This window comes from Taurulus bubalis (assembly GCF_910589615.1).
Source record: "Taurulus bubalis genome assembly, chromosome: 8".
Taxonomy (NCBI): domain Eukaryota; kingdom Metazoa; phylum Chordata; class Actinopteri; order Perciformes; family Cottidae; genus Taurulus; species Taurulus bubalis.
The window spans coordinates 5,828,534-5,972,712 of record NC_136596.1 but is presented as its reverse complement, the minus strand read 5'-3'; the positions used below and the strand labels follow the sequence as shown (position 1 = coordinate 5,972,712).

At 44.4% G+C, this 144,179-nt stretch overlaps 1 protein-coding gene across 1 annotated transcript; it reads right to left on the bottom strand.

The window, feature by feature from the left end:
- Positions 1–40,674: 40,674 nt before the first annotated feature.
- On the bottom strand, positions 40,675–124,207 carry efna5b (ephrin-A5b; the record flags this gene model as incomplete). The annotated part of the gene is made up of 5 exons (XM_079221769.1): positions 40,675–40,802; positions 42,130–42,210; positions 42,624–42,689; positions 54,418–54,710; positions 124,083–124,207. 5 exons carry the CDS (start codon positions 124,205–124,207, stop codon positions 40,675–40,677), a joined length of 693 nt encoding a protein of 230 aa, XP_079077895.1.
- Positions 124,208–144,179: the final 19,972 nt, after the last annotated feature.

Sequence of the window (144,179 nt, the reverse complement as noted above, 5' to 3'; positions counted from 1 at the left end):
TGTGGTGAACTCTGTGGGCGGCTCAGGTTAGACAACAGATGCAAACACCTGCAGCTGCAGCACGCTCATCTCTGTCAGGCCCATGTAGGCTCTGCCACTCGCCGATCCGATTGTAGCATTTGTGGAAAAAACTGTCTGGAGCTTTTAGATTATTTAGATTATTAAGAAGCATTTGTTTTTGTAATACCCGTATAAGTAAAGGATGGTTGATAGTGGTTTTTGGCAATTACAACACATTGTACTGGATACGTTTTTCTTATATTTATATATATTACAATGTTTAGAGAGCCCCTCCGTGTCGGCTGATCTGTGCATTGTGAGACATACCTGAAGCTGTTTATTTAGTTTTTGTCTCAGGTTGCACAGATTTAGAGCAAAATGCAACACTTGCTTCACTGCTGGAGAATTGATCAAAAATGATCAAAGATCCCTCCAAAATATCACATTCAGGGAACAAGACCTCGAGGATTTTTTTTTTTTTTAGATTGGATGCTAATCACTTCTGGAAGCAGATCTTAGAGGTTACAAGAGGTCATTTTATACAGGGATGTCAAGTTTAAAAAAGATGGTCTCACAACAATAAAAATGGCTGCTATGGGGACTAACATAGTCAGACATGAATACCATTGGGCTCATTCATTCAATTGACGAGAGTCTCTCTTATGCAATTCCAAGACTGTGTAGAGACCCCAGCATGCATAAATATTCAAATACACTTGAAATATAAATATGTGTACTGCATGCTAGAAAGAAAAGCTTGAGTTTTGGCCCAAGCAGCATGGGATTAGTATAAAGTTGCCATGTTTGTAAAGGGGAGACTTGTGGGTATCCATAGAACCAATTTTAATTCACGTATCTTGAGGTTAGAGGTCAAGGTACCCCTTCGATAATCCAAATCTAAAACTCTAATCTACCGCACACATCTTGAAGTGCACCACCCCTGGATCCCACTGGGCCCAGCTGTGGCGCTTTCAGGCTGCCACGCGGCCGCCAGACCTGATTGCCGTCACTCTGGAACAACGCTCGTGAGACCACCAGACGTGCCGCGGCACCTGCGAAGAAAGCTTGACCGGAGAGGCCAGACACACACAGCCATCAAAGTAGGCGCTCTGCAAATATTCAGCGCCATCAACCTGGAAATTTCCTTGTAAAATGTCCTGTGTATTCAGTAACACCGGTGTTGTCGCTTATTAAACCAGCGGGAGAAGTTTCTCACTATGGCATCAATAACAAGAACTGATGCTTCTAGGATGGTTTTCTATCTTTTAAATAGTTCTTTGTCGCTTGAATACACACATAAATTAGACTTTTTCACACTCACCTTTGGCAAAATGGACAATTAAAGGGACAAGTAGTCAAAGAACTGTTAAATAATTCAGTGCTGACGATGACTATGTTAAACTCCTACTATTATTACTTTATTTTAAACTGTAGTTTTTATCGCAGCGTTTCTACAAAAACCTCCCAACATTTGTCTTTGGGTGGTTGCAGCTCACGGAGCAACCGGATGAATAAAACATGACTCGGGTGCATCGTTTAGCCGATTCCGCATCAAATGTGGTCTGTGCTCAGCTTGAATAATGTAGATGGGTCCAATCCAAAAGGTCATTGGATATTACCTTTCATTTTGAGCTTTAATGTATTTTCTCCAAACAGGTGGTATCTATTGCAAACAATGTAAAGTCAGCAGGCTCCACAAGAGCCACCCAGGCCGATCTGAATAAAGAGAGTCGGGAGAATCTCAATGCACGGTGACTGCTGCACTGAAAAATGTCTGACTGCAAGTTCACAATGAATTACTGGCTACTGGGTGTAGGGCTTTCAATACACGTTACAGTGACGTTTTTACAGTAAATCATCGTACAATGACAGCTGTCTACTGCAACTTCAGTCACGGTTACATTTATGCCACCACATTACTGTGATATAGCAGCATGATTACTGTATTGAACTGTGATTATAATAATAATAATAATAATACTTTAAATGTATATAACACTTTTCCAAATGCTCAAAGACGCTTCATTAAATTAGATACTTAATTTAGTTAAATTATGTATTGATATACCCATTGGATGATACTGTGTAGAGACTAAGTAGAGGCTGTAGTATTACTATATAAACTGTACAAATAAAGAAACTTAGGAACCAGTAATTAACTGCAAATGTACACATAATACTATAATGTAAAAGAGTGTACATTTGACCTTTTCACATTTTTCATCTGTTGACCAATCATCTGTGTAATAGTCCCTCCTGCATATGACAATTAATTGATGAATACAGCGTCATATTGTGAAATATTACAGTTATATAATTTTCCAGTTCATTTTGTTGTCATAAAAACAAAGACAGGGAAGGAAGTTGCATTTGGAAATGAAAGCTAGATCCTCTTAAGTTCAAACTCTATAAGTTGTTTTTAAGTTTCCTTCTGAATTGCTCCAAGCAACAGATGTCATCAGTGATAACGGTGGCTGATAGCGGCCCATAAAGGTTTACATAACCCCTCTGTCTGAATATTTGTTTGTCACTCTTACTTATTTCAGATAATGGATGAATTAACTTCTGCCACAGGTGTCAATGACACCGCTCTCAGTGCACTAAATTAAACAATCAGTCCTAAAATCATAACGGGCGGCAATTAGTTAATTACACAAGCAAGAGCAATTAGGAGGTGAGGCAAACAATGTGACGTGACTGGAGACAGTCGAGGGAGTTCTCCTCTTGTCAACACTGATTAATTCAGCTGAACGCTAAACTTATTTGTCCCACAGAGAACAGTGCCGTTGACAGCTCACGTGTCACGAACAATTTGCGTCACATCCATCCAGAGATACGATATAACAGATTCCGTGGGTGGTGAAAAGAGGCAGAGTGGGGTCCTTCAGGAGTGAGTCCTGGTTAAATGAAAATGTCCTTTTTTCATCTCCTTTACCAGCTGTTCCGAGAGGAGACTCTCAACGTCTTCACCAGCAGGTGTTTGACAGGTAATTTGCTGCAAATGTATTTGCGGCTTTAAATCATGTGACGGTTTTTGGGCAAGTTGTGGACCCGTGGGGTCACAGTTCAACCTGGACATCCTGCAAAAGTGTCACCGAAGCAGACCGGCTCCACGGTCTACGCTGGGGAGGGTTAGAATAGCTGGAGGGGGATGAGAGCGAGGGAGTGGGAGAAGGAAGGGGAGTCGATGGAGTCACAGGGACAGAGAGATAGCGCTAGAGCGAAGACATTGCTCCTGGCTTAAAGGCTTCATGGCAATGTGTAAGTAAAAGTGCATTTGTAGCCAGAGCTGTGGTAGAGGTGGACCGGAGTTTTACTGGCAGCGATTTCTCTCAGGTTTAGCACACACCAAACACAGCACCTCCAAACCGCAACACAGCTGCCACAGAAAGACCCTAAATGAGGCATTGCTGGCAGGGAGAGAGGAAACCGATCAGACACATGCAGTTTTTAGTGCTTTTCAGTTAACATATGTCTAATTATGAGGATTGATACCACACTAATATAGGCTTGACTTCTTTACACCCTCTTACTCCTGTAGCCATTCATCTCGGATGTACACGCACATAAAGTGCACACACAAGCTAAGTTTTAATTAGATTCTATGTATTAATTTCTCTTTTTTTTTTTCTTAAAAAAAAGAAAAAAAAGCCAATAGAGGTCCACATTGTTAATTTGTTTCAAGTAATTGAAAAGGATGTGATTAAACCTGCAGAAAATCAGAGACTGGGCCTCGGAAAGGAAGTTTGCATCTCCAGCCATTTAACAGTCTTTCCATTGATCCTTTTTTTTTGGGACTAACGCTGATCGATCTTGCCTCTCGCTCTGCACCCCTCCCACTGCTCAGATGGCTGGAGTCTTTGTCGGTTTCCCCTCCATTGGGTTGTCCTGTCAGCTTTCAGCCGACCTCCATCACCAGCATTATCTTTGTCTCGCCCCTTCAATATTCATCACCTCCTTTCACACCCCATAATACTGGACAGGAAGGCCCCTCTGCTGAGCGGCCAATACAGTGGCTGTCTCAACCAATTACAGTTCAGTGGAAGTCCTGTTAGAGCAGAGAGGGGAGCGCATTTGTCAAATTGTAGATATCATTTGGATCAATGACTTGGAGCAGAGTGAGCTTGTGTAGGCTATCAGCACCTGCATAGTGTTTATTGAATGCATTCATTTGGGTCGGCCCTGTTACTAATTTAACATTATTAAAGGTATTAGAATAAATTATGTTTGGTCTGAGGTTTGTGCAGGTTTACAAAATGATTATGGAAATTACTACTTCAGTACAGTGCTCTGAATTAATATCTGACTTGTATGTTGATTTAAACAGATTATCTCATTTTGCATTTCACTTCTGTTAACCAACATATACATTGGTAGTCTCAGGGGGAAATCCTTAACAGTAAGAGAAAACCCTTGTGTTTCATACAATAACTCTCAGACACACACACATAGACACACTTGTATACTTAAATACTTGTCAGGACCCTCATCAAAAAATAAGACATCTTCTAAAACCTAACCAAAACCTTTACCACAGCAATGACCTGCCTCAGCGTATAGTTGACCTAAACTTAAGCCCAATTCAAAAGCCCACTTAAGCCCAATCCAAAAAATAGTTGTCAATATGCTATAGTACTCCTCTTTGCCATAGCGATTAGCACTCCAACAACTGTTTGTGTGTGACTGAACCCACAGTTCCAATATATTGTTTTGGAATACATTTAAATGTAATGTAAAATTGCAATGCAATGCAAAAGTTGTGCTCCGGTATCGGCCATTTTATCGGTATCGGCATATGTTCAAATACAGGTGTCGTAATTAGATTGGAACAGAAAAAAAGTCTGTTTTCCCCAAAACCCTAACAAAGTAATTATTTTAACCCGAACAACAAAGTTTCGTCGACCGTAACCAAGTCGTGCTCGTGCCAAAACCTAATCAAAACTTAACTGTTGTATGCCAACTTAAAAAGTTGGCATACAACAGAGTGATTTATTTTTCCTAGAGTTGTTTGTAAGATTTTTGGAGGGCACAGACAAACTGATATTGATGTCAGATCAGAAAAAAGTTTATTCATGGAGACATCTTTTGCCATTTAATCTGTTGGTATTATGACTCTTGTGCGTCAGGAGGAAAGCAGGAACTAGTGACGCTGTTATAGAGCCACCAAGTCCAGTCACCAAGTAATAATTAGTGAAGTTGTCCTGCTCATAGGAGCATTCGATCAGAAAACATATACTGGTTACTATACTATTACAAATGTGTATTTTATCATTTCATTTGAAGGACTTTAACTTTCAACAAAGTGTGGACTGGCCAAAATGTTCTTGCTTTACAAATATGTTCTCACATATCTTTGGTAACACTTTATAATAACTACACACCATTTAGCATTAGTAAAGCATGAGTAAACACTTCATCGTTTATAAAGCATTGTTCCAACATTAAACACTCATTAGTATGCAATTCATAAACACAGTTATACATGTTTTATTCTTGATTAATAAGCGTGACTATTATGTTTCATGATTGGGTTTTCATACTTTATAAATTATGGATTCCCCATTTCTAAATGAAGTAATATATATTGCAAACCAATTATTAAGGACTTATAGATAATGCTCTAATGGTTAACATGTGCTTCATAAACGTGTTTTAATTCATGATTAATTCAGATAAAAACACAACAAGAATAAAACATGCATAACTGTGTTTAGAATTGCATACTAATGAGTGTTAATGTTGGAACAATGCTTTATAAATGATGAATTAAGTGATTACTCATGCTAAATAGCATGTAGTTATTACAAAGTGTTACCACATCTTCAATTCAAATATTAAAGCATTAAAGATTAAAGCACAAGAGAACATTCTGTACACTTTTAACTTCCCTCATCCCCATCTCGTTCCTTAATGGAAATCCTGTTTTTTCAGTCCACCCTTTTTTTTTTTTTTTTAAACCCATCAGGACTACACTAGTCCTAACCTGGTGAATTGTAGAATATGTGCTTTTTGTTTGATACATATTATTCCCGTCATTATATTTCTACAGTGTAAACACACATATAGAAACAGCTATGTTAAACACAACGCATGTTGATTCACAATGTCTAGAACGCCCACACATACAAAAACACACGTGCAGTCACACGTGCACGCTCGCACAACGCTGGGAGGGGAATAACCATCTGGCTTCTGTTTCCCCGTGCTGTGTGATTTACACTCTGAGGCAAAGAGCTGAAACTTTAGCTTGACGTTGAACAGTGTGCTGCTCCAATCAGGGCCTCCATCTTCTGTTTATGGATCGCAGCTACCAGCTGTTAAGCACTTCCACTTGAACTGTAGTCATTTCCTGGCAGAGACCGAAGGAGGCCAGCTAGTCAAAGGTTCACTCTGACCCAAGAGGAACAAGGAATGCTCCATTCAGCGCTCAGTGGGGGACGCTTCTTTTCTTTTGGGCAGAGTCGAGCGATGAGGTGAGGGAATATAGTTCACCTCTCAGTGTAGCGGTTCGATTTTTGTGATCTTTCACCAAATGTACTGCATTTACTCCATGTTGAACTTGCAGCTTTTCTTTCTGGTCAAGGGAAAAATGGCTGTTTAATATTTTACTACTGAAAGCTGAGACAAATAGTCGTAAAAAAGTTTATAGAGAAACACCTTTATAATATATATTCTAAAGACCTATAGGTATGACCGTGTTTGGGAACAGCCTGTTGTAGTATATAAAATATATAGTATATAATATAATAATATGTATATATATATATATATATATATATATATATATATATATATATATATATATATATATATATATATATATATATAAATATATAGTTCCACACCACAACACGGTCATAGCTCTACCTTTCTTTAGAATATATATATATTACAAAGGTGTTTCTCTATAAACTTTTTAAAAAATATATATATAAAAATATATATGATATATATATATATATATATATATATATATATATATATATATATATATATATATATATATATTGTTGTGGTGTGGAAATATATATTGATATTACTATATATAATATATATATATATATATATATATAACAGGCTGTTCTAAAACACGTCCATAGCTCTACCTATAGGAAAAGTAACTCAGCTGAATTAAATATAATTTGTGTCGGTATAAAAAGCTCGCCGGCTCAGAAAGTGCCCGGTCGGTCAGATGGCCAGTCCGGCCCTGCCTTCCATCAGTTTCCATCAATTAGTACACGGAAAGGAAGGAATCTTTATCTGCACGGAAGCAGTACAGCAAAAAGGAAGACGTGATGATAATCCAACTCTGTTTCCTATATTAATGTTGATATAGTTCTAAATTGTTTCCCCAAACTTTCACTCCAGAGACCGGGGTTCACATCCTGACTCCTGTCTGTGGTTACGTTCAGGCAATAAACTTTATGGTCAGGGAAAAGATGGTGGTTTGGGTTAAATGTGAACAAATATGTTGCGTCTCAAGGCGCTGCAGACCATCCTTCTTTAAACTTGCAGTCACTAAAGTGGATCACTTATTTTTGGATGGGGGTATATAGGAAAAAAAACAAATTAAATATGTTGTCAGTGAACATTTTCGGTATCACACCTTTGCAAACTTGCCAGACATGTTAATTAACATGTCCTTATTTACTGTATTAATAGAAAACATAATCTGATCTGCATTCCGTGCTTTTTTGACCCCTTACTTTAAGCAAACATGTTTTTCCATGAAACACAATCAAACATGCATCTTAAATGTGCGTTCTCCTAAATGACAACAGAGATAAAGCTTTATTTTCGAATATAAAAATACAGTCTAATGTCACGACTAAAGTAAATGTGCATGGGTGTGGGTGGGTTTGTGGGTGGGCGTGTTATGATTCATTATTTTTCCTTATTTTCAATTGTTAAATTTTATGCAGTACTACTGCAAACAGAACAACACACACCAAAAAAAATTAAAAATACTTGTTTGCTGATCCCTGTCGCTAATTTGTGCACATTCTCTAATAAAGTATATTTAAAAAACAACAAAAAAAAGTAAATATGTAATTAAAGAATACATAAACAAAACCTCAACATGTCTCTTTTATAAATAGTAGAGGCACGATTCATATTTCTAAACATGGTTTTCTCTGAGGGCAAAGGAGTTCCATTTAGCTTACATCCTCAGAGGCTCAGCAAGACATGAATCCTGGACTTAGTCTCCTTTATACTGTATGAATGTTAAATGTCATCTTTTGTTTGCAACCTTAAGGCAACCAGGATCCCCAAAAGGCATATTGATCATTAGTCGCTAGGTAACCGGTCATTGTGTGTGTGTGTGTGTGTGTGTGTGTGTGTGTGTCGTATCCGACCGCTCTCGTTGAAACCAATCAGAGCGCCGATTGGCTGCATGAGAAGCACTTCCACTTCCACCCAGACACAATGTGCACGGTGTTTCTGTTTCCTAAATGCCTTTGAAAAGCTCCAGATAGAGAGCGAGAGAGTGAAAGCCGGGGAGTGACAGATCCAGAGAAGAAAGAGAAGAAAAAAAGGTTTTAAAACTGAACTTGCGTCCACCTGCAGTACGCATGTGACGCAACGCCCGGTAATGCATGTTTTGTTTAAAATTACGGCGCGTTCAATTGCCCTGAATGCCCCTGATTACACGGATGTGAGATTAATAACATAAAGGGCCGCTATGACTCGGGAATGCATCGTGTCGCCAGGTTTATATGCCGCAGGCGATCCTCAGGAGCTGAGCCACTTTTCTCCCCTGGATAAACCTCCAACATTATGATTCTGCACGCACTGTCAAATCAATGGCAACTCCCAACCTCACCCAGGCACTGATCTTAAATTACAATTTGCGCTTTTCATTCACGAGAGCCCTGTGTGTTTGCTGCGACGACAGCACTTCGACGTTTATGCTGAGGAACTGGGCTCGCATGGTCTGTACGACATATACGTATATCTTTAACAATGCACTTCTTACCATAAGTCAACGCAAACGAAATGCGCTAAGCAGTGCTTTAACCTGGGATGTGCACGAAAAAAAATCAGTTGCAGAACCCGGCGTGCTTTTGATGTTGATGAGCATGTAAATGCCCTCGAGTTGGAACGGTGCAGACTACACACTCTGAAATGAAAACCGTGTGTTATGCTGCAAGGATTGAAGTCGGGTGCTTCAAACAGCGATGCCGTAATTGCTATAGTCTAGTATAACTACAGTCAAGCATGCAGCTGCAGAAATGCTAAACTCGCACAGTAATCTTACATTATTCAATTTAAGATGTGTATCCCTCAGGGAGTACAAGGAAGGATCCTGTGATGGATTTGTCAAGCAATCAGATAGAAGCATCAGATAAAGTCGAGGGGACACATGCAGGGTATTTGAGATATTCACCTCTGTCCACATGCACATGGCGGGGCTTTGGGTTGGCGTTCACCAGCTACACAAATACGAAAACATGACAAATGGGGATGAGGAGGCGGTCAACACAACGCGCAGGGAGGATGAAAGAGAGGGGAAGAGAAAGAGGCAGCGAAAAAGAAAGCAATACTGGTGTAAATCTCTCCCTGAGCATGTAGTCTCCTCCATAATGGAAATGGGGAAATGCATTTTCATGATTCATGGTGGGCATTTACACTCATGGTCTGCAAATCATTAGCGCAACAGACGTCATATTTCTGTGGCATAAATGGCAGCTGAAAGACTCACATGCTGGAGAAGAAAGAAGCCCACGGAGAGAAAGAGTCAGATAAAGGATGTAAGGAGAAATAGGTCAGGATAGATGGATGACGCACTACTGGCGTTGCCCACTGGCTCCCGTCTGGTAACTAGTAAATACAGCACTTTGCCACATAAACACATGGCAACCACACGCTTTAGTGGCTTCAAAAGACAGATATAGGTGTATTTAAAGCTGGGGATGTGTTTTTGTCTGGTTAAGTGAATCAGGAACAGGCTTTACGACAAGAACCCTGGTGAGAGCGTGGATTTACTGTAGGTGGAATATGATTCAACATCAGCATATGTGTCTGAGCTTCTTTTCTGCTGTGGTTACCTCCCGTGAGCCTCGCTCTCCAAGCTGCAGCATCAGCACAGTATTTCAGCCCAATGCCAGGCAAAGTCTTAGTAACATTAGGAAACACACAAGTCATAACCACAAGCATATGGATACACACGAAAACACAGAGGATCATATGACTTAATTCCAGCAGATCGGCACATATACGAGGGAGGGAGAGAGGGCGCAAGAGAGAGAACAATATAGTAAAGGTTTCAATACAGTGGGAAACATAAGGGATTCATGCGTTGTAGTTTGTCTTTTTCAAGATGTAGAAAACATGAGCAAGAAGAAACTGTTTTTGTGTGGCCTAACAATGAAATCCAAGATATTTTGAATAACATTCTTAAATGTTTGACAGTTGTACTTGTAGAGCTAAAGCTGTTCCCATATGCTCAGTCCTGAGATCATTTCAAAATAAAGGCTTTAACTATTCACCAGAACCTTTTCATAGGAAAGCTTTTATTGGTCTACATGCATGAGAAAAACTTCTAATATATAAACGTAGTGTAGAGATCATTCATAAAATGGGAGATTTGTTATGATCCCAAGGTCCTATGGGTTAGATTCAGGCCTGAGCAACTGCGAAATTGTAGTGCTCAAAAAACATTTCGGCGTAATGGAGCGTGAAAATTAAATATGTCCGCAGGATTCACATATGCCAGCAGACTCTCTATGTATTTTTTTTTTTTTTTTTTCTCTTTTCTTTTTTTCCCCAGATTGATTTGTTTATTGTGCACAACGTAATCAATCATACATGGAACTTTATTGACAACCTGATGGAAACGGTTCTATATTTACGAGAGTTCTCTGACAGGAACAAGTCAATGCTCCTTAAAGGTCGTAATACCTCTCTCTCTTAGCCTCTAAACATTTTTTTTACATATTAAGGTTAATTATAGTACAACATAATCAGGTTTACAATCTGGCATCTGCATGTTTCATTAAAGCCATTTGATTGTATACTGCAACTTACATGACACCTTCAAAAAGCCTCCTATTAAGCTGACAGCCTCCATTGGGCGCCGGCAATTTGGGACAATTTGTATCTGCATGGTTGGGGTTTAATTGAGCTGCGATTGCACCCACAGAGTGCAGAGGAAGGCAAGGTCAGAATGCTAATATGAATGCTTATTTTAGCACATAAAGGGGGACATAAATCATATGTTCTTAAAGAAAACACACACACACACACAGTACTCGCAATTAGGATGTGAATAAGGCCGTGCATGCAGACACTTTGAGTTGACACATCCGGTTCTCATTTATTTAATGAATCATTGCCTTTCTGCCTCCACTCCACTGTCTCTCTCTATCTCTGGAACTGAACGAATGTCTTTCTCTCGTTTGTCCATTCATCTCCATTCACTGAATTTCCTCTGACCCTGTGCACTTTCCTAGCCCTGATTGGTGGAGAGCGATGCACAACCTGACATGGCCCCGTGATCCTAAAGCAGAAGACTGTTTCCACTCCTTCACCCCGAGGATGACAAATAGTAAAATCAAAGGCCTAGGATAAAAAAAAAAAGGAACAAAGAATTGTGTTGCCACGTAATGGACGGAAAATAATAAATACCACTATCAACTACACTGAAATGTTATCAAAGGCAGTAAGTGGAACACATTGTTGCTGTACAGGATCATCATACATGGATCGTGGACCATTTCTACTCCTCATTATATGAATTATTTCTGTCATATTCATATAATGTGCTGTAACTCTGTTACGTTATTCCTTCTGGTCACATGACATCTATTGCTTCTGTCCATCCGGGGAGAGGGATCCTCCTCTGTTGCTCTCCCTCAGGTTTCTTCCCATTTTCCCCTGTGAAAGGGTTTCTACTATGTTTATTTGGGGAGTTTTTCCTGATCCGATGTGATGAGGTCCCGGGACAGGGATGTTATGTGTACAGACTGTAAAGCCCTCCGAGGCAAATTTGTATTTGTGATGTTGGGCTATATAAAATAAACTGAATTGAATTGAATACAGTCGCAGGCCTTTTCATTTTTTTATTGTCTGGAGCATTTTCTTGCATGCCTGTGCTGGCCGTTAACATCTTGGACCTTTACTGTTAAGTGATGTTTAAAATCAGCGTACTGTCTCTGCTGTGTCTCATACCATCTAAACTGCTGTGTTAGAAGTGTCACAGTTTGTCTGCTGCCTCTCCTAAATATATAAATGCATCTCTACTCGACTCCGCCTCATGTCTCTCTCTCTCTCTCTCTCTCTCTCTCTCTCGGCCCTATTCTCTCTCCGCCTCGGCTGCTTGTTCTCTGCGATTGCGATCTCCGAGCCTTTGGTGGCGCCTTCCGCGTCCCGTGTTTTCAGAGGAGCTTTATCACTCACCGCACACTCCGTGTCCCTGGACTAATATTCAGGTGGCTGTTACTGTTCCCCCCTAAGGGAGTGTCTATCAGATGGAGATAGACCACGCTGAGAAACACAAATACAGCTGAAGACGCTTGCTCGCATGCAGATGTGCGTCCCTGCGCTCAAAATAAAGGGCATTGTCGCTTGTTATCGGGGTCCGTCTGTCACATTGAAACCGGCTGAGATTCAGATAAATCTAAACAAATCGTTCATATCGGAAATAACCACAGAGAGGAGCTTGTTTAATTCCCTCTTTAATATCTGTCTCAGCTTTCATGAGCACAAAAGCATCTAGCGAGACACGGCTCCGCTGATAGCCGCGTGAGAAGGCAGAGAATAGACGTTACGGCATCCCAGAGCAGCATTAAAGCCGCGCCTCTGTTCGAGGCCCGCTCAGCATGGGGGCGCGGAAATGACTCCTGCGGAAGCGACATCACACTTGGAAAAAGGAATCCATGCAAATAGGAGAAAGTTAATTGCTCAGAGAGATGGAATGTGGCTCGCCAAAACTCCAGACGCTCTCTGAGAGGCGTTTCGTGAATTCTACCAGGAGCAGGTTGGGTGTAGATGTGGGTTTGAGGTCGCCTCGTCATGGCGGTCGATTGTTTGGTGCGGTGTACACAAAGAAATGTGGTGGGATTCGCTCACACAGGTTGGCAGTGATGGTCAGCATTCTGCTTAGGGGAACAGGCACGATATCCAACAGCCTGGGAAACACACGCATGGACACAAACAGAAGCAGGCAGCTGTAGACTAACCAAACTCCATGCCAGCTTGTCCTCCAGAGACCAGCTACATAGCTGTAACACAGCTAAATCTGCTGCTGCATTATGGCGTTATTTAGTATGCATTTCTACATTTCATTTATCTATTATTTATTTTTAAGTACGTTGACAGTAGAGCCGAGTGGGAAAAGCATCAAAGTGATCCAACGGCCAGTGACTGAGATCATCCATCCAACCAGTGGTCATCCGTTCCATTTGTTTTATTGGAACCCCTACACTTAAATTCAAATATGTCCACTAATGCAGCCCTATAACTGCCAATGGACCATTTCACTCATCCTGCCTGCACTGCAGATGACGGAGGGGGGATCCAAAGCGACTCCCTCCAACTTCCACTGATAACACACAGTCATTGGTTTTATTGCAGTGAATACAGTGGGAGACATCATAGGAGTCTGCCCACGAAAGGATCTGTCCCAAAGTGGTTATTTCTGGAAAGATCCTTTTGGGAGTTCAGCAACAGTGCAACAGAGATATATATATATATATATATGAATGGTGTGGTACGTGTACGATAGCTATATGTCAGTATTAATGCACTACTGCTCAAGCAAGGGGCAGCTGTGCATTGCTCAAAGCCAGCAGTCATCGTGACGTATCAACGGCCTGTTTCGCAATCAGCATTCAAAGCTGGTGCAGCAAATCACTCACTTAGGCTCATCAGAAAATGTTATCATCTCATTTGTTGTGGTTTTTAGCCCAAATTAGTTAAGGGATTCTGGGATTAGATGGGAAAGGGGATTATACACCCACTACAACATGGGGATGCAGGAGTGTGTGTGTGTGTGCCATGACTCAACGGAGGATTGTAAACGTGTGCGTTAGAGAGATACAGAGGAGAGAAAAAAGGATGGATGTCGGTGTATATGTTAGCATTTGTGTGTTTGTGAATGTTTCTGCATGTGTTTGAGTGTGTTTGAGTGTGTGTGTGTGTATGTGTGTGTGATCGATCCGTATCCACGCAACTCTCTCCATCACAGATGGTGCAAATATGGATGCCAGCGTGATGATTCTTCCATCCCCAGTGGGGGGGCCAGAATGATTCTCTGAGATCTTGGAAAGAGCTGGAAGACAGAATGAGGCACAAATTAGACTTGTTAACGAAATGACAATGAGTCTGACATGCAGCTGTCTAATCTCATATCTTTGAGGCGTGCAGAGAACATTCAGAGGAGAGCTGCCTCCCCGATACAGGCCAAGAACATGTTCTGTCTGTAGCAAAAAGGCCCTCGCCGAGCCATATTCTGTCTGAAGATCTGGCACGACGTGTCAAATATTGCACAATGGGGAAAAGCTCTTTATTCATTCACTCATTTCCCCGTGTCCAGGCCATAAATCAGCCACTGTGTTACTGCGTCTGGTCATGGTCAGAAGCACATTCAAGCCCACCAAGAAATCAGTGGAAATGTCATTGGATTAAGAGGTACCATATTTCTGCTGCTACCAAGCAAGAACTAGTGTGTTTGAGTGTTTTTTGGGTATTCATTGACACCCTTACACTGCTGTTGCCGGATGTCTTGGCCAATCTATGATCGCTGCCCGACAGGAATTGGCCACTATCGCTTCGCATTTATAGCTACAGTATAAAGCTGAGAGATACAACCATATCTCATACCAAATTAAAAATAAAGAACAACAACTGTCAGTCAAGTCTCTTTTCGGCTCTCTTGCTCATCCTGTTGCTTTCTATCGTCCTTTAAATGAAGAAGTCGGTTAATGCAGCGCTGTATGTATTAATGTAGAATTCACATATTGTATTTCGGGGAAAAAAAACTAAATGATCGTTGTAAACGTCGTAAGATGTTCTATACGCAGGTCGTAACATTTATCATATACGCCATATTAAAGCTATCCCGTAAAGTTGGCCAATCCACAATCGCAGCGTGGGATTTGGGTTTCACCACACACTTCTTGGCCTGGCGTTTACTTTCTTTGGCACGGGCGGAAGCCGAACTTTGAACCTGCGACAGTCTCCAGAGTGTTCAGGCGTCCGCTGGCCAATCACGGCACAGGAGCCGCGGATGTGAGATGGTAAGACTTTCAGCACAAAGCTCGTAGCCAAAACCACTTCATGTTATTTCTTCCCCTCTGTCAGGGATCGCAAGCAGACAAGTTTAAGAGTTATAACGTTCTCCGACATGACCTTACAAGACCAAGCTGAGTGATTTTAATGTGGCTGCTTATATGAGTTCAATTATTCTTCTCCTCCTTCACAGGGAGATTCATTCCCTCTGTCACTTCAGAGCTGCTGTGGTTAAGGCCCGTGGTTGGACAAGGCCTTGTCAACAACTACAGGGCCGTGGCTTTAACGTCTCCTCGACTGAGAAACGGAGCAAAAATCGTTAAGTATAAATTATCTGAACTATAATAATGAATGAGGGGCATAATGAGATGCTACAAATTGCCTTTCATTACGCCCTACCCTTTGGATCATTAGCCGCGGTCCCACATGATGCTGCAGATCAGGAAACTTCGTGTAACTGTTAGAATACCAGTCAAGCACATTTTAGGGCTCATTTGAACAGCATGTGAGGAATGCGGAGTTAAGAGCTTGCAAGTGTGGTGATTAACGCGCGGCTCCATTTTATTCTTCATGAAAATGGATTACTTCAAAAATAATCCCATTTATGGGATCATAAATATCTTAACTCGGAATCCATTCGTCTCGGGGCCTTTGCATGTTTGTGGCAGGCCAATGTTGTTATTCCACATCTGGAATTACAATTGTTTTTTTTGAAAGGGGTGCACGCGTAGTCATGCGTGCACATACACACACACATGCACATCATGTTGGTATTGCTCAAACAATAGCCATTGTTTCTGCATTTGAATAGGAAACTGGGGCAGTGTCTCATCTAGCCAGGTCTTTTTAAAGATGTGTGTGAGGCTGAGCCTGTAGGCCCTCCCTTTAGACTGGGCCGGGTATCAGTTGCGAGTTGACCCTTCAGTCCCCAGTCACATTTCATTACCACCATGACTCCGCGAGCCGGACAGCTGGCCAGTCGGCTCGCCCGCCTGCCCGGTCCGTCCCGGAGCCACGGCAGAACGGAGCCGACTCAGAGACCAAAGCTTTGACATTTTGAGAGATAGCAGCCGCACGGCAGTCTGGGGTTTGCACCAACTGTCTCTCTTGGCCCCGGGTAGTGGGGCCCGCAATATTCAGCACATTTCCTCCACGGCTAATATCTTCTGGGCAGTGTCTGAGCCAGTAAAAATACACTCATTTCCAGCCCTTGAAGCTGGTTTGGATCCAGGTCTCCTTGACAATTTATGGAAAAATATGAGAGGCGGAAGGAGGGGGAAAATGGAATTCATTTCTTGAATCGGGTAATGCTATTTGACGGCCACAAAGAAAGACAGAAGCGTTCAGAATTTAGCGTAATAAATCACGAGGCAGAAAAGAAAGACGTGGGCGCTTTTGAATATCTTGTTTTTACTGGGTATGCACAAAATGTGCCGAGGGAAAACTTTGAAAATAGGAATAAACATAAGCAAAAATATCTAGAAAATAGAGTTGTAGTTAAAGAAAATTAAATGAAACCGTGTGAGACAGTGTTAGAAACTGTACTTGAGGGATAAATGTAGATATAATTATCACTATAGGCTGGTGTCTGACTGTAGACCGATAGCCACATGCACATTTTATAGAGATACATTATTTTGCAAATACAATTTAAATTGTTCTCATAGCAAGATGCTTGCTATGACTAGCCCAGTGGAGTGAACCAATGTGAACCCGTCAGCGTGCATCCAAACTTGGCCGTGGTCCCAAACTGCCGTGGTCAGCATTCTTGTGGGACATCTCGGACACGATGGTGGACACTTTGAGTCGTACCAACATTCTTTGTATATCCCTCAAATCTATTTGGTCATCAGAAAACAGTTAGGCTGAATCTGTTCAGTTGTTCTTGGCCACACTCGGTCCTCCCACATGAAACGTGGAAAGTTGAAATGATCAATATCTTCGCGTTTGCCTGTCAGCATGCAATAATCAATTTTGCCTGCTGGAATATATATATACACATCAGTTCATGGATTCAAAGTCATTCATTGGTGGTGTTCCTATTGCGCACGTTAGGATGTTTTGACATGAGAACTCTGTTTAAGGAAACCAATCTCCTGCTCGCCTCAGGTCAAGATGGATGTGTTGAGAGCCACAGCCCAGACCAGATTCCCCACGGTAGTCGGCCAATCTGGGCTTCCCTCTTCCTGCCTGAAACCTCCCTCCGCTTTTCCCTCCCAGGGACTATTCCACCTCTGACGGCTGGAAAGCCCCCTGTCTGTTGAAAGGCATCCTTCACTGGCACTCAGCAGCCATTTCAGACAGACGTGTGATTCGGGCCCAGAGTACAACAAGCATCTCAATCTTTCAGTCGCTGCGAAAATGACTGCTGACCGCTTTTAGGGAAAGGAAGTACTTTGACAGGAAAAAAAATGTTTATGCCCCGTCTAAGCGTGGATACGGGACAATATGTCAGGGGGAGCGGTCAAACTGAACAGGATCATGTTTACCTATCTTGACAAACTGCGCGTGGGTCAAGCAGCATGTTTTCTATCCAAATAGTTCTCTTGTTTAGCGGCTGATCCTTTATATTGTTTTAGGAACAATGGACAATGCGCCGTACTGTAATGCTGCAGTGAACGGCCAAGGACCAATTACACTCTGTGAAATGTGCGGCCAAATAAGTGGCAATGAGTGTTTTGCACATTTTTACGATATAATAAACCGAGCTAATGGTGGTGCAGGGAACATTTCAAATAATTAAGATCACTTAACCGTAGAAATACACCAAATAGAGCCAAGGCATTTAATTTGTTATAAAAGACGTTTTCTGTGTACTTGATTCTTAAGTTGAACGGCTTACGGTCTAAAAATATGACTACATTATATCATGTTATTTAAAATCCAGCTTCCCTCTATTTTACTAGCTTCAGTGTTATACGGCTCTAGACACAGGTTTATGATTCTAGCTTTTGTACCCCAGAGGTATGTTTTGCCTCAGCATCTATCCCCATTTCACTTTTTAACACCCCTTGTCAGAAAGGGGATATGTCATTTCCCTCTGTAAATCTGAGTGGAACGTTAGTTTCCCCTGGAAACACATCTTTTACCTTTACAGACCTGATGAAGGTTATAGCCTCTCAGTCATCGTAATATTGCACTCTGGCATTCAAGCAGACAAGAATGCAATTTCACATGCACAAGCTCCCACGCAGAGAGCGCACACGCACACGTTTTACACACACTCGCGCAACAGCCTCGTGCTCGGCGAGAGTGATATCATGTGACAGTGCCACAGGCTATAGACGGCGCCCCGTAGTGAAACTGTGAAATGTTGTTATTTAGTTCCTTGCCAGTGGTCTGTGACGCTATGAAGGACGGCAGGGCATGCGGAGGCGGGGCCTTGGGTTAAACACACGGTGATAAACACTGGAAAGCTCCAGCTAAACGCACACAACTCAACTTATTTCAACAACCAGATTTACATGTTTTTATTCCGCTGCTTGAAACTGCCTGAAATTGCATTACACACTCAGTCAGGTCTGATATACATCCGATGAGTTTCTTTTTAGCTGCGAGATAATGAAATTATCAAGTTTTTTTTCAACTCGCTCCCCTATTATCATTTCCCAGTGACCTCTGTGGTAATTGCTCGAATAATTTCCCATTAGCCACAAGTGTTTGCTTGAGTTCAATGGCCTTGACTAACTGTATCTCAAGGTGGAATTTCAGCTTGAGGACAGACTTTGGGTGGATAATGTCTGTGGGAGAGCACACTGACACAATTACTTTAACCATTAAGGTTGGTATAGGCTTACACTAGACCAGTGATTCAATTAATGCTCAGAAGAGGAGGGGTGGATGGCCTAACAGCCAATTACAGCGACCCTGGGCCGCATTATCTAATGAGCACTTAGGCACACATTACACAACAAAAGAGGAGGTGAGAGGGAGGCTCGTACTGTTCCAAACTTTAACCCCCCGCTGCCACAATTTGTGTGAAAATCTGAGGTTTTCTGCAACCTTGAATGGTTTTCACATCCTGGCTACCACTCACAAGCATGATTGCTTCCTGTGGTGTATGAAGCAACGTCCCCCTAACTTTCTCCTTCTTAAACACACACACACACACACAGGATAATGTCTAATTGATAGAACATGGTATTCATTAGAGCTAATGGGCCCTCTTTTCTACTGGATATGGAGAAGCAAAATGGCTTCACCTGTGCCCTTTCTCCACGCAAGCACACAGTTTGGGGTTCACCATGATGGAAGCAGGGCACTAGTTACAGGAGACATTTTAAGTGCACAATTTCAAGGTCTGTAACCAGATACAGTACGAGGAAACACTCAGGGCCCTTACTAAAAGCACAGGGAACTGCAGCTTTGAAATGTTTTCACATTAGCAAGTCAACAAAACCCTCCTGTTTTCTCTGGAAATCCATTTTTGATAGATTTATGTGTGATAGATTATCCTCTGCATGGAAAATCTCTTGTAAAATTCAATTAAAAAAAACTCACTTCATGAAAGCATGGAAGATTTAATTTAATCAATAGTAAATACAATTAATTAAAATGCTGATTTAGATCCATATTTTGTTATGCTGGGTTGTGTCTGTTTATCTAAGTGTCTCTCTGTGTGGATGAAGTATACATTTAAATACATGTATGCATGAATATAATTATATTATTTAATTCAGCTTGACTTTTCCTCTTCTGGGTTGAGGCAGAGCAGAGCTCTCAGACCAGTGACTCTCCTGTTGTAGTTGGCAGGACAGACTAAAAGTGATCATCGAGCTAACGACGTGCTAACCAGCTCCTCTCCTGTTAGTCTGCCCGCCTGACCGGCTCAGGGCACGGCAGCTGTGGACGGAAACGGAGCCAGAACACCAGTGTTAAGGTTGGTGGATGAGATAATATAGAGGCATAATATAGTGGGTGGATAAAAAGAAAACCAAATTAACACAGCATTCCAGTATGTGACAGTAGTGCTCTTTTGTTGTAGTCTTTTCTAACAATGCTTCTGCGACTGTATAAATTATCTCGTAGGAACGAGCCAGTCTTCAAGGTTGTTTCTGAAACTACAGTACAAAAGAAAAAACGAAAAAAAAAAAATCCAAATTTCCATGTTATACCTAATACAGAATAACCATTGATGTTTGATCATATTTATCCATTCAAGCAGCAGAGTATGTGTTTGTATTATTGTTTGTTGGTTGTATTTATTAATGTTTATGCAAACCAAGTGAAAAAAGTAAAATTCTATATGCTAATGCACCACATACTGCTGCTGATCTATTTCACACGGCGCCTCACAGATGTGCGATGAATGGAGTTAATGTATTTCTAATCTGTTACAGATCCAGCTGGGGAGGAATAATGAAAAGTGATCATGCAAACTAGTCCAACCAACCGCATCAGTTAACGCTGAGGTCGGCAGCCTTTGTACCACTGGCACATGTGTGATATCTTGGAACAAATTAAGAAATACGTTTGCGCATGATCGATTTTAAGGTTTTGGAGAAGTTCTGTCAAAGAAAAACTGATAAGGATGGGGGAGGGGGATCTGTCATCAATCATGTGCAACTGCAGTGATGACAACCTCTCTGTCAGTAGATTCATTTGGAGCATCAGAAATCTGCACAGAATTTGCTATGATTGAAGTGTGTGTGTGTGTGTGTGTGTGTGTGTGTGTGTGTGTGTGTGTGTGTGTGTGTGTGTGTGTGTGTGTGTGTGTGTGTGTGTGTCAGTCAGCAGACAAACCACGATAACCACCTTATCTCTCATAGACCATACAGTAAATGTACGGTCAATAGATTACATTACCATATTTTCATTGATCAGCGGAAGACACATTATACCAATAGCAAAAAAAAGGAAAGAAAAAATCCATACATGTTGCTACACAGTTACACAGATTGCAGATTTAAGATAAGGAAACATCTGAATTAAGGCGATACTGATGTGTGTCTGTATGGCTTTATCACAATTAAGTTCTGAACTGGGGATTCTGTGGCCTCCATCTGACAAAAAGGGAGCGAAAGCCTACAATTTCATTCATGTCTGGAATTCCACATGTTTCCATTTGGTTTAAAAGAAAGAGCAATGAGTCAGTTGGCATCGTGAAGCTGGAAATAAAGTGCAATGCATGATATTGACCTGTCAAGGTGTTTTTTTGAGCAATAAAATGCTTCCTGTTCCAGTCTTCTTCACTATTCCTTATAGTTTGGAATGTATTCGATTTCTGTGGTGAAGGGAATTAGACAGCATGACAAAGCTGGGAATGAATCCACAACACAAGCGCTGCTCTGTGACCTTGAGATGAGCTGCAAGGTCACGAGAGAATGAGGGCAAGATCTCAACTATGAAAGAAGATACAGCCATGAAATGTCCAGAAGAAAACGGGAGTAGGGGTCAAATGTATGTGTGCATACTGTATGTGTGTTCCTGTGTGCAGCAGGGGCTTAAGTGGTACCCCTCATGAAAAAAACAACCTTCTAGACACTTCAATTAGTGGTGCTTAACGGGGCTGTAGGAGAACCAGCCTGAAAGCAGTTGAAGTGGTTCGAGCGAGGAGGACCTAGAGGGAAATCAAAGATGTTTTTTAAGCTGAAGGAGGCCGTATCTGCTTTTACAGCCAGGCCTCGGTTGGTAGTTAGTGGGAGGGCCGTCTGATGATTGGAGTAAAGCTATGCAGGCTCCGAAAGCTTTTTTACGACGATACGGAAAGTAGTTTATTTCGTACAAGTGTGTTCTAATAGGACCCACATTACTTCCATGGCAACAGAGACACCAAATATAAAGTCACGAAACAATACGAGAGGAACATAATTGAGATCAGGAGAAGGAAAAAAAAAAAAAAAAAGGTCCCTCAGATGAAGTGTATCATCTGAAGTAAAAGACTAGTTTGTGGTCTACAGTGGATGAGAGTTCTCCCCCAAAGGAGCTTATTATCCACATATAGACACATCACTTTCCTTCTGAATGACATAGAAGATTGGGGCAAGCTACAGTAGATCTCAAACACACACACACACACACACACACACACACACACATACACACACACATAGAGACTGGTTTTAAAGCATACGTACTACAGAGAGAGCTTCCAACATGTTTGACCACCCTGCTAATCTAAGATGATGAAGTGTCAGTTGCTCTCTCCTGTGGGAAACACATGTGCGCAGATATACGTCTATATATTTCTGGGTGTGTTTATACGGCTACAAATGCGTCTGTGTGTGTGTGTGTGTGTGTGTGTGTGTGTGTGTGTGTGTTAATCTATTTGAATCTTGCTTGTTTCCTCACTGTAAATAATTGCTTGCCAAGAGAGGTCGGTTTTGGGGTGTTTTCCTTTTCTTTCTTTTTTGTAGATTTAGTGACAGGGTTTAAACGGACCTCAAACAGCTTCCGTTGGAATGTTGGATCTGGAGTTTTATTGCATCTACGGGAATGGCCGTCTGGTTGAAGCGCCTTAAATACAACCACTAGTGTTCAGGATCAACAGGTACTTTCCCATTGTTCCACTGGCCAGAAGAGGGTTGTTAAGTGTGTGTGGTTTAGTCAAACTCAGGTCAGCTAGATGCTGTAGATTTGACAAAGACTGACTGGGCTACTGTTGCATGTAAAAATGTCATTTTTTGTATTTGGTGCAAAATCAGACCCACATATTGCAAAATGTTGCTCTCAACGGAAAGCATACCTACGATTGATAAGATTATGTAGATCAATATTGAGATCATTCTTTATCTTCATGTTTGAAAGTAGCCTTCAGTCGATCACTGGAGGAGGTTCATTCCTTTTCATTCTTTGTATCATTTAGTTTCTGGGAATATAATCATTTTAAAGGATTTACTCATGGCAACTGGGATAAGGTTAGAGATTTGACAGTTATTAAAAACTGTATATGAGATAAAACCAGAACCAGATTATGACAAACAGTTGAATTACTCTGTTCATATAGACATAGCTATGCAGTCACACCCTCTTGAACTGGAATACCTATGCAGTGGAGCAAGCGCGCTCCTTAGCAAATTAAATCAGAGGGGAGGAATATCATTATTTCCATTCAGTCAAACGGCTTATCAAAGCAACATGCTGGAAAACCAGCATTCACATCGCCATGTAATTATCTAAAGCGATGGAAATTTGATTTGTGTTTCAAATCTGATATTTCAGGCCTATTTTCCAAACCGATATGTACAAGTGAGCAGAATTAGTGTGGTATAGTGGTGCAATTCTTCCCGGCCGCATCGTCATTGGCTATTATAGGCAGTGTGCAGGCATGCATCCGTCTACAGAAGAGACTGCAATGTCACTTTCTGAACCCGAAACACAACCGCAGCCTGGTTTTGCTTTTATGTGACTAGTTTGCATTCAGTGTTAAGGGCAGCAGGAGGTATATTCACTTGCATTATTTGTTGGTTAAGCAACATTTATTTTGTTTACCACGCGTCACATTTTATGACGAGGGCTAGAAATATTGATGATATTTTTTTCACACAAATGTGACTTGTATTCATCTGAGAGCACACACACAAATGGGTGGCAAGGTGGTTTTCCTAAAAGATTATTTTCAAAGTGCATCGTCAATTATATTTCAAGGGAAAAACACAGGACTATCACCCAGGAGACCACTGTTCGTGTCCCGTGTGAAACCAAAAGCCAAGGTTGACTAATTTTAATTTACGTTCAAAACTTAAATAACGTAATGAGCGCACTTATTTTAAGCACAGCCAAGTAGGTTTGGTGCAGTTTGGTTTTGTTTCATCTCAATGTTAACCACGTGTTTAAAAAAAATTGAAATAGTTTTCTCTCGAACCGTGATCTGGAAAAGCAGTTCAGTTTTGGGGTTATTTTCTTTGGGAGACAGGGTTGCTAAATGGACGTCCCATGTCCGAATCCCAGAGTGCAGTGTGTATGTTCTCCCTGTCGTCACATGGATTTCTTCCAGGTGGTGAACTGGCAATCTGCTCATGACATTTCCCAGCCCTTAGCGCTGAATGCTGGAGCGGCTCTATGCCACCTGTGAACCTCAGTAAGTGGGTGTAGAAAATGCATGAATGAACAATTCATTTCTCTGCACACCGCCTGATTAACAAGCTCCTTTAGTGAATACAGTTTGAGAATGAAAGATTTGCTTTTAACTATACCTAAAAGACCTTCACTGAATTTTTTTTTTTTTGTCGTTGGATGCCTGTGGTCTACTCAGTTTAGTTGGGCCATCAATCTCCTTCAGGAGACTCTCTCCACTCGTTTCATTGGAAATGCTGCATACTTAAAGGGCATTATTTGAAGACTAAAGGGTTGCATCGCTCTAAGTGGACAAGATAGAAATAAATGAACTGAAAACACCATTATCTGGGGAAAGACATTAAAATGCTGAAAGGCTGTTTGGTCCAAAATAAAGCAAGAAGAAAAAAAACCTTTATGTGACGAATTACTTTACTATCTTTTTTGTATGCATTTAGTAATGGTGCACATAAACTGATTATTTCTATAATCCTCTCAGGATCAGGGTTCTTATAAGACTTGACTGTTTGTGATTATACCCCACGCAGTCAGCTCTGCCTGGCTCAGCCCAGAACATGTGTTTAAACACTTCATTGAGAGTTTCCATGGTGGCTCTGGCTTCCAAGATGAACTACCATTCTGACTTTTTTTAATGTCGCCCAATAAAAATTCACAGGAGTCCATTTATCTGAAATGCTGGTGTGTGTGATGTGTGCCACGGCGCTGCGGTGGGATTCAGGGAGGTTTTTTTATTCTTCTTTTTAAATCAGGCTTTGACACAATACTCCTTCCTAGGTGAACCTATAGAACTTCGTCAAAATGGCTGCTCATGCCCACCATGGTAAAGAAACTCCTGTTAGAGGCCACGACGTGACACGACATTCTCCACCTTTTATTTTGTACTGTTTTCTCGTGCCCACGTTTCCTTACATCACCATATTCACGTTCATTGATTTGACAATATGAACATGATGCATGTAGTAATAAAAAAAAAAAAAATCAAAGCTATCTCATAAAACTGGTCCAGTGATGTAAGTCTGATCAATACCGTCGAGACAGTGGGTTCACAGACAGCCCTAAAACTAACCAGCTTTTATGGGGTTTTGGGAGAAATAACGTCTACGGGCACTTTGCCTTTGACATATTGGCATTATTCATGGTTATTACTCTTATTTATTATCCATCGAATAAACTTTTAGACATACAACACATTAATGAGAGAACGGAGCCGTTTCTCTTATGTCGCAGTAGGTTTATATATGATTCTCAGCCTTACAGTCAAAGATAACGAGAAGTTAAGCAATTAAAGTGAAACCAAATATATCTCTTTCCTTTTGTCACATCTGATGAATAATAGGGTAAATGAGAATTGCTGTGCTGGGGTTGAAATAAGGAAAAATCAATATGACTATTATAATTCAGGGAGCACAAGCATTATTTAGAGGAAGAAATTAGTATAAGTCATCTACCCTAAGGGACCAAAGCCAGATGATATCATTGAGAGCCTGTTGACGTCAAGCATCAGATCCAGCAATATAAAGCAGGGTAAGTAGCACCAACTGCCAGAGTTCATTTGTATAATGTATTTCTGCTTACATTATGCAGATAAGGGCGGGAACTGATGGCATGCCAGTCCCCTTTCCTACAAATCATTTAAATATACATGTCATCACCATTATTATGATTATGATGATGATCATACCTACTAACTGCTGCCTGTGAAAGGACTGAGTCGAGTTGACCGAAGCCAATCAACACAGCTCGCACAACGGCAATGAGCTTGTTCCATTTCACCCGACACAGAGGGTCACAGCGACTCAATTTAACGACAGTGCTACGCGGTGGCCATCTGAGGGGGCAGGAACAGAAGAGAGGTTATTGGATCGTTTGGTGTCTGGTTTCAGCCGAAGCCACGAGTGCAATTCAATTTATGTTTATATAATATAGTTATTGTGCATTCTTTACTGTTTTTATTACTGTTTTATTTATATGACTTTTTTCCTTTATTTTATTTTGCTATGTCTCTTGTGTTCACTTTACCCGTTTGCGTAATGTGTAATCCTGCAAATTTCTCCACCGCGGGACTAATAAAGGAATATCTAATCTAATCTAATAAGCGATTGCGTGATCAGGGCTGGACGTTGGTGCCATGATTGTGATTAATAGTCGTTTCATATATTCCCACTGTGTGATTTAATGAAGGTGAGAAAGTGATGTGGAAAAAAGCTACCTCAGTTACGGTATGATTTAGAAATAAAGGAAACAAAGTGGTCCTGCACAGCTGTCGTCCAATGGTATGAATTGTGTAATGAGCGCCGTGTATAAAGGGCAGAGAGGAAACATAGGAGGACACTGTGTCTGTGGCTGTCGCTCACTCGTAAGCGTTGTCTCCGGTTCCACGAGGTCATTCGCTTCATCATTAATGTCACACCATGGAACTTGATTTTACAGGTCCGTCGTTTCCCGAAGAATTGTCCTGGAAAGCATTTGGTAATTTGGTGCTAATTATGTGTAAAAATTGAAAGTGTTTCATTGCCACATTTAAAATAATTGCTTCGAGATAATTGCTCGTGTAACCGAGAGTCTTTTAGTCGGCGCACAGCAGGTCAGCTGAATATATTCAGTAAAAAGGTGGCATTTGTCTCGGGCAAGCGTACAAGTTCCCACTAATAAAGTTCCCACTAATAAATCTGTAATAAACGGGCTTCAAAGAAGCAGTTATTCCTCTGAAAAGAAACATCTGCTCATTAACACAACTCAATTCTGGAATAACTAAACTGGATGACAACTTCTTCGATTTTTTTCTTTTTTGGTAAGAAACTGCACAATTCTTTTCAGAAAATGTCTTCAAAATAATAATACGGGGAAATATGTAAGCCCCGAAGGTGCTAGAATTACAGGTAAACACATTTGTGCACGTTGCTACCTGCTGGCCCACTGGTGTCAGTTTCATATGATGTTTGCCAGTCACAGCGGGAATAGAGAGGCAAAAAAAGGGCAACACAAGGGAACAGAGAGGCGATGGGAAGGACATTTTATTAAACAACAAAAATAGTCAAAGACAAAACTGGCAGAGAGAGGGAAATCCAGACATCAGCAACAACAACAGGTCAGAGGGAGACACAGAACGGGCAAAACACAAAACAGGGCAAGGAACTTTCCAGTATATAGTTGAAAGAATATGTAATACATACTCTTGTATTTGCAAATTGCATGTTTACTGCCTGTAGTTAAAAAGAGACATAAAAAGGATAAATACTACTACTAATAAGTTGCAAGTTGGGGCACAGTCTTTGGGGATTTGCCCTCGAAACATCATGAGACTTATCTTTGCACACATTACTCCATTCTCATGTCCTTGCATGGGTTTGTGGTTGCAGCCTCACATTTCTGGAATAAGCAGCTAAGCCTAAGAGGTACCCACCTGCTTGCCTAAAGCATATCACCCTGCACACCTTTGCTCTGTCATCATCCACCGACCCACCAAACTCACAACCGTCCCCGACACATTCTCAACCACTCACTCAAAAGCTTAAACACACTCAGGCTTCACGTGCGCGGAATCAAATACACACACAAGCGCGCACGTGCACGTGCACTTCACTCAACAGCCACATTCCAGGTGGGGTACCTCATTTAATTTTCGGCATCTAGTGCCTCGGGCCGCCTTTGTCCTTGACCTTGTTGCCGCCGGTCACCGCCCCCCTGCCGAGGGGCCTGCCTGCCTGCCTGGCATATTTATAGCCAGGCAGTAGTGGGACAACGACACTCACACTGAGTGCTTAAAAAAAAAGACATTAAAAACACAGACCATAACAATTGGGCATTCCATTTTCAATAATTACACCAAATCAACACAGAGATAGCCACTCTGTTGACGGGCTAATGGAGGAGTGCTGCAGGTTAAGCAGAATGGAACGCGCCTCCGGCTGGGAAGAGAGTTTTGTGGTACATGTTGACACATCCAAACACATATCAAATCTGCATGATTTCAGTCACACGGGTCATGCCCTCGCATGGAAAGCTGAAAGCTTCACGAGTGCCCATCGAGCCCCCAAATGCATTCGTAAATGGAAAATATGGAAAATGCAACACATCCTGTCAATGAGTTTGTATTGTTTTTACGCCGCAAACCGGGGCAGTCCGAGGTGTTCGGGTTCCTCGGCGCTCGTGTCGATGCGATCGCGTTACATCAACGGTGTGAAACACTGACATGACTAATCCTCCCACACCCCCATCCCAAACTTTTGTATCTGACCATAAGGTTATAGTCCTGACAGGTACTGAAGTGCACAGCGTTAGCTCTCACAGTGTATGCAAAGTCCCTGTCATATCTGCTGCCCACACACCAAGCGGGGCCTACTGCACCTGTCAGATAACATCTGTTCATCTGTTCGTTCCCTCTCTCTCTCTCCCTCTCTCCCACAGTTACTCTCTTATACGTATTTCTTTACTTCTTAAGTCTTTACCTTTCACAATAGTTCTTTAATACCATCGTACAACGACGTGATCTATGTGCGATACCCTTTGTTCCCTGTTTGCTTTTCCCTATACTGGACATGAGTAGGGCTTTCAGTGAATTCAATAATGCAGTGTGATGTGATATGATAATTGCTCTGTTTCAACAACCTGTGTGGAGGCTTGTGAGAGCGTCCAGATGTAAAATGTTGATAATTAAATCCCCACAACAGCAGGGCAGGACCCCGTGAAAACAACAGTTGCTTTATAAGAGTTGTAGTAATTATTCCATGCCGTGTGTAGAACTATATTGTTGTACTCATTGCATATTATGTAAGTATGGCTCTAATGGTTTATACATTTTGGAAATAATTAAAGAGTTTGAACTTTGTAAAGTTGCTGTTTTGTACTAGCAAAAGGATGCTAATGCTGTGCCTTGCCGTTGGTTTCATCAGCCTCACCTTCTCAGTGAAGAAAGAGATTTTCACTACACTTCATGAGAAATGGGCAGCAAGACATTTACATGGGTTAAAATATTGCACTCGTCCTTGTGTTCTTGATGTATCGTGCACAACACTCAGGGAGATGAAACACTTCCAGCATTCGGTGAGAAAAATGTATATGTATTCAGCTTTTATTCTACATCAGGGCCTCAAGGATATGGAGTAGCCAGCCAGGGGGGGGGGAGGGAGGGGGATGTTGTTAATTCTATGCCTTATTTAGCCTATTTATTGGTTTGGAGGTTTAATATTAATATATTCACATTGTTTTGAAGTGAAGACTAGTTGTAAAATGTACAGGCATAGCAAATAGCAACTTGTTTTTATCTATATCTAAGACTTACTATCTCTATTTTTAAAGGAGACTTGCATTTTATATTTTTTTGACATTCCACCAATGCAATAAGGCCTTCACAAGATTAGCTCAGCACAGTAGACCTTAAGGAGTCAAAGAAAGTAAGTGATGACCACAAAGATGCAGCTGCACTTCTACTCCATTGTCGAGACGTTCCTTGAGTGTTTGTACTGAGGTCCCACAAAAAGTACCACATATGTGTACCTATGTGTGCTGTAAGCCTACGCCCAGAGCATGGTGGCACAGTGAGTGTGACAGCACATGGGCTGGGACAACTCATGTACTTTACTTTGGCGGTACAGGCAGGCACTGAAGGCCATATTTAAATGTTGACCTTGTTGACCCTTGACATTTAGGATTGACCCTCGGCAACCAGAATAAAACATCAGGGGTCAGCAAAGGTGCCAGTCATGTAAGGATCTGACTTCAATAAAGATCCGCAGGAAGGCCGTTAAATTTGTTTTCGTCTTTTTTATGACTCAAAATATCCAACTGATGTGGCGTCATATGGATTGATGATACAAAATACTTGTGTACCAGCAATGCGTGTGTGTGTGTGTGTGTGTGTGTGTGTGTGTGTGTGTGTGTGTGGGTGGGTGAAAAAACTAAAAAAGACAGCAGAGAGGAACAAAGCGAGGTAGAAGTTAGCAAGATCATGCAAAGGTCATTTGCATGAGCTTTGTAAATATTTCTATGGCCTCCGGCTTGAACTAAGAATGCTGATGTTAGAGAAAACTGAGTTATTTTCCATGCTGTGTGTTCACTCTGCCAATTCAAGATTAATAAATGCACTTCCATGGCGCATTAATGCAACCATATACTGTCGGACTCACAACTAGCTTTGCCTTTTCCCTCAATTTATCTTATTCAGGATAATAAAATTTAAATAAGATCCACTAACAATATGATTTCAAATGCATAATTTGGACAGTATTACCATAACAGATTTGCTACAATGTTTTATGACTCTACACAAATGGAAATATTTCTCTCCCCTTCTCCCCTATCTGTCCCTCTCTCCCTCCATGGGGTTTTACTGGTTTTTCATGACAGATTTATGACCTCTAAGCATTTTTGCTTTGCTGTTTTTATCGGCATACGCGCATCGGTGACATAAAGCAGCAACGGCGGGCAGGGAGACCTGTGGCCCACCGATGGCTCATTAAGTGCAACAACAAGCTACACTGTAATGCTAATGACGTGTTTGGGCCCACTGAGGAGCAGAGACACTTTTGTCACAGACAAAATATGCTTTCAGCATCATATATTCACGAGCTGATCATAGTCATGTGATCATGATAGATAGCCTGGCATTTAAGGTGTGGTCTGTGTGGGAATCGCAATTCATAAATTATAATAAGAAAGCTAATGTCAGGCCCAATAAACTGCCTGCAATATGTTATGGTAGTTTCATCGTTAAAATGTGTTGATGACATTACTGGCGAGACATTTGCATATTATTTTCATCATCTTCGTGATCTTATTGTTTGTTATTACGAGGATTCTAATGTAGCTGTGGTTGGTTGCTAGACGCTGTGCTAGTATTTTGAGTTGTGTGTTTACATGGACATTAATATTCTGAGTATGCACAAGGAATATATATATTCAAAAAAAAAGAAGGATAATGATGTCATCATTCCAATTTTGCATTAGGGCCAATTTTATTAAAGTGAATGTAGCGTCGTATCCGTGTTGTTTCACCTTCCACCCAAATAAAGACAAACGCATTATGTGATGCTGACTGATGTAGACGGTCACGTGGTATATGGAATTCATGGAATACAGCTTGGGCAGTTCAGATCCAGCCATGAAATCAAACCCTTACCAATTCAAGCATTTATAAAATAGGATTTAAAGGTCTTGATTCTAAGAATACTGAAGGACATCGGCGTGCTTTAAAAGTGCATTAGAATGAGTTTATGTGTTTCTGTCATAAAATGTAGGAATATTACTTAATGACAGACCAAAATGTTCTGTACTTTGATATTGGCAATTTGTAAATGTTAGTTTTTTTGTTGTGTCTTGTACCTTCAATATTTGTGTCTGGATTAGTGAAAAGATGGAACACCAACTCGAGCTGTCTGCCAGTCTGATCTCAGACATGCTGCATTCTCATTTGAAATACAATATGATGCTATCAAATGCAGGAGTGATAATCCACCGGAAGACACATTTGCACAGATGAAGGCTTCCCAGAAACTGTGAAAGAGTGACGTGAAATATTGTCAGAGCAGCAAAGTCTTAATTTAAAAATCAGATTAAAGCCATGGCGAGCTTCATGAATAATGCAGCCAATGTTTATTTCCCAGGAAGTCAACTGCAAGACATCGTCTCCTGGCCAAGTTTCCCTGCTCTCGGTACTCTCCACATTCCACCCTCACCAGTAATGATGGATGGCATTTTAAAGTAAACTAATCAAGCCAGAAAAAGAAAATGAATTGTGACAATATTTCATGGCGTCAACATCATAATGGCTCAAGAGTCAGACGATTTCTCGCTATCAAAAAATTAAAAGCATAAATCAAAGGTTATGGAAGCAACAAAAAAAGAGAGACTGGCTTTGAAAGTTATTGTTTTAACAGGATGACAAAATCATTAGAAACTAATTTATGACCTTGGGGCAAAGTCCTTTCTGTGTTTCTAGCGTTGGCATGTCAATGCAATATCGCTGTCATCGCATGCCTCATTCATTCAATGGGCACTGGCAGGAAATACTTTCATTTCAATGGCACACTCACTCTGAGTGGAAGGAGCTGCTCAGGAGATGGCCGAGGCCCCGCTCCCCTCTGGCAAAGCTGGTAAATTGGTGTGCTCAAATTCCACAGCAGTATGCCACAAATATAACTTCCATTATGTGCAGGGAGGAAGCAGATAGACGTCCAGGATATCATTCTGACTCTGGTATCTGATTTCCGCATCGCAAAATTATCACATTCTGTAACTGTAAAAATAAACTGATCTCAACTCTGGGGAAGTTTTTGTGAGTCTGGAGCAGTGTTGGAGGTAACGAGTTACAAAGTAACGGATTACAGTAACGATATTACTATTATAGGTAACGAAGTAAAGCAACGCATTACACTCAAAATATTGGTAACTACACTTTACTAGACCTCAGTAACGCGCTTTCCTGCGTTACCCAAGCCATTTTTACCAGTCCGAAAAGTTCTCTTTTAGTGGCGCGCGAGTCACACGACACTTCCTGCATGAACAATAGCAACACGCTGCTAGCTAGCGCTGCTGCTGTTACTGCCCGCGTCCCCTCTGCCCAAGTAAGGTGTCGAGCCTGGTCCTGCTACCTTCGGTGGTTTTCGGGGAGCTAGCGGAAGTTAACGGAGAGCTAGCGGAAGTTAGCGGGGAAGTGACGGAGCGCTAGCAGGAGCCCCAGCCGGCTACAACGGGGAGCTAACGGGGACTCTGACCGAAGGTAGTAGCGGCTCGTAACCCGACGTTTACGGTAGATCGTTCACGCAGGAAGTGTCGTGTGACTCGTGCAATTATTATTATAAGTGATGAAAGGGCCATGATGTGTGTCCAGGTATCTTTGCAGTTCATTTGGACATTTGCTTAAAAAAATGGAAAGTAAAGTAACTAGTAGTGAAGTTACTTTTCAAATGCAGTAACTAGTAAAGTAATCTAGTTACAATTTTCAGAAGTAACTAGTAACGTGTAACTAGTTACTTTTTCTGAGTAACTACCCCAACACTGGTCTGGAGTTTATTTAACGACGAGAATTAGGTGATGTCAGCTTCATCAGTAGGAAAAACTCTTTGATTAACACTTTAAATGGATGTGATTGAACAAAATCGACCGTTTGACACCTGATAAATGAAAGTGTTTTCTTGTCAGCCGAACCAGCGCACATGCCACCCACTCTTCATGCTCTCCCCAGAGAGACTGTTGAATCTTTTGGGTCACATTGCCCCTGCAAAAATTATCTGTCACTTCAAACGAGGAAACCTTCATCTCCGCATGTGTGAACACTTACTGTAACACATCAGACACGGCGTGGAACACCGTGTGAAAACCTGCTGTTTTCATCGCTCTTCATATCATCTGACTGCCCACACACAGCACGGATAGCAATCCATCCGACTGAAGTTCACATCTTATGGGGACCTTTTTTTTTCCTTTTCCATTTCAGTCACGATTTGAAAATGAGATTGAAACTTTAGACAAACAAGCTCAATACATAGAACACATGCATGTGGTCCTCAGTCACTTTGCCTCACATCGCCCTCTTTCAATCTCCATCTCAATTCCCTTCAAGTCGATATTTTTGCAGCGGCGTCACATCTTCCCCGTAATCCTCCTCTGGATTGGCTGCAGCCCCTCATCTCTCAGCCCTGAAGGTCAACATGTGACAGGCATCAGTAAAAGAAAATTACCTGCATGAAACACAATGCATTAACCTCCACCTGAGCTGATGGCGACCTACCTTGGATTTGTAGAAAAACAAGTGGAGAGAAGATGGGGTTCATAATTCATTCAAAAAAGACTCATACAAATAAAATATCTTCAAAACCTATACACTGCATGTACTGGGGACCATTTATCCGAATATTTGCAACTAAAGGGTTTCACCTTATCGTTTACAGGATGTTGCTTTCCAGTATTTACAGCCTGACATCTTTCCAGGGTTGAGGCAGTTAATTTGTCTGATTTATTTTGCGGAAATTCTGCAAATGCTTCATACATTCTGCAAGCTGGAGCTCTGTGGCTCGCTGTTTCCTCTGAGGTACCGGCTCTGCAAGTACAATGAATGTAACTTAGACATTTTATTTTGATGGGTATTGATCAAACACAGCTGACACATTCCGCCTGCTTTTGACAGGGACAAGACGTTTCAAATAAATGTGTTTTGTGCTGATAAATCTGCTGTAAAACAATGTGCTGATGGCTTTGTTAAAAGAATACATTTTTGTTTCTCCAGGAAGCATTTTCTGTTTTATTTTGACGTCCCTCTATAATTATTTCTATTTTTCTTTCTGAACTTTCGCTTGAAACATGTCAAAGTGCCATAAATCACAAATCCTGACCTTGAATGCCGTTCCAACTTTCCAACCCAGGAACACAGTGACATTCACCAGTGTGACTGAGACTCTGAAAATGTATTCAGCTTATCAGTTATTTCTGGCACAAGCAGCCGCCCCCCAACTCCCTCTCAATAAATATGGGGTTGACTAAGTTGATATGCCTCGGAGGCATTTTAAATATCCCCCCCAAAAATATCTATTCATAAAGCGGGGCGACATAATTGGGTGATTTATGACCTTTTCACACCACTGGAGCGATTAACTGAAGACATCATTCAGAGCTGTCAATCAAACTGATTGTTCACATGGAAACGAAACCGCATCCAGCCAATGAGGGAGCCAGCTGACTTGAGAATGATGCCTTCAAAAGCCTTTCACTGAAGTGGCCTCTTCAAGACTGTCAGTGGCGATGTTAATGTGTGGAAATCAAACTCCTTCTATCGGAAAGCCGCACTGGCAGCCAGGAAATAGAATCAAAAGGCACAGGTAAATCGGTGCACATTCATGTCGCCATCTCAAGGGTGACACGGTTCCAGTTGAACGCCATCTCATCCCGGTGCCCTCCTCACACTTACCTCTGGGCACACACCTCGACTATGATCATAGCTTAATAGTACATCTGGGACGCATCTTTGCAGGAACCATCATTACTTCAGATTGAATGATGAGCTGCAGTGATTTATCTTTATTGGTCTTCATAGACACACACACACACACACACACACACACACACACACACACACACACACACACACACACACACACACACACCTGCATCTTCAGAGCCTTCCTTTGGTAATAACACTAGGAAGAACAACTTGACACTAATTGGCTCATCGTGTCGAGTGTGTGTTCATGAATAAAGCTTTTCTTCTTCTGGTGCAGAATAAAGTAGCAGCTTTGGGAAAAAAAGATGAGATTGGAGAGGATTGCATCCTAGGTGAGATTTCATGACTTTTGCGTCAACACGTTTTACTCCAGCCTCCACGTTACAGAAAAAGCAGAAAAGGCCTTTTTATGCTTATCTGCGCGCCACGAATCCCAAACTCTCTTTTTATAAATACTTGTATGTATATGTACCTTCCATATGGAGAGTGGTGTTTGTATTCTCTTCAGTCAAATTTCACCCATCCTCACAATATCGCTCCAATTGCTTATCAGGAGGCTTTTCCCCACCCATGTGGCCCTCGGGGCTTGCTGGCACTCAGTCTAATTACCAGAGATAATGGAGGGTGAAGCTAAATGGCGCTGATGGGGTCCAGCAGAAGGTTATTAGGTGTCCTCATTAGTGCCCGAGTGAAGTGAAAGGAGGTTTAAGGTCTTATTGTGATCCTGATGGATGGTTTTCCTCTCAGTCTGTCCTTAGAGGGTGCGATTCCAGCAGAGGCACTGATAGGGCGCTACATGAAGATGGGTGATTGTGTGTGTGCATTCAATTTGGCACATGATGAGACATGATTCTGAGAGGTGTAGGTGTATTTGCTGCACTACGGTAGGGATGTTCAATACCGTATACATAACCCAATCATGATCATTGTTAGCCTTGTCATTAGAAGCACTATCAAATGTGTCAGTGCTTCTAATCTCAAGGCTATCACTGATTTCATCCCACCGTAAATGTGTGTTCAAGAAGAGCAGAAAGAGTAGCACAAGGATTAAAGCAATGTATTTCTGTTTTATTGTATTACTCATAGTTCAGACACGTGTATATACAAATACAGATCATTTTTTGTCCAATTTTTTGTTGTTGTCTATATACTGTAAAAGAGCAAGTTGGAAATATCCCCCCACGGATGGCAAAGTGGGGGCGGGGTTTCAAAAGTGAGGGAACAGCAGGTGGTGTGGTGGAGGTTATACAAGCACAAGAGGAATGGGACGGGACGGGCGCATTAAAATGAACAAGTGGCTCATCGGCAAAAGGGGGAGGAGGGGGCTGGCGAAAGGAGAGGCTTTGCCCTGTACGCACAGAACCTGGATCGATGCTAGGCTTTACCCCGCTACCGATCCGGTTTAGGATTTGGTGGAAGGGGTTGCACTAATCCTTGAACTGCGCCCAAGACCAACGTCTACCGTGGGGACGAGTGATTCCAAGGGGTTTTTAAAAAGGGAGAGAAAGTGAAGGGCCCCGTTGTAGTCTCGTCGACGCCAGCAGCCGTTCCGTGTAAAAGCACAATGGCAGAAAGCGTCTTGTACACAGACCAGGGCTGCCAGGGCAGAGGCTGAAGGGCTAAGGCATGGGAAACACTCTTCGTTGCCAAAGAGGGTTGCCGCTTCCCATTCACTGCGGCAACAGCAAATGAGACACGCACACACACACACACACACACACAAACTCAAAAGGTCTCAAACATTTTTTTTTTTCTTCTCCACACTGAAAAAACATCCACACACTGATGTGTACACTCCCAAAACGCCTCCTCTTGGGCGAGCAGAAAGAGGATGAATAGTCCGAGGAGACGAACTGCAACTACATGGGATGAATTCAGTAGATGGGTACAGAAAGAGTCATTCTTCGGAGAGAGAAAAAAGAAAAAGAAAAAAAGAGTTGCTTTTGAACTACAAAATGGCCGACCCCCACTGTAACTTCACAACAATGGTTTGTGTTATGTACATTTGTCATCTGTCACTACACAGCTCTAATGACATCACTCAAATGGGGATGCAAAAACACACGACATGAAAGTGATCCGAAAATCTAACACGACATAAAGGAAAAAGAAAATAAGAGCAAAAGAAAACTTTCTTTTTGAAACTTTTTTTTAGATTTTTTTTTTCAGATTTTTTTTTTTTATACATGTCATCAAGTTCATGCGCATGCCACATAATGAAACTGGCGAGATCCTCCCATTAAAAAGCAAACAGTGCACTCATGGCAGATCTTTGAGCTGACCAACGTGCTCTCAAACACTGAAGGCAAAAAAGTACAAATAAGCCGTCCGTTAAGTCCAAAGTGTTACTTTCCAAGGCAGGATCCTGATGAAGAGATGTGAAGTTGGTGACTGGGTTGAAACATGTAACAGGTGAGCCACTCGTTTGGCTACTGTTCAGCCTTCTGTACAGGTGTGTACAGCTCCCACAGGTGCCCCCTTCATATTAGCTCAAAGTTTCCTTAGGCATTGAGGATCAAAGCACACAATGCGTTGTTTGAGGACGGCACACACTCCGGAAAACCCAGAGATAATACCGTATTCGTTTTTTTAGAAAAGACATACGAACCAAATTAATACTTTAATATCAAACACTATTTACATCAAGAAGGTTTCCTAATAATAATAGTCATAATCATCATCATCATAACAATAATAATAATTATACAGTTTTAACAATGATCTCGTTTATTTTTTTTTCTTTCTTTTGTCCTCAAGAAAGGTACAAAACAGATACTAACCTAAGACTACTTGTTCTATGGTTGACTACCTCAGGATACACAGTATCCAGTTTTTAAGTTGATCCTCATTTCCCAGGTCAAAGTGTGTACAGAATAAACCATGGTAATAATAGCAATAATGACGAAGAGTAGTATTGGTATAAGAGAGTACAATTGAAGCTGGTATCTGATAAAAGTCTCGTGTTAATCTGCTGACAGGCGTCGATTTTTAATCTGATGTGGTGCTCATTCCCCGTGGTGTTCTCCAGAAAATTAGTACCTCATTAAATGGCCTCGGCTCCTATTACCCCCCATAGCTGAGCAGCTATTCTGGTGTAATAGCATTGTTACCGTAGCGCAAAAAAAAGAGATAAAATGGCAAAAGGCAAAGGCAGCTATGGGAAGGAAAAAAGCAGACACAAAAATGAAAAGAAAGAGAAAAAAAAACTAACAGTGCGTGTCTTTTTGAGAAAGAATGATACCGAACAATAAGTTTGTCATTAAATCGTTTTTCAGTAGTGTAGCATGGATTTTTAAGTTGTTTTGTCTTGTTTTGTTAGGCACTCTAGTCGCACCATCTTCAGCTAACTCCCATGTCTTTCCATCTCGTTCATTTTCTCCGTCTCCTTCAAAGACCAATTCTCTCAAACTGGAAGGTCATTGGTGCTTTAAACCCCTCCCCCCATGAAGGAAATCTACACCCCCCCTCCTGAGACCCCCCAAGCCTTCCGCCATCTATTTTTAATACCAGGAATAACTCCCCTTGCCACAACATGGGGTCCACATGCCTGTCATTTTGAACCTCATTAAAGAGTCACTTAAACCTGTAACACTAGGAGCTGACGGTGGACACGCAATTGCTCTGATGATCCTTTTTCTTGCTCTATTTCTCTCTTTCCATACCAGCTGGTGCATATTCCTCACGCAAAAACCCGTCTCTAAAAGGAGGGAGTTAATTTCTCTATCCATCAAACATTTCATTTGAAAGCTAGCAGAAACAAGTCCCTCTTTTTCGTTTGAAAGGAGTCATAATGGCCTTCATTATGCTAACTCACCATGTGCATCTGTGGGAGCTGAAGGATGCTGAATGTCATTAAAAAAAAACTGTGGATTTATTCTTCATGTAAGTGCTAACATTAATGTGGCCCGGCTAAAAAGAGCTGTGCATTGCCTTAAACTAAATGGATACCTTCTCCATTCACACTATGTGTTTTCAACTAACTGAAGCTACGCTGTGAACGCTGCACTAAACTGAACGCGATGACCAGCTAACTAATACTCGACGTGTCAAAGCTGTGGTTTAAGTGACGCAGACGTGAGAAAAAGTATGTGTGAATTAAAGTGTCAAACACTTTCCCATGGCATGTGTTATTGTTCTAATTTTAGTGGATTTCAGAAAAAGTACAAAAATGCAAAGTTGATAGAGTCTCCACTGTCAGAGACATTGTTTTTGGGGGACATCATTTGGCAAAAAAAGTCAAATAACTTAAAAGTGAAGAAGAAAATAAAGTCTCCAATGTATTTATTTTAAACAATCAATATAACTGAAAAGAAAGCTGTGAATGCAAATGCTCGTGGGAGTGTTAAAATCGACTAATAGTCCAATGGAACGGACAGAACAATTGCAGCCATGCTCAGTAAACATTGCATAAAATGACTGTGACTGTTGCCGTGAAATTGTGTGATCAACTTTCAAAAAGGTATTGATCCTCCGTCTCAATAGCGGCCTGCAAAGTGTCTGGTGAGAAAGTTTCAATTTAGCCGTTTGGTGAGTCACGCTGAAGCGAATGTGTTTGAGAGGTTGTTTTATTGAGCCGAGTGGCGCGCTCTTAAGGAGGGCAAGGAAAGAAGACGCCTCGTGTTTCCATCGGCTTTACACTCGCTCGCTCAAGCCATCAGCAAGCTTACTCGCCTAAACACACACTCTGTATTCAAGAGAAAATAGGGCGCCATCTTTTAAACCGAGGCCGTCTGAAGATCAGCGGGATAAGGTGCGTGCCATGTACGTATTTCTTAGTGCTGTGGGTTGCAGTCTGACCTGCTTAAAACACATTCTTTTCTCTTCTTACATCTTCATTTTTCAGCTTTGCACTTCAGATCCCTGTAAAATGGAGGCGTAAAAATCATCTGCTCCCTTTAACCAAGCAGAACTTGATCAAGACATGTTCCCGAAAGGCTTCTTGAGAGGTCTCGGGACAACTTTTCATTTATGTATGTACAGTTCTAAGACCTAGCATCTTCACTTTTCTACTGCTGCTACTATAAACCACTGTGAAAAAAACCTACTGCTATTGACTGTTCGTGTAGTGTAATGTCTCGCGTTTGACTCTCAAAGTGTGTGTGTGCATATGTGTTGGATGTGTGCGTGTGTGTGTGTGTGTGTGTGTGGGTAAACGTCAGTGCTGCAATGACATAAAACATGATGTAAAGGGATGTCAAAAGTCACCGGAAAATAAGAATCACTAAGTGTCAAAAAACGGGATTTGGCATCTTAGTTGAAAGTTTAAGAGGGGGGGGAACTGTCTCTCCCACTTCCAACATCAACTTTTTTCACTCACAGACGGAGAAAAAGACCACTTAAATATATTTCTGAAAAAAATAGAGGGTTCCTTGAGAAGCCTGCTCTGACGCACAATCAGGCAAACACGCTCCACGCAGATCCCGCCACTTCCCTGCAGCCTCGGGCAGCTTCAGGCCACGCTAGGTGTAAATGCCCTCCGGGGACAGAGGGAGGCGCTATAAAGTGAAGAGCGCTGATAGGCAGACCAGCAACAAAGCCAGGAGCCGACTCGTGTTCTGCAGGTGCGGCGCAGCATTCGTCTCGTCACTTCGGGAAGGCTCAGCCGGTTCATGGCTGGTGTCGTCTACAGGACAAGGAAAAGAAACAAGGGGATTGTTATTTAGGGTACAAACGCATCTTTTGCAACAGTGCATCATGGACAAAAGACCACCTAGTGCAATGCATTTAGAATCATATATGTAAGGCTCTATTCTGGCGTACAAGGCCGTGATTTATACTTCCAAAATGAACAGAGACACGGAGACATCCGTGCACTACTGAGATGTCTGGGCTCATGTTCATTAAGTTCATAGAGTTTGGAAAGGTGAGGGTCTGAGTTGCCATGTGAACTTGGGTTGCTTTGTCATGCTTCGAATCTCGTTGGGAACATTTTGAATTCAACACCCAGGTGAAGTGCCTCGTGTGTGGCAGCGGCAGCGGAATCTCTGATCAGTAATGTGCCCTCAGCATCATGGGAAAGTAGCTGAACCATGCACAGCAGAGGACAGCTGACAGAACAGAGGACCGGGCAGTTACATAACTATAAGAGTGTGTGTGTGTGTGTGTGTGGTAGGACGCTGAGGGATATGGCAACAGCAGATGACGGATGAATGTTTTAATTTCCCTCCTTTGGAGAGCGTAATCGGGGAGTGAGCCAGAGGTGAGAGGCAGCCATCAAAGATGCAGGCAGGATAGCGAGGCCGGCAAACAGGCCGAGAGACAATCAGGCGGGAGGAGAGGCAGATGGGCGCCACAAATGTCCGAGGCTCTGGCCTTGTGTGTGTGTGTGTGTGTGTGTGTGTGTGTGTGTGTGTGTGTGTGTGTGTGTGTGTGTGTGTGTGTGTGTACGGGTCCAATTTGTGGCATTTTTTAATTTTTGAAAATACAACTTTTTTTTTTTTAAATATGATTTAATTAGCACTCAAGTGACTGATATATTAGCACTGAATGATTCTCGTAAGAAGAAAAAAAAAATCAAAATGTTATGGAGCACAACATGCAGCTGGAAGTGAGAAGGATTGAAAACAGTGGTGAGAATGCAAAACATGCACATCTGTGAGACCATCACAAGAATCATAAACTGACACACTCCACAAATGTGATATATATATATACATATATATATATATATATATATATATATATATATATATATATATATATATATATATATATATATATTCAACATGCAATGCAATGCAATTACTTTAATATGCAAGCAACAGTAGCATGACACAACATCTGGAGAAGAATCAGTAGAAGAGAAGCACCAGGCAGAGATGTGGAAGGGCAGATCAGCTTCCAGACAAACAGCATCAAAGGAAACAGGCACAGAGACAGGAAACACGTGGACAGATAGATGTAGGGCGGTCACACTGAGGAGAATCAAATAAGCAGGAAGCCATACTAACCTCGTGGTTCTAATGTATTGTCTACTTTGTCGTTTACGTCAAATACGCGGTCATGTACGCCTATAGTTTTCACACAGCTGTCTATAACAGAAAATAAAGAGAATGAAAAGATCATTAGAGGTTGATGCCAAATAGGTTAGTGACATTTGAAGCCCCCCACCCCTCACCCCCTCTCAGCCCTGGAATCAAACATCCCAAGCAACAAAGCTCATGGCAACATTCAGATGAAGTATGAAGTGACCTGGATTTCATTTGATGTGATCATCTATCATCCTTTTCATGTTTTCAGGAAAATCAATTCTTAGCAGGTAAAGCAGTTTTTTTTTTGGGGGGAGGGTGATAAATGAAAGAGGTGTGTTGGAGAGCGAGCAAAAAAGGTAGTCGAGGAGGAAGTGAGGTAACCGGAGAAGTGGACGTAAACTGTTGTGATTTCCAATCCAAGTGGACTTCAACAAGCTTCATTACAAAGCCGTGCACTGCATGCAAACACTCACTTGATGGTCGGACGAAAACTTTGAGCTTCAGGCATGTTTTCCTCCCGTTCTCGGCAATGGTGGAGGCTGAGGAAGAAAAATCACAAGACAAAAGTAAAGCGGGTGTTAATATAAGACCACGCGTAGCGGTGGCACACATACTGACTCTATTTGCTCTTCGTATCAAAAGGTCTGCGTCAATATGTTTGTAATAATGAATACACCTTAGTAGGGTCAATTAAAACTGAGGTAGTTTATTCAGAAACAAGCATAAACGTTCAGATGTTAATGTTGACTCTTAAGTGGATTTTGTAGGGTTAGTCATGGTTCTATTGGAATTACAGCCAGAAAGTATTAACAGATGTGCTTGGGAAAAGTCTCTGGGGAAAGTGGAGTGCTTTGCCCAGTTTAATTGTAGCGCATTAGATTCTACAACTGGCAGCAGCTTAATAAGGATCAAGGAATTTACATCCTCTAAAAGAAAAAAAACACTCAAAACTGGAAGATTTCATGTTGTGCTAATACTTCATGCGTGTATACACTCATTCTCCCCTCCGAGGGACATGGCGTTCACACGGCGAGGATGTATGTGCTGCGTGTGCGGATGGTTTGCGGTTGCTGTCAGGAAATGGATCCCTTCCTGTCAAGCCCATGGGGTGTGAATCTCTGAGCGTTAGCTATCATAGTGGTTGTATCACATCCCCTAAAAATATCTCATGTGAAGAGCAGTGTGCGAGACGGTGTGTGTGTGTGTGTGTGTGTGGGTGTGTGTGGTTGACCACTAATGGTGTTGTGGTGAGGCACCAGGTGCTTTCTCCTGTAGACGGGGATAGGGGTCAAACACATGTCAGTTGGAGCATGGTGGGAGCGTAATGCAAGCATCCATCAGGGGGAAATAAAGTCTCATATCCAATGAAGGATATGTATCATTCCCCACTATTCTGATATATTAATGCTACTTAAAGGAAACCAGTTTTCATTTCTGCGATCCTCAGCTCTAGTCTTCCGGGCATCATTTTACGCCTTTTGTGAATCCTTCCACAGCTGATGCAATGAAGCCGAGCGTTTCCAAAGGCGACCATTTGGGATCTGTCAACTCCTCTCTAGTGAACCTTTACCTAACCCTTCCCTTCCCTTCCCTCTCTCTCCCAGCTGTGTCACCCTCTCTTCTCGTCTGTCAGCGCGGCCGTATCCATTCATCAAAGATTGACTCGCCTTCATCGTTTTTTTCTTCCACGGCGCACACTCTCGACCGATGTGTGCACATACGCACGCAGGACGCAGATTTTAATATCCGTCTGGAAGCGTTGCTCCACGTCCTTTTGTAATAACCCTATTCAGAATTCCCTGATTTCTCTCGGCCTGCAGAATTTTACGTGCGTGCACATAGCTTGTATTTCATGTGGAGGCAGTTGAAAAAGCAGTGGACTGTCTGTGTAGCCAGGGGATATGTTCATTAAGAGAGCTATGTACGTATAACTATGGAAAAGGGTCGGAAGAAATGGAAATCTATTCCTTTCTCGCACTCACCGGGAGATCAAGATGCCAGTTTTCTCATCAAATGCATGCTGCACACTCTTTCAATCACTTTCATTTCGCTGAAGCCTTTCTCTGCTGCTCATCAAGCTCCCTCTCCGTCCCTCTGAACCTCGCAGTTACCGTTTTAATGTCGTTAGCTTCATCCGCCGTTTCTTAGTCATCTGTCAGAGTGCGAGCGAGAGGTGACGTGAGATCACACGTTTATTCTTAGTTTTTTCCCAGCTCAGTTCATATTCAGCAGATGGAGGAAGACAGAGGAAGAGAGAGAAGCCTTATTATTTTGCTGTGGAGGCAGCCGATGACACGCTAATGAACCTTGACCACAGTCGCTCACCCACTCAGATATATACCAGTGCCCACACAATTTGTCTGTCTTCTTATTGCTCCATCGCTCTCTTCTTCTCCAACACTCTACTTAATGCTCTCATATTCAATGTGTGCACGTACTGTATATGGCCACGCACACACACACACACTCCAGATGTCTTATCTTCATCATTGTTGGGGGCAGAGCTGAGTCACAGCCATCGACACCAGCCACTTAGCAAAGGCAGCTGATCATGAGAGAAGTATGGCCCCCGCTGAAAATGGCAAAAACGTAAGTGGGAGTCTCTGTCATGATGTGACAGTTAGTGAAGCTAGTCGTGACGTTTTTAAAGATTTGACACGCTATCCACCTTCGACACGAGAAGAATCATGGACACGAGGTGCACGATGGGACATACATCACAATCTTTCACCAATTGTATTACACTGGAATTCATTATTTTTTAAGTTCAAGCAGTTCATGCTCGTGTGAGAATACGCTCGACTGAGCTGGGATTGCGTTGGCATGCTGCGGTTGACTGAGGTGTGTTGCTGTACATTCTTGACCACAAAGGAAAGATTAGCTTTGGCTCTACATTCCGTTCTTGGTCGCAGCGCTTCGTACTCTGTGTGTTTGATGAGGACCCCTCCGCCAAACCGTCCGCGCCAGCTCCTGTTTATTTTGGATTAACATGCTGCTGAGAGCCAGCTTATTGTTCTTGCAGGCCGTAACATCAACACCTGCTATTCTGGTCCCCATCAGGCCAGCAGCCTCAACCATCAATCCATCCAGCCGGAGCAAGTGGCTGCTCTGAAGGACAGAGGCCCTGAAAAGATGTCCCAGAGTTGGGCGGGGCGAGGTCGGGTTACTCCTCCAAGCCTTGTCCCCTGGCTGGTAATGGCTGGTCCCCTCAGTACACTGCATTATGCATCAGCATTAAGGCAAATGGAATGAAGCAGAATCCAATTACGGAAGAACAAACAGGTGGGCTCAGTGCGGCTTAGGCGCAGCATTGTTTCAATCACAGCCCAAGCCAAGCTTTATTGCAACTGTAATGTTATCTGGAAAACACATTTCCGTTGCCTTTCAATGAAAGACTCGACAACACATTCCAGACACGCGGACATGAACGCGTGCGTCTGCAGCGATGGGGAGCTAAAAGCAAAGTTTACACTGGCTAAATACACAAGATGATATCATGGTGGGATATTGATTTCTTATCCGTCATTTAGGAGCTGTAATGGCTCAGCTGTAAAAGAATACTGCGGGGCGAGTCAATCAAACTGCGAGGAGAGGCTTTGTTTGTTATTTCTTTCGACTCAGGTGTCATCTGGGGTTTTTCTCACAGTCAGGGAACCATTGCTGAGCAGCAGACATATGGCAGTGTCACCACAAACCACAGCGCCAAATGCAATATTGCAGATTAGCGAGCACAGACGCTTTAATATAGTTTCCAGTGCCCTCCTTTGACAGCCACGTTGAAGAGAGTTGCAGTGGTCCACTACAACATCAGTAAACAATCCGTTGAGACAACTTGTCCGCACAGCTAAACACGCGGTGACAACAGGAAGGCCTTGCAGAGACTCGTATGCCATCACGTGCACACGTTACATTAATAGCATCGTGTTAGCATGCCTGTAGTCGGCTTCAGGTCTCCAGCTGGCTTTAATAATGGTGCTCTAATCCTTTGATCCCTGCTTATTTGTTAGGAGGACGCGGTGGGTTAAACAGAATGCCCTGTAATGTCGTGTCCAGCGCTAGCATTCCTAGCGAGCTAATTCTGCCAGCCCTCTGAAGAAAAAATGCGGAAAAAAAGGCTGCTGGCTTTGTCTTTGATTCGCAGAGATTACTCATGTGGCTTATATCATGCGAACCCGTCAGAGTGTAGGTCCAGGAGTTTATGTAAACCGGTGTCCAAGAGCGAGGACACACATTGATCAAAACACACACACACACACACACAGTGTTACTCTCTAGACCCTTTGCAGCATTGTCTACCCACGTCTCCATCCAGTTAATTAGACAGTATGCAGCCAGAATACATTTCCTCTATTCCGTGGACAGAAATCACTGCTGGGATTCATTACCGTTCCACGTTCTGGTTTCAGGGTATGGAATCATTTACAAAAGGACAATGTTGAACCAAACACGTGGAAGAAAACCTTGAATTCAAGAGAGGAGGGGGAGTTTCAGACCGAGAGAGAGGGAGAGAATATTTATATGACCTCCTCCAGTAGGTAATATCATCCGCTGCACTGTCCAAAAGAACCTTGTTAATGCCTACAATAGCACACGCATGCAGTACATAACAAACCCATAAGAAATGAAGTATGATACAGAATTACTGAGTGTCCTTCACAAGATGTCCTTCCCACATTCAACCGGTTACAAAGCAGAAAGAAGGGAAGAAATATCATAAAGAAACTATCAGCGCACACAATGCAAACTATCTGCACTGCGGCCTGTGTGTGTGTGTGTGTGCCCACTCACAAAATGTGCACGTGTGAGAAGACGGAAGAGACTGTCCACTGAAGAGGCCCATTAGGCAGATGCTACTACAGCGAGCACACAATAGGAGGGGAACGAGGAAGCCGGGAGGAGCGGATTCAGGCAGCCGAGGGAGACTCCGCCCCCCTCCTTCCCTCCTGGTGATAGCTGGCCCTTTGCTCCCTCCTTGCATCTTTAAACCGCCGCCAAATGTGAACCAAAGTCATTCCTCATGCTCCGAGGTGACGAGGTCACAGGCAACGGGGGAAAAGAGTGAGCGAAACAAGGGAAGGGAAGGGGTGGGGCACGTGAGCCGAGAGGTAAAAGTGAGTTGAAATCGATAAAGCCTAATTAAACATCGCACTAGTTCCCTCACACCGTTGTACGTCGATGCGACACACAATTATTTCCTCCTCGCTACTATGTCAATCTACATCAAGTATCGTCATTTTGTGAAAGATCCCATAATGACAATCCAACAAATTGCTGCTCTCTCTTCTCGAAAAATCAAAAGCGCCTGGAAGGTCTGAGAACCCTTGAATGTCATCAACTCATTCGCGTCCTCGCACTCAAATTACAATGAACTTGGTGATTTATTAATCTGAGGGGAGTTGGCACACAAATAATAAATCACTCTACACAATGACGTGTCATTACTGCACTTAGTGTACCCCGCAGAATCAAAATATTATTGTTATGGCTCGGGTATCCCTCCCCACTGAATAAACGAGGAAAATCTGTGCGTGGATGTGTGCGCGAGCGCAAATGTGGGCATTGCAATAGAGAGAGAGGATGAAAACGAATGAATAAATGAACAATAACCAATTAAAAATAATGACCAATGCACTGGGTTAATAATATATGCATTAATGGTTTAATGGCCAAGGATAACGTGTCCTTGTCGTTGTTGCAGTGAATCATAATCAGCTCCTGGAGACGGCCGTCCGGAGCATGAATCATATTGTGCTGAGAGGAACCGCGTGGCCTCTGAATCACAGCCCTCCGCCCGCCCTACTTTTCCTCTGATCTCTCGGCAAGACGAAGAAGTGACGACTACTTTATTGCCGGTCGAGCTCAAAGTAACTTGATTAGAGACTTTTCTCGCTCGCTCGGCTTTCTCCGGGGCTGTCAACAAGTGCGGCGTCACTTTGCTCGCGGCCGTATTAATAACCCAAATCTGGCCAATGGGCTCGCTCGCTGGTGGACTGTTTCCAGTTTATTCTTGAAACTCCGATGGGCCTGTCATGACCGAACTGTGTGTGCATAGTCAGACTGGTGACAGATTAAATACATTTCAAAATAAAGCGTCTCAGTAAGGCGTTGGACCACCCCACGGACTTCCACAGCACATCTATCGGACTCCATCATTTGTTGCTTTTGATGTCGGCTATGAAGAGCGCCGTTAAACTCCGTCCATCCAAAAATCTCTAATGGGCGTTCACTTGACATCTTGAGGTGGTTAAACACATGACTCACATCCTTTTCATACGCCAACAAACCAATGCATTAACCACCTTGTGCCCTGTATGGAAGGCGCTCGCATGCGTTGAGCTTCATTCAAGGTTTTCTCTTCTATTTGCCACAGGTCTGTGTACATGGCCATCGTGTCCGTACCGTGCAATATGAAGGGCAGAAGAATCTGCTGCAAAAGAGACGCGGGGAGGGAGTTAGTTTGTTAGTACTGTCCTAAACTCCAAAGAGAGATTAGATTAAAAGGGGGAGACAATAAATGATGTAGTAACCAGTGGAGCCAGAGGTGATGGAATGTCGATCCATCTATCAGGATTATAATAATGCATTCCAGACAGCTCGCATCTGTGTGCCTTTTATGTGTGTCTGTTCATGCATGTGTATGGATTTTTTGGATGTGTAGCCATGCGAGTGTGTATGTGTGTGTGTGTGTGTCTTTCTCCCACATTACTCCATGTTGCTGGATCATTTCTGAGTCCCGACGACAGGGTTGCTTTTTCACGTGAATGAATGAAAGGGCTGAGTTATGATGGTGTCCATATGCATGTTTCCTCCCCGAAAAACCGCAAATGGAACAGCGCCGGCGCTTCATCATTATTAGCAGACCTCCAGTAGCTCTAACAAAATGCAGACTGCACACACCGGCCCCGGCCTCTGTTTCATTTGTCCATTAATGCGGTTTTTGCTGCCGCTGCCGCTCGCCGATCTCTACTCTGTCCTCCTCCTGGGAGCGGCTTGAAGGAGCATGTTGCATCACAGGATTTATGATCAATCAGACGCCGGCTATAGAGCCCATGTCTTGGAGAATATGTTTGAGCTTTGTGTGTGCATGTAGCAGTCCAGTAAGACTGAACAAAATACCTGGTTAGATCTTGTAGGAAAGCCTTATAAATATCAAAAGGTTTTCTTGCAGGGTATTTATGATCAGTCTTAGTCTTGTGTCACATTTTGCATATTGGCCTGTGGGGCATCCGCAGAGTGATTGAAGCCTCACCATGATAAAAAAAATAAAAGATCCAAACATGGGTAGAATCATTGCCTACCTCTGGCCCGCCTTGTCGGTCATTTAACAAGTGTTCATTCTCCAACGCTGTTGCTGTAATATCCCTCTTTTTCGCAGTGTGAAAACCCAGAAATATCTATAAAACGACTCCATCCACAAGCGAGACGCAAAAGTGTTATTGATTGTATGTTTTTTCTTCCCCTGTGGGAAGCAGCACCAGCCCATGTATGGGGAAGAAGTCAGACGGCAAGTAAACGACATCTGCTCAGGCGACAATCTGCCACTGCGGGATCACACCAAGCGGTTTCCTTTTCGCCACACATCTCACACTCCCAAAGACGCCATAACTCGGCTCACTCATCTCTTGCCACTGATATTGGATCGCTGCCCTCTTCAGATTAAATTCACTTAAAAAAAGAAAAACGAGATTGTGGATCGTTGTCGATATTAGACAAACGTGCTTGCATCAGCATCCTGCGAGATGGGTTTCTTAAACCATGAACGCACTTGTGAACTCCGACCCGGGAAGTGCTCCAATTATCCGCTTATCCTCTCTCGGCCTGTCACAGAGGCAGACACCTCGGAGCTGTAACTCACTCTCTGCCACAGTACAGCAAATACTGCATTTTGCAAAATTGCTTGCATGTGGATATCATTCCATTCATCTCTGCACCTCACTGAGGGTGGTGCAGTTTACATCTTTAACGTATTCCTCTGTTAATGATCTCTCTCTCTCTCTGCCCTGCCTTGTGTTAAAACGGGAAGAAAACACAGCTGGATGTTGTCTCCTGACTGACTTCCGCCTCGTCCTCAATTACCTGCCAGAGAGAAGAGGCTGACACTAACCAAAATGAAGAATTATGACTTCCATTTGAGTCAATTCCCGCCGTCCTGCTGGCGTTGATTAAGCTGTTTCTGTTGTTGAAGCAGATGACAGCAGAACCCTGTCTCCTCTCTCTAATTTTATCAGAGACGCAACAAATCAGCCCTCGACCCGCATCCAACTCGCAGGGCGAAAACACCATTAACGGGCATTTTCTCAGGCGGGAATGTGATTTGACAGCTTAATTTTCATCTACAAACATAACGCAGATCAATCACGCCAAAGGGGGCAGATTTTCCATCCCCCCCATTCCCTCGGGTCATTTGACGACGGAAAGTTATTGGTGCTGAGCAAAAGATTAATATTCTGATACTGTGTGTAAAGGGCACCGTTTATACATAAGGTATCTGCTGTGTGTGGTTAAATATTAGTTACTCTAAACGAATACTTGAGTGAAATGGCATATTAATTGTGAATAAATATTCTGTCCCCGTTAAGTCTGTGCTACTACAGCGGTGTTATTAAAAACCAAAGAAATTACGCATTTCATGAATATATATATATCATGAATAGGACATACTGTCATGAGCCCATTCGCAGCTCACTATTGGTCACCTCTGCCTCGGGACACATTGACATTTCTGCTCAGCGTAGCTCTGCAGCGGGTAATGATGCGTGAGGTTTTTTCTGTTAGCTACGCTGCACTACGCAATCACACAATGTAGGCACACGGCCCACAAGGGCAAACATGTCTTTGCTATGTTGAAGCTAGTTGTAGGCTTCTGGCACACATTATTACAGACTTTGAGTCAATGAAAAGTAACAATTTACTCAATGTATGAAAATGAAAGAAATCAGCCACTAATAACTGCTTGAGAATCATTATTTAGACATTTGGCCTTGGGTGCTTAAGCATCTCTATGCAAAGTAAAAGATGATACGATGAATATTGAATGATCCTTGTGGAGGAAAAAAAGGGTAAATTCAGGTTGTGCACCAGAGCAGGAATTAGACAAGGCCGTAAAGGACAGTGGACTTGGCCATGACGAATATTACATTAAAATATTCTCATTTAAATTAATTCAAAAGTGATATCTTCACTCCTGGAAGCCTCAATGCAAAAGTGCAAGGCTCGACGTGACATGTGTTTAAGTAGACTATGTTGACTGTCACAGCCATGTAAGAACTGACCGCTCTCTCAATGTGCTTCATTGCATGCACGCAATCCTGTCAGGTGTATTGTTCCTGGACACAGATATTGGATGCTTGAGCCAGAGGAAACCCAAAATGTTGGCAGACCAAACCGCGGCCACACTGTGAGCCAACGTTGCGGGACAATTGACTCAAGTGGGGTGGTCACGTTGCTATGTTTCTACTGGAGTAGGTACATTTAGTTGTGAAATGTTTTCTTCACACATAAGTCACATGACCTGCTCCAGGTGTACCGTGGCATTCAGTGTTGCTCTTTTAAAAAGATTGGGCATAATCATATATTTGGAGCCATCTTCACAAAAATATTATATTCTTTTAAAAAGATTCTTGCTGTGATGTTACTTATTCCTCAGTTTGAAAGTTTTTTCGTGAATGATGTAACCCAATGCAAGCTGAAAGGTCTCGTATGCTTCTACTAGGACATGAGAAAGACCTCCCCGCCCCCCGCCGTCTCCCTTGGCGATGATGATGATGATAGTGGTAGCGATGGAAACAGATGTTGCAGATAAATTGGCAGGTGTAGTAATGCAACTACCTCTCTCCCTCTCTTCATCTTCATCCTTCAGGTCTACATGCTGTCCGCTAAAGAGAGACTGTCCGATCCATCAGCAGCCATCCTCCCTGCTACTTATGAACATTCAGGCTGGATACAGTGGCGGTGGGGAATCACATGTCAGAGTACTTCATGGTAGATGACTTTAATATCCGCCGCAGTAGCCAGAGAGGCTATACGCTAGAATCATTCAATAGCCAATGAAGCCGCGGGCCACTAAACCAATATGGCGTGCACCAGCAGAATGGATGTGCTCCATGGAAGCCCTGTCGGTCGCAGTGTAATTTAATCCAGCCCTTAGGACAAGCATCTCTCAACAGAAATGGAAGGGAAAAAAATAGATATATATGTTAGAAATAGTGACTTGCAGGAGTGGATGAATTGCATGACCCTTCCCTAACCCCCATCTACGCTCCCAACTTCAGAGACTTTCATTTTTCCATTGTCTCATTTAGTATGACTGTCAATGCAAATCGGCTATAAAAGCAAAGGGAAATCTGGTTACTTTTTAATAGACGAATGTCCAAACCCCTGGTTGTTGAAAGGCTTCTAGAAAAGAGCTCGGGCTATTTGTTGTGTGGACAAGCTTGAGAGAGAAAACACCCATTCACAGCGGAAACAACGGCAAACATTACGGAGGCACTCTTGTGTTTCGATTATTTTATTTTTACAGTCTCTAGCTCTTAAGTGTTACGGAGCAAGGAGGGAGAAAGAGAGAGAGAAAGAGAGAGATTAAATGAATAAAGTACAGGCGTCTTGGCTGGCTGTCAGGTTAACTGCTTCATAAAAAGGTGTCAATTTAGAAAACAGACTCCAGACTCGCTCAACGCCGTATCAGAGCGGAGGAGAGAAGGCAAAGAGGCGGCCGCTTGACAGCCACCTCCATCTGCGTTAACACCACACGTCCAAACTCTCCTGATAAACACACACAGGCAGCATTTAACAGGAGAGCCTTAACTGTCAAAAGTGACACCCCCTCGCTGGGAAGGAATTCATACAATGTTCCCTCATACGTTGGCCCACTAAAGTTTCAACTTTCCCTCAACAGCTGAAGCAATAACGCAGCGCACTGCATGGTATTGCACTAATGCCACCAATATGAGAGCGTAACCGTGCTTCCTTTTTTGTAATATCAGCGTTATCCCTGTGACAAATGTGTTTTGAGCGAGTGGCGGCCACTGCGCACACCGACAGTAACTCCTCCGTATCGTCTCAACTCAACTCAATTCCACTCTATCACCTTGCTTTGATAAAAACCTAATTTCCCAGGGGCTTCAACTTCCGATGAACTCGGTTAGGCTCAGTTTCGACGCCAAGAAGCAGACAACTTAACGTCTAACGCGAGATGAATAAGAGCATAACATAATGTGGAGGGGAGGGCACTCCTTTTTTGTTTTTCCGAGGGATACAGTGCTGTGCGGCAGGGGGGGAAGCGAGGTATAACTTTTTCAAACTGTCTCAATTTAACTGCCGCCATGCGAATTCCATTGCCATTTTAGGGAAGACTTCTACCGCGAGTGCTGAGAGCCGCGTGAAAAGCTTGGCTGAAAGCACAGCATGAGAGCGCCTACTGGGATCACTGTAATGCCGCTCTCCAAAGCTCTGTGGTGGAGCTGTGAAAACACCGGTTAGGAACAGGGTGCGTGTCTCTATCGCTCTTACTCGGTGTGTTAAAAGAATAACATTATGTCAGGAAAGCGCCATTTAGGTTTGTAATCCGTGTCAAGTCGGGCTATTTGGCGCTCTACACAGGGAAAACGGGGGAGTAATTTTTCCGGAGTTATTATTATTTTCCTCTAAAGGAGGACGATTTCAGCATATTGGAGCGTAATGACCAACCGTAGCCAGTAGAGTAGGAGCAAATATTCATAATAAAATCTATTGGAGTAAAACGGCGTGACCACGCCCACCTCTCGCCACGCTGGAACGAGCTGAAGGGAGTTGAATCCAATTCTATATAGACTTGAATCTAGTTCTATAAAGAATGCTAGAATAGAATGCTAGAATAGAATGAGATTATATGAGAATTCTAATTGAATCCAACTCTTTATAGAATTTAATCGAATTCTATATAGAATTCTATGTAGAGTAGAATCCAACTCTAGTAAATTATCATGTAGAGTTAAATATATAATCATGTAGAGTTAAATATGAACACTGAATAGAGTAAAAAATCCTCTCTATACTATACTGAATTATTAACTCTGAGGCAAGAGTAGATTTTACTCTATTTAGACTGGGAGCAATTATTATATTTGTTTGAGTATTTTTTTCAAATTTACTTTCTGTGAATTCATGTGCAGCGTTTTGGAAGTCGCCTCCGAACACAGCATCGTAGCATAATATTGATATGATATCAAACATTGACATCATGCTTCACTGCAGCTCTGTGATACGTCGCCGTTGTTCTGGGGGACTCACATATGTAGTAGTACTCTCTGCCCGGTCGGAACTCGAAGCCCAGGGAGAACGGGGTGAAGAGCTGGAACTTCTCCGAGAACTTGAGCGGCCCGTTGGGGGAGTGCGGCCTGTTGCACTCCCAGCGCTTGAAGCCCTTGGCGGTGTGGTCGCACGTGCTGTAGCCGTCGTAGTTGACCATGTAGAGGACGTAGCGCTCGGTGCGCTCCTCGGGCACCGACTCCTCATAGTGAGGACAGTAGACGTCCAGGTAGTCGTTTATGCACACGTCGATGTGGTAGTCTCCACGGTGGAACCTGGAAAACAGAGGGGAGAGATTTTATTAGCATACTATTTAACCGTTTATTTTTTTCAGAAAAAGGAGGTAGTGGTCAAGATGGCATTGTGCATGAAGAAGAAAAAAATGCAAACACAGACAAACGTTAAAAAAGCAGCAGTTAAAAACAACAGGAAAACATACACATGTCCTAAAAACAGACTTGTAATAAACCAGTAAATTTGACCAATCAAAGCATTTTTCATTCTAACTTGAGGCCCATACGTCCAGTGATCAAATGATCCCGTTCACTCCCCTGCACATCCCTCCACACCTTTATTTTAATACACTTGCCACTTTACTTCCACATAATCACTTCATTCCGTGCACTTTATTTTATTTTAATTACATTTTAACCTTCATTTTTATATTCTGTAGTACTAATTGTAAATACTTAGTGGACGAAATTGTAAATATTCATGCTCCCTTTTTTATTGCACTCTGTTTTATGTTCATCATTGAATGTTTTTTGTTAAATGTCATCTTCACCTCCCGCCAGGACAAATTCCTTTTATTCTGATTTCTGATTCTAATCCTGCTTTGTTTATGAAATAATGTATTTAAAAAAGTATTTCCCCAAAGGCTCTAGAAATGCCGAACACAATTGGTCAACAGCAATGTAGGTAGCAACTACTTTGAGTTCTTGTTTTCAGTAGAGAACAACAATAAGGAGGCAGTTCACGTTATGAGAAAACCAACTCTCTCATACAAACTGCAGTGATGTTCGCGGAAACCGGATTTCAGAGACAAATCGTAACGCAGCGTGAATCCAAAGTTGACTTTTGTGTGAAGTGTGAAGTTATGTAGACAAATCATTCTGATCTTCATGCACCCGTGTGTTGATGTGTCAACATTGCTTCAATTATCACGGATAAAAGGCGGTTTGAACTCTGCACATATGCAGCGAGTGCAGGTTTGATCTCTCGACGGCACTCTTTCGGTGCCGCGTGGAAATTTACAAGCGCCAGCGCTCTCATCTCCCGGCTTCAATAAATTTGGGAGGGGTTGTTTTATCTATAAATCTCTCATTGCAGCAGATATTTACTCACACGTACACACATCTGCTTTTTAAGTGATAGCAAACTCAAGTGTCGCTGAGAAGATGAAACTGTTTTTGGTCTAATGAGAAAACACCCCCTAATAAAAACAACATTTAGAAAGAGACGACCAAAATGATCACGAGGTTACGGGACGGTCCGGACAGTAAATGTCATGATAGGAAAAATAAAGAGCCCGGGTGTCCCTGAGGGCTGCCTGCTGAGGCATCTTTACAACTGCAATGATCTAGAACAGGCCACACAGGGTCAGAGGGCTTCAATACATACAGGCAGATTCATCAAAAGGCCACACACTGTCACAAGATCCCATCTACACACACACACACACAATTTCCTCCCTGCTCCCTGCTGCCCACGAAATAGATCTCTCTCACCTGTGGAATTTAAGAGGATCGAGGATCGATGCAAACCCCACAGCTGCATGCACACGTCAGCACACACACACACACACACACACACACACACACACACAGCTGGTGTCAGTGACTCATTTCACCTGGTGGTGTTAGTTTATAATTGAGACCAAGTCTTTAGTGCTGTAAGAGCACAACCTGACGAGAGTTAAGACAAAACTTTTAATTGAAAACTGCCACTGCTGTCTGGATGAAGGGCTCCTCGAGCTCGGGGCAGCGCACAAGGGGCAGTCGTGGCGTGTAAAGAGGCTAAAATAATTTTATCCCGGGGACTCTGGAGGCTCAGGATCTTCCGCCATGCGGTCCTGTGTGTTTGTGTTTTTCCTTTTTGCCACGTCTAGCGGGTTGGCTCGACAGTTGTTTTCATGAATTCATTTTGTTTTAATATGCCGGTCTATTCTGTGCACACATATACTGCATTTTGGATTATTTCCTAAAGTTTCTCGCATTTTTTTTTCTCCCCTGTTCGACTTTTCCCGAGCTGAGAATCTAATTATAGAGGCCGATGTGTGCTGTACAGATTGTAAAGCCCCTCAAGCCAAGTTTCAGTTTTGTGATATTGGGCTACATACATAAAATCGCCTTGACGGGACTTTTCTGTTGCTCTCGTGTACAAAGTGTCCATTATGTCGTAAAGATTTTGTACAGAACGATTCAGCGGGAGAGCTTCAAAAGGGGGGACAATTCTTTCTTTCTTGCAGTTGATCTAAAAATACCAGTCGGACATTCGGATGTTGATGAAAATACAATGCCGCACAATGGTATGAAAAGGTAATTATATTTATTTTCTGCCTCCTTTTCAGTGTCGCTGTCTTTCCACCCACTTATCTGCTCTCTCTTTTCAAAAGTACAGGCTTATTATCTCCATGTGATGTTTGAGTTTCTGATTCTAAAAGAATGTTTTTTCTTTTTCAAAAGATCAAAATCTGAACACGCTCGTTCCTCACGGCTGCGTTCACGTCAGTCGAGAGAGAAGCGACTCAGAATCACGACCCTAATGCAAACAAGGCCGCTCGTTTCCGAGATCAAATAGCAATTTGAGCAAAAATCTGCTTTTGCCCGCCGTCACTCGCCGCCTAATTCCCTCTGTTGTTTTCCCAATGATTAATGCAACAAATAAGAGAGGCGACAAATCTCCGCCGCAGCCATTTCTCATTAATGTGATCATGTGTGTCCGCTGGTTTCTGCTCTGTGTATTTATTCAAGTGCATGTGTGTGTGGGTGGGTGTGAGCATGAGCTAGCATGAAATGTTGCTGTGTTTACCCGCGTAGGCTAAATACTAATGTGAGGGTGTTTACAACCAAGGCATGGAGTTGCTCATCTGTAACATCTCATTTAAAACATGTCGGCGGAGGTCCGGGAAGAGCCGTGCATCTCTCTCACTGCTTTAAAATGTCACTGACTTAATGGTCAAATCCTCCCATCCGCTCGCCCAGCCGTGTGTGTATGTGTGTGTACGTGCACTGTGTTTGTGTGTGAGCGAGCGAGAGAAAAGAATGTGTGTGTGTGTGATGTTTCAGCTGCCCTTCTCTCCCTGTCTCAGCAGTCAGAATAGTGGCTCATGGCCCTGACTGCAAATGAAGCAGAGGATGTTTGGGTGAGTGAGCACATAAAAGGGACAGGACAGGCATTTGTAACATGTATCACACACACACACACACATTCTGCATATGCAACAAACCCACACCCTGCACACACACACACACACACACACACACACACACACACACACACACCTCCATGCTCACGCACATACATTGTGTTTGTGTTATCAGTTCAGTGAGCTCCTTGGCACATTGGCAAAGGAACAGCAGTGAGACGGCCAGAAGCTGCTAATGGCACCGAGTGAGAAAGAGAGTGAGGGTGAGAAACAGACAGCATGGGGGAGAGAAAGGGGCCGGGTTCCAAAAGAAGGTGAGGGAATATACGAAAACAGAGGCAGCACGACTGAATAATGTAGATAGTATTGCCAGGCTCCCATTTATTCAACAACACATTTATCATTAAAGGAGATTCTACTAAAACTCTATGTGTACATGTCTGTGTTTGCAGCCAAAGCTGTGAATTGTAAAGTCTATTCAGTGCGAGGCCATCACCAAGATGTCTCCGGAGAGGAAAAAAAGCTGTGTTTATTGTCCTTATAAAATAAACCTGTTATCAAGGGACTAATGTGGGAGTTTTAGATGCGGCCGGTGTCTCGTTTATGGCGATGGCAGCTTTAATCGTCTGCTGCCGTTCTATAAACCGCTCTCGCTTTTTTCAGCGGGAAGACGAACGCGCGTTCTTCGCACCACTGGAATGTAAAGCAAGGCTGCGCTCGGTGAGAACGCCCAAGGAGTGGCATATAAGCGGGGGGGGGGGGGGGGGGGGGGGGGGAGGGGAGACGGTACAGTACCGCTGGGGTCAATAGACGAGAGTAATTGCAAAGATACCGCGGGATCGACTAAACCGGTGGGCACAAAAGAAATTGTTAATTCAAATGCAGGCTGCATCAAAATTGGCTGTTATGTGCGTTTGTGTCAGCGATATTTCTTTTTGTTTGGAGAGCGCTTCTGGAATAATGATACGTTCTCTCAGTTGAATCAGCCACACAGTGTCAATATCATTTGCAGGTAAATTATATATTTGAAAGTTTTACTATTCTCAGTTTTTGAACATCCTCACTAATACAAAAATACAAGCATTGCTATATACACTGTGTATAATGTCATATCCACATACCTGGTGTGTATGAAGCAACCTGTTGATATGCATGTATAGACACACATAGACAGATATTACAAAACGGATGTATGAGGCAAATTCATTGTGAGATGGCATATGACACATTAGTAAATTGAATAAATGCTAATTTAATTGATCAATATGCAATGTTTTTATGCATCACCTTAATACATGTTTTAGTTATTACACGTCACCAGTAAGCACTAAAAAGTCTGATGGCATATGCAAGAACCCATACAAACATAGCACACATGTATATTCCCATTAAAGATCGGCTCCTCCTCCAATGCCGCACAAACGCTCCACCCCAACCACCACGATCGCGCCCTACTTCACGGCACGCGAGTATCAACACCATGAGCGACAATCTTTCCCATTGTTGTGAGCAAAGAGCAGCAGCTGAGAGTGGCAGCGGAGGCCTCCGAGCAGTAAAATAGGTAATTAAGGAGCAAAGTTGGATGGTGGGCTAATTGTCAAATGGTGATAATTGCATGTCTTTGTTAAGCCACAGCTGTCGATGCGCGCCGTGGGTCACAACACAAAGCCTGGGAAATACGCTGGACACAGAGGGTGGTTGCATACATATGCGCGTGGGCGTGTTTGTGTGTATGTGTGTGTGTGTGTGTCTGTGTCTGTGCGAGAGAGAGAGAGAGAGATAATGTTTATTACCAACTGATTACATTTTTACACCGCCTCCTCAGGCCCGCAGGGCTGAAACTGAAGGGCCAACTATTGTCAGCACAAACACACACACACACACACACACACACACAAACACAGATACATAGAGACACTTGCACACAGAGTCACAAACAGAGAGAGTGAGTTTGGGAGAGCTGGAACAGTGAAGTGAATGCCGGGTGAGGTGGCACACCACTGCAGTCGCTGATTGGCTCATTTCCATTTCAATTACACAGCCCAGTGACATCGATGTGCACACACACACACACACACACACACAAAAACACACAAGCACGACCACGCTCGCGCGCACCGGCCCTGTGCGCACACTCGCAACACACCGTACCCAATGAACTCCCATCAGCCACCTCTCCGAGCTGTGCACCGGCGGCTGCAGACAGAAGACAGAAAGCGAGAAGGACAGGGACAGATAGCGAACCTGAGCGAAACAGAAAGACAGAGAGACGGAGCGGAGCAAGAACTCGGAGGTACGGAGCAATCCGACGCCATCTAACCAGTTGAATAAGTGAGGTTCAATAGAAAGAGGAACTTTTCATTGTGCTGGCGGCTAGCAGCGCGGCGCCCTAAATAGCAGCGCTCAAAAGCTGTGACCCCGGAGAGCCAGAGGGCAATTACTAGCGTAGCAGTTTTGTAAAGATCCTGCGCAAGATGTTCTTGTATAGTCTGGGAAAGGATAGTCTAAGAAATGTGCACTCTTGTCGTCAATCTCCTGTGTTGCACACACAGGAAGGGCAACGCGGGCAGGAAATCAAAGCAACGGGGGGCAGCTCTGGATGGAACGGCTCGCACCGTGAGAGAGATTGCCATTGTTGTCAGCGCAAAGCCGCATTGGCAACGTTTTCACCTTAAAGGACGGACGACTGATGGTGAGCTTTTTCCAAAAAAAAAGAGAAAGAAATGCCTGAAAGAAAAGCTGCAGAAACGTTGACAGGAAGTGTCAAGATTGCAGCTCTGAACCACTGCTGACAGCTGCACGCATTACAAAGTCAAAGCCTCCTGTACCCGAGTACAAGAGATCATCTTTGTTTGTCTACACCTCCTTTTTTCCCCCTTTTCCGTTCTCTCTGCATTTTCTCGCTCCCACCCCCTTTTCTTTCTTTCCTTCTTTCCGCTCGCCTGAGTTTCTCGCTCGGGCCCAGTCGCGCTCACGACCCCAAATCAGATCTATTTACATTATTTCACCTCTCCGCGTTGAAATTCATACATCTGATATATATATTTTCAATTCAATATCCTCCGGCAATGTTCCTGTTGCCTGATAAATCAAATCACAGTAACCCCGCACCCCTGCACACACAAAAAAAAAGAAGAAGAAATGCGCTGAGCCCTTAAAAGGCAAACCTGCGATACCCTATCGTGTGTGTGTGTGTGTGTGTGTGTGTGTGTGTACGCCGATGCGTGTGCGTGTTCCTCAAGTGAAAGATCATTTGTTGATTTTGCTCCGTGGGGGGAAATATGTTTAGCCAAGCGGAGATGAACTCTGACTCAACCCCTGACTAAAGTACACATGTGAAGAAGAAAAAAAGGCCCATTCAGGACCTTTCAACACTCGCTAACACTTCTCGATTTAGTTTGTGCAGTTGTCTAATTACAGATGATTGGTTTGGTGTCAGAGGATGAAAGAGCGAGGGGAGCAGAAAGAAAGGATTGAAAGACGGAGGGAGGCAGAGGGGAAGAAGAGAACAGACTGTTGCGATTGATCATGTTGATCTTAACAGCTGTCAGGAAAGGGACTCGGCCTTCTGTCCGGAGAGGGTTTCACCTTGTTATCACTGATGGAAGAGCGACGAGAGCCATTCAGCAATTCCTCTTTTTTCTTTTTTTCTCTGAGGGACGGGCAAGAAGCGACAATACCACCCTCTGGGATAATCACATGCCAGCTCTAAATACACAACAGACCGATGTCATCGTAGAAAGTGTTGGCCACGTCGCCCGGCCCTGACTACAATGCACAATTAGCCGCGATGATGGAAGTGGTGGCCGAGTCATCCTCTAGAAATCCAAGAGTGCGTTCCAAGTTCTTACTCGGATTTTGGCTGGCGAACATTATACTGCGAGGGGGAAGAGATACAACCCCCCCCCCCCCCCCCCCCCCCCCCCCCCCGAAATACCAGCATGGAGGTAGAGCGACGGCTAAGAAGAGGCCGGTGAAGTCAGAGGAAGAGCATTCGAGAGGGTCGCTTGTTATACGAGTTGACAGCCACATTCCTCGCCGGCTAACTGGCCGATAGGCTTACAGCATCGCGAGAAGACACGGAGACATCAGACCTATAGAGTATCACATGTTACTGATCATGCCTCCGGGACATGGTGGAGGGCTGGTGTGTGTGTGTGTTGGCATATTATATATTTATAGGGGATATCTGCTGTAATGGACAAACACACTCACACACACGTATGAATGCATTGCTGCTGGTCATGGTGCATTTTACTGTGTCCATCTGCTGCAGCTTTATGGAGGGTGTACTGCAGGCTCAGAGCAGGTGGTCAGCCCAGTATAATATACTGACTGTCAGCAGTGAGGGACACGGGGACGTACCCATGCATTCCTTCATCTCTCTTTCTCACAAGTATTCAACCTCCCATCTCGACTCCTACACTTCTCCGTCCCTCTCCCACACCTCCCCATCTCCCCATCCCCATCTGCTCCCTCGCTCTCGTCACCCCTGCTCTTCTCCCACCTCGCCACCCTCGACTGTGATCTTACGATATTCATTTCTGCCATTTATGTCTGTCAGCGCTCATTTTGCCCCGGGGAGACAATGAATTAAGAGCAGCGACAGACAAGTTCTTGTTCTGCTTTTGGTGCCGAGTGAAACGGGCGAGATGTAGGGCTCCAGTGAGTGTTTGATGTCGTCCGCATTAGCATGCTGCAGCTCGACCTCAAAACAGAGAAGAAGAAGAAAAAAATAGATACTTCCTCTGAGCTCATCTACTCTGCCAAACAACCATTTTTATGGCTGTATAACACTGATGTGTGTAGGCTTAATATGCGAGTGAATGGCTCTGGGTGTGTGTTTGTGGGTCTGTGTGTACATCACTGTGTGTAAAAGGATTTCTTTATGTCCCTGCAAGTCACCAAGGGAGTCAGGGGAAAAAATGACACATCCCCCCCCCAACATCCTGTCAGACCCTGGGGACATTCTCCTGAAACATTGCTGCCCACTCGGTCCCTTTGTAAATACTGTACGCTCTGACATGTATACCAGGACCGTGTGTGTGTGTGTGTGTGTGTGTGTGTGTGTGTGTGTGCGCGCCCCCAGTAGATGCATGCGAGTTTATGCGCGGTCACGCGTGGGCAGTTAGTGTCAATTAATGGCCGTACATCATCGAGCCGGAGACGTGTTTGCCATTAATCATAAGTCATTGTTTTATGGCGACAAGGTATTTGGCAGCTGAGACAGAACAGCAGCAATGAAATGTTTCTGAGCCGCGTAACATGTCTTCCTAATGTGTGTGAGAGACAGAGAGAGAGAGAGAGAGAGAGAGAGAGAGAAGGACATCCGATACAGAAAGGGACAGAGCTGGTCTGCTGTCGACTCCATTACCTGCTGGCTGTGAACATGTTCCAGGTTAGATAAACAAAAACACCCCCCTGGAAGTAAAAGGTGACAAAACCAAACCCACCTTGACAGGTGGTGGCAACGCGCACGCAAACACACAAACACACAGACACAAGGAGACGTCGCGTCTTTCCATTGTAAACATCTCATGGTGACGCAAAGGGTAAATAGAATGAAATCAGGACTGAAAGAAAGCAAAAAGAAAAATGTTGAAATGAGAGGTTTTTCCTCTAATTCCTTCTCATCGTACTTACAATACAATGCTTAGTTGCGTTACATAATGTCCTTGGGGTGGACCTTAAATGGAAGAAAAAGAGCCTCTTCAAAGGCGGTGAAAGCTGTGGCTGCATTAAGTAAAAGGCGTCGCGTAAATTAAAATTCTGCACTTTCTGCCGTACTTTTGAGAAGATCACTGCACTCGGGGAGCGAGACTGTGCACACGGAGAGCAGAGGACTCTGCACACTTAAATCCAATATGAGAATTTAATGAAGCCGAGGCCTTCGTCTGGGCAAACTTGCATTACAGCTCAATAAATGGGGTTTGATCGCTGACAAATCCTCTTGACCCGGCATTCCAACTTCATGGACTGGACACTGCTCTGCTCCTTTCTTCTGTGGACAGTGAGAATGCACCGATCAATCGGCTCACGATAATATAATATTATTATACGATTATAATACGATCTCGTGTTTTCTGTTGTTCCGACGGCCACATTTACAAACGGTGATACCCGGCTCTCTGTGTCCACATTGAACCCCTTACGTCAGTAACCACTTACAAAGATGAGTGAGTACAGCCGCTATTCCTTTAGAATATTGTGATAGTTATTTGGAAATTACACAGAATATATCCAGCCGTGTTGCTGGATATATTATGTGTATCGTAGGGCGTTGGTCGCAATCTTTAAGCGCCCTGGCGGTCTCCACTAGCCAGATGTGTAACGTCACTAGACACACACACACACACACACACACACACACAATGCTCACATACTAGTCACGCATAGCCAGACCGATCTCCACAGCAGCTGCAGCACACAGTACAGCGACACACACATATAATGTTGATGTAAATGCGGTGTGATGTTATATAGACATGATGCACCTGTTTTCTTCTGGATAAGTAAAACCTGTTAGATAAAGTGAGATATACTGTGATTCCTTTTTTAGTTGGATTTTATCTATTTAGTTCAGTTCTTTGCTTAAACACTATATTATAGACTGGAATTTTCATTCCTGTTTAACTTTTTTCTTCTTTTTTTTTACCAAGATGCTGTGTACAATCTATTTTTTTTGCTAACATATTATATATTCAGTAAATCTATGAATGTATGTGTTACATTAAGTTTCTACAAAGTTACTTTCGGCAATATTTACGAAACGCCTGATGTTGCCAAGGACAGAATGATGACCGTCTCCTCCACACAGCGCATTTATTAAACTCTGGCAGCGGGTCGGTACTCAAAGCGCAGGTATCGGTATCGGGACTGAAAAAGTGGGATTGGTGCATGATCCCCCAACACATTACAGAAGAATGTCGGCCCACTTTTCCTCCGTTATTGCTATGTTGCTCACTCCATGTCTCACTCCGTCTCCCAGGACAAATGATCAGCAGATGGATGGAGGAGTGAAATGAGTAGAAAAACTGGCAAAAAAAAAGGGTAGAGGGAGAGAAAAAAAAATAAACAATAGAGGAAGCATGCCATGTGGGAGAAGCAGGAGAGATCCAGTGTGGGAGGAGGGGAGGAAGAAAAAGCCATGTATGGAGGAATAAAAGCTGCAAAAGATGGTGGGCAACACTTAGGAGAAAAGGGTAAACATGTGGGAAGAAAACAGAGGAGCGAGGATGAAACAAACATGTATGTGCTGTGTTTGTTTCATCTAAGCGAGCCTGTTGTTTTCAGCCATTGCACCTGATCATTAAGTCTGGCATCTCGGACCGTGAACACACTGACCCACGCTGACACCCCTCATATATATATATATATATATATATATATATATATATATATATATATATATATCCATACGCTGAATGCACACGGGCAAACCGCGCACTGACCTTCAAGGTAGGTTGCCATGGAGCTGTGTCAGGGTGCTATAATGTCACCACTTTCATAAAGCCCTTCGCCCCTTTCACAGTTCACAAACCACTCACTGTATACGGCCGTACTGCATGTGTTACTGTGTGTGTGTGTGTGTGTCAAGCTTTCTGTGATCGCTGCAGTTTTAGGCATGTAACAGAGGGAGCCACGGGGAGCCAAATGTCGTGTGTTTATCCGTGGGATGTAATTGCTCTACTGACAGATTGCAGCTATAGTTGTGCTTGTCCATACATCACTGTTGTCATGTGTTTGCTGTTTGCCTTTTGAGAAGCGCTTCGGATGGGATTACTTTAAATTATGTGGAAATCGGTGCAAACAAATTGTGAGTTGGTGTCTTATTATCACAGCGATTACGGAGAAGGTTCATCTTTTTTTTTTAATCCTTTTTTGTTTGCATAAGTCTATGCACAGTACGTGGCCTCGTCCTGGCACGCTGACCTTTTGTGAAACGTATTGATCAGCTGTATATTAAATTGTATATCTCCTTCGAAAGAGGTGAGCAAGTGCAGCAGGGGAATCTCTCCATTGGTTAATACTCGGTCCTCATATTTCCAGGATCATTCCTAGATTTCGGTCTCCATCGCTCTTGGATGGTTTCATATTGCGTGAGCTCGATTTTTGGATCAAAACCAGACTTCTGGAAATGTTTTTTTGCGAGGCGTCAAACCCCCACGACGCCGAGTTAAAACTACATGGCAAAGCTTGTTTGGGATTCCTCACAAATGTTTGCTCTAAATGGATTTTCTCACATTTTCCACCATAATATATATCTTTCCTCCTCCAGCTCTCCCACGCTTGTGCCCCTCGTAAAAAAAGTTACAAGGTATTACATTAAATGGATTTAGCTCATTCACATAAGGAGATGATACGTCAACCATTCATTACTACACTAATTGCTCTCCTCGGGCAATACAAGGGAAATGCAGTACAACATTGCCATCTTACATTAGACGAAACCAGCCCATGCTAATTTCAGAAAAGTCTGATTCACTCTCGCTATGTTGCACAACCGACAGAGGAGGGCTTGAACTATGCCAACAGATATTGGCTTATTTTATTCCCACGGAATATGTGGCGACATGTTTTATCCCATCGTGTCACGTCTCCATTATCTGCATCGGTCTAGACAGCGTAGACTTGTCTGAGTCATAGTCGACACAATACAGCCGCAGAAGGCAGTGTTGACACATGCATAACGATCCGGGGAAAAAACGCAATATTCCCCGATAGCTATCATCCTGGCCGAACCGGGGTTTACAAAAGGTGCTGATATGCATACTTTCATCTTCCCGGTGAACATGTATCACAGGGATAACGATCAGAAAGAGGGGGGAGGGGCTGCACTGCACGGCCCCGTCTTCTTCTCTCCGGGTCGGATAACAACTTTCAAGTTCAATCATAAGTTTGAAGAACAATGGAGAATCGCCGGCGTCCTCAGTGTTATGACTCTGTTATTGAACCGCAGATCCGGCAGACGAGAGATGTGGTTGATGCGGCGGTGGAGGGGGAAGAAGAGGTAATTTCCAGAGCATCTGCTGAGTGTAAAAGGCAGAGTGTTTTAAGAGCAGATGGTTATGGAGGGATGATGGAATTCCTTCATAAGCAGCCTCGGCACGAGGCAACAGCGGCAGTGTTTTCCAACAAGGGACTGCTGTTTCTAGACGTGGGAGAGATCTGTTTTAATTCTGAGCACCGCTGTAAAACAAGGATGTTTGCATTCATGCAACAATAACCTTTGTATGCTGGTGTGCACGTTCTCTGGATGCACCGATCTGACTTGTTTAGTCCCCATAGCATCCCGGGATACAGAGAACCAGTCAGACACCAGTGCTCACTGAGTGGAAGTGACTGGGATCCTTCATTTAAGGCTTGGCCTAAACATGGCTTTTCCGAAATTAGATATTTCTTTGTATCATAATATTATCGCACACCAGCCACTAGGTAAGACATCTTTAAAATTAGAAATTACAATTCAAGTGTAAACGTGTTTAATGCAATATATACACATATAATTCCATTGTCACCGATCCAGCTATTTGTACCGGCCTGTTTTTTGTTATTGGTATTGATGCATTCCTAATACTAGGATTTCTTTTTTAAATGTAATTTAATGTCGGGAAAGAGAAGCGAAAAATACCGATTCCATTTTATCCAAGGTGCCCAAGGTGATTTGTTCACAGAGCTTGTTTTGTTCGGAAAAAAAAACTGTCCAAATCTCTAAAATGTGCATATTTGTGTTGACAAATATTTCAAGGTCTTATTGCACTTGTGCTTTGTCAGAGGGAGATCTATAGAGGCGGTCAGGAGCTGCAACTCCAGGGGGATCAACAGGGTGTTGTTGTCAGCGGGGGTGCTGACACATGGGCCTCTCTGCTAATTCCTCATGCTTGTTTAAAAGCTATATGCTCCTTTAGCCCCTACCCTGTATACACATGCATGGGCAGAGTGCAAGTCTGTATTAATGTACCGAGGCGCTGTGTGTGTGTGTGTGTGTGTGTGTGTGTGTGTGTGTGTGTGTGTGTGTGTGTGTGTGTGTGTGTGTGTGTGTTATGAACAAAGTATTTTCCAGGACCTTCAGGGTCAGCCTCCTATGGAGAAGCTGTCAAGGTCCCAGGCGGGGGGTTAAGCGCTGTGTCGGCTACTTGTGCTGCGCGTCTTTTGTGGGCAATGTCTGCGTTATATAGGGCGGCAAAGGTCACTATATAATATAGACATGAGCTTGCACACACTCACACACTCACACACAGATTTCCATGCATACATACACATGACATAAATCTAAAAACACATAAATCCAGAGATGTTAAACTGTACAGTTCAGGGACACTTTGCAGTTTACCCTTGTGTTTCTGGGGTCAGGGTCTGGATACTTTTTGTGCGTTTATTGCAAGGAGACCTTGTTCAGTGTCGACGTGCAGACAGCCGAATCCGGCAAGCAACTCTATTCAATGAAAAATGCCACAAAAAAAACTAAACAAGTGCTTTATTGAGAACCATGTGCGGTTAATTAAGTTGCAGTGGTGATATAAATGCGTTGCAGTCGCACTATATATTTACATTTCTATTCAATTCCTGTTCTATATATCCTCCATAAGCAGACTCGTGTTCCATATTTTAAAACGGCTTAATCAATGCAGCACAGCTGCCTATTTCAGTCAAACAGTCTAATAAATCTCACCGGCGCGAATGACCTCCGAGAGAAAATGTTACGGATAGACATGTTTTTTTTCGTGTGACGGCTTATGAACACTTTGCAAGAACGTTGGAACTTTCCTCCCCTTTTCTGTTTCCCTCCGAGGCGACGCAGTGTGTTTCGCTTAGGACAGAGCAGCGAGCGGGATCAAACCGGGCAAAGTGGGAGCAGTCAGTGCTGTCCTTGCCTTTGAGAAAAAAAGGTTGACCTTTTACTCTATGTGCATATGTGTGTGTCTGTGCATTTGTGTTGAAATCTTTACTGCCCTTCACCAAAAGATTACTCGAGAAGAAGAAAAGACACAAGCAAGGAAACACTGCGCACACAACCCAGAACCTCATCATTCCACTTATCCAAATACATGCACACACACACACACACGCGCGAACAAGTCCCTTCCCAAATCATCTGTCTGATAATAGAGTTTCTGATTGATTCTTTCTGAACCAAAACTAGTTCTGCATTCAAGCTAATTGGCCTGGTTGCCCTTTTTTGTTCCCCGCGTGTAGAGACACAAAAGCTTTTTGGCAGTGAAACGAGGTCTGTAGGTCATGTCTTGGTGGGCACAAGCTACATTCTGTTCACACTTCCAACTGTGAGATCGTGAACTTTTGAACTCGCAGAGCAGGAAATTGAAACAATAAGCTTCTGGGTAATGAAAATGACATTTCAACACGGAGACGGCATTTGTTATGCTAGCAAATGATTCGGCCCCGTTGTGCTTTTTCTGTTTATACACTCTGGTTGGTTTGGGCAAACTGAGAAATGCTCCCCAATATACCCTCCCACGCACACACACACACACACACACAATCAGACGCACAAAGGGGGGTTTTATGGAAGCAAGTGGTGACACGCTGTGGACAGGTTTGGGGAGGTTTACCGACATGTGTGGTCTAAAGTTAGCGCAGTTGGCGAATGCCTTCCATCCATCCCTGAACATACACTCCTCCCCAGCTGTCTCCTTCTCATCCTCTGACCTGAGCTGGCTGTCAGGGCCTCCTGCCTCAACGCAGCATACTGCACGTTCGCCACATACCGCGGCTGGGTACTGCAAGACCTCATAAAACAAAATGTCTATCAATCAGTCGTATGAAAGAGGGGCCCGATTGTCACTTAACGACAAACTAAGACCATGTGTTGCGCTGCACACGGTACATACGGTGTATTATTACGGCAATCTTGAATAATTTGGGGCTACATTGGTTTCACATCACTTCAAATTTATTTTTCAACCTTCGATCAAGTTTATTTGTGGCGATATTTGGTCATATTTACAAGCGTCTGTCCCATGCGATAGCTTTGGCCTGTCCTCCATTTTGTTGCCCGTCTCCCTCCACCTGCTGCTCGTCCTCCACACTCTGATGCCAGTGTGTCGAAAGCCTAAACTGCCTGCTACTGATGTCCCCATCAGGGCACAGCGGGGGCCCCTTCAACACCGACACACACTCGCAGACACACAGATGCCTGGGAGAGATGTCCCAGTTGAGGCATTAGTCAAGTGTGTGTGTGTGTGTGTGTGTGTGTGTGGCGATGATCCATATCAAGTCAGCAGTGTACTTAGGAGGGTTGGCTGAAAGCACCCACAGGTGTCGGGGATCAATTCAAACACAAATCATGTCTTGCATTAATCACTCACGCCCCTCACCTGCATGCTTTACAGTTTCTGACGTCACTCGGCTGTTAACAGATGCGGCTTTATCTCGTCCTTTTTTCTCCTTTTTCAAGCAATGAGTAAAAAAATAAAAACATAAATCCCTATGTACTGCTGACCTTTTGTTTCTGTTACATGGAAGAAGAAAAAAAGAAACATCAGGCAGATATTTGGGGAGTGGCTGAGCGAAAGACAGCTCAAGATAATAAAATGAGGGAGAAAGATCCAAGACGAGCTTCAAGACAGATTTCTGCCGTGAAAAAAAAGAGTAATATTTCAAAGAATGCAGGGGTGTGAGAGAAGAAGAAATATGATTATGAAAGAAATGTCATAAGGTAACGGACAAAAGGAAAGCAAAGGAAAGGAGATTATCCAAGTATTTGAATTCAAATCACATGTTGCTATCTAGTTGGCCATCTCTGAGGTTCAGCACATCAGCATGCAGCATGAGGAGGGGCTGGTTTAACATCACTCAGTTTCATGCTGTTTGAATGAAATAGGCTCATGTGAAATGACAACTTGTGGAGAGAGAGAGAAAGAGAGAGAGAGAGAGAGAGAGAGAGAGAGAGAGAGTAGGCATCTGATAAACTACAGAGAGCACTTGCACATCACATTTGAGCAAATTTGACGGATGACAATGGTTCAAAGTAATACCAGAAACAATCAGTGTTTCACAAAATACTACAAAAGTCGAGGCTGCCGTTAAAACTCACTGGCTGATGTAACGGATGGTCTGTGACACACACACACACACACACACACACACACACACGCGCAACGTCAAAGACACTTCCATTATTCATCAGCCTCGACTCAATATATTGCCCGATGAATGGTGAAATATTTGAAGTGGATGCATCATGAATAAACAGCGGAGGAAATGATTGTCTGGAAAAAGCTTATTTATCGGGAGGATGCGACAGGGGTGGCGAGGTGATGGCGGCGCTAAAGGGAGGGAATCCTGGGATTTAGTGAGAGGGGTTGTGGGTAATATTTCCACTGTCACAGTTGATTGGCACTGAATTAAACCGGCACACAGGAGGGCACGCCGACACATCTGAGCTCGCACGCACACCCCGCAAAAAACATGCATAAACTGTATTTTAAACATGTACAGACAATCAATCAGACTGAGCGAATCAACAGAAAGTGTGTGTGTACACCTACATTCAATTGACTTGCTCAGATCTTCGCCGTACACTAAACTAATACACTCTCTCACACCGGACGCAGGCCGAGGGCCAACCACCAGTGAGCACCGCGAGGTAAAACAAGCTGAAATGCACACACTTAGGGAGCGCTGTAGTATAGCAGACGTACGCTTCCGAGGCCGGGCGTGCTCTTGCATAAAACATCAGGCGTTGAGCATTTTTAAGTGCTTCTATTGTAATCAGGCCAAAGCCATAGCAGCTCCCATAAAGGCCTGGTGAGAGTGGCGGACGGTCCATTTCGGCGTCCAGAACAAAGACCATCAATTGATCAACAGACAACCTCGTTAGGGCAATATGCTGTGGCGGGCACATTCTGAGGCACAAGGGGGGAGGGGGTGATGGGAGGCGGGTGGGACGGGGGAGGCGGGGGATACAGGGGATGGGGGCGGGGTTTGCTCGGTGTTCCTCTTTGCAGAAAAGTAGCAGGAGTGCAAAATGAATACGCGGACGCAAGGAATGTCCAACAATCACCAACCAAGTGCTTTGTGCTTGTGAAAAGGTTTGCTTGTGTGTGTGTGTGTGTGTGATCGAAAGCCACTAAGAGCTCTTTAGGGGCACCTCAGGGAGCTATCCTTCATGACTTATCAACTAGGCAGACAGGCAAACGTGCGCGTATACGCGTCCACACATGGACGCACACACTTACACTCACTTATACACACAAAGTGGATCCTTAATGAACCCTTGTCAGTATGAGGGGAACAAAGGTTAGAGAGAAAGAAGAGAGGGAAGAGGTGCGGAGGAGAGTGGAGTGGGGGGATAAAAAAGAGAATAGAGTGGAGGGAGGGGATGCTCTCTGGGCTGTTTGGCCTTGAGATCGATCGCTTATCACTGTCACCTAATCTGTCCATCTCTCCCTTGCTGTTTCTTTCTGCCTCCCCCCCTCCTCCCTTCCTTCCTTCATCTCGCTCTGTTGCAGAAAGGTGTAGAGAAAATGAAGGGCAGACAGAGATCCAGGGAGACAGAATGATGGAGTGTGCACCTCTCATGAATAGAATTAGAGAGGAGAAAGAGGGAGAGGAAGTCAGTGCGGAGATGGAGTAAAAAACAAAGGCAAATAAAGACCAACAGAAGGGGAAGTAGAATGACAGTAAGCACCGGGTGGCAGAGAGAGAGAGAGAGAAGGGATGATGTGCAGCCTATAAATCTACAGTAAATATTTTCTCAGCACAGCAGCACACTTCACATATATGAAGAAAAGTAAAGGAGTAAAACAGAAGCACTGATAACACAGCAGATATTTGGTTGGAACTACCGCACAAAGCCCTCCATGTCTAATCAGTATGGGTCAAACAATAGTCATCACAGTAATGCACTTTATTTATGTTTACTGCTTATTGGTCGCCAAGCAACAAACAATGCATCTGAGTGAAGAGCTTTAATGACAACATTTGCATGACTGCATTGACAACAATCTCTATACCGAGGGTATATATGAATGCACGTGTTGTACACAGGGGTATCAAAGGTGTTGCACTATCATCCACCCAACAAAAAAAACATAAATGCTGTTGTTTTTCCACCATAATTCAAAATTGAAGAACATCTTAAACCACACCTGAGCTCTCTGGAAGGCCTCAGCGCAGCAGGTGAACACCATCACTGTACTTTTCTCAACTCTATTGTGCAATTATCATACACACCGCTCCTCCCTATACATCTCCCTCTCCATCCTTCCTTCCTTCCTTTCCTCCCTGTTATTACCGCGCTCCTATTCCCTGCCTCCTGGCTGTCTTTTGGCAGAACAGGAGGAATGACAGATGAGAGGGAGGAAACAAGAGACGGAGACACCGAGGAGAAGAAGAATGGGCTGTTGTCTGTTGATGCCCCTCCAACATCGTACAGTAAGCTATGAGGATTGTACGCACTCACATGCAAAGCCCTGTAAACAACAGTGATGAAACAGCTCTGTGGACAATTTTGAATATTTTCCCAAATATACACCAGCTTTAGAAATATAGAAATATATATATATATATATATATATATATATATATATATATATATATATATATATATATATATATATATATTGCAGATGTGCCAAGTAGCCTTGTGCAAGTGAGAGAGAGCCAGTGAGTCGGGGGCAACAGAGATGTGAAGTGGCCCACGGTTGCTCTGAAACAATTGAGAGAAAGACTAAAAGGACATTAAGGAAAGGCGTGGAAACTCCCTCTTTAATTGCAGCAGGGGGCTCCACTTTGGGCTGCAATTAACCTGCACACTTAACCCCCATCAGGGAGATGGAGGCAGAGAGAGAGAGAGAGAGAGAGAGAAACAGCCCAAAAAAATCGGTCTGAAAGGAAGCTTTGAACGGCCTGAGCCCATTAGAGAAAGAGAAAGCTGACCATCAATTGAAAAGAAGACCTCTCTTGAATTGAACGGCAAAGATTGCCCCCACTACATCAACGGCGAGCACTTCTGCCCCGTCTCTCGAGTTTGTTTCTTATTAAAAGCTCGCTAGACAAACTGCCGAGCCCACAGCACGCCTCCACTTTAGGCACAACGGATTTCTACTCCGGAGTTGAATTGGTCGCGTCTCTCGGCGTGGCTCGTTATAGACGTCTTTTCCTTTCACTTTTCATTCCCAGCCAGATGATTTGTTACTTTTTTCTTCTTCTTTTTTTTGTTAATACATTTTCTTGAAGCGATATCTTTTCCGTATCCTCACATCGATCCGAGCGCCAAAAATCTGTGAATGAATTTCTCTGGCAGGGCGAGAAGCGGTTTGAAGTATTGTCCCGACAGCAAGAAAGGAAGCGGTCTCTCCTTTTGTCTTCCTGCACTCAATTCTGTCCCATCGAGTAAGGCTTTCATGGCATGACCATTGATTCAAAGTATTGCCAGAATACATCGCGCTGGGGAGAAGAGTCACAGGACAAAGACGTACAAAAGAAACAGATATAATAAGCAGTGAGTGTTGTTTGATGTCAGGGGATTTGAAGACAAATGTGTGATAGTGCAGTTTCGGTTTATTCTTCCTTCTCTGTTCGTCTCTCCTCCCTTTCTTCTTCTTGGCCTTGGAACAGCTCTTTGCACATCTCTCCATCCATTCCCTTCTGGCTGCGCAAATCGCTCTGAATGTGTAGCTCCACTTCACGCTCCGCCTTGCCACTCCATCACACTTCCCCCCTGCCATTATGTGACACTTATCCCTCCTCCTCATACTCTCGTGATGCAAAATAAAATGTGTATGCGCGCATACGGTGAAGAGACACCAGCGTGTGGATGAAGCCTCAGGGTCCACTAAATGTCTGTGCTGCTGTGAAGGTGCCCCCCCCCCCCCCCCCCTGTTTGATTGCCTCCCGACCCAGTCTGGGACATCCCGATCATTAACAAACATGTCTGACATTTTCATCAGCGGCCCTCTAATGCCAGTGAGCTGCATTATCGCTCTCAGGACCGAAATTATTCCGTGTGCTGCGAGACGTGCGCCGGTGAGATGAATTCGGTCCCCGTTCATTATTTGAGAGAGGTGTCCCACGACAGCTTGCGTTGCCAAGGGGTTACGTTGCGCCTATATTTTCACAAAGTAATAAAATAACAGGAAACACTTTGTTACTCCCACATTGTCAACAGGGATAACAGCTCCACTCTTTCCATTCTGACCTTTCATAATAAAAGCCCCAGACATGTAGCCTACACTGCATCAGCAGGCATCTTGATATATAGTTATATAGCTTAATAGCTTGTCGGTGATGTGGAGGTGTTTTTGTTCCCGGCCCTCTGAAGGTTCCAGCGGTCAGCAGGGAGCACAGGTAACCTGATAACCGTGTATTCTTATGCTCATGTATCCAAATTCACAAATACGTAGGATATTAGGTTGACGACTGCTGTCTCCGGTCGGTTAAGAGCAACAACGCTGTGTATGTGCATATAGAGGGAGGTGTCCAATGACAAGTGGTCCCGCGTGGAGATGAGTTCTAATGCGAGGTGAGACATGAAGAGTTAGAGCTTTAAACTTGGGGTCGCATCACCTAAGACGCATGTTTAGTGTCAGGTCCGAACCGGGCCGAAGTGAATGCCTGAATTACGCCGTTGGCATTGGTACAAATAACTGTACTTCAGTGAGTGACAAAAATCTGATCAGTTCCGAAAAATAAAGTGATGTTTAAAATGTTCACAGACGGTAAACTACAAACAATCTGAGATAAAGCTATATACTATAACTATAATGTTTGGGGAAAAAACGAGTGGAATCAAAAGATTTTTCTGAAGAGACATTTAACACTAAGAGCAAACTGAAGAGAAATCTGAAGAGGGCTTCAAGGTAATCCGACTGTAAGCAAGCTGGAGCGTTTTCTAATCTGGGATGGATTCATCATGTAATGAGTAAAGAGTAATCCGAGAAAGCTCATCGCCGTGATATATTACCAAATACCATCTGGCAGGGAGGGCCAGAGTTAAATGTTGACAGTAATGACAATTTAGTTCATCGGCCTTATTAAATAAAGAGCTCATTTGTGCAGACATATGGCCAATCAACTCCTTGCCTGGCACTTCATCATGCACACACACACACACACTTGCACGTACACACACGCACACAAAGACAAAATGGACACTAAACGCAAGCACACACTTGAACATGCAGATGACGAGTCATCAAGACGCGCCTTTGGCCAAACACCCACTGTGACACGTTTCGCCTGAAGCCAAGTCCTTGAAGACACATGCTGGCACATGAAAACACGCCGTTTGTGGGTTCACGTGCATATCTTTTTTTTTTTTTGGGTTGGAGGCATAACATGTCTCATAACAGTTCTTCCCTCAACACACACATACATCAAGCATTGGTTTGTTTGATACCAAGCTGAAGTAGAGATGGGAATATCTTCTTTTTTAAACAGAACTAAATCCAGGGGGAATATTGTCACATGGGTTTTAAGGCCCAAGAGAGACACAACAGATATTGTCTAACACACAAACACACACACACACACACACACACACACACACACACACACACACACACACACACACACACACACACACACACACACACACACACACATCTCTCATGCAAGCATTTAACCAGACTTTTAAGACTCGGTGGAAGCAAAAAAAAAAAAAGAGTTGTGTGATTATTGGTGTGGGGATTTGGAGAGAAGACGGACAGACAGCTGGGACGATCTTTATTGGATTCCACATAAATGCACACAGTGTGTGAGAGAGAGCGGGTGTCTGTCCATCTGCCTGTCTGTCTGCCTGTCTGTCTGCCTGTCTGTCGGCCTTCCACATGCCTAGCTAGTGTGTTGTGTGCAGGTGTTGATCTGCGTAAAATGCTCATGACGCAGCTCCTGTTTTCCACACTTGCAACTGGCATTCAGCACCATACACACACACACACACACACACACACACAGATGGGTGCAAGAACATGGGAGCGACAGAAGGAAGGTGGAAGGAGGGAGACAAACATCCTTTTGTATTCTTCCAACACAACCAGCTGCATCATCCACCTAATCTTCTGCCTCCTCTGCCGTTATCCATCCTCTGCTCCTCTCTAGCTTTCAGCAGCCTCCGGGAACACACAATGTGATAATCTATTAGCTTGTTGTGTGTGACTGGGAGGGAGCATGTGAGCACATTGAATGGAGAGAAAAATAAAAAATAAAAAACAATACAAGACGAAGCTCTCGTAAAGCCCTCCTGTACATACTCATTGAGATCAGGCCGGAAACATCGACACATGTAACTGTACCCCCCATGTAAGCCAACATGACTGCTTTTTGCATTTAACTGAAGCCTCATCACAGCAGCTGAGAAAATCCCACATCATAGTGTCTCTCAAACAAAAGGAAATGTTGCACTTAACTGGTTCAAGGAATTGGCAAGAAATCCAGCACTGTTTTCCCAGCCTTCTTTGCTCATCTTGTTCAAAATACTGACTCACATTTTCTTTTTGGGTTTCTGTTGATTCACAAGAGTAAAACCTGTTCTGTTACGTGTTACCGTTCTTAAGCTTGGCAGCAGTGCCGGCTAGCATTGTTCCAGGCAAGGCTGGAGTAAAAAGATATGAAGATAGTGGAGCTCTCCATGAAATATAATGGTGTTTGGGGCCAATATGATATCAATATCAATATGATGAGAAATATGTCGTGTAATAGAGACATATTTCCGATTTGAAACAAAGTTGTCATGCTCAGCCGTTTATTTGTCCAAAAACAAGCTTAAGCTCCGCCTTTTGGCCGTCAACTTGAATAACTTTATCAATTAGATATATTGCTCTTTCTGTGAAGATTCACTCTCATGTAATGTTGTTCTTGTCATGTACACTTTCACACAGAATTCAAATATGATGCGTCAAAAATGTGTGTTTTAAGGAGCAAGGTTGATTTTTCGCAGATTTCGCCAGCAAATAAAGGCATCCACCAATCCCGCTGTGAGGAACCGACGTGGTCAAAGCAAACACCAGAGAGGCTCCATAGAATGAACCCCAGCCAACATTATGACTCCTATCAACCTTGACAAAAGGCAGCGTGGGCTCTTACCTTTCACAATAAAAGCCCTAGACATATACAGTACAATGCGTAATTGTCAACCAGCGGGAACTCAAATTCACTCAAAGCAAATAGCCTAAGCTACTGTAAGCTATTACCGCAGCTTAGGCATTACAACAGTTTACCTGAGACAGACTGCCAGACGCCGCTCTGGGTCAATAGGATCCTCGATTCGAACCTCGTAATTACAAATTCAACTGTCTAAATGTTCACAATTTCATGCTGCGTGTTCATCGTGCCCCGGGTGTGTAAAGGCCTTTAAGGAGGACTCTGCTGTCCGGGTGGTTATATTTGATTTTAACTAAAAAGTGGACAACAATAATTAGTTTTCGGGAATGTTCTCGCATTGGGAGCCAATGCATTCTTTTGCATATCTCATAAAACGTCATTTTTAGATGAAATATGTGGTCTTTTGTCAGTCTTAGTCAGAGATTCCCCTTGAAAGCTTGTCTGTATTGAAGGCAGGCTGAACACATCACAGGTATTACTTTACTCACAGATTGCCGTACGGGATAACAGACAGTTTAACTGTCACTGAGCTTCCAGTTATTCTTCTTAAACCATGTATTCTACTGTTCTTTCTTTCCTCGCCAAACTCACTTCTTTTATCCCTTTCTCAATCTTCACACATGTTATATCTCCTGATCTTGCCTGTCAGCATGTCATTCCACTCTTCCTTCCATCTTTCCGGCACGCATTCACCATTCATCCCTTTTAGTTTCCGCATTACTCTTTTCTCTCTCTCTCTCTCTCTCTCTCTCTCTCTCTCTCTCTCTCTTTCTCTCTCTGTTCACACCCCTCCCGTTTCTTCTCCCTCTCTCCTTTGCTCTCAGGTGTTGTTTAGATAAGGCTAGAGGAGGGGATTAGTGAGAGCTCTCTGCCATGTTTGCCTTTGGCACAGAGGACAAAAGGACCGGGACGTTTTCACTGCTCCGCCATCTCCGTTCACCTGCCTTCGCGTGTGTGTGTGTGTGTGTGTGTGTGTGTGTGTGTGTGTACGTGTGTGTGAGTGGAGAACCAGCCACACAAGGACACACACTCACGCTCACCTGTGTAATGACTGTGTCACCGTGCCCCAGTTATGAACTGAATCAGCATAATCCCTTCACACTCCATTAATCAAGAAAAGGCGATGTGTAGTCTCACAAAAATGCACGAACGCACACACACACACACACACACACACACACACACACACACAGAAATGCAGCGCTGACACGTATCCTCGCCCTGTGTGGTCTGCCAATTTTAGCTGGTCCCATAGGCAGATGTTACTGGTCCACTGAACCAGGTCAGACACAATAGCATGCGCAGTCTACAGGTATTCTTTTTAAAGTGAATATGAGTCAAGCTATCCCGTAGACGACGTACGAGGAGAGTGCGATACGATTGGCCGTGTTTCCACCGCCGGGCCTTCTCATTAATGTAGTATTTGCTATCTCTGAGTGTTGCTGTGATTCTCTCTTCATCTCACTTCCTGCTGAGATGATTAGTCAGCTGAGCTCACACTCCAGACTCCAGGGGAATAAATTTGATTTTGCATCCTGTGCTATCAACATCCGACAAAACGTAGTGGCGGCGCTCGCGTCCACATGACTGCAGCCCGGTCGTGTTCACCGCTCCTCGCTGGGACCTATGACAGCTCAAACGATGCCACTGTACAGGCGTATGCTGTCTGGAGGTAGCCGTGCATTGTTAAAATGGACTTTCGAGACTTTAGAGTAGGTGTGAAGCCAATGCAAACATGTGGACACAGACAGAAGTGAAGGGAGGATGTTTATGGCCTCTATGCCCAGGCTGTGAGGTACCATTCCATGAACATACATGGAGAGGAAAGGAGAGATGAATCTGGAGCAAAAGAAGTGTTTGTAGAAGGTTTTGATCAGTAGGGTCTGAGCGGCGACACTAAAGCGCAGATGGTCTGAACATAAATTGCTGGTAAGCCACCGCGGTCAAACTTCATATGAACAAAGCAAGCTATGACGCTGGGCTGGCATTCAATCTGAACACTCTGCAAGTAGGGAATGTTGAAATGTCCGGAAAACCTGGAGCCACAAACACTGTGTGCTATTTCAAGTCAGATAAAAGCGACTACATTCGCTTTTATGATCACAGATTATTCTTCATCATTTGCAGAACTTTCCGTTTCCATGTCTCCTCCTACATCGCTTATTTAAAAAAAAACAAAAAAAACAGTGCAACATGACTCTCTTGTGCAGGCCAGTGATGACTAATACTCCACTGGGACAACATCTCTGTTTGAAGGTCAAGTGAACAACACATCTATATATCATAGTGCTAATTCATCCTGGAGTGTTTCAAGCCAATGATGCCACCCACATTCCTAACTATCGCCTGTCCCTCTATCCATCAGTCTGTCGGCCTCGGGGCTGAATTGGTCGGCGGTCCAGAGCAGACTGTAATCCGGAGCTCCTATCATCGGGGATCCGCTCGTCCGCCTGTGTGATCGGGCGCACAGAGCGCTGAGCATTTGATCAGGCTGATAGCGAGCCCAGTGGGCAATGAGCCACCGCGGAGGGAGACGACAATCAGTGAAATATACACACAGAAAAGGTCCGGAGCATGCAAAAATGGTTATATTTGCACACACACACACACACACACACACACACGCGCACGCGGTAGAGCCACAAGAAAACGGTATACATGGAAATAGACTGATCCAGTGAGTGGGCAGAAACAATATTGAGTTAGTGGGAGAAAAACAAAGACAGAGAAGAAGAAAATAAGCAAGGTGGAGGGAGGGAGGGGAGGGGATGAATATGTGCATGTGGGAGTTTGTGCGTGAGCGAGAGAGGGAGAGCTCTTGTATATCTGTTTGCTATCGGGCGAGAGTGTGTGTTGTTTTTCTAGCACCCACCTATCAGTCGGGGGGGAGGGGCCTGCAGGCAGGGAGCAGAGCAGTGTGGGTAGGAGAGGTGTCAGCTAATCTGCTGTGATTGATGTGCGGGTCCCAAACAGATGAAACGCTACTGTACACTGCAAACGTCCACACTGCGGCGCACACACACACACACAGCACAAAACAGCGTTCGACACGTTCCTGGTGGGGATGCACAAAACCACACACACACACACACATCTCTGTCTCATCTCTGTCTGCGTCCTCTGAAGCTGGAGTCGTTGCTGCCATAGCTGAGGTTTCAGTGAAACATGCACTCCATTTCACCTAATTGGCCATGAAAAATGGATGACAAACATGAACAGCAACTATCATTTCGGGGTGTGTGTGTGTGTGTGTGTGTGTGTGTCTAGTGTGACGAGTGTGGCGTGGCTCTATTTATATGCAAACTGGCAAGCATAAACCGAATGTATTCTATTTGTTTTTAAGCCTAATTGCCGGAATAACAGTGTACATTCAGACAGCGGCCAGATGTGGTGAGAACACCCACACAGAACTTAGAGAGAAAACGAGAGAGAGACTGAGGGATAAACATGGTGAAGAGAGAGAGAGAGAGAGAATTCTTCTTTTCTGCCAGATGATGGTTTTCAGAAAGCAATCGCTGCAAATGAATAAAGAAAAGATGGGGAAATAAATGATATTTCATCTCTTCCGTCTTGTAATATCCTTAAAAACTCATGAGCTGCAACTTCAGCAACTCCAGACAGACGTTTCTTGTCTTTCTTCTGGATCGCTTTCAAAGAGCGTCATAAATATGCTAACGGATGCACTTTGAACGAGTGAACAAATGTCGTTAAATGTAAGCCTTAAACTATTTACATGATGACTCATCCGTTGTTTTCTGAAGAGCACGTTTCCAAATCTCCATCGCAACCCTGTGTATTTCTTGTTACTTCCTCTTCCTCTCCCCCCCCAGAGGCTTTGGATCCTCACCGGGCTTTGTGCCGGATTGCAGTGAGCAGCTGTGTTGCACACATACAGTGCCGTCTATTCAGACACGCACAGCAGCAGCACATACCGCGGTGATAGGTGTCGCTATCTGAACACAATCTGTGTGGGTCAATGAAGGATTTAGTTTTCTGTACAGTAGGAGTGCAGACAGACACACACACACACACACACACACACACACACACACACACACACACACACCAACAGCAGCTGAGGCAGGTAAGTGAGAGTACAGTGCAGGTGGCCATTTCAAAAGGCCTTTATTTACCAGGGGGGGGGCGTGGCAACACAGAAATGCAAATTGCTCGCCGGTAAATATTTTTGCATCAAAACTATTCGGATCAGCAAGCGATGCCAATTTGCAAGAGTTGCAAAACATTTTCAATTAAATGTTTGAATAGATTTGCACAGGCGGAGAGCAGGATGCTTTTGACCCAGAGCAGCGCCGCCTGTCATTCTGTATGAGTTATATTGTATAATCTGCAATTTTATTGTATATCCTTTCAGCAAAATGCTCCGAGTGCATCGCTCCACTTGCGTTTTTGCTTCTCGGAGCGAACCATCACACAGCGCAGAAACTTTCTCCCACTTCCTGCCCCTTTTGATGCCCAAAGTGTGTGTGTGTGAGTGAGTGTGTGTGTGAGAAAGAGCGTTAAGTGGCAATGCTCAGTACTGAACAGTATGCAGGAATGTTTTTGTTCTCATTTTAACAAAATCCAAATTCCCACCAGCACTTTCAAACACTGTTTCTCACACACACACACACGTTTGAACACATGGGACACACGCATACGAACACATCGAAACAGCACAAGGCCTCGCTCTTTATTTCCCCATTGCAATTAAAACTTTTAAACACCAGGCGGGCACAAAACAAGGAAGCCCGATGCAAAGGTCTTGCAAATTTCAAAAGCGTCCCAAACAAATCTTTAGCGGGTCCCCCAGAGAGAGAGGGGGGGAGCCCGGGTTAGGATTAGAATCAGAATCAGTGAGTAGACATTGACATTCTACACCAGGTTTTGGCGATGGGAAACTTGGGCAGTGCTTGTTCGGTCGAGCCGGGCTGGAAATCCTGATGAGCTGATGTGTGTCTTTTCACGGGGAGATGGGTGAGATTTTAGTGTTTTACATCAATTCAACCAATTTGAATGGGGTGTGGACAAACAGCATCACAAACACACCCACAGGTACGCAAACACATGCCCTTAAGGAGCACAGCCGGGCGAACCGTGTTCTCGCAGCAACGACGGCGGCGGAAACGACAAGAAAGTGTCGTCCTTCAGCAGTGCGTCTCGTGAGGGCCAATTAGTCCGAGGAGCCATGATTAATGTTACACGAGCCTCTTCTCCGCTTCATTTCCTCTGATGGCTCCTTTACCCACCATTAAAACATGTAAAACAAAGCAGGGCAAATTGGGTTCTGGCGTCGTTTCCTCTTCTTTTTCTTCTTTTTTCCCCCGTTGTTTTGTAAAGTAGAGATCGTGCTTCCAATATTCCAATACTCGACATGTATCCTGAGGATGGCTGTGTCTACCTTACAGACCGCGCGCGTTGATACGTCTGACGAAGCTTTAATCAGAGGTCTAACACCTGATTGGTTCCTGCTGGCTCCCCTTCCTGCTCTCCACCGGCATTCTTTCCTGGTGCAACAAAAGTAATTACTAGAGACCTCTACCTCGCCCTAGGGACAGAGAGGAGAGCATATGCTATCAGATACACACACACACACACACACACACACACACCTTCTCCCCGGCCACTGAATGACAGCCTAGCTAATTAGAATCTGATTTACCCATTTAATGAAAAAAGGAATAATTAGATAGCTAGATAGCAGCCAAGAGACATTTATTCGAGGAGTCACTGTATATATATGTGTGTATATGTGTGTGTGTGTGTGTGTGTGTGTGTGTGTGTGTGTGTGTGTGTAGAGTTTTGAAATGGGACGCCTGATTGCACCGCCCATAACTGCTCGCATAATGAAATTACTGTTCATTAGATACACATATGTAAACGCTGACGCTCATAGGCTCTCTCTCCATCTCCGATGCACGTACGCACACACACACACACACACACACACACACACACATCCAGTATACGTGCAGATAAAAGTGGCAGAGGGCGATGTAAACACGTAACCCGCCTCCCATCACAAAACAGCTACCCTCCATGTGGCTTTCTCTTCAAATTGGTGTGTTGTTGCACATCAGATTGTGGTCGCACACACACTAAATGAATTTAGTGACTCTAAAGAGGCCGTTTGCTGCTTCTTGAAAACCAGAGTTCTCTCACCTCAACAACACGCGCTGCGTGGGAGGTTTTTGTCAACCCAGGCGGGGATTGCCTTAATCCATATAGAAGGTAATATCTCCAAAGGGAACGTCATCTTTTTGAGGAAAAGAAGATGAGCATTATTGTCTCGAATTCAGTGGGGGATGATGGATGGGATTAAGGCGGTGTGGATAATATAGTGCACTAGGAAACATATGAAACATAACTGCCACAGTTGATGGTTACATTGTAAATCCTGACTGGAGTGGAAATGATGTGTGTCGTCTCAGAGGATTATACTAAACGCATAGGCCTGTGTTTGAAGCAGAGGCAAGGATAGTCAGCTCCTCTTAGAGGGTGAGGATACAATTAAAACATCTTTATGTTTAAGCATCTAATTTTGTTCTTTTTTTGTTTGTTTTTCATTATCAAATCAAAGCTGATGAAATAAGCAAAGCACATTTGTTATTGGATACGTCTGGTGCATTGCCTTGCTTCAAGCAAGCTTCAACATCCAAGATTCAGAAGAGTCAGCTACCAAAAAGCATCACATTCACAAGTTGCGCTGTCAGAAAATCAATTCGGGATGAACAAAATAAAAGAAATGCATGGTTGATGTGAAAAGGATAATGAGAATTTGGTTGTTTCTTGCATTGAGAAGATTGTTGTTGAGCGAAAATTAAAACGTCTCGGATGTCAGTTTCCAACTGAGAACGTTTTCACACAATTCTAACTGAAGCATCCAGTGTAACCCATGACTAAAAGTAAAGTGTCTAAAACGCATAGAATGCACTGATGTGAACCATGCGGGATTTGTGTAATTGTCTAAAACGTGCAAAAGTAACCGGCGCAACCCTTTAAAGTGATTAAATCCATGGGACATTTTTTGGCATTTGATTAAACAGACAAATGAATGCAAAATGTCTAACTACAAAAATCTGGGCAAAGATGGTGTGTCCTTGTGCATGGTGCTTTGGTAAATACCTAGAATGGGTAGCTTCCAGGTGTACGCGTGTGTGTGTGTGTGTGTCTGATCCTTTCTCCCTCTGCAACCCTTCCCCTGGCCTTTGCTGTACATACTAATGTGAACCACTGAACCTACCAGCACTAATAAGAGATCAAATTTCACATTAAATTTCAATGAGAAGGTCAAAACTACTTGGGATGTAAAAACGAGTCAAAACCTTCTTTTGCCCTTCGGGCTCCAAACTCTCCATATGGCGTAAACAAACACAAAGAAGGACATTTGTTAATGAGATGGCGTCGTTACAGTTTCTCAAGTTGTGGGCATTAGAGGACACTCTACAACAAATTGTCACACAGGCAGCCTCAAAGAAAAAAAGGGGCGCCTGGACTCAGACGTTCGCTGCGCTTCTTCCTCCTCCATCTCATCGCGGCCTCTGCATCGCGGAGAGAGCGCTGGACAGCGAGTAAAAAACAACTACAGTGGCCGAAAGTGACATTCAAAACCTTGAGAAGGACCACTTTCTATGCTGGAAGTTTGAGCAAGCTGCTCCCGCCCATCCTCGCAGAGTCGATGGAGCGTTCACCTTACGCCTCATTGAGCTGACTCACTGTAGCACTGCAGAGGGTACAGCGTATGTGTGTGTGAGGGGGAATAAATAAACAAATGCTCCAAGTGTCCTCTCTCTCCATCTTGACTCGCAGCCGGGGGGCTGTTTTCCCCATTGACTTCGCCCCACTCTTCGGCAAAGCCCCTCCGGCTTGCTTGCGGTTTGCCTGTCAGGAAACAGTCTCACACATCCACGAGACAAGCACACCGACACCGTAAAAAACATCCACATGCACAGTGAGTAACCTGTGGCAGGCCGGCTGGGAGACGGGCAGACACTTCGGTGCATTGGCAGAGCAGGTAAATGGCCGGTTGTGTCCTCGGGGACACTAATTAGGTGACTTCCTGCTGGCAAGGATTGCAGGCAATGTATCGGCGTCGCTTATCTGGACCGATCACATGTCCTCCCTTGTCTCTGCGAAGGCGCCCCATCAGGACGCAGGAAATAGGTTGTTGCGCGGAAGTGACAAAAGTTGTCCACACACATTGTGTTGCTTGTGGAAATGCAACCGAGAGCTGCCTCTGCGGGCGTCGACGGAACATGTGAGCGCAAGCTTCAACACAACAGTCTGAAAGTGGCCCGGGGCAACGCGCCGGCTTGGAGTCGGAGCACCGAGCAGCGAAAGAGGGATCGAGTGATTGGCATGAGGGTGTTTACAGTAAACAAGAACAAGGGCTGGCAGGCTGGTTGGCTATTACGCAGGAATGCACCCTGCCCTCATCCTCACTCTTTGCTTCTTTTTCTTTTTTTCTTTGGCTGGCTCTAACCACCCCAGGAAGCACCAAACACTGCAGCACTACATAGTGTCGCTGGAACACATGTGAATTATTAGTTGAGGAGAGTTTTCCAAAGTAAGGTTCGACTAACCGCTACGATCAAACGACATATGCTCTTAATTAGAAAGTGTGAACAAAGACCTGGAGACATCTCCTCCCAGCGTGCAGGACCGTCGCTCAGAAACATCCTTCTTGACACGTCTCGTCTCTTTCTAACAACGGACAAACGGGTGGCGCCGCCGCCATTTGTAATCGCATTCTCCTCCTCTTTGACAAGCGGCTCTCAATCAAAACAAATGCGCGGACACATTTTATACATCGGTGCACGTCCACCGCCGACCGTCTTGCTTTCTGCTCCCTCACATCCATCTGTCAAAGTTTGCCTCTCTATCTGTCTGTCGGTGGGGGTGTTAATTATCTTAAGTCAAGGGCGGCACCGCCAAGTCAATTTTGAGATATGATCTAATCTCTCCCGTCTTTGAACCGCTTTTCTTTTCTCTTCCTGTCTACTTCTGATCCACGTCAACTGCGCTCGCCGCCGTCTCCATCAGCACACATTGTTAAGCAGCGACTCTGGGCCTCGTCGGCGTAAAGTGTTATTTATAGTGAGCTGTATTTGCTGTGTAATTTTCCACTCGCTGTAATTCTCCTGAAAAACCGTCCTCCGAGTTTTAATAACTGCTGTTTACTGTATATATCCGATCCTATTATCTATTGTTCTTCCAGGAAACGGACCTCCACTTATGTTGTTGCTTTTCCCTCATGCTGGTTGAGATGAATACTTAAACACACACAAGCAATTCCACATAAGCTCACTCTCATACGCGGGCGGTTTCCCTCGGTGCCCGTGGCGTCACAGTTTGGATAGCTGAAGCTGCTATTGTAAGGAAAGCCCAAACCTAACACGGCTGCATGAACCCATTGCTTATGGGGCGAAGGCAAATGCGTGCAACAAAAACAAAACTGTGGACACAAACACACACAGACATTTATCCTCATTTTCCCTGCGGAGGAACAGTGGTTTTGTCAACACTGGCACATCAATAGGAAGACAAACTCAAATTGTGTTTGGTTTTGGAGCAGCGGTGTGGCGAGAATATGGGAAAACGGGAAATCTGGAGCTTCCTCCCCTCTTCTTGCCTCCTGTCATGCCTGCCGTCCCCTCATCCCTCGCCCTCGGTCACCTCCACCCTCCCTTCTGTCGTTATCGCCTCCAAAATGTCTGTTCTGGGTCACCGTCTGGCCTACATTCCTTTGCTCTGCCTCAGTCCTCACATCATCCCAAGACAGGTCCAACTCCTCTCTCATAACAGGGTGTGTCCCCGTGTCCTGGTTTCGGGCCAACCCTCCTCCCTATTAAGTCATTGTTCCGTATACTATCCACTTCCAGTCCTCTCACGTCCATCACTTCCCCTCATCCCATTCCCCCCTATAGCCCGGCCTTCTAAGAAGTGCACTAAACCCCCGTTGTTGTCCCTTTGCTGGTCCATAGAGAACGAATCCACAGTACCCTTTTCCTAATCAAAGTGCATTCTCCCCTTTCAGTCTTTTAAAGGAAATCAAACAAAGAGAGAAGAAGTGCATAGCTGGTCGCGGTTGCTAAGAGACCCTGTGTCCACGCTTCAAGCAGCTTTTCACAAGCTTGTACCTCCCTCCCTCTCTCTCTCTCTCTCTCTCTCTTTCCTTGTTTTCTACCTCTGATTCACTGTATCTGTGTATTGTCCTGCTACTTAATATCTCACTATCTGGCAAACTAAGAGAAAGATAGAGAGGGACAGATAAACGTAGAGAGCCAGTGAAATGGAGAGGAGGCACGAAGAGGGTTTCTACTGTATGTCGCAGAGAAATGAGGGGAAACTTGAAGAGGAGGATAAGAAAGTCAGACTATTGATTTTTGCGCTCCTCTCCTCCCGTCTCCAGCGGTGTGTCACACAAGGGGCCGCTTGTGAAATCAAAAGGGCCCGTGTAATTTCTCCGTCTCTTTCACATTTTCTACCCTTTTCTTGTTCTTTTTACCTGCCCCCCTCTCCCTCTAATTTCCAATACCAGCATCCCTTTGCTCTGCCAGATTTCTATCCTCGTCCGTCTCCAGCTCATCCTCCTTGTATATTGTTCTGTCTGACAGCAGCGCCGGGGGCCCGGGGCAGTTGGAAGGAGGTGTGCTAGCCATTAGCCATTAGCCATTAGCCAAGCACCTCCAGTCCGCTGCAGGGTGAGAGGAGGAAGAGGAGGAAGAGGAGGCCCTTAGTAGCATGTTCCCTCCTCTGTTGGATTCTGTATCGTTTTGTCCTTCCCCTGCATGCTGCTAATGGCTTCCTAATGACAGCTTGCAGGCACAACACACCCAGCCATTTATAACCAGCCAGACAGAGCGACTGTGTGTGTGTGTGTGTGCGTGTGTGTGTGTGTGTGTGTGTGTGTGTGGAGTGATTAGAAGACAGGGGGGACATTAAAAAGCAGATGCACCTCATCCGCAACACGCACCTGCTGTTAGCCATTAGCCTACGCCGTCCATGTTTGAACAGCGGTGGCCCTGAGGGGCGGGGCTCTGCGATTACCTGCAGGTGACGCAAGGAGTTTTAGCATCCTGCCGCGAGGAGCCGCATGTTGTGTGGAAAGCATCGCTAGAAAAGCCGCGCTTGTTTGAATGCCTGCTGCGTGGATACTTTTCCTGGCAACCCAGAAGTCAACAACTCGCCGACAAACTGAGATTTCGCCACTGGTTGTGAGTGTAAATGTTAACCAGCGACTAATAAGGAGTGCAACATTCAGCAAGTACCTTCATCAAGAAGCCAAATTATTTATTTATTTTCAGTATTATTACGTTTTAAATTTCAATCAATTTCAATTTGATTTTAAATGCTTTAAAAACCGGGGATCTCTTGAATCTATGTTTAATGAAACGGCAATAAAGTATGCTTATGAATATTTTATATGAGACATGAGTTTACAGTTACTTACAAATCGCTTTGTCCGCGGTCGTGGGTCGCACGCCATCTGCGGAGGCTCCGCCCCTCACAGCGCTTCGCAAAAGCATCAACAAGGCTTTACGCCAGTTGCCATTCAAATCCACCGTTTAGTCAGGAAGGCGGTTTATATGGTTACACTTGACAACGCGGGCTCGGCTGTCTGGAGGCCTGGCTGCAATAATCCAGCGGCATGCTAAAGATTTAACTCACCGCCCAGGGGTAAGAGAAGACAACACAGAAAACACTTATTATTGACATATGGATTACATAACTTCCAGAGACAAGCCTGGTCATGGAAAGTATAGTGTTTCATTAGGAAATGGGCTCGAGGAGGCTCGAGTGTCTGAGGCAGTATACTCTGTCTATCAGCAACAACAGCAGGGAAAGAACCACAGGGATGGATGAGGAGCTGAGCGATTCAGTAGGACCGGCGGATTTAAATTGCTCAATTGTTTCATTTTTTGTATACCAGCTGACTTGTGTGCATGAGTATTGGGTCAAAGTTTAGATCTTTTCTTTCCTTGGCTGAAGGTAGTTGTGAACTTGCTGTCGGGGTTAATATTTCAGGTGTTTGCGGAAGAAAGAAAACACCATTTAGGCTTTGGGTGGGCCTCCTCCAATAAATCCACCATTTGTTGACAAAAAGTTGGCAAAGAACAAAAAAATATGGCTGGATGAAAATAGGAAACAGACAGTATATATATATATATATATATATATATATATATATATATATATATATATATATATATATATATATATATATATATAAACACTGTGTTTACCTGAATGGTGCATGTGAGCTGAGCATGTGATCCTATCTGTCTGAAATCATTAATTATGTTCCTCCAGGGCTAAGATGCCCTCAGACAAAGGGTGTGAATGTGAGTGTGTGTGTGTGGGGGGGGGGGGGGGGGGGGGGGGGGGGGGGGGATCAAATCAACACCTTCTCACAGGCTCTCTCTCACTCTCTGATGTCTCAGCGTGTGTTGAAAAGGTACGCCACCCGAGTCAGACTAACTATGACCACACACATAACCAGACGCACGTTGCCTGAGAGCAGCATGGGGTTTTTCCCATAGAACAGTTCAGTTCACATTCGTTTATAGACAGTTTGTATTTCTAATATTCATATTTCCCAATACAAAACGTCTAGTTTCAGCCAATGTTTTCCTTGAGATTACGAAACACAGAGTTGCCATTGATAGCGCATCCTCAGCTGTTAGCAGAGCCGGTAGCGGCCATATGATCACAGTGTTAACAGCTCTCCATGACCTCATCCATTTAAGTCCATTTTCGGCTTAGAGGCAAAAGAAATGAAGAAAGAAGAGCGTGAATAGCGGAATTGAAAGAGAGAGACAAATGAAGAAAAGGGTCGGAAGACAAATAGGGAGATAGAGAAAAGGTAAGGAGAGGCAGAGATGCAAGGACACAGATTGAGGAAAAAAAAATGCAGACGGGAACAAAGAGAGAGAGTGTATCGAGAGAGTGGGGTAAAGGGAGCACCTGGCAGCCAGTCCACAGTGCAAATACACTTCAAAGCATCGCTGCTGCAAAAGGTGGGATCAGATAGTGAATGCTGCAGAGAGATGGGCTTCTCGGAGGTGACTTTGGGAACTTAACCTGCATCTTCAAAACGCATGCAAACGCCGCTGTGCACCCGAACGCGCCGCAAGTGCATGGACAAAATAAAAAGACGCCGAAAATTCTAGGAGGAGAGCAGGACGAAGCTGTGAAGGCTCAAGCGTGGACCAGGAGCGGCATTGTTAATATTTGCCGAGTTAGATGCACGCGGGCCTCGAGACGGCGATCGGGACGGAGTGGATAATGAAACTGCGTCTGACCCCGTCCACTTATGATCCTCTTGCCATTACCCAAATGGACACCACTCTCTCTTATTGATCACAGCCCCTTTTCTTTCCCTCCTCCGTTGCTCTTGCCGTTTCTCATCTCGTTACCCCTCCGCTCATCTGCATCGCTCCGCTGATGGTTTCCGTGGCCGTTGATGGGACGATAAATCAGAGGCCGCGCCTGGCGATTACCACCGCAGAGACCAACTGAGCCCACACTCCTCGACCCTGAAAACCCCAAATGTCCTCATTGGAGATGATACACACCTCCTCAGACATGCACAATGGGCGTCCAATGGGCGGGTGTCCTCTAGCTCAAGTCTACCTTTTGGGAATAAGTGCTGGGCAGTGTGTGTGTGTGAGAGCGTTCTGAGTTACGAGATAATGGAATCCCCTCCTTGATGCGAGGTGCTCGGCCCATTCGGAGACCCGTCAACCGTGAAAATGTCAGCCATGATCTAGAGGGTCTGGAGCAGGTTTATGACATCATCAGTGTGCTGCCAAAGCAGAGATATGGCACAGAGAGTCCTGACAAGTCTGATCTATCCGCAAGGTCCCGAGTCGTGCAAACAGCCACAAAGTGTTGGAACACCACTCGCTCCGAAAGTACTTCATGCTTTCCCAAACAGAGCGGAGGCACTTCTTGCTCGATCGAAAAAGGTACACACTGAAAGACAAACAGGAAAGCCTCCGAGTGTGTAGTGGGTGAGACAGAGGGACACTGGATATAGGCATTTTAGCCCGGTATGTAGACTGTGGCAGGGGGCTCTGCTGCTCGCCACGCTCGGTGCCAATCCAAGCAAACTAGCCAGGCTGTAATCAGAACAGGACACTCACAGGGGATTAATACCAGCATACACCCATCAGCACATGTGCACATTAAGACACTTCAAAATATGCAAGCGCGTGCAAACACACACTTGGGCGTACACACAGAAAGAGCCCACAGATGTGCACAGTGGGCACTCTAACCCCAGAGTCGAGCTCCTGGTTTCTGAGCATATGGCCGTCTCCATTTTGCCTGTGGGAATGCAAGAGACCGAGTCTATGGAAGTGATGTTTCACTCGCTGTCAGGAGACTAATGTTAATAAATGTGTTCACAACAAGGCCTCACGCCCCCCCAGTGAGATGGAATTTAACGTGCAGTGGGAAAAATTGGATCTAGGGCGGACGAATGACGGTCGAATGCCATTCAAGGCCTCCATCCCGGTTGTTGTTTCTTCACGTGTTACCTTTTTCCGTGAGAGAAAAAAAGAAAATCGGCAACACTGTGTAGCCTACGTGAAAATGATTTTTTTATAACACTGGGACCCTTTTACAGGGATGCAACATAACACTGGAGACCTCAGGAGAATCACAGGTGGAGAAGCAGAAAGACGTAATTGAGAAAAAATGAGAGGCAAAGCAGAGAAGGGGAGAGGGAGGAAAGAGAGAGAGGGCAGGAACGAGCGGGACAGAGAGTAGCAGTAAAAAGCAGAGCTATGCGGATCGTGGTAAATGATAGGGTACAACTAAATGAGGGTATGTAATTTGGGGTGTTTAGTAATTACACTGGTTTGACAGAGCCATGTCAAACCATCCCTGTGTTGATCTCCCACTGCTCGCCGGCCGGCCTTCCTGCCAGCATCCTCATGTTTTCCACATTTAGCTCTTCTCACTCTCTCCTTCCTGCTCTCCCTCCCACTTGCTCCAGCTTTAAATGCTCCACTCCCGTCGGCAATCATCAGTCAAAAAGTTTTACCAGAGGCTTCATTTGACAAGCTTGAAATATAGAGAAAAATGTTAATATATGTTTTCAAGTCACTGGCCAAGTCTACGAAATGCGTTTATATTCATGGATGCTGTGCCAAAAGGGGTAGATGGCCGGTGTGTGTGATCTTGCAGTGATTTATTTTATCCTAAAAGCATATTATTGTCAAGTGTGAATGTGACGATTGTGTGTGTGCGCGTGTGTGTGTCTGAAAGAGAAAGCGAGAAAGAGAGCCAGTGTTTATGTGTTTGTGTTATACATTATTTAAGTCTACGCGTGTCCAAGAACATATCCCCAAAGCTTGAGCGCCGACTGTGTCGTGAAGGGGCTGGGTTGGAAATGTTCAAAAGAGGGAAACGTTCAAACATCAATATCCACATGCTGAGTTGATAAAATCCACATTAGTGAGGCAGGAAACCGGCAATAAAAGCCAACACATGGAAACAGTCAGGCTCCTGTGATTTCGCAGCAGTATATGGGCTCTCCAATGAATATAAACCATGATGTACCAATGATGAAAGCCTAAACAGAGAGTAAAGTTGGGTGTAGAGGGGTAAAGAAGTAAAAGAAGGAGACATATTGTGTAAAGGAGTGTGTCTGATTGTCTGGGATACAGTGTGGTTGATGTCACCTTTAGCTCCGGGGTTGTTGAAAATACTCAACTCTGTCTGTCTCTGTTAAAGATTCAATTGAGTCTTTCTCGCTTCGAGTCTTTCTTCTCACATTCACGTTAGTTTCCAGCCGCTGATACCAGAGGACAAACGGTAATGAGCCCCTGCAGCAAACTGGAACCAGAGTAGACTATACACACACACACACACACACACACACACACACACACACACACACACACACACACACACACACACACAGGTAGAAAAGGACTGAAAGGGTGTTGAAATGAACATAAAGCCGGCATTAGTTTAACCGCCCTAAAATCCTTGGAGAGTCGTTCTTTTAAAACCCACCCCCTTATTACATTACATGACCACAGCTTTATTTAACAACTGCACGCACAAGCATATAAACACATATCCACATATCCAGGTGCACACACACACACACACACACACACACACACACACACACACACACACACACAGAAACATATGCACTATGCCGCTTCTCAGTTCTATTTGACTGCCCCGGGGCCCCTTACAGTGTTTGAACCCTGACCTTGTCACATTTGAGTGGGCTCGGGGCGGGGAGGGAGGGGGGGGTTCTAAGGGTTCGATTTTACACGGAGAAGGTCGCGTAGAGCCCGATCCTCAGACAAAAGCCCCGGTTGTGGCGGGTGTCTGCGGGTCGGGGGGGGGGAGAGGGGGTTCACGGGTCAGCCCCACACCCTAACCCTCTTTCGGTCTCTTGCCTTCTTCTCTTCCTCTCGTCCATCCATCTCTCTTTTTTCGACGAGGGGGGTGGGGAGGATGATCCGAAAAGGAACAATGGGCTTCTTCTGCCCCCACTATCAGTGGGGATGCATACTGAACAGGGGCCGCGACAAGCCAACGGGTTCTTCTCGCTGCTTAGCCCATTTTCTCCTCTTTCTCCTCGCCCATTAAGCTCTCCGCCCTCCATCTCCTCCGCCCTCCTCCTCCTCCTCCTGGTTGTTTTTCTTATCGGACAGCATCACCTGCTTTTTCAAGTGCGATGTGATGAAATAAAGATCACACGATCAGATAGCAAATCTGCGTTGCCTCTGCATCATGTCCTGCAACCCACTCCAGCCCACCATCGCCGCCGCCGCCTCCCCCACCTCTCATTCATCCATCCCAGCCCTCTTTTTTTTCGTTTCCACGTCTGCCTACCCAGTGGGCCTCACAGGCCTCTCTCTCCAGCTGGCACTACAAGCTGACCTTTGCCACGACAAAACAGCGAGAGCGCTCTCCGTCTCCGCGCAAACACACACTCGCGCAAACACACAATGGCACGTGGACCTGCTACTACAAAATGCAGCAGGGATGCCAGCAGGAGCACCGAAAGGGGTCCGCGCTGGAATACAAAATGACAGCCTTGTTCCTCTTTCAGCTGAGGGTTAAACTAAAGAGTTCCCCTGTGTTCTCCCCTCGGCCCTCCATTTTGTGCTTGTCTGACCCCTCGAGTCCTCCGAGTTGCACCTTAGCGAGGGGGCTCACTCTGGGAAGTGGCAGCCAATCTGGGCCCAAATGTGATTAATTTGCTGCATTCACCAGGGTTGTCCTCCACACACAATGGAAATGAACTGTCGAGGAGTCCATTAAAAAGCCAGCGGGCCCCATCCCAGGCACTTGGCAACGACCAGGAGGTCACACACACACTGCAGTCAAGAAGTTTTTAAAGGTGTGTGTATGTGTGAGAGAGAGTGTGTGTGTGTGTGTGTGTGTGTGTGTGTGTACACGGCTGAGTGTGCATGTGTGCATACTTTCAAGTTTCTTTGCCAGAGGAATAATATTGTGATAGCCTGGCACGTCACAATATCTGACAATAATTCAGCGTAACAAGAGGCGCTTCTACCGTGCGGCGGGAGCCCATTAAAAAGGAATTCCTGAGGTAATCACTCATGAAAGGCGATTAACGCGGAGGGAAATCATAGCAAGCTCTCGCTAAACTACATTTTAATAATATTTCTGCTGTGCATTTTGTTTTTTTGCGGCGCATGCAATTGGAGCTCCTGCTCAAGCCGGAAGACGATTGTGCAAAAAGTCATCCAATAGCGGGAGAGAGAGCGACAGTGGGAAGAAAATTCACATCAAAATGGAAAGCCACGTTTAAATAACGCTGGATGATCACATGGCACAGGAGTTCCCCCGACGCAGACGCTTGTTACACACCGCACATCCTCACTGGCATTTGCATTCGTGTTCCACTCCCCTTATGGAGCGCCTCTCTGGTTTTTTTTTGTTTCCCTTCTCTCTCTCTCTCTCTCTCTCCCCCCGTCTCTCACCCACTCAACCTCATTTGCTGAAATAACGCTGAGCGCTGGAACAATGTCATAATTAGTCCTGATTGATGTAGCATATTAAGCAGCAAACAATTAGCATACAGTATATTGCTACTCTGGCCGTCTGAGAATGACTGATGTGGCTGACCCACACGAGGCACAAGCTCAATAACACAGTGAGGGGGAGAGAGAGAAATGCACACAAACACTGAGCTCATGAGCAGGGCTGCAGATTCAAGCGCAATATGTTCCGTTGTTTCTCTCACAAACAAAGCATTTAGTGTGATTAAAGTCGTTTTGACACCGTTTTGAATACTAAATGGATTTTTGCCAAAGTAAGCCAGAGAGATGCTGTGTTTTCTTTCCAATTTAAATTGTGACGGAAGTGATTTTCAAGGATGATGTTCACATTTCATTATGTACTTCAGAATGGACTTAAGAGACTAAATGAAGATGTTTAGGTGTACATCAACTCCAACCAAACATGTGTGATACTTCTTATTGTTCCATCACAGTTAAGTGCTATCATCGGGCACCAAGAATGCTCCATTCACACAGAAGAATGGGAAAACCCCGCCTATTGTAAAGTTGTCCATCAAAATCTGAAAGTTTACACCTCGGCTGCGTAACAAAGCAGAAAAGATTACAGGGTGTATATGTTCAGCTCCCGAAAGGCACTCTGAGCGGATCAGCCAAAATGCACCGTGACGGCGGAGAGACAGAAATGACACAGAGCTTACATTTACCCGCGCACTGTTTTAGTTCAATCAGAATGAAACCAGTGCAACACATTTTGTTTGCATTTCGGAGCGCCTGCATGTGTGTGTGTGTGAGCGTGATTGCGCTTGTCAGTGCATTCATGTGTGCACGGGAAGTCCAACAGTCCACATGAGCCGCACTAGCGAAACTGAAGGGGGTCAATTATCCCGCTTTGTTCCAAGCATGGGACATCATCTTATCCGCGTACAAAGCCGGGGCCGAGACAGGGCCTCCGAAACCACTGCGACCAATTGTTCCCTCTCTGTCGGACAAATGGGGAGGCATGGGTTCACATGTGGGAGGGGCTCGAGGCACACATGCCAGGGGGGGGGGGGGTCACATTTACATTCCAGCAGTGTAGATTTACAACAAATTCCAAATGTTTATGATCCTAAATGTGCACAAAACCACTTATTTTCTTTTTTCTGCGTCCTTTTTTCCCTCTCAATCTATCTCTATTTCTGCCTGCTCTCCATACACACCTCTCTGTGGTGCAGTACCAGACCTTGTGCAGCTATTAAAGGGTCCCTGGAGATCGCAAATCCCTGTGAGGGCTCCCACGGCAGCTACAAGCCCGGCCTAGGGCTCCCTACCTGGGGCGCTGTGCTTTGGATGTTTCCGTGGGGACTCGGAGGACAAGGGGGAGGCAGGCTGGAGGGATAAACACACATTTAATACCACTGGGAGGATTTAGGAGGTGAGAGTAAGGGAGAGAGCGCGGGAGGTTATGAAAGCAGATGAAGCCAGGAGGAGAGCTGAGTCAGAAGAGTGGGGAAATGCAAGGATGAGGAGGCGGTTGCTAGCAAACCAGTCTTTCCTGTGATCAAAGTACGCCGCTATTTCTCCAGGGTGTGGGTAGGTATGACTGGGCGGGTTTCCCAGATAGAAATTAAACAACAGATGAGAGCAAGTGAATCAGGTGTCTTTCTATGAAAGAACAAGGGCTCGCTGAGAACACCCAACGAGTCTCTGCCTCTGCATCTTCTGGAGCCGTCCATCTGCTTCTAGTTTCAGCAGAAGACGTTCCATTGTCAGATATTTCAACGAAACAAATGTGCTTTTTTCTGTGTCCATTTGTTGTGCGTAAACGGATTGAAACTGAGGCGCAGTTTTATATATGCATGTGTGTGTGTGGGGGACTGCTGTTTCTTATTCTGTCATTTATATATCATTTGAGAGAATGATGACTCCTTCTAGTGTGTGTGTGTGTGTGTGTGTGTGTGTGTGTGTGTGTGTGTGTGTGTGTGTGTGTGTGTGTGAAGCATAAAGCTACAGAGGATGGAGAGCACTCCTCTTCTCCTGCCAACAGAAAAGGTCAAGCTCCTGAATATTAACTCTGGCTCGGGTCAACACGCTGATTACACTACAATAACCATTTTACACACTGCCTCTACACGGACCCCCTCTACCCACCCACACACACACACACACACACACACACGTTTTATCCAGTCACACACGTCCATTTGGAATTAAAACCCAGGGCCCTGTTGGCGCCCCATGCAGACATACATAAACACGTTCTCACACAATCGTCCACAATCACGACCCTTTATAATGGTCTTAGCATAAACCCAGAGCCCTCGGGGACCCCGGCTCCCCATGCTACGCCACACAGTGGAAATATAAGTTGATATGGTGGAGGTGTGAAAATGCACACGGACACACATGCACACGCACGGGCTGCAGGAGGCACGAACGCAATACACCATTAGGGCCGGAGGAATGCTGTAGGTCTACACGGGGGACTTGACCTAACCTCCAGCCGTGGCCCAATCTCAGCATTTCTTCACACGACGACGCCAGATTGGAGTTAGATTAAGCTGAGACCTAAACCCCGTCACCCCTCTCAGTCCTTCCATTCCCCTGACAACAAACATGACTTCCCCCCACCCCCCTCCCCTGCCAAAACCTCAACAGAGAGGAGTGTGGAGCGAGGGGAAATTGTGAGATGACGTAAAACTGTTTTGATGGATGATTCTGATCGGTTATGAAGCGTGGTCACCGTTTCGCTGCATGCTCGTGTAAACTACTTGACATGAAGCAAACCGTCTGGGTGATAGTAAATCACGTCGCGGTTTCTTGGCAAACCTGTTGACAGAGCAAGCTTCTGCAGGCTTCAAAGGAACCAGTAATGCCTGTGTGTGAGTGGTTCAAACACACCCCCAACCTCAATAATTACAGAGATGAAATGGACTAATTTTCTTGCAAATTGGCGGTATTCTGAATGCTGCCACATTGGAAAGAAAGACTGGAATTAAAATAAATCCATTAAAACTGTGCGGAATGCACAAAAAAAAGAAGAAAAAGAGGAGACGGGGGAACAAATGCAACGAGGGCAAATATATAAATAAAAGACAATGCAGGGAGCAGGAGTCATCATGAGGGAATTAATTTTGGCTCAGCAGTGGAGCTATATTAAATGACACCTAGTGAAACGTGTGGCTAAAGCTGTCATCCGCGGTGGGTCCTTTCTACACGGAATCGTCCTAATCCTGTCTAATGCTGTACTGCTAAATGTCTGTCTTTGTTGCCTCCAATGTCTTTCATTATCCTAGCGTTGTGTCAAATTATGTGGCTTGGCTCTTCCTCCTATTGTGGCACCGGAGAAAAGGAATGCAGTGGTGCGGATACAAATAGAATTTATTTTAATACTCGTATACCATTATGGTCATGAGGTGTCCTGGTGAATGACAGGAGCCTGTTGGTATTTGAGTTGTCATCTGTTTTTCTGTCTTTCTTCCATTTTTCTTAAGTATGCTAGTATTCTTAAAGTGCTTGATTAAGTGTTACGAAGCCTACGGGTCTGAAAAGTGAAGCCAATGCTGAAGTGGCTTGAACGTGCATTCTTTCTAATGGTCACCAGAGGGCGACTCCTCTGGCACAACACAAAGATGGCGATGGCTAACATCCAAGATGGAGACGGCCAAAAAGCCAAAGTCGATGCTTCAAAAACTGTAGTCCTCAAACCAGTGGGTGATGTCCATCCACTTCTTACATGCAGTCTATGGGGACGATTAATACATAACATTATTTATTTTTTTAACTAAAAAAAGATATGTCTTTCTTCTCCGCACAAACACAAATGGACTTTTAATCGATTTTAACACTAAAAGCTCCTCCCGTGTTGGACCAGAGGCTTCTTCTTTATCAACACTGATGATTCAGAGTTGAGCTCGCAGATAAATCTGTGTTAATTGTAAGTCTTGTAGCCACGTTGGCCGCCACCGAGCAACAGCTTAGTGGATAAATCACATTTACCGCTAAGAGATGCCACACGCTCGCCTATCCGGGAGCTGAAAAACGACTTCCAGCTAGAACGGGGAGTTGTGAGGGATCCCCTCCCTGGTCTCATATCTGCTCCTACTGTGATCTGGGCCATCCGTGGGTGAGGGATGAGACACCGAGAGCGAAGGAGAGACACTTTGTCATCTCTGACGATGAGAGGGAGGAACTGTCAGGTGTAATCAGCAGGGTGACAGGGGTGGAAGCAAAAAGAGGGGCACAACTTGAGGATGGATGAAAGGAGGATGGCATCCCTCTTGTTAACACAAATTATTAATCCCAGTCTGTTGGCTGCAGATTTTAAAAAAAGAGATTACAAATTGCCCTCTGGGTGTAAGTAAACTCAACGTCTGGTTGGACACAGTTTGTCTACACTACTAGGATTGGTATTCTCGTAACCTCGACATGACCACAATAAGCAAATACAAGGTCAGGTCTACTTCCCAACCAGTTGCATAAAAAACACATTATTCAAAACAGTGGGTGAAAGTTTGTGCATGACAAATTGTCATCTGTGTTTTTGACTAAGCATCTGCTTTTCCTTTCAAATGATCTGCTGTGCAGGCCACCATTAAGGTTTGGAGGATGCAAGCAGAACATCCCTGGGGGAAGTTATTTGTTTTCGGAAACAATAAAGGTAATTCAAAGCGTATGCCTCTCCAGCCTCCGACTCTGTCTCTGTGTTCTATCAAAGCTACAGAGTGACATGTCGAATAGCAGGCCCTCTTCACTTATTTGATCATGTTTGCCCTATGTGATGGCAAAATAGAACCCATTGACTTGAATTAATTATCTCCCCATTTTCCCAATGGGGAATGTGGATAATTAATATCAGCCAATAAACAAGCTTTAGCTACAGTACACAAACAGCGTAAGCAGCGAACAAAAGGGGAGAAGGATTATTTCAAGCAATCAATTACCTCATCTGATTCCCTGGCTGCAACAGAGACAGTGTGAGCCAGAAAGCCACAGGGAAGCCCACCATGTGATTCATAATGGGACCAAAACAGAAAATAAAACAACACAGTATCACCAGGACCGAGCAGCTACTGGAGACCTGGACGAAAGAAGAAGAAAACTTACCAAAAAGGAAGTTATATGCCTTTCTGTCTTGGATTCATATTCAAATTCATAGAGCTTCACAGGCTTCCATTTCAGCTTTATATACATAATATTCAAATACATTCTCAGTAATACCGCCGTCCCTTTTAAATCCCCCAAGTCCCTGAGACACTCAGTCTCCCAAGTGTGCAACCACACTCGCAATACCAGAAACCTGATTATGTGACTAAGGGAAGGAATGCCTTATCACAGCAGATAAGAGCGATTAAAATACATGTAATGCTGCAATTACACTATAACTGCATTCATCTACACACACACACACACACATCGATGATCAGGCGTATACCCTCGTGCGTGTTTAAGAATGTGCATTAGCAGAACAGGATCTGTCGGCCCGTTCATTAAAAGAAGAGCTCACGATCCAAATAACTGGATTTGCAAAGCAATCCCAGGCTGCGTCTTATTTCTCTGGCGCAAAGCGCAGTTCTTAATTTCCATTGATTTGGGGAAGATTGACGAGAAAGAGCGGAGCTGCAGAACAATTATCCCCTCCCCCCTTTCTGTCAGGCGTATTTTTTTTTTTGAGATTTTTTTCCACTCCCTGACCTCCAGATGGAATCAGGGAGCTGTCGTGGAGCACAGTGCCCAAAGAGGGCAGAGGTTTCCCGGGCTACCTTTTCACCGCGTGCACCCTCCAACCACAGTCCCCTCGCGGGAATGAAAGAGGCGAGACAGATGAAAGCGGCAAAGAGGGGATGACTCCCCTGATCCCCCCCTCCTGTCTTCTCCGTCACCCACCCGGAGGAAAATTTAATAAAGTCCACATACCAAGAGCCACACACAAGAGCGAGATGAGAACACATGAAAGGAGAGATGGAGAGATGGTGAGAGGAGGAGACGGACGGGTGGCAGTGATGACTGACCCCTCTCCCACAGTGTCATCTCCGACCTTCAGAATAGCCAGAGAGCATTGAACCCAAGGAGGCAGGATGAAACACAGAGACGCTGCACACAAACACAAACAACGCTGACACAAAAAAAACAGAAGCTGGGCACCGACACACTCACGAAACACACACACACACACATACTGCTGACACAAGCACAGTCTCACACACACACAGACACACACTGGTATGCACATATTTATTTAAGTTCAGCATCAATACCTGTGAAATTGGTCGGCGGATTATATGCCAATTTCAAAAATAGGATTTGAAAAAAATAGGCCTGTGATTCTATGGAGAATGAGCTCTATTCATAAAAGGTAGAAGAAAGCAAGAGTCATGGGATCAGCAACGGACTGAGATCTACACACGCACACACACACACACACACACATAGGTCTGAGTGACTGTGACCTTGAGGGAGGATTTGGCGAGTGTGTGAGGAGGGGGTGCTGGGAGGGGCGGGGCCATGTTGGCATCATGGGCCACTCAGACGGCGACACACACAGAGCAAACAGTGTTTGCTTTGGTAACATTAATGTGTCCTCTTTCATAGATGATTACTCCCAGCAGGAGAGGGGGCATCTCTTTAATGACAGTCTTTCACACCCAAACACTCCCACCAGACAGGAGGGAGGGGTCGGAATGGGGGGGGGTCGAGGAGACAAGGCAGGAGGAAATGAGGGCGAAGGAGAAAGAGAAGGAAGGGGGAAAGGGGAGGGAAAGTACAGTCTGGGAAAACAGGACATGGATGCATTAAATATTGGCCACATGGAGGAAGGAAAACATGATTAAGGAGGAAGTTTACACTAAAAACAAAAGGGAAAAGTTAAAGGACGAAGGTGACGGAAAAGTTTAGAGGAAAGGAAATGAGTGAACGATGTTAATAAGGTTGTCTGTGGGTTTGTGTGTGCAGAAGAACGCAGTGTGTTTGTCAAGTGCCAGCTAACAGATGGTGTGTAATCTATGGAGGACATCCTCACCCCCTCAGGGCACAGCGGGAGCCGAGGACCCCAAGTGGTGCTCACAGCCACCGTCCACCAATGGACTTGCCCGCTAAAAAGAACAACATGACACATTAAGCTGGAGGCGCTGGTACCAGTGCGTTAAAAACAAAAAGAATATATGTAGTTTGACCGATTTTCCAGAGTCAAATATTGAGAAAATAATTGACATTTTTTTGCCAGCTCTGGTTACCGTGACATGCTGACCGGTCCTGCACATGTGCAACAGAGATGGCCGTTGGATGCGTTCCATCCTCACGTTGAGCCTTGCACATGTGCAGCAGGATCGGGTAGCGTGTGACCTGTGTTGTTGTTGTTGTTGTTGTTGTTGTTGTTGTTGTTGTTGTTGCGTAGCCTAAACAAGCTGATAAATTACAGAGTAATGTGACACTGGATCGGTGAATATTGACTAGCATACTGGTCGATACCCAATCCGGCATTTTAGGCTGTATTGGAGGCAATGGTATAGGAACAATTCATATATATATAAGCTGTACTTTAACACTCACTCATCAGTTCACCCGAAATACAAACAAACGTGATGTATATAGCCATGCACATAGTTTTGGTTTTTAGATTTCATGTCCCAGCTACTCTGGAAAGTCCACAGAATACAATTTCAGCATGTTTTTATTGGAACTATTTTATACCAGAGAAATAGTGCCTATGAAAACTCTTGCCGGGTTTATGGATTATCCCGTGCAGAAGGGACATTGCTGAGTGGGTGGGAGGCAGTGGGAGAGGGTGAAGGCAGAAGTCTCAGAGGAGAATAACTCAAACCCACCAAAAATGAAAACTTTCTGCATGACTAGACACAACTACAGGTAAATATGCTAGTTTTTTTTTTGTAATTTGGGTGAGCTGACCCTTTGAGTTTGAGGTTAATTCATTTTACCACGGAGGTAATTCCAGGGGGTGAATTTTCTCTCGAATCAAATAACTGAAAACATTTTCGTCATCAAATGGCTGTCATATCCCATCTGTCACAGAATTAGCTCCTTTAGCCGACACTTTTATGCAGGGCCAAATTCTGATGAATGAGCGGGGTAAGGGGGGGGGGGGGGGAGGTGATGGGTGCAACACCGAGAGCACTCGACGACGCTGAACACTGGCTGTCAGACCTGCGACTTCTCGTTCCCGGCAGCATCGGCCGTCCTGTCTGCCCTTGTGAAGGAATATAGGGAGCGCAGTTGCAAGCGTGCATGCAGGTTGAATACAGTATAAAGTGAATTAACCGAAATGACTGATGCATGCTCAGACACATATGCACTCATCCCCCTTTAATGCACACACACACACAGACACACAGACACACACACAGCATAATGTCTACGTGGCTTTGCATGGTGTCTGTCTGGCGTAGCCCCCAGTGCTGATGCTGCCGCGACAGCTGTCTGAATCAGCAACATCCAACATTGACTGACCGACTGGGGAAGCTACAGCCAAGCGGGAGCCGAGGGTGAAGGTAGGTGTGTGTGCTAGCGTGCGATATGTAAATGTTTGCGCCGTCCATGCGTGGTCGGGCCGCGGGTGTGCCCAGGTGTGACCCCGTGACGTGTGCACATGAATGTGAAAATGAACCAAAGAAGAAGGGGGAATAATATGAGAGGGAGGAACCATGTGGTATGAATTAGGCATTTCTGTTTAAAAAAAATGGAGGTCTTGAAGGCCCGACGTAAAAAACATTGGTGTGAACAAAAGAGGAACTGTTAGGCACACCGGCCCCCCCTCTGTGACAAGCAGTGAATCAGAGGCCATTTACTTGGTAAGACGCAGAAATAATAGGCCTAAATTACTCAGCAACGCCACTTTGTCAATCTTGAAATTCTTTCTCCTTGAGGCGAATATAACCTATTGTATTCTGTGTCTAGCTAGAGGACTCAGTGAAAACAGTACATTGAGTCTCCAGGCAATGATCTCCGAACACTGCGCCTATGATGAGCTCCATTGTGCCAGATAGGTGCGTCTATTTAATTGTTGTGTACTTTCCACAGATGTGGGCGTATCTGTCTGGTGGGGTTGCTGGGACAAATGCCTGTGGAACTAAACGTCTGTGAAACTAAACGCCTGTGAAACTAAACGTCTGTTCGCCTGACAATTACGCGAGACATGATTCACGGCACAAACACACACATTGCATTTTGAACAGAAAGCAGAGGTGACTCAATGAAGGTGAATGAGGTCCTCGTCGCTTCAAAGGGTCCATTTCTCACAGATATGGGTCATTCTATCACTTTTCCCCCCTTGTTTTTTCATTTTTTTTTCTTCCTCTACCGCCTTCCAGTAGCACCTTTTTAAAATTCAGTCCATATAACAGGGCACTTTACACTATTAAACCCTCCCCCGCCCCGCCCCCACGGTGTCTGATCTGGAGACGCGGGTCATTTGTCATCAGAGAGGGGAGCTCGGAGGAAACAGCAAGCCCAGCATGGGAGCTCCACGCTGGGCCCGACGGCTCTCGGTGGCGCTCCACAGAACCGCTGAATGCGGTCAAAAGTAGTCAAGTAGCAGCCAGAGAGGAAGAGAGACAGGGACGGAGAAGTGGTGTCAGTGTGTTCCCCTTCTCCCTGACCGCCTCACTGTGAAGGGCCTATGTGTGTTTTTTGGGGGGGGCCAGCATCGTTTTTTCTTCTTCTATCAGGACGCAGCCCGGCCCGGGGGACGGGACGGGACAAAGAGAAGGTCAAAGCGGTGGAGGACAGCGGATAGAGTGAGCTCTGCATATATAGTGTAACCTACACACACACAGAACTGTACGTGCACTTACGCCCAGGCACAACATCCAGGGGGTCACGGCGGGGAGTGTCCCGCTCTGCTCTGCGGTGCGTGTTTCGCTCTCGCTGACCCCATGAGAACCAATATCACTCTCGGAACATGCACACGCAAACACGCAGTCAGACTCTCATTACAAGCCATCGAGGGGGAGGAGGAGGAGGGAGGAGGAGGAGGCGGAGGGAGGGGCACCGTAAATGCATTTTCAGTCTCTTAACTTTCTCACCCGTCTGCATTACATCTTTGCATCGATGAGAGGGAGGTAGCGGTGGAGGGTGGAGGAGAGGAGGAGGTGGAGGAGAGACACGGGGACAAACAGAGCGCGCGACAGGAAACGGGTAAAAAGAGGATGAGGAACAAGAGGACGCTTGGCTTAAGAATAGCCGACCCCCGCTGTGACACTGTTATAGTGTGCGCTTGTATTGTATCCCGGTGAACATGCAGATACTGTATTGATTTGGGCTGCGAGGGGTATAGCAGTGGCAGAGGGGTATTAAATAAAAGAAAGAGGTGGGGGGAAGAGAGGGGGGGGGATTAGAAAATCAATTGCTTCTGCTTTAATGGCAGACTGAGAAAGAGGAAGTAAAAAGAAACAGACAAAGAGAGAGAGAAGGGAGGAAATAAAATGAAGCAGTGTTGGTCAGCGAGCCCGGCAGGTTCTTTGGAGCCCGGCTGTTTACGGAGGACCTACTGTACGTTCTCTGCACCCTCGCCTCAGCCCACACTCCTCGCTCCTTTTGTGCCCGGATGCTCCGGTCAGCACATTCGGTCCTCTCTGTCTGCAGAACCTTCACCTCTTCTTCTGTTGTCAATAACCGTGTTGCTACCAAGGGTGGGTGGAAAGGCACAAACCGAGCCACAAGCACACACACACACACAGCCACACACACTAATAGACATGGATACAGACAGGTGCGCACAATTCACATTGAATCCAGGCTCAATTAGGTTATTAGAACCAAATGTCAGGAGCGGGTGTGTGTGTGTGTGTGTGTGTGTGTGTGTGTGTGTGTGTAGTACATTGAGTTCAAAACATTGCGTGCCAAGAAATACCCAGGGAGATCTTTATGTGGGCCCACCATGTGACCCAGCCCTACCCCAGCCTACATCGACAGCATAAGCCAGACATCGACCACTTATCTACCAGCCACCGCCACCCTCCTCCTCCTCCTCCTCCTCCTCACGCCCTCCTCACTCCACCCTCCACCCAAACCCCATCAACGACACAGGACCAGGCAAGCGTGAGAGAAGGGCTGGCGATAGACACGAAATGTGGCACGAAATGCAGAAACGGAGCCCCTCAGACACACATGCACATACGAGCGGAGCACACAGACGTCTCAGCCTTCCAGCCGAGCCTGCAGTGTGGTTAACTTCTGGCATGCCATGCAGGACCAGAGGCAGCTGTTCTGAAGAGAGACGCCATGGCTGGATGGAAAGGAAATTCTTCCCGGTGTCACAGCAACCAAGAGTGTTATTCCACTTGCGTCTAAAATGTTCAAAATAGCACAGTATGTGCCTATCAAACTAGAATACCGTGCATATACAGTGTGATCTTATCTAGTACAAACCATGGAATGAAATGAGCATATTAGTAGCTATACTCTATTTTTTCAAAAAGGTCAAATATTTTATATGGCGTAATCTAAATGATCCTCTGAAGCAAGTTTCAGCCAGATTAATAAAATTCAATTTTCTGAATCAGTTCGTCACGCAGTTCTCTCTATCCAGATGGCTAATATAATAACAGGAAAATTACATATTTATGTCTGCGGGTGGGTTTGGATAACCTTTAAATCTGCAGTGTGCGGGTGATCTCCTGCTACTCTCAAACACGTCCTCCTGACCTTCCAATTAGAGCTCACTACCCAACAGCGGCAACACACTAAATCTCCCCCAGGCTGCAGGTTTGGACACCGGTATAAAACAGGCCGCTATAAAATCATTACTGGGCTGTAAAAGAGAAAAAAAATCACAATTAAAAGACCAACAGAGACGCCCGAAAAAACAAAAGCCAGGAGGAGAGGAATTACTCTGTTTCCAGATATGTGGAAGGAAAACATTGGCACAACAGACACAATGACGCACACAATTCTACCGGGAGAACAACATGTACCGTCTTCTCGATGGGTTTAAGGGATAAAAGAGTAAAAGAAATTCATAGAATGACCTCTGAGATACAAACACCTATCCTGTTAATGGAAGTGTTTCGACATAAATCCGTATGATGAGCCATGACAAGCAAGTAATACCACATCAATCACAAATCAATTGCCTTTTCTCAAATTCTCATGCATCGCGCTGTGCTCCGTGAGCAAATAGACACATGGCTAATCTGAGCTTCGCTGTGACATTTAATTAATTGGCTGTTTACATGAAAAAGCGCCACATAAATAACACATGTTCAGACAAATGTAGCAAAATGACAGTAGATCATCCTCCCATCAGCCGTGTGGGTATTTATACCAAATGCCAGCCGGCAGATAAGCAGTGGCATTTCCTGATGAGACTTTCTGCTTGATATTACACTAATTAGGTCTAGATAATTGTTCGTCCCTGGGTTGCAAAGGAGGGGGGCGGGTACGTTTATGTTGCATTGCTTCTGTAAGTATATACATAAAGCCATGTAGAATTATTGCACAGCTAACATGTAAATATGCAAAGGTAAACCATTAGTGGAGCAATTAATGGTGGAATGGGTTGATGACACATCTAACTGCTGTACAATCTAATTTGTGACGGCGTAGTAAGCCATTGTATCGTATTAACAGCATTACATTAATGGCGGTTTAGGGAGGGGGCTCGTTCCAGAAAGGTCAGCGAGGAATGATTCATCGGAAGCGGCTTCGTCGGTTCGGGCGTCAGAAATCGTCAACTGGGATGAAAAGTGAATGCGTAGCCGAGTCTAGTTTAGCAGATCTGAGACCAGGTCCACCGTGGGAGGAGGATTCCCTCAATTAACTTCACAGTGAGACAGAAAGGGGTCTAATCCATACCTGCTAGCGCCGATAGAGTCGGAGCCCTGGAGCTGTGGATAAATAAACTCAGCGACACAAACTGGCACACATTCACAAGAGCTGGATGATCAAGAATGTATTTCACAAGGAGGGGGGGGGGAATAATTGCAATCAAAAGCATTCTGGGCCTTCCAATTTCTCTTTTAATAAGATAAAAGGCGAGTCTCTTAAGAATTTAAGCACTACAAAAGATTTTAAAAAAGCATTCATTCCAGAGGACGACTACAAAAATAGCTCAATGCAGCATGGAGCCTGTAGGAAGAAAACAATAAAACAAATCAATGGTAAGCTTGTAAATGCTGCAATTTTAGTTTGAAAAGGAGAGTCTCAATTGGAAAGAACTGGGTAAGTCCGCGATTAACAGGCCCTCTATCACTTATCGATCCACATTTATTACTTTTAAATGCGGGTAATTGGGGAGAGTTTGGTGCAATCTCTGTCTGCATCTTTATAGAATGGCTCCAGTAGGTGTATGGGCCTTAAGTGCGCTCGTAAATTGGTTTTATGAGTTTCTGAGACATATCGCTACTAATGTTTCCACTCGACGGTTTTATGGCCACATTGCAGCGACTGTGGTGAAAGATACTTTCTAATATATTGCAAAAGAGATGTTGACAACAAATATATAGAGAGATGGATGTGGAGCTTTTGTATCAATGATAACGCCGTGTTCGGCACTGCTACTCCAGTCCTTGTTTAAAATAATAACACCTCTTTCAAATTCAGTGAAAACTAGTCGACCGCTATTTATTCATGCATTTGTGACCAGGCGTGGTCATTATATTTGCATACATGTAAAAACTGCATGTAATTGGGCAAATCATTTACTTTTATTGTAATTAGAGGAGGGAAAATCGCAGAATGAATCAGCAGAATCGTGTGTGTGTGTGTGTGTGTGTGTGTGTGCGCTGAGGGAGCATTAGCACACAAGTCTGTGTACAACACCCTGTATTATTCTCCAGATGTTCTCTTTCACAGCTCCGTCAAAAGGACTACCGGCATGATTCAGCCGCCTTTCTATTTCCCGTCGTCCCCGCTCCACCTACTCGCACCATCCGATCCCTCCATCAAAGCGGGGCCACTTTGCCAAACATGATCCCCGCCTGTTGTGTGTTGGTTTGGTTTCGAGAAGCGGATTAAACAGTTTCCCACCAACCCTCTGATGTGGACCTTATCTCAGGTTTCTCCTGACACTGCCAGTGCCGTGGTGTTATTAGAAGCTAAAGGGCTTTGTTATGGAGCACAAAAGGCAGAGCTCGGCAGCAGTTAGTGCGGCTTTGTTCAGGGTCAGAGAGGTGTTAAATAGACTACACCTGGGGCTGTGTTAACACCTTCACCTGAGACATGCAAACTTCCGCGGAGGTCTGTTGCATTCGAGGGGAGAATTTAATGTAGGCATTAACCACGTGAAGAATTAGGTGAAGTTGACGACACGCAGGTTACTTGAAATGAAATGTGCAACACAAGAGTGGAGTATTGAAGTATATTCAAAAGGTTGTTTCACTCAATTCCCCAATAGATGGCCTCTCCTTACTATTGGAACCCAGCCAATCGGCGCTCTCCCTCCGGGGGCTGCCGCTTATCGATCATTGTATCGCGTGGTTGTAATGTGATGTCCGTGCCTCTCTTACCTGCCTGAGCAAGCAGGCACTGAGAAAGAAGAAGAAGAAGAAGAAAAACGCGCTGGATTAGATCCAAAAAGGGAAAACCAAAGCCCGTGAGTACAAATGTACCGTGCAGATACCGGTTGTGATTACCCCTCCACTTTTTCCATTCGTAAAAATCAAATTCGCATCAATTTCAAAAAGCATATTTGCCCACAGTGGAGCCACCGGAGTAAACTCTGGGGGAGAAAACAGACCACATTCTGGGCCGGCTCAGCGTCAGGCCTTGTTACTCTGGATCCCCATCTCCTCTCCCTCCCACCTCCTTTCATCCCCCTCTTATCCCCCCTCTCCCCTAGACGAGTCTGGCTGGCCTACACACGCGATCCTCACGCTAGCTGGACCTAAGCCCCGTAAAGGCTAACACAAACTCGGTGTAAAAACTCCTATAGGAGCCCACCTCCATCCCTCTAAACCCCCTCGCCACCCCACCAATCCCTCTCTTCCCTCCTGGTGCTGCCTGACTACACTTTCGCTTTGCATTACTTCTGCTATTCTAACTTTTCCACTCATGAGCACTATCAATTATGCACTAGAATAACAGTGGGGCCCGGCTCGGCAGCAGGACATAAAGGCCGATTATGAGTGTGAATAATTCAGCCATCTTCGTGCCATGTACCTCTTACCAGTGATACAGGCAGGAAAGGCTTTGCTGCTAATGTACGACGGCAGACGCAATCTGACCTGGTCTTAATGCGAAGGACGGCTCTCTGCATTCCCAGAGAGAGGAGCGGGGTGGCGAGCCGGAGGGGGCATGAAAAGCGTGGCTGCGCTGCATTATTAAAAGCGGCCGCGAACCAAACGTCACTCACGCTGACGAGGCTGACACTGTCACGGACACGCCGACTGACACCTGTCAATCTGTTAACGGGAAAAGTGGCAATTCGTCGACCAACGCATGTTGTTCAACTTTTTAAGCAACTTTTGGAAAGAATTTTAAAAGCGAAGGGATGAGTAAATCCGGAGAGCAGACAATGCAGATAAACTCCCATGGAGGAAATGTTGAACCAGCCACCATGGATGCTTTGGGTTCGGGTCAGAAGAGCCTTCCATCACTTCCACGCTCAAAACATGTCTACCTCGACTTCATTTTTCATGAATTGCGTGCAGAGGTTTGCAAGTGCTACTCTTCTTCGAGATCACAAACAGTAATGAATATTTCATCTCTCCACCCACGGCCAGGCGCGCACTCTAATCCAACACGAGAAACACGATGCATGTCTTTTCCCACAGGCTAATAATCTACTTCAACTCTGCAACTTGTGAAAAGTAATACCACCGAAACATCTGCAAAGTGTCAGGCTTTATTTCGTAGTAGTAGGTGAAATGAACAGAGGGCAAATTAGCATTTTCTAAAGCCAAACTAAAATTGTGGAAACTTGAAAAATCCATTCAAATTGATTTTGGCAAAAGAATGTATATCCTTATTATCGTGTAACTTCTCTCCCAGGCTAGAGCTTAACTCCACACATCATTTAAGAAAAATGCAAAAAACAACAAAAAAGTGGTCATGGGTCTAAAGACGTGCATGTTGGGTATATAAATTGTATTACGTAGAAAAGAAAAGAACAAATCTATCTCAGCATTGGCATTGTGAGGTCCAGGGCTGATTTAAATCAGTAGCTAGGACTACCCATGAAAATACATTTTGAATCTCAATGGGACCTTAAATAAAGGTTCAATAATTATATTTATTTTTTTAAATTAACCCATGAAATGCTGATTTCTTTATAAATTTGGTAAGAAAGGTCTTAACATGAATTTTACCCCCAGCATTAATGTATGTCATCACAGTACAGTCATCTAATTAAATGTATAGCTAAAAACAACATTTTAGTGTGTAGTAACCCTTAAATTAATATAAATGTGAAAAAAATCTCCACCTGAAATTAGGGTGTAAATAGTAAATGTTTAAATGAATGTTAAAATGTAGTGAAATAGAAAAATGTGTTAAATTGCTTTTTACTGTAAAATTGAATTTTGTCGACCATGACATAAAAAAAGCAAACACAATTACAAGAATTGTAACACAATTTTGAGAATTTCTCACTACCCAATTGTAATTATTTGATAACAGCAGCAGCTACATTTTGTGATCAATTTGTTAATTTTTTTGTTGCTAACAATCAGAGCTCAACTGTCCTACTGCTGGATTAATGTATTTCACATGAGGCCTGCTATTATTGTTTCAATATTAAACAATCTAACTTTCTGAAATTGTGCTTCAATAGTAAAATACTGGTAGGAACCACACATTTTGATGGAGAATTTTGCAATTTTTTTTGTAAAAATGTCAAAGGGCATACTAAACTTAAAACAGCCAGTCCAAACACAATGTAGTTTAAAAAAAAAAGAAGGGGAAAAAAGCCCCTTCACTCCTTTTCTTTCTTTCTTATTTGTGCTTCCGTTTGTCATGCACGCTCTAATCCTGGCTGGAATGTCTCCGGTCGTGGAGTCCCGCGGCCCCGAGGAGCAGAACAGCAGGTGAAACTCAACTCCCTGAGGCCTGGTGCCGCCTCACGGCTCCTCGAGTACTTATACTCATGTAGTTGAGCCAGACTCTCCGTTAAAGAGCACAAATGTGCGGAAAACGTATTCTCTGAAGCAGGAATGGAAAAACCAACACAAAAATATAAAAATCAAATCAATCACATGAACTTTTTTCTGGTTTATTTTTTTTTTACCCGAACTGAGATTCATAAATGTCTGTCTTCATGTTTTAACACCTCTTAGAACTGCACCTTTTGAATTATTGGCAGATTATTAGAGATTATAGATTATTTAATTTGCCTATGAAGGTTATCCTCGCTAAGTAGCTTTAATCTATGTTACCTAATCAATCCAATTTGTTTCTTTATTTTTAAATGTAAAACTGATTCAACCATTGCTACTATATCTACCTCATTTTATTTATTTTTTTATTTGGTCGACATATTTCATCAAACACACACATACACAAACACTCTGGCTCTTGTCTCCATCTTCGAGGTGAGAGCTTAAGTACAAACAGGAAGGGGATTAGAGGGGCGCATGTTTATAAAAAAACGACTAAAAGAAAAAGAATAACAGACAAAAAGAAACAGATATGAACAGAATGAGATAGAGAGTCCGTCAAGTGCTGCAGCCACAACATTGAACCTAATGCTGACAGTGGGCATGCCGAGTCACCTCAGTAGGACCACCAGAGCCAAAACACATGGGCCGCACGGTTAAGGATCTGGTAATCCCAGAGACAGAAGAGAGGAAGGGTGGGAGGACGGGAGGAAGAAAGAGAGGGGAAAATGGCACCAAGAGCAAAAGAGCGGGAGGAAACCGACTGGCCTATATTCCGGGGGTTACTTGGCGGGGCGAGGAGGAGGGGGGTGGGGGGGGGGGGGGGTGTTAGGACAAAGGAGGGAGATATCAAGAAGAAGAACAAACCCGGTGATGGTCAAACCCACAGATGCCACAAGCCCGGAGAGAACCCCAAACTCATGAAAGCTTGTCATCAGCGCCTCGGCGTCCAATGCGGAGAGGTGATGATTTAAGTGATGTTTTGGTTTTCAAAGCGCGACAGTGAGATTAAGGACATTAAAACCTTTTGTATGCATGACTATGGTGGAAGAAGAAGAAGAAGAAGAAGAAGAGGAAGAAGAAAAAAACTAAAAACGCCGCTGAGGATGTAGCCATAGGCAGCGCTCATCACCTCCGCTTATCCGGAGGGCTTAGGCCACTTTGGGGACTCCCCTTAAGTCTCACTTATCTCATTAGACCCTTAAAACTGATTAATATGAATGCCAGCAGAGGCCAGCTCAAGGCATTCTTAAGGAAGGAGGGAAGGAGGAGAAGGGAAGAGAGGGATGGGGGGGTGCGTTGAGGGGGGGGATTTTAGAGGAAGGGGGTTTTTGTGTCTCCGGACAATGAGCTGATGGCTTTTTAAGCCTCTCAGTGGCTCTGGGCTAATACCCAGGGCTGCAGTCATGGGATAGGCCGCGGTTCAAAGGCTGCTGCACTCCGAGGCTCGCCGCTCCCCGATTTAGGAGGGAGAAAATAAACAAGCAGAATAAATACCACATCTCCTGCAACTTGAACCTCACTTAAGAAATAATGAACTGCCCTTTCAAACCTGCGTGTGTGTGTGTTTGTGTGTGTCTGTCGGTCTATGTTCTTTAGGGTGTCATATTTGGTTTTGTGGGATAATGTTTGGAGTAAGCCAGACCAGTCAAAGCTGGGCTCCGATGAGAGGAGAGGGTGAAGATGGGATTTATCGCACAGTCTAAGGATCAATTGTCTTCCCCTTCAGGGGAAAAATACACACTATCGCAGCTTCACACAGGAATACCAACCACCGCACGTAAACAAAAGCAGCAGCCGCCGCCGCCGTGCGCACAATGCAACTTCACGAAAATGGGAAAACATCTCAGAGGAGCAGGCTCAGAGAATTGGGTCAAGAATAGTGCTGTGCTCCGCATGTAGTAACGGGTTTGTGCTTTCTAATGCTTCATTAAAGCGGGCCTCTGCGCAGAGGTCGGCTCGGGATACAAACACACACACACACACACACACACACACACACTTACTATAGGGCCCCAAAAAGCTAAGCTCGACATCAAACCCAGAGTCATCTGAAGACGAAGGTTCTGTGTTATACATTTTTGAAAACACGAGTGGTTATCTGCTTGATTCCAGGATCTTCTTAGAGCTCAGATCAGACGCGCATGTGTTGCCTAATTAAAGGATCTGAAACGGAGCTCTACACGCCAAAAGTATCAGCCAGTGATGCTTAGTTTAGCTGATTTCACATTTTGACATGAGACTTTTATCACACAGCGCGACAGATTTCAAAATAAATGTAGTCTTGCATTTTATTTTGCGGCCCAAACCCCCCAGCTATAAGATAGAGGGAGTGAGAGAGAGAGAGAGAGAGAGGCAGAGACAAACACGAAGAGATTTGTCACAAAATATCCACCATTTGAATTACAATCATGCTTAATTATACACATTATACATCGCACCGAATGGAACGCATCGTTTCATGACCTTCGCTTGGGAAGCGGATTCACCGCTGGGGACAGAAACAGCTCGTTCTTATTGCGCCAATTTGTCGCCACAGCAGATGTACGGGCATTTTGGAAGGAAACCCACCATTAAGCCGCCGCATTACGCCAAACCGTGGCATTCCGACTGCGACGCACGCACTTCGTTGGGAAAATCGCTTTTCAAGGGCACAGTGGGCAACGTGTCCCATAGTTAATACGAAGATGCAACCGGCAGCCAAGTAAACACAGGCCTCCGTGTGCGTGTGTGTGTGTGTGTGTGTGTGTGTGTGTGTCTTCAGTGTCAGAGGGAGACAAAAGCAGGGGTCTAAACCTGAGCGGCCTTAATCCTGTCTCTGTAGAAAATAGCCCCCAGTGTCACTAAATCCGGGCCGCAAAAAGGACGCCTCCTCAGGGTGAAGACCCGGAGTCTGTCCCTTCCGAGAACCACCACCAACCCACCAAGCAACCCCGGTCACCACCAGGGAGACGGGGAGACAGCCAGCGAGCCGCATGCATCTTTAAACCTTGGCAAGGACAGACAGGCGGTGGGGGGGGGGGGGCTGATGAGCTGGATGGTGTGGATGGAGGCAGATGAGAGAGGATGGATGAGGCGAGTTGGAAAGGAGGGAAACTGCCACCTCTTCCTTTCCACACACACTGTGTCACTACACGGCTCTCCCCTCGTGTCTGGCGCTCGCGTTACACTCCTCCTCTCCTCCCTTCGTTTTTTTTTGTTCCTGTCCAAAAAGCGCACTACAACTTCAGCTGTGCTGCACTCTCCCTTTTTCCCCCCCGAGCCATTCACACCATTCTCCCTCGCTCCTGTCCTTTGCCCTCCCTTTTTTTTCTCCCTCCCTCTCTCTCTCTCTCCGTTTAAAGCGCATGCATTACTTTCAGCCCGGGCTGTGTGGAGTGGACAGACAGAGCAGAACAATGGCTGCCTTTCAGTCTCACGGCCTAGTGTTGGGGCGGTGGAGTAGGGGGGGGCAATGGCTGCTAGTATTTTTCTCTACTGTCAATTCAAACGGGGCTAATGCAGCTAGCTTATTATCGGCATGTCTGTCTCGCCCCAACGGTAGACTGAGCGTCGTGAAAAGGAGCATTATTTTGTCCATTCATATTCCTGTCGTTGGGAAATTGTAGCAGCTCTTTAAAAAAGGGGTGTTCATGTTTAAAAAAGGTAAAATAAGGCCTGGGAATCAATTAGTGCTTTCACCTTTTCACCACTCGGCAAAGAAACGCCAAAGGGAAACACAAGACGTTATCCGTGGATACGCGGCACACAGGTGAGGAGGTGATAACATCATATAGAGCTAAAAGCAGCACTTTATGACTCCTGAAATTTCCATTATTTTGGATGTAAACGTTTGGAAATAACCCAAGGAGATTGTCTCAATTCCAGAGGGAAAGCAGACCACACAACTGTACAGTCCCTCTGTGTGTTTCTCAGTCTGTCTGTGAAGACGAATTACCTCATGAGTCATTTACAACTGGCTACAACCCGTCAATTAGGTCTTTATTCACAAGCTGGAGATGTGTTCTCTTCTGGGATCTATTCTCCACACTGCTGACCAGCTAGAAAAACATCCAGTCACTCCCCCGCAGCCCCCCAAGTTAAATAAGGAAAATGGCAGCGCAAGGTCCGAAGTCAGCCTACCATGAAAGGAATTATCTGTGGAAAATGTGTCTGGCGAGAAAAAAAAAACCCGAACGGTCTCAATCGTTCCCGTCACATTTTCCAGCTGAATAGTGAACGGCGACAGCGAGAGAAAACATTTTTTGAAACCCATCAGTCGGTTTTTTTTGGCCTTTACAAGCTGGCGTGTAGTTCCAGTAAATATAATATGACGTTGACAGTGAATGAGTTTCAGGAGGTCAAATCAACCAAGGCAGAAAGAGCTGGTTTAAATCAAGCAAATGGCACGTCGCTTCCCAACTGTACACTTGCAAACGCTCAGAGGGCACAATGGGGTGTCAGAGTTCCCTCAGTAGCGCCCCTTTCTGGTCAGGGGTGATAGATCAACCAAGCGTAGCTACAGTAACAGCTGCTTCTGAGCCTCCATCTTACAGAGAAGCCGGAGAAGGATATGGTGGCGCCATTTTCCGCCATGAATGAGGACTTATCATACACAATAGGGAGATTCATGGGGTGGCGTTTGGACCCTTAAAATGGACCTGCGGCAGGCCGGTATTCCTGTTGATCACTATTTATGAGCTGAAATACAAGCTTTCTGATAGTTAATTCCCTTTCTCTGTCTATTCTGTTCACATAAACTACAATTATACTCAGGTGTTCTCTGTGAAAAAATAAAATACAAGTTTGGACAACCAGATCTGTACTCACGAAGTAACTTTAGGAAAAATAAAGAAATAGTCCGAGGGAGGCGGGCGGGGGGGGGGGGGGGGGCTTCCCACAACTTTGACTTTGTGAGTGAAACTGAGCCGGTGAGAGCAGGGAGAGAGAGAAAAACTTGCCCACGAAGAAACAAACACACGCATCTAGTTGCAAGCAATGAGAATAAAATCGGGGAAAAAAAACACATTATTTTCAATGGAGTTTTGCGGCACAAGCTGGTTAATACTTTATTGTTTCCAAGTAGAGCTCCACGCAGCCACGGGTTGAGCGAGGGCTCAAAGACAGATCGCTCAGCTGATAGCAGCGTGTTCAGCACTCCGGCTGACCTTGGAGTGATTACTCTGAAAACAAAAAACCTGGACATTAAAATCTGGTTCCCCGGGCAAGGGAGGGAAACACGTGCAACCGAAGGGAAGCTGCCATGCAACGCTGTCCATTTCTGTCGGTGCGATAAGAGTCTGCCTCTCGGTGGGTAAACAAACATTTATCGTGGCGCCGGTATTTTTACGGCTCTCAGCACCGATTCAACACGGTTAACCTTGGTCAGTATGAGAAATATTTATCTAATCATTAACAAACACAGGTCTTCTGAGGCTGGGTTCAGATGACTAAATCGGCAAAATGAAGGTCAGAGAAGGAATTTAAAAACAAAATTATTTCTTACAGCATTTATTTATTTACTCACAAAAGCAAACTATTAACCGATACCACTATTCAAGGACAAAATATTTTACTTAAATAATAAATATATAAGTTGGTAATATATCTATACATATATAAATCAATAATATTGCCATCTAATATATACATATAAATATTTAAATAAATATACAAGAATTATTGGCTATGTCTTTTTCTATCCAGTTGTAGGCTGCCATTACACAGAATTAGCATAACCAAGACAACAGTCTGACCACCAGGCACCCGCGGCGACAGCGCTGCTTCTGTCCGCCGCATAGCACCTCCACAAGGGTCACGGCCAGCCGGCCTCCGCTCTCCCACCGCGCGCTGGAGAACAGCTGCTCTGCCAAGCACATTGACTAAGCATTGACTACTGCCTGCTGGGCTCACTTTCTAGTTAATAGAGGAAAAAGAAGAAGAAAAAAAACTAATTTAAATGGAAAGTGCATTTACAGGTCTGGTGAGAAAACACAGAGTGCCATTTAAAGCTAATGGAAGTATTACATCTCACACACACACACACACACACAACACCATCACTACAGTTTGGTGGGTTGTTTTTCTTTTTCTTTCTGCATCTTGCTCGCGTCCCTTTACCCCCGCCGTCCCCGCAGCCCGGCCGGGGCTCGTGCTTGCCAATGCCACAGGCGCAAAAAGAATGACAGAGCAAGAGGGTCATTAACGCAAACTAATCAGCACTCAGACAGAGAGACGGAGGGAGAGGACGAGAGCCAGGGCGGAGGAGAGGAGAGGAAAGAGAGCAAAACACGAGCCAGTCGCTGTACAAACGGTAAGGGGGGGAAAGAAAAGACGAGAATGGGGTCAAAAAACATCCACTTTCGCATTAAAAGTCAATGTATGCTTTATTTTTTATTTTTTTAAACCAGGTATAGAGAATTTTTAATGATACATAAAAAGTGAACACTGCAATATATCTGTTGGAGACAGATTGGTGTATGGGATAGCATTCCACCTCCATGCATACGTGCCTTTGTTAGCACACAGACACACACACACACACACACACACACACACACACAAGCCCAGATTGACAAGACGCTTATTCATGTCCCACTGGTCTGTGACAGGTAATGAGAAGTCCAGGGGAGAAAGATGTAATTATTCTGGTATCTATGAGTCTGAAGGAGAGGAAACAAGCCCGATATGACCTCATGACTCATTTGGTCGGTTGCAGTCACACACACACACACACACACACACACACACACACACACACACGCTGAAACACAAAAAAAGCATGCACAGACAAAGACGAGCCAGACATTACTACTGTGCGCGGCTTCCAGTTACAGGAGAATGGAATAAACACTACACACACACACACACACACACACACACACATACATACGAGGGCTAGAAAAAGACTTTCCGGGCTGCTTGTTGAGCTACAAATTAAGCAGCAAAATACAAAATCACTTCGAGTAATTTGTATGACCACAACTGCATCAAACTCCTAATGTGAGTGGCACCCTCCACTTCAAGGAGAGAGTTGTAGTCACTACTTTGCCATTCACAGGCCAACTTTCCGCTTCGTTATTCCTCGCCGTATGTGTGTGACCTCTCCCATAGCTCCTCTCAGAGTGTGCCTGACCTCTGCGCGTCTTTCTCCACCATGAACCGCGGAGGGACTCCCGAAATATCTAATTGTATTCATTCATTTTCTGTGCCCCGGCAAGAAGACAGACAGAGAGATGGAGGGAGGGGAGGGAGAAAGAGACGGGGAGAGGCCGAGTGGCCGAGAGGCACCGCAGGAGAAAAGGCAAGGAGGAATATGGGAAGAAGAAAGGGCACAGGGGGAGAAGGGAAGGGAAGGGAAGGGCCGTCTCTTTGGCATTACGGCTGAGACACCATTAGAGCCACTGGCTGTCCCCTCATTAGAATAAATACTCACAAGCAAAGACAGTCAGAGGGCAGGATCCAGAGAGAAATGTCTCTGTGTCTATCTCAAGCTGAAGGGAAAGGACGGATACAAATTTCTCCACCGTCCCAAAAGAAACACTTGATGTCTGATCAAAAGAAGGAGGGGGAATTGGGTTGAAAATAAGAAGAAGTTTCATGCTGGAGTTGATACACAACAGTGGACTGAAGCCAACAAGACACAACGGAAACCCCTCCTCTCTGCTCCGAACCCCGATCGCCCCAACGGCACCAACAGCGGAAAGAACCGCTAACGCTAACTACGGTACACTGAAGCAATAAACAAACTACCGATTGCTTTACTTTTAGGGAAACCAAATGGGGGAGATTACAACCTGCAGAAAACATTTTGCAGACTAAAGGTTCCATTTCAGACGCAGAAAGTTGTTATCTGAGATTCCACATTCAACACTACTGATAGTCTCGGCTGCGCCAGTATGTTTTGTCTACAATGGTCTCCAAACCACAGCAGAAGTGGCCCTTCCACTGGTATTTGTCTAGTTTTTTTACGATAGAACAATTCTAAACGAATCGCTGCGACAAAGTTTGTCACCGAAACAGTTTTTTCGCAGCTGTTTCCGTGAGCGGGTGCGATGAAGTGAGCGGAGCGCAGCGTATTGCACGCTATGATGCGAGACGTCCAACTTGGGCACAATGGTTTCAGAGCAAAAAACAGATACTGTGACCAAAAAAAATAAAGTCAAACTGCAGCGTTTAGTGTGATGGATCATCTCGCTATCGGGCAATTTTCACGTCTGCGGAAGCTGCAATTTCAGAACGGCGCCAGAAAAGGAATGGCAACCAAAAAAAAAAGATTTATTTTTTCCCCTGCTTTTTTAGTTTTTTCTTCTGGTGGGGTAGTAAAAAGAGCTGTGTTCAGACACCAACAGGAAAGAATGTGGAGAGAAAGTCAAACATCTCTGAAGTGACCTGCTCATATCATTATGACAAATTGCATTATGGATTTGAAGAGCATTGCCGTCATGAAGTTAGCACGTCTGTCCGTTGTGTGCACACGGGGAACTCTTGGAGCTGAGACTGTGGAGCCAGTGCCACTCCAGCTTTCTCCAGTCGCCTAATGCACGCAGAAAGGGACTCGATATTTATTATCCGAGTCATCAATGAGACAAGTTTGGCCATCTCTCCGTCTCCTTCCCTGCCCTCCGTTGTGTTACCTTTCTGGCTTCCTGCCTCGAGCCAGAGGGCTGAGAGTCAGACTAACTCTATTTAGAGGAAGTAGGACGGAGAGTGACTGGTGTTTCGCAGCACCCTGTGAAAACCTGCTTTCTTTTCCTCGGGCGATTCGGGCTCAGGAAGCTATCTATTTCTCAGATGTGACTACGGACGCGAGGAGAGCAAAAGACACAACATGCACGCAGCTAAGTGGATCACAGAGTTCTTGTTTTCTCCCCTCTCTCTCTCTCTCTCTCGCAGTGTGTCAGATCTGAGATTAACAGATTTACTTAAATTTCCCTTCTTTTCTTTTTTTCCCCCCCTTCACTAAAACTTGTCAGCACATCTGGAAGATATCAAGTTAACCGAGCAGCCAGTCAAGTGAAAACTGTCGAAAAGAAAAAAGAAGAGGAAAATAACACCCCCCCGCCCCAAAAAAAAAAAAATACAGTCTCAGGAAAAAGCCTATCAACTGCAGGGATCTAGATTCAACTCCAAATTGTGTTTGCGTCTATTGAGGAAAAAGCGCTCCATAAATAAACAGCCGGGGAAAGTCAGAGCAAGACCACAACAGTCACGGTCTACGGTGTATCAGGCCGAGGATCTGCGCACCCTGCCCGGCTACAGGAGAGGGCTCGCAGTCAGCCGTCCGTTTGTTCGTGCCCCTGACCACTAATTGCTTCAAGCAATAAATCATGTTTTGCCGAAACTTCAAACCGAATATAAATAGTTGTGCAACAAATTCAGCTTGTGCTATTAATGGCTTTGTGCTGTGCATTTTATTCAACAAATACTAAGTGCCGTTGGCAGTTGAGTGAAAGATCTCTGTAAACTCCGGGCAGCAGTGTTTAGACTTAATAAGCCGGGGACAAGGCTGTACAGTCTGACTCCACGAGGGACTTTTTAGGGGAACGCCGTCTCCACAAAGGAAGACGGAACACTGAGGAGCCGGTCGGAGCTGAGAGAGAGGGGTTCGACTCTGAGAAACTTTTATTTCAACTTTGCTGAGGTACTTTTGCGTCGCTCCATCTGAGTGAACGGCACAAGTCTTCACTTCACTAAGCCGACAGTGCTGAGTCTAATGCTGCCGTGCTTTTATTATGATGAAGGACAAGGGAAAAGTACACACTTTTTATATTCCTGAAGCATTTAATACTATTGAATTAAACGGCTTGAGTGTTGTTATTTTGAGACGTATGGACTGCTCACTAACATGCAAAACTATTTGGGGAAACTTTGTCCCATCTTAGAATGAAGAAGCTACACTAAGTTGTGCATAGGAAAGTCCACGGTTTCCACACCACACTTAGTGGAATACAAATTAAAAACCTTCCACAGTGTTAAATAATACCTCTACACTGGGGTTCATGATCTAGAATTTGTTTGCTTTATTTATTATGAATTTTATCAAATCTATTATTTGACCTTTGAGAAATATTTAAGAAAAAAACATTCTTACCTACTTTCATTCTCTCTTTTATTTTTTACTTTACAAAGCTCCAAAATGTCAACAATCCAACATTAGAATGCTTCACAAAAAAATACAAAATACACTGTATTGTGTAGACTTCTGAACTCTAACTTCAGTGAATAACATTCTGCTCAAGGAAACGTTTTTACTAACAGGAAAAAGTGATTCAAAAAGTATTTTAAATGAATAGTAAATAATAATAAGAAGAAGAAAATAAATCAATATAACATAAGTCTGGTGCTGAAGCTTATACTCACAGACCAGTTTGTCAATTTCTGTCACTTTGTCTGCGACGGTGCCTGTATTATATTCACAAAGCACTCCTTTATGGACTGAGAGGTTATAGGTGGGTCCTTACATTGCATTATGAGAACTGTACTGAATTAGGTGAAGGAGATTCATTTATATATATATATATATATATATATATATATATATATATATATATATATATATATATATATATATATATATTGACTGATGGGCTACATTATATTCTCACTGGGGGACAGTAAACACCCCTCACAGTACAACACACTAAAAGCTGCACAGGGCTGGCGCGTTTGGCCCACAATGGAAGTTTGTCAGTGTGAAAGTGAGTCCACGAACGGCCCCATTAGACGGACTTCGTGGAGACTATACTTAGATGCTGCTGCTAATGGGTCCGGCGGGGTCGTGTGAATAAATAGCTTTAGAAACAACACAAGACAATGCTCTTGAAAACCAGCGAGAATAACTCGCAGTGGAAACGGACAGCATGGACAGCGGGCTGCAACACCACGCGATGGATGTCGCGTCCAGGCCTTATTACGCACGGGTTTAGATCGAGAGGCTGTTAATGAGCAGCCATTGGGAAATAAGACACGGTGGCTTTAGTTTTTACACACTGCTGCCCCTTTCCCCCCCAGACTACAGCCTGTACCTATACAGCTACTGGCATTATGCCCTCACTGCGGAGAATAAACACCGATGTGGTCCAGACAACCTGCGAACCCCCGTGGTTCATGCAGATCACGCTTGGGGGAGGAAGAGGAGGATGACCGGAGCGTCGCCGAACCTTCACGAGGGGAGAAAAAAAGGCCACTTACTTGGCGTTGGTTCGGTTCCAGAAGACGGCGAAGCGGTCGGCCACCACTTTGGAACTGGGCTCCTGGCTAAATACACACATCAACAGCACCAGCCAGAGGAAGATGACCATTTCCATTTGCAGCATCACTACAGCGAAACTTCGGCACGTATTCCTCTTCAGTGGCGGTCAGTCAGTCGGGTTGTTCAGCCGGGACAGGAGACGCGCGTCTCATTCAGCCAAAAATGTTGCGCGCAACGTGGATACAAAAAAGGTGACGGGAGAAGAAGAGGAAGACAATAAAAGGAGGACGTGACCATGCGAAGAGGGGCACTTGTTCGGGTTGACGGGGATTTAAAGTTGTAACAGCAACAAATCCCCATACAAAAAAAAAAAAAAAAACACCCGACGCGTCACCGTGTCGTCTTCTCTGATGCGGGTCGATTGTCCGGATGGATCACAGCAGGCTTTTAAAAAAAAAATGTCACGCAGGATGTCGGCGCTGACAAAATATGTCTCCCCCCACCTGAACGCGCACAAACAGCGAGGGCACAGCGAATGCGCAGCACAGCGGGCGCTGGTTCTTGCGGTGCGGCGCGGCGTGGCGGTTCCCTCGGATGCAGGGAGCTACTGGATGTAGCCTGTGTCAGGGCGAACAACAACTGCCGAACACTTCTTCTTACTCCACAGCCAAGGCGAGGGGGGTGGAGGGAGGGATGAGGGGGTGGGGGGGTTTTAGTCAGTCCACGGTGTGATGGAGAAAAGAGAGAGAGAGCGAGAGAGAGAGGCTCAATGTGTCCAATGACGCCGTGTGGCGCACGTCAGATGTCCATGTTCTCCATGCAACTTTTTAAAGCCATACAGCCAGTCAGCCACTGGCAGATGAATGGTGACGCTAAACTAAAAAAATAAAATGTAAAAAGGAAAAAAGACTGTTATCCTCTCTCGGTTCTAGAGCGGAGGTGTCACGGCCGAGGCGGTGAGGAATCCTACTCGGCGTCGGACGGCGTAGTGTTTTCTCACGCGCTTCTCTCCGCGGGGACGCTCGGTAATGTCCGCATCCCAAAGTGTCGCGCTCATGTACAAGTCATCGTGCGACGTGCAGGTTTTCTAGGAAGAAGAAGGAGGGGGAGAAAGAGCTCGCGCTCTCCCGCATGTGTGTGCTGTGTAGTTCTTCCTCGTTCTTGCGTTTGTTTTTTTTGTGTGTTTTTTTTTAAGACGCCGGGACACGCAGGAAGGTGAGGGGCAAAGACAGGCAGCTCCAGCCGACTGGAGAGGGTTTGGTTACGGCGGAGCGGAGCGGGGGAGAGTCCCATTGGTTGGAAAGGATTTGAATGGGCGTCACTCCAACAAAATCCAAGCCCCTCCCCCACGCCCAAAACCGAGCTAATTCAATTACCGAGAGGTAGAAGCTAGAAGAGGACGGGCCGGAGAGGCTCGCCGGACAGGGGCCGCTTCTTCCAAAACTCCGCTGTCAGATGCGACCGATAAGTGCGCGCGGCGCTATTTAATTACATGCAAACGGGCGCAGCGATGCGCAGAAGACCACGGACTCCAGTTACTATCAATTGAACTCAATTCAAATTAACTTTTTTTTCTAATGACGGGAAAGAAGCCTGGATTTAAACAGGCAAATTAATAATAATAATAATATAGAATAATATATATATATATATATATATATATATATATATTACAAATACAAAATGAAATATCAGATAAAAAGATAGTATATGGCATAATACACATGTTTTGAATTTCCTGCAAACGGGCTGTTCGACGATATGTCTATTGCCCATTATTTTTCTCCCCCAATATTTCCTCCTTCAAAATGATGTTACGCTCATATAATAATAATAATTGTAATAATAATAATTATAATAATAATTGTGAGGAATCCAACTGCGGTAAAAGGTCACATCTATTCCACAGGTTCATGGAGACAGAGAGGCGGAGGGTGCTGGTGCCTCCACTACCTCTGTGTGATGACGGCCATTGTCCGGGCCCCGCGCATAGCCGTGACCGGGCCGGCTAGAGGGGTGCAGGCCGCCGCTCCAGCGCCCGGACGCCCCGCAGTGGCGAGCGGGCGGGATAGCTGACTCAAATCGGGGACAAGTCTCAAATCGGATGACAGTCTCTCGTCATCTTAAATCAGACAGGTGCTCACATGGAGGATTCATGAAACTTAAGAAAATGAGCAGCATTCAGGTGGGAAATCCCTAACGAAAATAACTGTAACATGAATTCATATTGATACAATGTGCAGAACGTCTGAGCGAGTTTATAGACCATGAGAAACATCAAGTCTATTTCTGCAGATTTAGGACTGTGTGTGTGTGTGTGTGTGTGTGTGTGTGTGTGTGTGTGTGTGTGTGTGTGTGTGTGTGTGTGTGTGTGTGTGTGTGTGTGTGTGTGTGTGTGTGTGTGTGTTTTAAAAGGGATTCGATGTGAAAAATACGTTTTTGACAGGGCAGGTGAACGTAATATAAGTTCTGCCTATATGTAATGTAGCAGCAATACAGTCTTAAGTTGCAGTAGGAAAGTGTAAGAGCATACACACAAAAAGTGGTGGGAGTTGTAACAAAATTAAAAAAAATATATGTAATACAAAGTTATGAAAGAAATACAAATAAAGATACAACTTTAAAAGGTATTGTTCTAAAGAGGAATTGAAGACTCTTCCTTTTCTGCTCTTACTTTTTCTGCAATGTATCTGTCAGCCAATAAGTAAAAGATATTTTTTCAGGAAGAAAGACCTCAGATTTTACATGAATATTTGATCCCTGTAAAGTCAAGAAAATCCAATGCAGTTAATCGTAAATGCCTACTGTGTGTGTGTGTGTGTGTGTATGTGTGTGTGTGTGTGTGTGTGTGTGTGTGTGTGTGTGTGTGTGTGTGTGTGTGTGTGTGTGTGTGTGTGTGCGGGCGCACAACAGGTGCTGTCTGATGTCTACAGGAGGCGAGAGGAAAAGCATGAGGGAAGACATAAGGAGGGAGGAAGAGGTGAGAGGGCAGCTAATATTTTAAGATAATCCTCTTGACCTCTTCCCCGCGGACTATTGTAAACTCAGGGCCATTCACTGACAGCTATCAACGCACATGGGCCAAACACACACACACACACACACACATACCCTGCAACCACACAACCACCACACAAATTCCGGCAAGTATCATCACTTACTCACACATTTTTGTCAAGCTTCTTTTTCTTGGCACACACACACACACACACGAAAGTCACTATCAACTACCAGGGGAGGACGGATGGGGAGGTCAGCTTGGAGGTCAGGGAACATGGCTGTTTTCACACCCACTTTACAGCCATGACTGCATTCCTCTCCTGCTGTGTCCCATCTCTCTCTCTCTCTCTTACACACACACACACACTCATACAAATACTCACTTTATAACAAGCATATATGACTGACTGCAGCGTACGGCGCATACCCCCAGCTGCTTTCATTTTCTCAGGCATGGGAACAGAGCTCTCCCTCCCCATCCCCTCCTCTTAACCCGCTGTCATATCCTAGTGGGCCACGTTGATTACTTCTCATGCGAGCATATTCCCCCCCCCCTCCCCGTCCACATGTATCAGCAGAGCGGTGCAAAGATGGTTCGAACTCTATTTCCCCCTCTCAAAAAGCCGGGTTTATTATTATTATTTTTCTGTTTGGCTGATTAGGGAGGAGGAAAACAACACCAACATGGGCTATCAGTGTTTACGATGATGTGTTCTTCAAACGGGAGGAAAATATATACTCTGTCTCTTACTTCTCTTTCGGCTCCCTCTGTCATTCTCTTTCATAAATTGCATACGTTCATATCGTATGCACACAAAGTGTCTTTTCATTTAACCTGTGACAGAGCCTCGTCTTTCCCTCTTAAAACAAAAAAAAGCATCCAACTTTAAGGTTTTATTGCCCAATTCAATTTTGTTCGTGATTCTAGTAATGCCTTTTTGATACAGGGTAACTGTCTTCATCAGAGAGCTTCAATTTGATATATAGAAGTCATCCTGGCCAAAATGACAAGCGTCTGGCTCCGAGCCCAAGGTTCTCCTCCTTTCACACACTGTAATCTGTACGCTCACGCTGCCAGGGTCACAGCAGGGTGAGGTGGGGAGGCTGGTGACTGACTGACTGACTAGCTGGCTGGGTGGGTGTTTTTTTTTTTTTTTTAAACGCTATTCTTCTTTTGCCAACAGCACAATTAGAGACAGCAACTTAACACCGACTCATTAAAAAGATGTGAAATTGTGGCTCGGTATGTCTGGTGTCAACACAGCAGGTCAGGCATGCCAACAGGCAATTATGGACATGGGAATCATGAAGGATCCTTTGAACAAGTTCTCTTGGAAAATATCTGTCAATTAGAGGTGTGTGACAGTAGCAAAAACATACCACACTGCTTGGCAAAGCATTAATTAAAACTAATCTGAATCCGTTGTATCCATTAGCTGTACTTCCCCTGATCAGACAATGAGATGCCCTTACATTAAAAGAGATATAAACTAAATCACTGAGTGGATGCAGACACAGTGGCACCTTGCAGGTATAATGGCTTGCTTTTAATACCATAATAAAACATGAAAAGGAAACATTAAATCTGCTCTCAAGACACCTTTAAAATCCTCCTCCCTCATCATCAAATTCCTATAAAGTATCCTTCAATTTTACAGCGCATTACTACTGTATTTATTGCGTGGCACAACATTTCTCTAATGTTCAGTCTGTTTACTGAGACACAGAGCAGCATCCTAATACAACCATTGATTGTATAAGAAGTGGGCGTAGTCACCACAACGTCAACCATTGCAAATTTTGAAGCCTCGAGATCGGCATTTGTCGCCATCTTGGTTTTTATTTTGGAACCAGAAGTGACAAAGAGAGGGTGGAGCTAATTGTAAACCAGGCGGCAACCTCCTGTTCTTCCGAGTGAAGCCAATGCAGAAGTGTCATAACACTTGCATTCTCTCTACTGACCAGCAGGGGGGTGACTACTCCGGTTTGGAATGCGGCTCTGTTAGAGTCAATCATAAGGTAGCCCCGCCCTAAATCATACCCTGCTTTATGATCTATTTTTGAACTCATGCTTACAATGTTTACTGAGGGAATAAATCAAGTGAGAAGTAGAGTCATTTTCTAATTGAGTTCTGTACAAACTGACCGGAGGAGTCGCCCCCTGATGGCCATTAGAAAGAATGCATGTCACTTCCACATTGGCTTCACTTTTCAGACCCGGACGTGGCCACCTGAATCCAACAGATTGAGCAGAGTGTACCGGAGATCTCTGTAATGATCTATTCACACAGCGTAGCACCACATCTCATTCATATACAGCTCACACATTCATAAATATGATGCTCTCTCACAATGGGATAGTTGTCAGTTAGAATTACTGAAAGCACTGCATCCATTGTGCCCATAACCTCATTCACACTATCGTATGCTTCCAACTGCAAACGCAGATTAGGCTCTGTAACATATGAGCAGAAAATACGATTTCACCAAATTTGAGAGGATAATAATCTTATCCTTTATGCAAGAAGAGACGGGCTCAACAAGGAGTTGGAGAATAAGCACTTGGTGGCACCGGTGAATATTCATAATTTGGAGAATTCAAGTTTGACAAACCATTTAATGCCGACATCTTACACCTGAACTCACACGTTTGTCAGTCAGGATCAAAAAGCAAGTGTAGCATTCCAAACTTTCGTGTCTGCAGCCTGTCTGTTCATAAACTCGACACAAACCTTTCTCATTACATCTGAGCTCATCGAGAGCATTACCTCCCTTCCGTGTCTCGCTCCCTCGCTCGCTCTTTATTCTCCGCCGTCTCCCTCTTTAGAATGCATATTAGATTAAAGATTTTATTGTCACACTCAATGCACTTAGAGCGTTGGCAAACTAAATCACAGGGAGACAGCATGTCATAGAAGAGACACCTTGGGTTGACTAAGTCATGACGAGCCAGCACAAATCGATGAGAGGGACTAATCGGATGTATCTGCTGGGACGGGCCCTGCCCTGAATCCAAATGATGGACAACAGATGGGGACTGATGCTGCCATTAGTCCACTATCAGTGCAGCAGGCCGAGCAATGTAAGGACAAGGGCTTCCTTTTCAATGAAGAATCAGGTTTTCAATCGGGACAGTCAAGGTCCCTCTATTCATAGAGGGAAAGCATGTGCTGTACTTTGATGGCTGAGCCTTGGTTTGTGTGGGCGCACAAGACAAAGAGAGAGAGAGAGAGAGAGAATGTTTGTGTGTGAATGTACTCAAAAGGACAGAAAATGTCCTTATATTAAAAAAAAATAGGTCTAAACCCATGTGACTATAAAGACAATGGTTCCTGTGAGCCTTTACCCATCCACCCTCTCTTCAATTAAGCTTTGGTTGCGTTTAGACAGATTGGATGAAGGTTGTGGTCGCGGTTAAAAGTCCTTGAGCCTGAATAGCATGGAGCTTTTTCAGTCAAATTTAATATTGATCAATATGTGTGTGTACATACATACATACATACATACATATATATATATATATATATATATATATATATATATATATATATATATATATATATATATATATATATATATGTATTACTATTTCAATGTTTTGGGGAGATTTATGTTATTTGTAACATGGCTATAAGGAAATAAATAGTGTTTGGAAGTAAATCTCCTAAGAAACAGTGAAGATACAAACATGGCCAGTACATGGAGACCGCCTGAGGATAGCTTTATAAAGTTATAATTTCATAAATGGTGTGTTAAAGTGTATTTTCATCTTACTTGTAGTCACGTTTGTGGTAAAGAGTAGCAGACCTTCAGAACATTATCCGTGGGATCTTGGTTATAATGGAGATATTACCTTGGAAATTTCGATTATGTACTAGGGCAGGACAAAGGAGGATAAAGATCTTATTTTTTCCATTATTGCATATCCATTTACTCAGGATTGGTAACATAAATGGACTTACTTACAATGGATTCATATTTCTCAGCCTCTTTCCTTTCAAGGAAAAGTAGAGTTATGCATATATGCCTTCTGGTTAAAAACTCTATTCTTGATTCAGTTTGGGTTATTTTAGCATATTTTTATAAGAGTTCGAGCACAAGAGGTTAAAAGAAACCAACTCGTAGGAGAATGGATGCAAACAGCGATCACTAGTGTCAAAAAACACTTTTGTGCAGAGATTATATCTTCCATTACGCTTTGCTTTTTATACACTGAGCCAAACAACACCGGCATGATTCTGCCCCAGTGTGGGATTTTCGATAGCATGTCTGCATTCCCAAAGAGGCGTGACGTGTAGGACAACAGCGTCAGCGTCTAGTGTGTGTGTGTGTGTGTGTGTGTGTGTGTGTGTGTGTGTGTGTGTGTGTGTGTGTGTGTGTGTGTCGCGTGTAGTCCCGCCATGCAGGCTGTCCCTTTACGTCGAGTCGGCTCTGTTACCACCTCTGCTGGCGGATTAACGGCCCAACAACTCTGCCCCCTCATTCTGAGTTTATACCTTTTAAATAGGACAGCGAGGCGGAATATAAAGGCATAAAATGTCCGTCTTGAACGGGCCTAAAGTTAGTTAAACAACAATCAATGTTGCAATTTTTAAGTTTGAATTAGTGTAACTGTTAAAGTCAAGTGTGCAGGGGTGAGTATTACAATAAGGGAGGTGGAAGGAATAGTAAAAAAGAAAAGTGTGACATATGCATTCACGTTCTTCCCAAGACTTAAATGAGAAGATCAATCAGGCGAGCAGTTGGTTAGCTTAGCTTAGCACAAAGACTGGAAACGGGGGGAACTCTATCCAAAGGTAACAAAATGCACCTGAACCAGCACCTCTAAAGCTCACTAATCGACACATGATCTTGTTTGTTTTATGTGTCACACTATTTCTTCTGGAAGGGCTCTAACATGCAGAGCCTGTTTCCTCCTGTTTCCAGTCTTTTTTTTGCTAAGCTAAGCTAACCAGCACCAGGGATGTTTACTTTGCAGACAGGACAGTGGTCTCAGCATGAAAGTGAATAAGTGTGTTTCCCAAAAAGTATTTTTGTCGTGAATCCCCTCACCCCATTTCCCTAAATTGCACTGAATGAATTGCCCCTCAGAAAAGGAAGGTCTGTTAGAGGTCCTCACAAGTATAGAGAGCAAGAGTGCATGTGTGGGAGCCTCTATTGTACATACATACCACACATCTGTGTGTTTAAGATCAATCATAAATGTCTCGGAGAGAGTTTTGCTTTTAAAGTCTTGAGTCTTATCCTTCATCGTAAAGTAAATATTGCAAAAAGCAGTTTTACTTTCTTGGATGAATGAGAATATCCACACATGGCGTGTTTCTCCTGGGGGGATTGGGACAGACCATCAGCTGATAAAGAATTAATAAGAACATTATTCATTCTTCAGCTGGGTGTTATCGGCCAAGGCTGGTGTAAAAAAGTTGTTTTATGTCCTGACCTACACCCAGGTTTTCAGCAGCCTTACAGTAATGCTGCCTTGTTTTATTTTGTTTTATTTTACTCCCATTCCATCCACAGTTAAATGAATAAAGACGTGCTGAGACACACACACACACACACACACACACACAGACAAGAACCACAAACAGCCTCCAGCCCCGGTAGTATAAATGTTTATTTGGCCTGCAACAAAGTGGTTTGTTTCTTAATGTCTATGTGTGATGCATTATGTCGTGCAATATTTTATCACACTGCACACTAACGACATCAGCTCCAGCTGTGTGCTGTGTGTTCCCAACTTCACTGAGATGCAAAGTTTGTCACTGTGCGTATGTGTGTGTGTTTACAATTTAAGGGTTGTATTACCTACAACTGAATTTAGTTACTTTTTCTTCTTGTTTTAAACCAAACTCTTCCCATTTATTTCCCTTAAGTGTATTACTTCCAGTGGGCAAATGCAGGGTTAATGATAAAGAGTACATTGCACGGTGGCATTTTATCCTCAGATCTAATTCAGAGAAGTCTAACTTATCCTCATTACAGGGACCTGTAGAGGAGCAAATGACAAATCACAGTATGCGATAATAAAGGTGACACTCTGAAAATCCCTTGGCTGGGATCCATCTCATCATTATGAGAGCATTATGAATGGATGTAATAAAAGTGAATTAAGACAGGACACCGCTGATATAGATATTATGAGCACATTGTCCCTTCCCTAATGTGAATAGTGCTTCAGCGGGCTTCTGCAATAAGGGCCTCAATTTGGAGATCCTCAACTCTGAGTAATACTCACATACAATCACACCGAAAAAAAAAGAAGCTGGGAGGAGAGAGGGTGGGCAACTATCGAGTCCTCTTTTGTACTCTCGCTGCTCTTTCATTATGGCAATGAATGTAGAAAATCCTTTGATATTTCTGGGCTACAGTGTGCGACGCAGCAGTCATTCGGCTGCAAGGGGCCTCACGTCTCTCTTTGAAGTCCCAGGAAGAAATTGATGTTTCACTGTCCCTTTATGACTCTTGTGTCGAAAGGAAATATAGATTCATGTGCCCAGGACAAAGCTAATAGCCAGACCTGCTCAAAGCAAAGCAGCAGAATAATAGCGCCACATGTGTCAGTTCAAGCCAGAGAACATTAATCTCTTATTAATACCAGTTGATTCTCTTTTCAAACTGTACTTTCTGCGCGTCCGTCCTCCCGGCTCTCTCATCCTCTGGCGGGCGTTGCTCTGTGGAAAAGGCCGCCATTGAAGAGCTCAGCTATACATCATTGATGAGGCTACAATAGCATTAGTGTATGCTTAGCCTGCTAATTCTCACTGCCATAATGGAAAGTTTTTTTTTACCCGGGCCATTTATAATTCCACACATAAAAGGGATAAGCTGAGATCAGAGCTTATGACGCTGATCAAATTAAGATCATTTTATCCCCAACAGGAATACCTGATAATGAGGAACACAATTGCCACAGAGAGTATCACTGACAGGCTATTGACAAAGAGATTTGCCCCGTGGTAATTATGAATGGGTATTTGTTATGCACATTGCACATGCAGAAATGTTTCCAAGCTACGGGCCGTCCATTTTGATACAAAGTGCTCCTTTCTCTCCAGAGGTGTTATTACAAACATCAAACTTCAACAAAATAATGTGGTTGCATGTGCGTTTATTAGTGAATCGTGGCCCCATTGCGTCAGTCATACATTCCTGACTGTCTGTAAGAATGTGAGAACGCTTCACATGCTGCTGACGCCTCAGTAATCCTCCCTCTCCAGATATCGCTCAGTGACTGAGATAGACCATTTCCCTCTTGTGTTCTTGATTTGTCTTGTTTTTTTTTCTGTTAATGGAAGGATTGAAGAACACATACGCGCTTGGGGCAAACTTGCATCTGATTTCCACACATGCAAAAGTCATTACGATGACACGCAGCGCAGATTCATGGTACAATGCTTGTGCACACCTAAACTCATGTCGAAGTAGAAGGGGGCGCACATGCATAATCATAGGCATACACACGGAGCCATGAAAAATACCGCCTCTGGAAATTATGGGGTGGAAACCTTCGGAGTGTGTTTTTCCCCCCTAAAAAAAAATATGTTCAGCGTAATCACATCTGAAAGGAAAGTGAGAAACCGCATTACTTGGTGTCGGCACAAAGATACAGCGTTATGACTCAATTCATCTCACATACTTCATGCTATGCTCACAAACATGTTGCCGTGACTGACGACTTTCTGCTTCGGGAGCGATGCCAACACCTGCGTTGGGATGTCATCGGCTTTCTCCTCACTTCTTTATGAAATATGATGTCATCATTCAGCGCCCTGTCCGGTGACACGGTCCAGGGAAATGTGAGGTCACTCCATGTGTAACATCTATCATGAGGACTTCCAGAAAGCCAGAGTGCAGTCCGAGGCGGGGGTTTCGGACTGGATGAGCACCTCCCTTAACACACATGGATCAGGAAAATTATGTCACCGCCCTTTTTTAATTAATCACAAGCCTTGACCTTATATTACTGCAGTATGACACTTTAATTAGAACGTTTAGTACAAGTGGAACACGCAGGTTTTGTTGTGCTCGAGCAGTCACTGAAAACATCTGCTCAAAATGTGAAGCGTTTCGGTGTATTAGATGAAATAGCAACAAATGTTGCTGTTGAAAGGACATTTTGCAATGCGGTTATCACCACAATCAAAGGTGTGTTCACGCCCGCCGTATACGGGAAGCAGAAGTAACCCCGGTATCTTAAAGCCTGGGTAAATAAAAACAAAAGTATCTGCATGGTTTGATACTACTAGAGAGGTAAAATGAGATCATATGTTGTTTTTTTCTCCCATGTACCAAGCCTTTGCGGAGTACTTTTGCTTTGGGATAGCTGACAGTTTCATAATTCCCATCCACCGCCAAAGGGGAGTAAAGGCGGATGTGATCACATTGCAAAACCCAACCATTCCTGTGTGATGAGTATCAGTGTTACACATCCACCCACCGGACTCTCACACCTGCTGGCCGGCGGGCCAGCAGCACACGGAGCGGCCCTCTGAACCGACATGTTTGACTAATACCAACTTGTCAGCACCATGTATCCCTGCAGCTCAGGATATTGGAGCAATTACCTTCATGCGGCACCCCCTCGGAGCACAGGGGTCGTCGGAGCCCAATTCATCTGTAGGACCCAGTCAAACAGACCTAGCAGCGCTAACGCTGACTTGTTAGGGAACAAGGAGGCTGTCATAATTAGCAGTGACATTTGCTGACAGAGAGGCCAAGCAGGCCGGGCCTCCACTGAGATGTTTCAGCATAGAGAAAGAGAGAGAGCGGGAGAGAGAGAGAGATCTATCGGATTCAGACGACCGGGTCTCTCACCAGCATCTCAAATGGATGCTGCTGCCTGAGGGGCCATTGTGCCAATCAGCAACTTTCCCCAACCAAATCATTTGCATCATAAACAGTCTCTCGCGATGTGCTGTGAATTAATTTGTTGTTCACAGTTAAACGCTGGAATGAAAGAAAGGAAAAAAAGTTTGTGAGGAAAAAAATATTCTAAATCAGACATTCATGTTGTGATTACAGGGTTTTTAAAGACAATTTGACAATTTAAATCCTACACCATCACAAACAAAATGAAATTCACTTCTTTTTTTTGCTCTCCTTATTCCTTTAACAGTATAAAGGAATTTAAGTGGGGGACAACACTAGTTATAAACAAGGGCCGCTAATTGTCCCCCCACAGGGGGACAGTAATGCCCCTCTCTGTTCTGAATCTTCCCCGTTCTCTCCCGCCTCATAAAACAGCACCGTCTCCACGGGTGGACCAGGAGGACAGCGAGTGTGTGAGTGGAAGCTCAGTGGAGTCTGACTGTTGTGTTTCTCTGCATGGGACCCATTCACACCAGCAGAAACGCCAGGGAGCAGGCGATGAGAGCGGAAGATTGCGAAAGGAAACAAGAGAAAGGGAAGAAACGTAGACAGTATCCACTGCAAAGTACTCAATGTGTATGGAGGATAACATAAAACACATCTGGCGTCCATCAGAAACCTTTTTTCCCCTTAGGTCAGGGGGCCACGGGATATTTAAAAAGGTAATGTCTTGAACAGGGACATTCATTAAATGACATGTATTACTCTTGTCTCTTGTGATCCGGGGGGGAAAAACGACTGCAATCACGTTTAGGACCCATGAAACATAACATCGCCGCAGTCCAGATGACACATTTCCTCGCGCAGGTTTTTCGCGTAGTTTACAAGTTCGTGCAGGATCGAATAGCGAGCATTCTTTTTGTGTCCCGCCGCATTTGCCTCGAGGCAGAAAGTGTAACTTGTCCAACGCGCTAAATATACGTTGAGCAAAAGGAGCCGTGTGTTTCTCTGGCATGTGTCATGCCTGAGCGGCACTAAAACAAAACAGGTCTCCCCCTCACGTCAATCACGCGGCGATGAAAGGAGACGAGCGAATCTGTTTCAAAGGCAAATGAGCGCAAGCGTGTCTTGATTCGCTCGCCGTCTGCCACCCAGGAAGTGTGTTCCCTTCCTCACCTGTGGCAGTATCTCACATGGCCGCTCTCTCGCTCTCTTTCAGCCTCTCTTTCGCACTTCTTTGCCCCAGGCGGGACATGGGACCACCTGCCACCGGTGGAGCAGGAACACAGGCAGCATGACAGTTCTCCTATGGATTTGTACACCACTTCGGGCCTCGAGGCCCCCGTGGTGACGGGGCGACAGAGAGAGAGAGAGAGAGAGAGAGGAGCGACACTATACAAACTGCCTAACCCAGAGAGCCAGCCGGTTAATTATACAAATCACACAGTGAACATTTGTGGCGGAGGTACATGACGCGGCAGTAATTGGTCATTTGCAGCAATATGTATGACACAGGGATGGGGGTCACTGTTCAATTTAGCTCTGTGCGTCAATTCATGAATTACAATTGAGTGTCGTGGCGTTTTGTATTCGAGAGAGCGTCCTCAACCGGGGAAAAAATGACAACATCTGTTTAGTTTTTAAATTCCTTGTTAACGTTTTCCTGATCGGTTTCCTGATTGCAACCCGGTAACGGGAAGGAATAGGTCACCCAGGATCAACCAACCAAAAAGTCAACATTATTTCATTTTAACAGACAGTATATTTCCCCAAATTTAAACCATGTTTTGCCCTCTCAGCAGTGGCATATACCTGTGTCTCCTCCCTCAAAGCAAAGCTGGGTCTTGAGTCGTGCGCTGATTTGATTGGCTCAGCATGTTGCAAGAAAGAAATGATTTAAATAAACCCTGGGTTCAGCTTTCGGTGCCTTTGTGACCCAATCATTGTGTTTATACAGACCTATAAGAGCTGTGTTGAGTTCATTGAAAATGCAAACTGAACATTTTCTGTTGCTCCCGCTTTGAAGCTAGTGTAACTTTGCTATCCTTTAACAGAAACTGACTTACACAACAAGATATTGACATATTTGGAGCTATCCGGTCAGAGGATGAAATAAAAAGATGGCCTCCTCCGTCTGCAGTGCTGCTCTGTGTGAAACCTCACACAACGGGCCAGCATGGATTAATGGTGGCAGTCGCTCAGCTCCGCAAGTACAGAGAAGAGTCGCCTAATCTGAGCCAATCATTTCTTTTCATGTATGCAATTTGTAAAAACATTAACAAACAACTGTGACGTCCTGTTGATAGAAAATGCTCTCGAGTGTCAGGACGGCAAAGACAAAGAACCATTTATTTCAAGAAATGATTGAAGTACAAATAACGTATTGAACGCTTGATATGATTTTATTAAAGCACATACATTTTCAATATTACCGAGCACTAATGCCCGCAGCTCCAATTTCCTCAAATCTATTACAACCGGATATTGGTTACCTTACACATTGTCAGTGCTTCTCTTGCTATTCCCTGGCCCATTTAAACCGATCGCAGACTGACAAACCTGAGAGAGATTTATCGCCTGTTCCATTACTGACTTGACAGGAAATATTTCAGATAGGCTCCCTGTGCCGGTGAAACAATAGCACGTCAGACACGCCGCGTCTCATATTGTTTTTTTTCTGGTATTAACTGGAATCAGCTGGGGATTTTCCCTCCTGGTGCTCTGAGGGTCCTGCAATCCTTGTGCAACTGTTCAGTTGAGACAAGTGCTTGCTGGACAGGAATGTGTGTGTGTGTGTGTGTGTGTGTGTGTGTGTGTGTGTGTGTGTGTGTGTGTGTGTGTGTGTGTGTGTGTGTGTGGGTACTCTCTTTGAGGGTCTACCATGTAGGCATGACAGCACCAGCAAGATAAAGGGGATAAGGAAATGGAGAGAGACAGAGAATGAGGCAATATATATGGAAGATATGGACAAAGCTTAAATCTGAGACAAGAGATCCCCTTTGAAAAGGCTCTGATCAAAAATTAAACATATGCATCTTAATAACACTGCACGGGCACAAAAAAAAAGAGCGCCACCCTGAATATGATCCGCTGTGATTTCCAAAGTCACGGTGAATCAGATGCCGGCCCTCCTGCAAGGCCAGGGTACGGGAATGCCCAAAACAAGGGCTGCATCCGCATCTCAGGGCCACGGATGAATAGGAGAGGACAGATTGAGGAGAGTTTGCCGGCGATGGGGAAGCAGAGGGGTAGAGACGGTATTGTTTTGGCAGGCCAAACAATAACAGCACAAAGTTAGACAATAAAGGAGGGTCATTAAAGGGAAACACAGTACGTCTTGGGGAAGGATGTGATCTAAATCCTTAAAAAAATGCCATTAAATTCAGATATTTTTCTTTTTACGAACTTATTTAGCAATGGTGTTCCTTGAGTTACTGAGATTTCTGCAGCCAAAGGATAAATAGATAAAATAATTTGATTCACGCAAACTCCTTAAGTCCCAATTTTTCATAAAATAAATGCAGACAAACGCAAGGGTCACAGATTATTCTTCTGCTACGAGCTTGCAATTCCATAAGTAAAGAGATGCAGGGTTGCGTGCATGCGTATTACATGTGCGTACACAGTGCAGCTAGCTGCAGGAGCTCTCTGCACAGCGGTGCCAGAAGCAAACCATGAATTAAGCAAAGCGATAGAAATTGACCCAGCTGGCGGTACAACATATACTCATGAAATACTCGGCGCGCCAACCCACATACAATCTGCACAATCATGTGTATTTACACACCCACCCAGCAAAACGAAACAAAAAATGAATACAGAATGCACAAATTTGAATATATGCACGTACACACTTGACGATGTTCTACACTGATGAGAGTCTGTCTGCAGGCGAGAAACAATCAGTCAGAGAGCAAAAAAGCACTTTTTCACTTCACGATTTCCCCGTCATCGTCTAACTGTGTCGTTTTTTTCTGCGTGGGGTGGTTTAGATGCATGTAGCTGATCCGCTGTTAAAATGTATGTGCGTGATTGCATGGACAGGCCCGTATGTATGGAGCTAACGATTGGTTGTGAAAAGAGAGGAGACTTTTATGGCCTGGCTCCCAGCGAGCCACTGGGGCTTTGGTTTATCTCTGACTTTACATCTTTGCCCCATTCCTCATGTCAAAGGCTGATAGTGAAAAGCTTTACTCACATACACATTGGCTGCTCTACCACATTGTCTACATACACCTACCTACATCTCTGTCTCTCTCTCTCTCTTGCACACACACACAGTTATACTGAGAAAAAGAAGTTAAATCAGGTTGTTTAGATAGGCTGTCTCAGAGTAAATCCTCAGTCCTGGACCCTATGGAGTGAGGTCATGGAAGAGCAGTCAATATGGATTAAGGCAAATTGCTAGGTTGTCTATGAGAGGTGAGACAAGGAGAGGGGAAAGTAGGAGAGGGGAGGAGAGAAAAACTTGGTTGTGATGCCTTAAAATGGGACCTGGAACGAAACATTACAATGAATAACAACAACAGAGGAGCAAAGCACACACATGCACAACTTAGTAACTTCACTACTAGTTACTTTACTTTCCATTTTTTTAAGCAAATGTCCAAATTAACTGCAAAGATACATGGACAAACATCATGGCTTTTTCATCATTTTATTTTCAATTTTCAATAATAATTTATTATTATTAATTAATATAATTTCCAATAATAATAATCGCGCGAGTCACACGACACTTCCTGCATGAACGATCTGCCGTAAACGTCGGGTTACGAGCCGCTACTTACCTTCGGTCAGAGTCCCCGTTAGCTCCCCGCTGTAGTCGGCTGGGGCTCCTGCTAGCGCTCCGTCACTTCCCCGCTAACTTCCGCTAGCTCTCCGTTAACTTCCGCTAGCTCCCCGAAAACCACCGAAGGTAGCGGGACCAGGCTCGACACCCGACTTGGGCAGAGGGGTCGCAGGCAGCAGCAGCAGCAGCAGCAGCGCTAGCTAGCAGCGTGTTGCTATTGTTCATGCAGGAAGTGTCGTGTGACTCGCGCACCACTAAAAGAGAACTTTTCGGACTGGTAAAAATGGCTTGGGTGACGCAGGAAAGCGCGTTACTGAGGTCTAGTAAAGTATTGTAGTTACCAATATTTTGAGTGTAATGCGTTACTTTACTTCGTTACCTATAATAGTAATATCGTTACTGTAATCCGTTACTTTGTAACTCGTTACCCCCAACACTGCATCCACGCTACGCCGCAGTTTTAGAAACACAAAATTGGAAGCATTTGAAAACGCTACCCACGGCGTGTTGGTTTGAAAGCTCCAGGGTTGCGTTGGAAGTGTGGATGAGCAGAAACGGGGACCCTTGAAAGCGATGGCGCAGACACCCGCGTTCGCTTCTCGATCGGGTCTTTAGAGTCCCGACGTGTCCGTCCCTGAGCTAAAGCGGGGTTTGCGGTTTTTGAGGAGGGCGATGGCTATAAAACACTTTCCTTTTCTTATCAATGCTTATTTTGTTCTGCACAACTATTGTGAAGTTCACAAAGAAACTGCAAACAAACAAAAGCATAAATGCTCTCCAGCCTTACACTGCCCAGTGTAAGTGAACGGTCATGTGATATTTTTTTTACGGCGCGTTAGTATGGAAGGAAATCATTTCTGAAACGGTGCTGAAACGTGGATGTAGCCTCAGGTAGGCCTGAATCACACAACCTTCACACACTGACTTAGTCACACTTAACCCTTTACCCTGACAGCTTTACCGCACCCTCATGCACAATTTAAAAAAATACGGCCTTTTCTAAACAAACCTCCACACAGACACTCGCTCTCTCTCACACACACACACACACATACAGAGAGAGACAGAAACACACACTCACATTCCCTCTGTTTCTTATTATCCGGGCATCATGAGATGTTTTGCCGGTGACACGTCCAAAGATCTGTCACTCTTAACTCTTTCAACTGCCCCTCTGGAATGCGAAGCATTATACTAAAAAAAGAAAAAAGAAAAAAAAAGAAATATGGTGCCCCTGCTGTCTTTGCTTCACACGTTCACAAAGCCCCATAATGGTAATTACTCTTCACATCATGATTAGAACATATGCAGCCAGTGAATGGCCAACAGATGTGGCCTGATAGTCCTGCGCTTTTGAGACGCAGATCATTCGAACCTCGCCTTGAATATACAATCACCATCCTTTTTGAGAACCTCTGCTTTCACTGCACGACATTCTGTAGACGCGATGCATGAGTTTGGTCACTCGGAGCGTTTAATTGCACTTCCGGTGAAGGGATTCCAGAAGTCTGGTGCCACTTTTAAAATGAGACGCTCATAAAATGCTCTCACAGAAACATCATTGCAGTTTCGAGAGGCAGTGAACATTGTCATCTGCCTGACCTTATCTTGTCTACATCTGTCCTCTCATTTCGCCCATCTATCCAAGTCTCCTTGGAGTTCTGATCCAGCTCGTTTATCTTGGCCAGTGCCGCCATTATTTCCTTATGTTTCCTGTTATTGCTGTAGTTTTCCCCATCTCTCCCAGATTTAACCCGCAGAACATTCAGCTTGCATTAACACTGGCCTGGAAGAATCAGAAGTGTAACCGGTGTGACCCACATGTTTTCCACATTAGAAATAAATGACACATTGCCGGCCACAAAGCTCGATAGAGAGATACGTAAATGCACGAGATGAATTGCATGTTTTGTACACAAAAGCATGTTATTCAACCAGTCACAGGTTATCTTTGTGCAGGTGGGCAAGTTCCCCCCACCCCAAACACACACACACGCACACACACACACACACACACACCCCTGTCATAGAAGAAGGGTCAAATTACTCTCACTGAAACCTGGACAATTAAAGGATCACATGCTAAACTGGTCCTCTCTCAACATGTGACTGACACCGTGCCACAATCCTCAGGAAGGGCCTTGGGCTCCATGGAGTAATATCCATTACCCATCAAGCACTATGGCAGCCCTGGGCTGCCCATCACAAATGAAGCCATCTGCCTCCTCCATCTGCACTCATTTTGTCCATTATTATAGGGCCCAAAACAACCTTTCCCTCCATCTTCTCCCTCATGCTCCACAACTCTGTACACACCACCTTTTGCAATTACTCCCACTGCTTATTTAAAGACACGTTTGCATATTTACACTCAATCATTTTTGTCCTCATCTCTTATCATGTTGTCACACAGCCCTTAAATCCAAGCCCCTTTCTATATTGTGGTGTTTGCGTGTGGTCATTCATGAAGCAAATTCCCTGTGTCAGGCCCTACTGTGTGTGTGTGTGTGTGTGTGTGTGTGTGTGTGTGTGTGTGTGTGTGTGTGTGTGTGTGTGTGTGGCTTAACGTCTCGTGTCTTTCAACGTCTTAATAAAGATGGAGATTGCATCGCATCCCAACTTATTAATCAGCCGTCCCCGCTGCATCACTCGGCACGTCTGCATGTGAACGTGTGTGTCTCCATATATTAAACTCCATAAAGCTCGGCCTCTTATCCGATTAAAGTGATTAACATCTGTTTAAGCAGTAAGTTGCCTGAGGTGATTCACATACATCGATACGGGCATGTTGAGAATACTTTTCCTGTGTCATCCCCACAGTTTTTATAGTTTTTTTTTATTGAAATTCAACAAATCATCTCATAGCCACATGTCACCCGACTTCAAATGCCAGCCTTGACACCTCACCTGTGTTTTGGTTATTATATCTCCTCACCTCATCGGTCGTTAGGGTTTCTCTTGATGAGCTGGATGTTTCAGATGTCCGCACCACCAGGGGTTTCTGCGGTGGCCGTGTGATTTAGATCTACCAGCGCAGCGTCCTCCTGACTCCTGCAAGATAAATCTCTTAAATCACATTAGATTAACTCGTAAGAAAATATATTTATTCATTTTCAATTAAGCTGAGTCGGGGGAGGCGGCGCGTGGACACGTTGATGATATACTTCAACATCTGGGAGAGGGGTGGAGCTGTCGGATATTCTAATTTATCAGTTGGCCTGATAGATTACACAATATGGATATTGGCTCATAGGACTTCAACGTGAGGGTTTGAGGAATTTCAGGCGGAGATTTTCCATGTACATGACAGGAAGAAGAACTCTCCAAACGCTCCTTCGCTATACCCTCATTTCCTTCTCTACTTCCTCCCCGTTACTCACATCCTTCTTCATACCTTCTCCTTTCATTCTCTACAATTCATCCCATACTCCTTCAATTCCTTTCCCCCTTAATCACTTCTTTACCCCCTCATTTTCTTCCGTAACTCCTCGTT